The sequence below is a fragment of the Aythya ferina genome (genome assembly GCF_964211825.1).
Source record: "Aythya ferina genome assembly, chromosome: 11".
Classification (NCBI taxonomy): Eukaryota; Metazoa; Chordata; class Aves; order Anseriformes; family Anatidae; genus Aythya; species Aythya ferina.
In genome coordinates this window covers 8,711,205-8,837,929 of record NC_140307.1, presented here as the reverse complement: position 1 = coordinate 8,837,929, position 126,725 = coordinate 8,711,205, and the positions used below count along the sequence as shown (strand labels likewise).

The 126,725-nt window shown below is 41.5% G+C and overlaps 1 protein-coding gene across 6 annotated transcripts; it reads right to left on the bottom strand.

Annotated features, from left to right (window-relative positions):
* Nucleotides 1–21,346: 21,346 nt before the first annotated feature.
* On the bottom strand, nucleotides 21,347–124,682 carry ARNT2 (aryl hydrocarbon receptor nuclear translocator 2). Of its 6 annotated transcripts, none has more exons than XM_084531787.1 (21): nucleotides 124,455–124,682; nucleotides 99,528–99,639; nucleotides 93,323–93,370; nucleotides 90,219–90,263; nucleotides 90,063–90,107; nucleotides 87,318–87,531; nucleotides 84,818–85,031; nucleotides 65,994–66,096; nucleotides 63,281–63,346; nucleotides 62,742–62,827; nucleotides 53,813–53,889; nucleotides 51,623–51,757; nucleotides 50,677–50,751; nucleotides 44,333–44,484; nucleotides 36,222–36,294; nucleotides 35,939–36,062; nucleotides 31,829–31,928; nucleotides 29,134–29,272; nucleotides 26,849–27,014; nucleotides 24,210–24,346; nucleotides 21,347–21,777 (listed from the first exon to the last, which is right to left on the bottom strand). In XM_084531787.1, exons 1-21 carry the CDS (start codon nucleotides 124,483–124,485, stop codon nucleotides 21,679–21,681), a joined length of 2,241 nt encoding a protein of 746 aa, XP_084387913.1. In that variant the 5' UTR covers nucleotides 124,486–124,682; the 3' UTR covers nucleotides 21,347–21,678. The 6 variants fall into 6 exon arrangements, with proteins under 6 accessions (XP_084387913.1, XP_084387914.1, XP_084387916.1 ...); XM_084531788.1 differs by lacking the exon at nucleotides 124,455–124,682 and adding an exon at nucleotides 105,514–105,653 and having other exon boundaries at nucleotides 21,544–21,777; XM_084531790.1 differs by lacking the exon at nucleotides 63,281–63,346 and having other exon boundaries at nucleotides 21,544–21,777; nucleotides 124,455–124,614.
* Between the last annotated feature and the right edge of the window lie 2,043 nt (nucleotides 124,683–126,725).

The window sequence follows — 126,725 nt, the reverse complement described above, 5'->3', positions numbered from 1 at the left end:
CAGAAACAAAATAATCCAAGTTACTGCGATAGCAGATTAATGTTAAGTATGCTTTTAGATAAGGCAACATGAATGAAAAAAGAAAGACATGTAAATCAGCTTAATAGTTATTTCATAACTTCTTGCCAAACATATCTTATTAAGGGTTTGTTACTGCTTCCTTTGAGGAGAGCAAAGGTATTTTCCTTCAGGGGCTACAACCCTGTGATTCTGCCAACCTAAGCTCATTGCGATAACCTGCCAGATCCTGAACAGTTAATGAGGTAACAACAACTACATTTATATGAAAGAAAAACAATAAACAGTCAGTTCCTTTTGGTTAAAATCTTGAGGTTTTAAAAATTAATGCCAAGGTACAGATAAACCATATGGTAATTTCCTGAGGAAAGATTAGGGGCTTGTGCAGAAGATAAAACCCAAAGCATATGTTTGACTGCCTTGGCTTTCACGTACTAATCATATATATAATGACAGAGTAATTGGAACAATTCTGTGATGGTCACAATTTGCTGAGAGCTGTACTACAGCTAAGTACACATTCCTTATTCTCCCACAACAAGAACCTGGATGTCTCACTAATAAATAGAAGGGAGTTTGGTGCTCACAGTGACTGTCAGTGGTTAATAAAGGTTGGATTCTACAAATGCCATAGGAGATGATGCTCACAGTTCCTCAGAGTGGTCACAGCAGACAGATCTTCTTGGTGCTCCAGTTACTGAGAGGAGACACCCCCTTTCGCACAGGCTGTCTGATTCACATCAGTGAGGCTTTCAGTAGCTGCATTAATTGCCAGAGCTCCTTTCTAGACCAGGAGGCTTGCTCATGGCGTCTTGACACTGAAGTTAAGCTAGTGAAGTTCTGCTAGTGAAGGCACTGTGGAATAGGTAGACCAGGAACGGTACATAGCTCTATGCGTCTGCTAGTCCACTTACCATTGCTTTCAAGTCTAAACGTAGCCAACACCAGCTTGCAGTAAAAGTACTGCAGAGTTGGAAAGCAAAGGAGGAAAGTCTGACAAGTTCAGGAAGACCCTGGAAAACTTCCCATGTGAAACACGCTGTTTTCCTCTTCCTGCCCGTTGGTCGCATGGGGACCGGAGGAAAAAACCCTTTTGGGCTGAGTCATTCACGCTGTACCAAGAAAAATACCAAGAAAATTGCCACTTACTCTAGGGAGTAGTGCCACAGTAGAATATGGTGAAGTGGGGCTCATTTGTTTTACACAAAACATCAGTACCTGAACTTTGCTGTTCATTTCCAAGCACCCAGCCTGGGAGGTGTCTATTTTCACAAGTTACAATTACTGTCTATATTTCAAAAGGAAACTAGTTAAAGTTCAACGTACTTCTTTAGTTGTACTGAAATGGGATTGATTTTTTTTTTTCTTACAGAAATTGGACAAATGTTGGCTCTGAACTGATTCAGTATTTATCCTGGCGCTTAACTTGAAACAGTCCAGTAGTTCCATTAAATGAGTAAAACTGTCCACATACACTAGGTTACTTTCCTGTTTTTCTGGACTGGGTCTCTGCAGAGCATTTAGCTTAATAAATACAACTCTAAGCATAATTTTAGACTGTCTAAAAAGAAAGTGGATTGAAAGGGTAGATCTGTGTTTGTTTTTTTTTTTTGTTTTTTTTTTTTTTTTTCCCAGTTTTGGCCAAAAAGCTGTTTTTTGAGGGATGGAAAATCCACTCTGTCACAGTTCAAGCTTCCACCGTGATGGCAACATTTGCAGCTTTGTTTGCAGTAATTTTTAACAGAAGGATTATTTCTCCATCTCGGATACATTTGTTTCTTGTAAGCGCTTGCTGCAGCGCATCCGTTTGGCAGTAACCCCCTGGCTGGGGAGCCACAATCTGCTGCTTTTGCTTCACGTCTGAAGCTTTTCAAACAAAGCAAGCCCCGAGTTAAATTTATCTGAACTCACTTAGGCGCGCTTCACACAGCTGTTGTGTCACCAGAGCCTCCCGTTCCTCACACCGCTTACCGGCGTTCCTCCTGCGGAAGCCGACGACTGTCCGGGGAGGTGGAAAGGCAGCTCCACGTGTCAGCAGGAAGGCTTCTCGGCTAGGAAAGAGGGAAGGACTCCTGCTGCCAAAGCCCCGGCCTACGCCACGCGCAGTGACCCGCTTCCCCAGCCTGGGAGACTTGGCCGATCTTCACGGAAATGAGTGAAACCGGGTCAGATACCCACAGCGAAAGATCTGGCTGACGGAACAAACAGGATGGAAAAGGGGCGTAAATGATAAAGGAGCTGAGCACGGCTTGAGCTGAAATGTTCAGGGAATTCATTCAGGTGGCAAGAGGATAAAGGCTCAAGGACAAGGCTCCCTGGGGCCTTTTTTCCTTGTACACGCACTGTTTTGTTTGACCTGGGAGCCCTCTGTGCTCCTGGCGTGAGGTCACAGCACGGTGCAGCTTGGCCATGAATTCATTGCTGCCTCCACCAGCCTGAAGGGAGGCTCCTGAGTCACAGGAAGAAGGAAGCTCGGGGTTAGATGGTGGCATAGTGCTCCCTTCTCCCTCCTAGGTGGGGACAGCCTGACAGGAGAACATTAAAATGGGCTGTGCCGGTGGATAGAATCATAGAATCAATAAGGCTGGAAAAGACCTTCAAGGTCATCTGGTCCAACCATCACCCACTACCCATGTCACCCACTAAACCATGTCCCTAAGCACCATGTCCAACCTTTCCTTGAACACCTCCACGGATGGTAACTCCACCGCTTCCCTGGGCAACTTGTCCGAATGTCTGACTGCTCCTTCTGAGAAGAAATGTCTCAGAACTCCAACCTAAACCTCCCCTGATGCAACTTGAGGCCATTCCCTCTAGTGCTATCACTAGTTATCTGTGAGAAGCTGACCCCCAGCTCCCCACACCTTCCTTTCAGGCAGTTGCAGAAAGCAGTGAGGTCTCCCTGAGCCTCCTCTTCCCCAGACCAAACAACCCCAGTTCCCTCAGCTGCTCCTCACAGGACTTGTGCGCCAGGCCCTTCACCACATGTTCAGCCTTACTCTGGAGTTCAAGCATAAGGATAGATAGATAGGTACAAACTTATAAATAAATTGAGGCAACAGCACAGCCTTAATTGCATTCACAGGCCCAAAAGTTGCCTCCAGCCTGGATTCCTCCCCTAGCATCTCAGGGAATGTGCCTGCAGAGCTCCAGCCTCCCCGCCATGAGGCCTCCATGTGGCCTGGCAGCACAGAGCACCGGGCACTGCCACCAACTCGTATTGCTTCAGCACCGTGACAGACACCCCATTTTTGTAACTCAAGGATGACTGAAATGTTAATTTCTTCTAGGAGACTGTCAGCAGCAGCACTTGCTCGGCTGCAAGAGAAGCCCCAGGGCATTCACCTGGAGGTGGATGCGGGGCCTCCTCAGGCCAGGGTCAAAGTGAGCGGCTCCACTGCTTTCAGCCCTGGTGCCTTTCCCCTGCAAGATAGAGAGCTCAGGATCTGTTCTCTGTTCGTTAGTACAGCTTGACACGGAGAAACTGACTGCACGATGGGAAGTCAGCCATGAAATAAACTGTTAATGCAAGTAAGGAAGCAGTGACAGACATCAGAGTCACTGCTGCTATGCTTATGTTTTGGCAGATGACAGGATCCCAGCAGATCATTAGCAGGGGGCAAATGCAGGAGGCCTTAGGCTAAATCTTGCCATTGCTCCCAGTAATTGCCTTTTAAGCAACTGGGAGATTGTAGGGGAAAGGTCTTGTACCGCCAGAATGAATGTTTTCTGACAGTAAAATGCTCCTGACTTATGGTCGGAAAAATGAGACCCTAAATATGCATGGTTCTGCTAATACTAACAGAGCAGCGCAGTCTTTCATTTAGAGGGTGCTCTCCTTAATTTTGTTGTAGCTCATGCAGCCACTAAACAGATCACACTAGCTTATTATAAAGATATTTTCTTTACACACAGATGGTATTAGAAAACATCTCTGCATATAACATCTGTAAATACACAATGGATTAGTTATATGATATGCAATAAATTAGACTTTTTTGTGTGTGTGTGTGTGCAATACCCCCAACAGGAAGCAAAGCATGTGTAGTGACTAAAAAAAATATTATTGCTTGCTTAGATAGAGCAATGCATCCTGTTGATGGGAAGGGTAAGCTTTGCCTGGAAGGGACTGTTATTGCAGCTTCAAGTCATTCAAGACTTTTTTTTTTTTTTTTTAAATAAAAAAGCACTTTCTATTCACTTCTAAGCAACAACTGTTGGCATATTTCCTTACAGAAGACACTGCTGTGTCCGGCTATTACTCAACTAGTAACATCAGACATTAAAGTTGCAGGAAACACAGTTCATCTTTTGCGTAGTTAGAAAGGAGTTGGCTTCCCCATTACCCTGGAAAATGAACTTGCTGCTGGGCAGAAAACCACAATTCACAGCGGAAAATAATAGCTGATACATGAATATCTACCTAAAGACTAATCAGCAAAACAAACAACCTACGATGAAGGTGACCTACATGACGTCATTTGGAGGAAATTAGTCATCAGTATTCTCCTGCTTCCTTTTACTTTACAATATTAAATTGCTACCCCTCCCCAGTTTAGCATGGGTTAATACAATCTGTTGTGAATAAGAGTCAAGCTGTTTTCACCAGACAAGCTGCATTTTACCAGGGCCTGATGTTGACCATGTGCCTGTTGAGCTCCCAGGGCTAGCCCTTAGCCCCAGGTGTTACTGCACTCCAAGCAGTGCTGGGGTCCTAGCAAGCACCCGCACCATACCGGAAGGGATGAGAAGATGGGAGGAGGCAGGATCAAGCTTGCTTCCTGCACGCCTTTTGGGATTTCCTACCATGTTCATTGCGTCAATGAGCACCCTTTAAAAATTTTCTTCCCCCCAAGCCAGTGGCTTAATGGCATACCATTTAGGGATGACAACAGGCTAAATATTGCATTGAGATAAGCCTCGCTAGATCTGAAATAACTGCACTGGCTCTGACTTCCAGCATAATTATGCCAATACTCAACCAAGACCAACGTTCCCTCTCATGCCAACTGCGTGACGTACAAGCAGTAACTCTCAAAGCATATGTTTTCTTTCTTTTCCATTGAGAAACTATGTGTAAAACATTCTGCACGCCAAGCACTACAGGACATGCGTAACAAACAAACAAAAAAGGCCACGAGATGAGTCCAGGACCCACTGATGTCAAGGGAAGTTTTTGCTGTTTGTTCCACCACGACAGGGATTTGCCTGTCCTGAGCACACAGGCAGGACAGGATGGGGTGCAGTGGGTGCATGGGAGCTCCGGGGTGGTGCGGCTTGTCCTTCAAGGTGGCTAGTTGCTGCTTCTTGTCAAAAAGCCAGAGCATCTCCTGGTTGTCAGTGCACGCTGCTCTGTGTGTGTGCTTAGCTCTGAGGCTGGCAGCCCTCTCGCTTCTTTGGTTTTAATTAGGCTCTAATCTACAGCAAATTAGCTTGATTGCAGATGACCACTTTTATTAGTCAAAGAGCTAACAAGCACGTTTTACTTACAGCTTCATAGCAAAAAATAAAAAAAAAAAATAAAAAAAAGATCCAGACTCACTCCCCAGTGCCTCACACTAGGCTTCCCCACACCAACAGCATTTACTAACACGTAAGCTCTGCGGACATAGCCAGCTTTGCCCTACATCCACTACACTCCAAAGGCATGTGGCTTGCTAAACTGGAAACCACTGCCAAAACAGTCCATTTCAATGTGTAAACCAGATGAAAGGTCAGGGCGCTGCGCAGCAGACAGGCACTGACACCAGTGACGTGCAGGAGCTGGAAAAAGCATCAGCGTCCGCGGGTGAATGTGGTGACACGTCAGCCCGCTGCCTGGCTGCTTTAGCAGGTACCATCCCTTTCCCTGTGCGCTGCCTTGGGCCACCCGTTATGGGGCCACCCGTTTCTGTGAGCAAACAGCAACCCTGGCAGAGGTTTAGGGGTTGTCAGCCTTGGGCTTTTGCTTTCATGCTTGTTTTAACGTAGCTGTTTCAGTGAAAGCCAGCAAGCGAGCAAAGGATGAACCCGCCACCCCTCAACCCCAACCCCAAAACACTGTTGTGAAGCTTTGAGAAAAATTCTCTTTCCCTCCCACTCCCAGGAAATGACTCACTGTAAGAGAAACATTTAAAAAAAAAATCAGTTTGTGTGTTAGTATAAAAATCAATTAAAAAACAAAACAAACAAACAAAAAAAGCCACTAGAGATCTGCAGCTGGCTTGACTGAGTGATACTCCTAGCAGTGGCCTTCCCTCCTCTTGCCTCTTTCTCCTTTGGCCTCCTACCCCGCAGCTGCAGCTGCTCTCATTCCAGCTGCTACTTTTTCGAGCAAACCAGTGCTACCAGAAGTCGTGAAGAGGCCAAGCTCCATCCCTTTCACCTCATCTCCTGGTGTCTGCAGCACCCGCGGCACCGCCTGGCTGATCGCACCTCCTCCTGCCCCAGCCACGGCCCCAGGATCAGGGCTGCGATTATCCCAGCACCACCGCCAGCAGGGACAGGACCTAATGGCAGCGCAAGGGGAATGGTTGTAAACTAAAACAGAGGGGAAATTTAGGTTAGATATTAGGAGGAAATTCTTCACTCTGAGGGCGGTGAGGCACTGGAACAGGTTGTCCGGAGAGGTTGTGGATGCCTCATCCATGGAGGTGTTTAAGACCAGGTTGGATGAGGCCCTGGGCAACCTGATCTAGAGGGTGGCATCCTGCCCATGGCAGGGGGTTGGGACTGGGTGGTCTTTAGGGTCCCTTCTAACCCAAGCTGTTCTATGAGTCTAGGATTCCCTCCTTGCCGCAGCACCATGGCTTGGCTGTCCCAGCAGCAGGCTGTTGTAAGCAGCCACTTACTGGTTGTACTCAGTGGACATACAGTTAAACCACTCGACTTACCGCATCCAGATAATGCAGTTATTTTCCGGGATCGCTACTCACCCAATATTTTCAGCACTGGCCGCCGCACAGACCCTGGAGGGATGGCGCTGATCTGCGCACGTCTCCGCGCAGCGAGATTTGGGCGTTACTCATTCGGCCACCACCGCTCCACCCGGGCCCTGGGGAAGGAGCTGCCTGGCACTGGAAGGGAGCTTCGAGAAGAGGCCGGACCCGTGCCAGGCTTGGCAGCCCCCCAGCAGCTGGAGCAGCACCTCGGGGCACCGCGCGGTCAGGGGGTAATGAGCTCGTGGAGCGTGCAGCTGGTGCGGGTCACAGCGCTGACTTCATTTCCTTCCTCACGGCTCCCTCGCCGCGCTCTGCCCGGCCATCTCGCCCAGGCCTGGCTGGTGTCCAGGCAGCACCTGAGCTGTGCGGCACCTGGTCATCACCCCAGCCTTTCTGGGTGTGTGATTTTCCCTCTCTGGAGCCACTTGGGTCTCCCTGTTGGCTCCCAGAGAGCATCCAGAGCTTATGTAGGAGCGAGTAGGCCCTCCCGTTATACCTGCCTGAACCGGAGACCACAGCAGTGAAAAGAGAGAGGAAGGCTTCTATCCACTTGGGCCACAAGGCTCTCTTAAAAGCTAGAGACAGGAAACATTATCTGTTAGTGACTGATGAGCATTTGTGCTGCAGCAGCTCTGGAGGCTCCCACTGACATCCTGCTCCTGTTATTCTGGGCACAGGCACCAGATTGAAAGCAGTCCTGGCCGCAAAGACTTCACAGATGAACCCACCTAGAATGTGAATAAATAGGGCCTGCCCCACCAGCAACCCCACAGCTAAGGGACTTTGCTCTTCCCATTTAGCCAGGACCCTAGGGGCCACGAGCTTCTGGGCCCATTGCATCTATCTGTGCAGCCTGCCCAGCCTCATATGTGTCCCATGTACCCAGCCCTGGCCACAGAGGATGCTCCTGAGTACCTGGAAGGTCAGCAGCAAAGCAGGGGGAAATCCAGTTGCTTTCAGCCCTGCTTTCCCTCCCTAATAGCTCCTCATTTGATTTATGGTTTTTATGCTCAGACCTCTATCTTCACGTAATCCTGTTATTTCCACAAATAACCAAACCAGACCCACCAGGGCTGGGTGGGAGATGAAGGGCCATATCTTGGGGTGCACAGCCCAGGGCTGCTGAGATCCAGACCGTGCTGCCTGCTGGCCAGCACCACTTGTTGTGCTTCACCAGCCACCAAGTCTGTTACTACTTAGGAAACTGCTCACTCCATTTTTCACTAAATAACTCTTGTTGGTAGTGATGGCACCGCAGAGTTATTTCACTGTAGTGAGGCTGCTGGCAACATCCTCAAAAGCTGAAAAAAAATTCACATTAAATCCAGGCGCCAGCTCCAGTGACTTTTCTGGGAAAATACAGGGCAAAGACAGGAGTTTTGATTTAGGTTCCCCTAGATCTTCCTCCTCATACTTACATCATTTATACCCTCTTGAACCTGTACAAGGGTCTAAAAGAGAGAATTAGTTTTTCAGAAGTTTATTTGTATTTCATGTCTCTGTATAAACATCTTATGTTGCTACTTCATTTATGATAAAAATGGCAAAAGATAGATATATAAATCCATCAGTATCCACTGATGCCATCAGCAACCAATCACACTTTGGTTTAACTTCAAAATTGCTGGAACAGGGCAGGTGCAAAAGCTTTGCTTGGATGATGCTAGGCTTGTGTAATACTTAGGAGAGAAAAGGGGAAGGGAAACAGGGGAGATAAGTAAGCCACGTATATGATATTCCTGAGAATTTTCTGTTTCCTTGTGTTTGAATGGCAGGAAAACATGTTTTGTCATAGCAATTTTCTGGGATTTCCAAACTCGAAGATGAAGCTCCCAGAATCTGCAAATCCATCAGCCTATGCAGCACTTCCAACTGTTGAAAGGGAAGGACTGAGATCATTGCTAGGAGGTGGAAACTGCGCTGCTGTGCCTTGGCTGAAGTGCACGTGATGAAGAGATGCTCGCTCTGCTCGACTTGCCAAGCCAACGCAGTACACATGCCTACTGGACTCTGCCATCTAGAAGCCAGCCGCGACCATTGGACCTGTGTGGTGCCAGCGTGGGTGAGGGTCTGATAGCAGCAAGGGCTGACAGGGGCCAGGAACCTGGTGGGGGCGTGCATGGGCTCCCCCCACCTCCTGCCCGTGCACGTGTGCTACCTGGTCCTAGCATTCCTCTCTGGCCTGGACCAGGGCAGGAACCTCTTGCAGCAGACCTGGGAGGAACCCACAGCCTGAGGTCAGTGTGGGAGCCCAGGGGCATGGCTTGCATGAGACCAGGATTCCAAATTTACATATTTTCAGCGTGAAACGGAAGAAGCCCAGCCTGGTTTGGCTCCCCAAACCAGGAGAGGAACAAACAGAAATGCCACTGATAACCACTGCAGAAAAAACACAATGCACACCTAAGAGCAAAGCTGAGCACTGAAACACGCTGTAACAGCCTGCTCCTGCCGATAAAGCTTTCAGCAGCTTTGGAGCAGAGTACAAGTGGTGGGATCACCAAAATGCTGTCATGTAGCAACAGCATTAACAGCAGAACCTGAGTGTACAGCTTCAAGTGACAAACTGCACCGTGCTTGGATGCTGCTGTGCCCAGCAGTGCTGTGCCACCCACTCAGAGCACAGCCAAGGGAAAGGCCCTAGGTGGTGAATTTGGAGGTGAGAACACAATTTTTTATTTTAAGGCATATGTGAGTCCCCACTGACGCCTAAAGCATTTTGTCAGAGGGGGATCAGCTTCAGCAAGTGCTGAGGCCTCTGCAGAAGCCATCATCCTGAAGCTTTTAACCAGCTTCCACCTCCATGAAACCGGGCTACTCATGGGGCAAAGAAGCAAAGCAGCTTGGGTGGTTCCCAAATGGGGAACGGTTGAGACGCGTACAGCAGGAGACACAAGCCTTTGCCCTCTTGTAGGGTCAATGCACAGCAGTAAGTACAGCTGAAAGATGCTTCAGGTCCCCTTCAGACCAAGTCATCACCTCCACAGAGGATCTAAGTACATACAAGTACAACACTGGTGTGAAGCACAGTGAGGCACAGCCAGCCCAAAACAAGAATTTTGGGTATGAGCAAGAGAAATAGACCATGAGAAGGTGCAAGGAAAGCACGCACAGAACAGTGAAATGGCAAATGACTCTGCATTTGGTTTTACTTACTCAAATCCTGAATGCTACTTTTGAGTCTCTTGGAGTGGCAGTAAGTGGTGACCCATCCTCTGTGTTTATTCACAGCCAGAAAAACAGCAAAAATTCATTGTATCGGATGTTGCTACAACTGCATTTGGAAGGATGGGTCATGTTAGTGTTGAACACAACACGTTCCTTGTTCTTTTGTACCCTGTGATGCTCAGAAAAAGGATTAAAAAAAAAAAAAAAAGAATAAAGATCTGTTGTTGGGTGGTGGGGCACACCATCCTCCGGGGAAAGTTTTGTCTTCCTATAACACAGGCACAATGAGGAAACTGAACAACGAGGGTGCTCAGACATCGTTGCTATTCAGGAGTTTGGCGCATCGACTCTTACAGCAATGTATTTCGAGAGAGGTGCCTTCCCCATCCGCCGCAGTGGCATCAGCGCATCCGTCCCTGGCACTGCCTCTGGGGCACGGAGCCAGGCGGGGAGGCTGAGTCTTCTTCCTCCTCCAGTGGAGGGGAAGAAGAGCCGTGACTGAAGGGGAGTGAACTTGGTCGTGTCACCTGTAGCCCCAAACACCACCATCATCTAGAGTTCTTTTGTTTTTCCTCATTTCCCAACTTTCTGTTCGCAAAAATAGCAGTTTTGGAGGAGGGATTTCAGATTTGTGATTACAAATAAAATAGAATATTACTTGCATAGTGGGAGCAGCTCAGTATTACATGGCTGTCTCTTGACATGTTTACACAGCTGGCCAGATACCATTAAAACACATTTTCTCAGGAGGCAGTGTGGTCTCATGGAATGAGCACGGGCCTAGGAGTCAGGAACTCCCACGTCGTAATTTTGGGTCACCAGTGATTCGCTTTGGTGCAGACCGAGCCGTTTAACCCCTGCGCGTGCCAGCAGCCCAGCGCCTAACGAGGAATGGAAGGTGACACCTCCTCACAGCAGGCTGACGGTGAGGATCAGTGCATTAATCCTGGGGTGGGAGAGGAGGACGAGGATCCTGATGTGGTCCACAAGGTCAAAAACACCCAAATAAAGACTGGGGATGGATGCATTGGCTCTTAACTTTCTCCTACCTTCGCCTCTCACTGGTTTGGGTGAGGCAGTCTCTGAATCAGGAATGCTCCATCTGATGGGGTCTGGTGCAAACCGTTCTGCTCTGAGTGGCGATCACCCCTAAGCGTGCTGCAGCAGCTTCTCACTTTCCCTAGCAGTAAAGGAACAAAAGCCTTCTTGGTAAGACCACAGAGTTTTCTGGATCCTTAGGGACGTGAAAAAGTAAGCAAGTACTTCTAGACCCAGAACATTAATGATTAAAAAGCATCGGTTTCAAAACAGCTGAAGAACATCAGCTATTACATCTGAATGGAAGCTTGCAGAGCAACAGGACTGTAAATGCCATGAAACAACCGGCTCTAATTCTAGCTCAGGTGGTTAAACATCAAATAAAACCTAAAATTATATTGAACTAGGGCCTATACAGTGACACCATTTGTAAATGCAGCCTTCCTTCTTAGCAGCATCATCCCTGCCATGGGAATCAGACTCAGGCATTCAGTTCAGGATGCTTTTGTGATAGCACTGAGATCCCCAAGCAGACTTCAGATTTGACCTAGACACCAGATACAAACCAGTCCATATAGCTTCTGGGTGATGAGGATGGAAATAATCCTACGGGAAGATATTTTATCTGGTGGCTAAACTGTGATCTTACCCATTAATATTCTTGTTTTCTTCTCCCACTGTTGTTACGCCTGGTAACTGCCCTGTTTGCGTTTTACTGTGCTGTTAATAAAGGTTTTATTTGATAGAAAACTGGAGATCGTCCAGCACAAAAAGGGCTCCAAATCAGGCAATAGCTATTTTGTTTCTTCACTCCGGTTCCTTTCTTCCCTTTCCCGGTTTCTCAGGGCCTGTAATAAAAAGGAAAAGTTGCTTGCAAAACTCAGGGAACGGCCTTGCTGATAGACTGTATCTCTGGGGTTTTGTCAGCAGGTCTAGAGGATTTTTGTCAACAACTTGAGTCATTCTGGGGAACTGGCCTGCTCTCTGTAAAGCAGATTTCTGCAGAGGAGGATGGGTGTGGGAACGGCTAGGTGGCATAAAATCCCAATCTGTGTTACAAAGCATTTTCTCAGAGCTTCTTCAGGATATGGGAAAGGATGCATCAAAGCATGATGGAGACAGAGCTGGAGGCAGCTGCAGCCAGAGAAAGTCTTGTGGCCACTTCTGCTCAGCCCTGCGGCTGCTCCACCTTGCCGGGGAGGCCAGATGGACTTTTCATCTGGCTCAGGGCTGGCAACCAAGTGAAGGTCTCGGTGCCTTCTCTCCATGGCTGTGTTGAGGGTAGGACCTGTCCCCCAAATCCCAAGCATGACAGAGGCACCAGGCCCATGGAGGCCACCTCGTCACCTCTTGGGGAAGCAGGGCTGTCCCCACCTCACGACCTGGCCCAGCAGTACCCCTCAGCAGCCTGTTCCCACACCACAAGTGAAGACATTTCCCCAAATGTCCAAATGGAGCCTCCCAAGCTGAAGGCTGTGGCTGTGACCCGCAGAGCAGGGGTCAGACCTTCTCCTCCACTACCACCAGGCTCTGAGTGCGGTGACGAGGAGAGGAACAAGGCCACCATCCCAGCAGCGTTTCTGGATGCAGCTGAGAGAAGTGCTGGTGCATCGCTCATTCTCACAGGCAGTGGGGAGAGATTTTAAAAATCCAACAAAAGGCATCTAGTGCAAGCTCTCTGCACGAGAAGAAACTGAAACTTTTTTTTTTTTAATAAAAAAAAAGAGAGATTGTTCTCTTCTGGATAGCAAACTTTAACAGCAAAGAAATTTGAGCCTTCAGGGCATCTTTAACCCAATTTTAGAACCTCCTGGAAATAGGAGCTATTAACGGACTTGTTGCTGGAAGCTCAGCTCCATTGTTTTAACTGGCTGTGAAATATGTTCCTGACAGAAAAAAAGCATGAAAACAAGAGAAAAACAGGAATCTGTTACCCGATATCCCCACCTCTGTTAATAAAGTTCTCTTTTCAATACTGAAGTCCTGGCTGATTTTATAAGAGTCTTGTAAAATTGTCTTGACACCTTACTAACATGGGTACAAAAATGCTCTCACCCACCCTTTCCTGACACAGTTGTAGATGGGAGGAACCAGAGGGGGGCAATGGGAGGGGTTACAAACCTGTCAGAGGAAATCTGTTGGTGAGCTGAGTGGGCATGCGGCCCGCGATGCAGTGTCACACATATCTGTAGTGATCCATAAATACTCAATATTACCATTTACTGCATCAGGGCTTGCGTCTTCCTTATTTATGCAATCGGCACTTGCTTCAGTGGGGTTGCTTCGGCCTTTCCTTACCAAGTGATGTATCCAGGTCAGCCTTGGTAGGTTAGTGCGGAACCCTACTCCCTCAGCAGGATCTGGAAATTTAGGTCAATTCGCATAACTTTGATGACTCTTTAGAACTGAAATGATTAAAGTGACAACTTCTATTGACTCCCCGCTGAGGTCTCTGACCTTAAATCATAGAGGTCACAAAAAATATGTTAAGAATCCAAATAAACTCCAACTCAGAACCCCTTTAGATTAAGCACCTCTGTGCAGTGGGCATCAGTGTGACTTAAAGGAACTGCATTGTTTTGAACACTTTATAGTTTCTCAATAACTGCTTCCTAGGAATTTCATGAATTTCAATGTGTGCCTTTTTTCTTTCCAACCACACCAAATGTATAAAAAAAAAAAAAAAAAGATGATAGAAAACATAAGCATGAAAAGTTTACAAAGCATCAGTTCTGCAAATCCTTCAGAAAGCTGTAGCACCTTCTAGTTTTAGGGCTGCACAGAATAAACTCAACACATTTTTCAGTTAAAGGGTTTGATACTTTTCCATGCCACACCACAACAGACGCAGATGTTCAGTGTCTAAGCTTCACGGGTAAAATGACAAAGACCCTTTCCTACATCACTGAACAAATCATCGGAGAAGAGCTTTTCCTGCCTACAGGAGACAACCACGATGACACATGTGCTTGGTATTAAAGGGGGAGACTTGGGTGAGTTGATGTTATGCAAAACCAATGTCTAAAAAAATTATTTATTTTTTTAAACATAGCAGAATTTGTTCCACCATGAAGCAGGGGCTTGGGAGGTCACACACCACAGAGCAGCGGGGGCACAGGGAGGACTGTAAATCCAGCAAAGGGACATTGGAAGCGGGTCAGGAACTTTTTTCTAGCTATCTTCATGAAGAAGGAATGCTCCATGGGCACCTACGCTTCGCACATGGAGCATGGTGGGATAAGCAGACTGCTTGCATCATTCCCTCGTACCCACAGCCTGGCCCAGGTTACCTCAAGCAGCCCTCTGTGTTCACACTGAGCTCTCTCGGTGGCTGGAGAAGGCGGCAGGTAAAGGAGGGAGGATGTGACATACCCAGAGTCCCTTTAAAAAAAATAGTTTAGTCTTCAGTCACTCACACTGTAGTGTTGCCTCCTGATGTCTTCTGCTCAGATGTGAACCAGAAACAAAGTCACAACATTTGGTTAAAAGAGTGTGCTTTACACAGAGGACTCCCACAGCATTCACATCTCCTTTGTGAGTCATGTTCTGGTGTCCCTCATCCCGTGCCTTCACACACACTTGGGCCTGGACAAATTGCAATTCCATGCAGCAAGGGAAACCAGGGGTGAGAGGACACTGCAGCTGAGAGAAATCCCACAGTATGGATTCCTCCACTAAGCGGAAAGTTTTATGATCTGGTGCTCGCCCCCGGGTCCATGCACTGAAGATGGCGTGGGTTGCGTGTACGTGTGCGAGGGAGTTTTCTCCTCTGTGTTTATTTAGCAAAGTGGAGGTCTCCAAACTCCACAAAAGCAGCAATGTAGGCCTCCAAAACACTTGCTCCTCAATGACAACGCGTCTGACTGCCTAGCCAATAACTCCAGTGCTGAGAGGAAAATAACTCTACCATGGTTTTGTTTTGCAAAGTGAAGCCGCCTCCTGCCCAGGCCACACACACAGAACCGCTGGGGCTGCCATCGGTCACCGCGAGGAGGGACGGGCAGCTGGGCGTGAAGGCCCCGGGAGCCACCCCAAACATACTTTGGATGATAGGCTGCACCAAGCAGCCTTACACTGCTTCAAGTCCGCTTTTAAAACCATTTCAAGTATTTAAAATCTCACCTTCTTCACTGGGAACCTGCTATTTATAAGAGGCAGAGGTGCACCAAAGCGCTGGAAAATTTAATCATCTCGAAGAGGACACACGAGCTGAGGCAGACCTCCAAGCTGCAGCTGGGGCTTTCTTCTGTCCCTCTGAGCTGTGCCTGCATATTAGTAATTACAGCAATGTGTGTACAGCTGTTAAATTTTGCCTGCAAGAGCCATGGTAATTGCACTGCTTCATGTGCATCTTCTATGTGTGACCCTTCACTTGACATTTTTTTCAGCTGGGTCCCAAATGACACATTTTGTATATTACTATTTAGTGCCAGTCTATAATTAGAAGATAATTTTTTTCCAGAGCTAATGAAAAGATGCCCTTGCAACCTCTGGACCTGATCCCAAATCCATTAATACATTTCAAGTGATTCTGTTTCATTTTATGTGGGACAGAACAAGAAAATTGAAGAAAGATGCTGCCAAGTATTTCCAACCAGGAATATGCAGAAACTTGGTGAAGAAGGATGAAAGAATTCATCTGTATCTGTCCCCACTATATCCAACTTGGAGAGAAACTGGGAAAATTAAATGAGTAATACTTCCTGAACTATGATGGTATATTGATGGAAACGTGGCTAAGAATTAGCTCCCACGGAAAAATTAAGAAAAATATATTTCTATCACCATAATGAAGACTTAAGCCATTTTTATGAGTCATTAACGCCAGTTTATAGAGCCAAAGGTGGTAAGTGTTTGGATATACTCAACTTCATTTCTTCCCTGTGCATCAGCTTTCACGTGTTTCTTTCCCGATTTCTCCCATGGTGTCCCACCACCATGCCGTGCCACAGCAACTGTCACTGAACATTTGGATCCCTTCCACATCTGCATCTGCAAACCCAAATTCCACACCAACAGTAATAGTCCCCAGCAATTCCACAGCCAGTTGTCATCACGGTGCCCAGCAGTACCCTTGATTTAGCATATGAGAGTACGGGTTAATGGCCATCAATCCGAAAGGAGTGCCAGGAGGGATCCTGTAAGAGCCCAGCCACACCATACCCTGCTTGGTAATGCTGTACCACCCGTCCTGTGTGCTCCTTTCTACTTGGATAATGTCCTTCCAAAAGCAAATAAAGCCCTATTAAAATGCAACAAAAAAAGCAACAAACAGCTGCCATGATGAAGGCATGAAGCATTTCTGGGGGTTTATGGTTTTGGGCATACCTTTATCAAAGACCTACTGAAAAAAAGAATGCCGCTTTGCTGAAGACCCAATTTTCACAGCAAAACAGTGTGAATGGAACATTTTCAACTTGTCCTCATCACCACCATCTGACTAAGGACACCCCAATGCCCTGCTTTGACTGTGGGTGTCCCTGCTGGGTCCCCAGCAGGGCTCATGCCTCTTCTCCACAGGCAGAGCCCTTAAAAAGAAGTGTGGGCTGTGAAAACACCACCTACCCTGAAACAGGAATGCATGCCCTGGAGCACAGCATCTTCAGCTCCCTGTGGCGGTCAAGGCATCAGCTTTTTAGATTTATTAGCAAGGTAAAACCCGCTCACAAAATACCAAGAAGACAAAGAAATACAGTATAAATACAATGAAGAAGCACTGTGAAAAGCAAATGCACTTTACATAAGAAAGTCTGGAAAGGTCACCGGAATGTTTGTGGGAAGGGTACAAGTATTTTTCAACTTTGAATAATGAGACCGAAAGGTGGACAAAGAAACCACTGTGCTGCCACCCCAGAGACTGAATAAAAATTGCCACAGACTATGAATCAATTCTAAATCAATTGTGCTCTAATGAAGCGCTCTACAATACAGATACCAAATCACACACCTCAGCACGACCAGCAGAACAGGGCTGTTGATTAATGCTTTTCTGGAACTTCTTTCAAACTTGAGATCTCAAACTAACATTCCTCTCCCTCTGGACAGCCTTTGTACAAGGAGAGGGGACCTTCCCATGCACCACCACACAGCACAGAAGATTTCAAAGAAAAGATCAGTGCCTGATCTTCTGATTTTTGCCATGAATCTTATCATTCAGGGTTAATTCCTACCTGATAATTCCCAACAGACCTTACTTATTTACAAAAAGACAGGAAGTAACAACAGCTCATGACATTTTTATTTTAATGAAATTTAAAAAGGCAGTTATTAGTTATACATACACACAACTGATTCTGTACTTGTTAGTCATAAATATAGAACATTCAGAAGTACAAAATACACTTTATCCACAGCACAATTTCACATCAATATGAAGAGTTTAAACAGATTAAGTAACCAAGTGCCTAACCATGACAGAAGCCCATTTTTGAGATTTTTTTTTTAAAGACCATTAATCTACACAAAGTAATCAGTGCCCAGTCCTCAGTTCCATGAAATACACTCTGGTTTAAAGTATGAAAAGACTGACCTTCTACAGACAATTAGATGCCCTCACTTTTTCTTTGCTCCATTAATAGAAACAAAACAAAGCCCGCATTCTCCTCTTCTCACAGCCAACAGCTGTGAAAAATGTGACTCTGGCAAAAAATCACCTGAATCCAAATTGAGCACTGCCAGGAAAAGTGAAAATATCCGAACTAGAAATTAGTCCACTCGATACCTTGCAAACAAAGAGCAACAGCAGTATGACACTGATAAGGCATTAATGACAAAATGGCTGTATTATTCTCGAAAAAAGAGTACACCTATGTATAAAAATATATGTCATAGCAATTGGGTAAATCCAACACTATTTAACACTGTGCCAAAAGTAATTAAGAGTTAAAAAGGCAGTACTGCAAGAAGTATTTACAGTTTCATACTGTACTTTAAAAAAAAAAAAAGCAACAAAGCTACAAATGGAACTATCTGGTTAAAGCATAAACGTCGGTACTACCAGTAGCACTTGTAATAAGTAATGTGATGAAGTCCCTCTTGTTAAACAGGATTGCTTGTTTGAATAAACGAGTGTAAATATTTTAGTATCTAAAATCTCAGTCTACATGCCCACTCAAGGAAATAACTCACCCAGACCATTATTATTTGCAGTTTAAAAATCAAAAGATTCGGTTTCAAGAAACACTGTGTTTGCAACACAGTTCGATCAGAAATCACAGCTTTATTTCCAGCTTAAAAAACCATGAAAGAAACAAGAAAACCACCACCTGTGAAATTCTGGAAACCGGCAGCCAAAGCGCCAGCAAAAGTTACACCAACGGCACGTAATAAAGACGTCAGCATTCCAAATGCACCTCATAACTTCAGCTATAGTATAAGTAAGTTGCTTTAGTAACCAAACACGTGACAGAAAGATACAGCACAGCTTAGGCGACACGGCGCGTTGTGCCACAAGAACCGGGACCAGGCTGTTGCAGAGGAGCAAGCCACTGACACGACGGCGGCACGCAGCCACGGCAGCACGGGATGCCCAGCAGCAGCAGGCGCTGAGCTTGCTTGTTCACTTGGCCAGAAGCACAAAGCTGCCAAACTCTTAAAGCTTGTTAAGCGCTCCCTCCTCGCTGGCTCGGGAAGGGCTGCCCCACACCTCCCCACCTGTGCATGGCAAGGTGCTACAAGGATGTGATGGCCAGGACCGGGCTGGGAGGTAAGGAAGGGGGGAAATGAGAAGAAAGCTCTGCATCTGGATGGCAAATGAGGGTGAAAAAGGCTCGCAAGGAAAACCCAAACCTGGTGCTCTCCGGGCTGCCCTGTAACAGAATAGCCACCCCCTTTCCCAACCAGGAAGGCAGGGGTGCTCTACAAGATAAGCAGCAGCCCATGCTCTGATGCCTCTGGCATACTGGCTTAAAAAAAAAATAATACTGTATGTAGAACAAAACAAAACAAAAAAGGGGAGACATGCTTGAAATTCTGCTAACAGTGCACTTTTAACTGCACAGTCAAATTCGGTACACAAGAAGCCTTCAACAGTAGTATAAAAAACATGATACACTGAGGAAGTTATCATTGCTGATATTAGGTAAAAGAAAGTTACATAGATCTTATTTTTAAATTGAATTCAGGGAACAAAAATAAATTATAAGTAGAGCAGTCTGTCAGGTTAAATGAAACTGAGGAACAGAATTTTTTTCATTCATTTTTCACTTTACAGACAAATGTTTTTTAAAAAAATTTAGAACTGAAATTTATCACATCAAGTGTCTTCTGCACAGAGATATAAGCTGCTCATCTACTGCTCTCTCCCTTGTGATTAGATCCTACAGAGTGCTCCTGATTACAAAATCATGCAGATGCTGACTGTATCCCCCTCCAGCCTGCACAGCATCTATGCACCTTTTACAGAAATTGTTGAATTTCACTCTGAGGACAGCAGAGCTTTGTTTATCTAATTCAGTGAGCAGTCATTTGTCTGAGCAGCATGGGCAGAAAGGGAGAAGGCTCCAAGAGAATAAACATCCATGTATTTAAATGAATAGTGCTAAAGCACATGGCTTGCTTACCTAGGAAGGTATTTTCCCTATCTCTGGGAGAGAAGAGATATGACTTTTTTTTTTATTAATTTATTTTCAGCATGATTTTGGTCAGACAAATACAGACCAGGAGACCTGAGGCCTCTGCAGTACTGCATCTATATATATTTAAAAAATTCCTAAAAAAAAGAGTCCCTAGCCCCACTTGCACGTAGGGTGAGAGATTGGTCCCAGGTTTACCAAGAGAAACAGTAGGAAAGGCTCTTCCTGGACACTGAAAACTACATGCTGTTCTACCCGAGGGCTGGGGAAGAAAACTCATGTGGAAAAGCACCCTGTGGCTACACGTGAAAGCAGTGTCCCTGTGTCACGTTGGCTGCAGCCCAGCAGCCTGCAGTGCCTTTCACCACGAGGCCTGTCCGTAATGACTCCTGAACATGCAAAGGCTTTAGGAAGCTGACCCTGTCCCTCTGTGAAGGTTGACTACCACTTTCCAACCTCAAAAGTCACAGAAACTCTGCACACAGGAACTCTGGGCTCCTTGTCCTTTGTGAGCCATTTCTTCTCCTCCTATCCCAAAGAAACGGATAAAAATGTTGACCTTTCAACCCAACCTCTTGTAACTCATCATACATATGAGATACCAAATAAAGAACTTTCTACCACATTTCTGATGAGTGTATGTGGTAAATGACTAGTTCAGGAGGAAGGTGATTCACTTACCTCTGTGGAAAAGCATATAGCATTCAGAATAGTCAGAGTCCTCAAAACACTTGGTAAGGTGAAAATCCCATATTTAACAGAACAGGGTTAACAGGGTTTAACAGAAGAGATTGCTTGGGGATCCAAGCAAAAATTCAAGTTATCACCGTGTATGCAGTGGACAGGAGTCCAACTGATATCTATTACCAACTCACTCTAAAAAAATTATACACTACAAAACCATCTCACTGCTTGCAGCGAATGAGCTTGAATGATTTCATTGTACTAGGCCACCACCTTGCACTGTTAAAATGTGAGGTTTCACAGTATAAAAAGTACTTCACAGAAAAGAAATGCAGCTAATATAGAAATTACGATCTTGGTGTGTTCATAGTCATTTTTATGAGGCAATATTTTTGGGAAAGCAAGAACAATAGAAATTAAAGCAGCCAGTGAGAAACGTATAGAGTTATAGGCCTCAATTCAGTGCAAAATCAGACTAATAGCTTATGTAAGTAAATGCTTGTTCTGAATAGAGAACCACCTGAATTAAAAGTAAGAACACTATGTGAAGTGATGGAGACTCCTCCAATACCTAAATCCTCCACATATTGTTAGCCTTCTCAGTATGCTCCAGAATGGACCCTATTTAAAAGGCAAAAGAAACCAGTACAGGAAATCACTTCATACAGCACAAGATATACATAAAGTACCAAAATGTACACACATTCAAGTTTAAGTTAGAAAAGGCGGAGCTGAATCTTCTGGTGAGAGAGGCCTACATTATGTTGCTTAATCTCACATTTAAAGTGACCTAAGAACTACAAGAATCAAAGAAAACAGAATACTGTGTCTGCTTCCAGAAACTTAAGCTTAAAGCAAGGCATCGAAATTGAGCAGTAGGCACTGTAACAAGACATTACCTTACCTTTTCTCTGTTAGTCTTTGTTACTTCATTATCTATTTAAAAATTACCATTCAAAAGGAAATATTAGGTATCATTCACATTCAAATATTTAAGACTCAGAGATTATTTTTTTCAATCAAGCAAAGTTTTTGATCTCTGAGGTAGATGACATTAAAAAAAAAATGGAGCTGTCAATGAACACTAACGAGCTGGAGCTCCTCTGTTGGCACTGACGCACCCCAAGGAGGTAAGAGCAAGCCCTACACCACTATCTGAAATATGAGAAATGCGTCTTCTGGTTTAGTAGCTTCTACAGAAATGCAACACAGAAAAAGCAGAGCCAAAAATACACTGAAGGGGCCTTGGAGAAGAGCTTCCATTTCTGCTCCACAAGCTATTCAGAAAATGGTGGAAACATGCCCAGGTCAGCAAAATCTTCAATGTTGTAATTGCCAGTACCCTGCGTCGGATCCCCCGGCATTGGCAGCATGTCCTGCATGATAAGGAAAAATCAAAGTGAAGTGTCACTTTCTCACACGTTACCCAGACACAAACCATTTCCTCTTCATCTCTTCAGTGTAAAACCAGGAAAGGCCAAAGGTCAGATAAATAAGATAAAACCAGACCTCTGCAGGATACTGGGCTAAGGTTTACGTGCTGCTTATGGTTTTGCTGGAGCTTTTCTGTGCTGGATGTGTCAGCAGTGCAGAAGTTTCAGATTGCTCCTCTGAGTAAACCACAGCTGAGCCATCCCATGCTAGTCCCAGGCTGACACAATTCCCAGTGCAGTGGGTAGTTACACATGGAGAGAAGCAAACTCTATGGCTTCGCTGAGGACAGCACTACATGGGAAGTATTCAACATCTCTCACACTCCTGTATCCTACCAAAAGGAGTTTCTGCTAGGTCAGCATGGGTTTGGGGAGTAGCACTCTGTTAGTGAACATACTACTGATCTTCCTCCTCTGAGGAACACTGAAGCCTGGACATCCACCCTGGCTGACAAGCTGCCCAAGCAGCCTTCCTGCACATGCAGTGGCAGAGGAAATGGCAGAAACTCCTCAGAACAAATGGGATTTCATGGTAATTGCTCCCACGTGTCTTGAGCCAAGTGAGGTCCCTGCAGGAGGCTTCAAAAATACTCAACCTTTCCTCTCCGCCGGAGACTGAAGCCACAGGGAAAAGACATCCCTTGCTGAGAAAACCAGAGTTTACACTTGCTTTTCCTGTCAGTCTTTACAATAATAAGCCCTTACTGCAAAGCCAAGTTTTGCTATGGATGGATCATTATCCTTACAATAAAACAAAATCTAAAGAACAAATGAGAAAGCTCACCAGATCTGCTGTGTGAAGGAATAACTACTGAGAGCAGCTGTGTACTGAGCAGTAGCCCCAAAATAAAGGAAGATTAAAATCCATCTGAGGTCTCTGTATCATGCTATCAGCAGTAGAGAATGAGGTAGTGGACAGTACTGGCAGTTTCCAAGCTGCCAGGGTCAGCCTTTATCTTTCCACACATTCCTCCCCAGCCAAAGGGAAGTTTTGTTTGCCCCTGCCTGCTTAAATTTCCATCCCTTTGAAGGTATTTCTGTTGCTGGGGCCTCTGAGGCAAGGTCTCCTCAGGTAAAGACTGGCAGGGTAGCTCCTCTTTCGAGTTTTGCCTCTCTCCTCATGTCCAGCTAACCCAGGGCTGGCTTCAGGCACAAACAGCCCAAGCAGCTTCTTGGAGGCCTTTCAATCAAGCTCATCCAACTTTCTCATCACATCCAGTAATTACCCTAAATCCCTCGAAATGCAAATTCACCTCCAAGTACTCTGCAGGTGAGTCTAATTCTTCCTTTCTCCCATTTAATCCTTGGCACTCCTTCTCCATAATTTCAAAAAACATTTGCTGGGACACAGCACTTGCCTGAGACACAAAAGCAAGATGCTGCTTGCGGGGAGCCCTGCATCTCTGTGGGCAATCGAACTACGCTGCCATCAGCTCCGCTGGAATTATCCTGAAGATGCTTTTGGGTTAAAATACATGCAAAGTGATTAAACTTTGCTTATAGAGAGATATAACAAATCTATCTTGTCTTGGCCGTGCAGCACGAAGACGGGTAGTTATTCTAGATGCAGTGATGTTATTTGTTCCTGTGTGAATGAACCATGGCTTCACAAAGGAACATTTTCAGGCTAATTCCTCTTCTGCAGCATTCCTGAGAGCAACTGAGCACGAGCCCAGTCTTGCAGACAAATAAGATAATGAGGTGCCCCACTTCTAAACCTTGCTTGGGGCTTGAGCTGTCTTTTTTTGTACTTATCTGCATTGTTTTGTTGCAAGTTGTCTTCATTTAACTTAAAAACAAGTTACACAAGGACAGCAACTTTATAAGCTAACTTGTAAAGACCACTCCATACATTGTTGAAGGCCAAAAATAATACTTGATGTTGTGAAATCAGGTAGCTGAAGATTATTTGCCAATCATCCAATATCTGAATGAATTTAGCCTCAAAAACTCATTGGGTGCTTTCTTCTATGCAGCATCAGACTCCTTTCCTGCTGGAACTATCCAGAATTAGACTGATGTCTAATTGGACTTGACTGGGATTTCAGAGGTCAGCACCAGGGTAAAGACGACACTCTAGGTGGAACTATTTTATGGCTTCGCTGCAAAATACCTGTGCTCTAAGTATAGGCAGAAAAAAAGAAGGGAAAGCAACATTTTAAACCACCAAAGATGCTGTTCTTTGGCAAAAAAAAAACAGAACTATCTCAGTTGTAGCTAACACCAGCCCCCAGTGACGCAAACCCACAGCAGCACACAGCAAAAGGTAATTGCTCCAAGCTTTGCTAGCCCCCCAGCTCATCAAGAGCCATGGTTATTCGAACTGGCCATGAGAACTTGTTAGAGGGACTTTGGGCTCAGTGAGCTCTCCTCACCTGGAACACCTCCGTCTGACTGGGCTGCGGGTGCGAATGCTGGTCCCCACTTTGCTGGTTGTGATGCTGGCTCTGCCACTGGGACCAGACTTCGGATGGTCTCCCCTGGAACTGGCCGCTGCTCTGGCCACCTTCAGCTGGAGGAGGAAAGAAAAGGCAGAAATCAGAGAGCAGCTCCTTCAAAACACTGACCTGCTTTGGAGGCTTCATCCCCTGATGCCCATGTTTGCAAATGCCTCTCCAAAAAAGCGCCCTGAGTGCCACCCTGCCCCTGCTGGGTGGAAGCCAAAGGCAGTTTCAGCACTGATGGCAGGGTGGGTGCCAACCTGCAAGCAAAGCTCACTGCCCTCGCTGCATAGACATGGCAGATGAATTGTTAACAGCAAAATGCACCGTGACGCCATAAGCCAAGAGCAGAAGACAATTTTCAAGCATCCCTCTACAGCTTTATAGGCACAAATAGAATCACAGGTCATTGTTAGTCACCAACATTTACCATTTCACTTAAAAGCTAAGCAAACTGCAACATCCAAATGCTGTCGCTTTAAAAGACTAATCCTTGCAGCAGCAGTGGGTGCACAGTTACCTGTTTATCTGAGAAGTACACTTTCAGATTTTGTAAACAGATGTAAAATCAGTAAGATCAACAGGCAACAGACTTGCTCTATTAAATGCAGACACTGCTGTACTAAATGCAGAGTGCTGTGCTGGACTGTCACGTTCGCCAATATTACAGATGCAAAATGATTTATTTAACAGGCAGCCTATAGCAAATTATTATCCTGTTCATGTGCTGATGGCTTCTTAAAAGTCTGAGGCCATTTAAATTTCACAGAAAGTAATGGGAACAACACGGTTTTATGGTAAACACACTTAAAATGATGACTTTGGGGAGATGAGTTTTTTCTAAACAGTATGCCAGAAAAAAACATGATGCCACACACATTAATTCAGTCACCTGTTACACATACACTTTTCATGAGCACAGTCACAACTCACACTTTAGCTGAGCTCATTTTACCCTGTACTTATACAGGTTGGCACAAGCTGGCCCTGAACTTAAATTTTTTTTTGCATAATTTTCTTTTACTTATTTACAATATCCCCTTCTAAGAATTATTTAGAAAGCTTGCTACCAGGCTTACACTTTTCCCTTATTTTTCCCCCTCTCTTTCTCTCTTTTTTTAATAGCCATTTCTACTATTTTTTGCCTGTCTTCCCAATGATGCGAAGAACCAAGCTGCGTAGATCTGGTTCTTCCAGATTATCAGCACCCTCTGCCAAAGCTGCCAAATTTCCTGCACCAAATTTCCACATACCACGTTATGCCACGTCTCTGATAACCAGATCCTATAATGTCAAATCAATCACTATGCCATAGTCATTGCTTTAGCAAATAAAGGAACGCGTGCTTAATCCTGTCTTTTTGACTACCAGCTAAGCCACGCAACACAGATAAAGCGAACATTTTACAGGAGAGTAAACAAGCTGTAGTGACGTATTTCTATCACAGCTTAAATAGATAATTATAGTTCTTCCCTTACTGACATTACCACAAGTAATTCAGCTGACTCAGAAATCCTACAGTCACTCTATTGGACAAAATAAAATTCATCTAAGTTACCCTTTAAAAGAAAGCTGCAACATTTGTTTTCGCGGAAGAATAAGTTGAAATTAAGTCAGTGAGGCAAATGATGCTTCTTTTCAGCAAAATGGTTACTGCCAGCTGGAGGTTGAAGACATTCGTCTTTCTGAAGGCTGTGTTATTAATAGCATCCAAACTGATGTAGGTCAGGTAATGTTTCTCATTAGGTGAAAGGGTTCTTGCCAAGTAGCTTAGGCCTGAAATGCAAGGCTGTCTCATAAACAAATGTACAAAGCCTAGTGGAAATGAAAATGGAGTCATGAATAAACTCTGTGGGAAGAGCTCCATTTAACCGCACTTATTCTAAGCAATGCAGCACAGGTCTGCTCTCAGAGAGGCTGATCTGCAGCAGAGCTGCTCCCATGGTATTCTCAAGAGAGAAGAGAAAATTACACACATTAGCATGATGCTACCTATGCTTTTTGCAGATTATTATCAGCCAGCAACAACATCCTTCATGGACTCCATCTGTGCTTTTCACTGACAGATCCATATTTCTTTTTTTTACTCTTTTAGCAGCACTGTAGGTACAGAAAATCCTGTGTCCAGCCACACTTCAGCAAGCCATCTCTGGACAATACTATGCAGTCAGGGAAGTTGAAAAATTGAAGGAATGTAAATTTGAACATTCCATGAAAGTAATCTCATTAGAAGTGAAAAGAGACTGAACCTCCTGGCCACAGCTTGGGAGGACATGTACTAGTGATGTAAGGAATTCTTGAATCTATCATGACACAATTTACGGAGGAAAGAAGTACCCTCATATCACAAAACGTCACAACATTCTGAAGGCTACTAAATGTAGAGGAGAGGTGTCACGGAGGGACCACGTCATCTCAGTCCACCGTGCTCAAGAGGAGAAAGCAGAACCCTTTTACATCCTGGGCTTCCCAACCGACTCACCAGAAGAAAAGGTTGGAGGATTTTAAACTACGTTACTACTGGAGAGTTTCCTTTTTATGTGCATTTCTGTGCTACCTCATTTAAAACTTACCAAACCCTGCACTCCGGTTTGCTAAGCTAGAGTAGGCATTCCCACTTGGAGAAGAGGTGGCAGGGCTGGAAAGAGGGCTGTATGATGATGGATCAGCTGGGTAGCTGTGACTTGTTCCAATCCCAAATGGAGATGACTGAGCCTTCCCAGACTGAGACGGAATTTGCTGAGGAATAAGGGAATAAGAAAGGAATGAGTTTTATTGTTGAGGAGCAGCACAGCAGACTCACATTTTAACAAGGCAAAGCAAAGACTTAATAAATTCTGCAGATGCAAACAGGCACATTATCCCCATCTCAGCCATGTTTAATTTCTGTCAAAGCCAACTTATCGCTGCATAAGGAACACAACAAGCTATAAACCAACACAGCTCTCCTGCTTATTAACTTGCATGTACTCAATAACAGAGCTACTTGCAAAAACATGATTTCCTTCGCCTCTATTATGAGGATTAATCTCAAACTGAACAGCTACTAAGACTTCACCTTTATTTGCTATGTTTTGATTTTGCAGTACCACAGTAAAATCAGTTATGTGAATGTCTTGTAGAATATAAATTGTTTCCAGGTGATTAGAGTCTTCAGTGCTTGGGGGAAATTTGCCAAAGAAGTTTCCAAAGCTCATGAACTGCTTTCTCTCCCTGCCTAAGAACTACAAGGAGCAAAGTTATTTTGCCTTGTAAAAGGTTTGGGAGGGAGTGTGAATCACCAGGGAATAAACAGTCTAACTTTGATTTAATTGTGCAGCCAAGTTAGTTCAAGGGTATTAAAAAACAACTTGGTGTCATTTGCATCTACATAATGGCATTGTCATAGGATCTCCAAGAATGTAATATAAATGATTAAACACCGCAAGACTGCTTTGAGACATGTACACTGAGACTAAGGGAGGTAAAGCGCCTCATCCAAAATAATGTGCTAAAACAACATATAATGCTACAGATAAAATCTGCTTATAAACTCTTTCCCATCTCCCGCGTCGCGAACAAATCCAGCAGTTCCAAGAAAAACTCACTGTCTAATCAGTTCCACAAATAGAAGTTAAAGGTGATTACATCTCTAGATACTTTTAATGATGTGCACTTTTATTGGCAATCAATGCGCTCAAGTGAAGCTACTCTCTTAGACAAATGCAAGGGACCTGGGGGAGGAAGAGAGATCCCAACAGGCATATAACATGATGGAGATGCTATTAAGTCTTCAGCTCAGTTCCAACCTAATACATCATACATTTCGAAACGCTTCCACAATGACAATGAGAGCATGATGTGTTACTTCTGCAAGGCTTAACTCTATTTGTTTAGGATGGATGAATGAATTCCAATTTCCCCATGCTCACATATAAACTCCGTTGACTTGGACAGAAAGAGAGACGAGTAATTTTTTTACACCATTTTTAGCATCCTCCATATCGTTCCAAAAAAAAAAAAGTGTCAACGTTACAACTATATTTCGTTAAGCAGGTGTAACAGAATAACCATGGCACACTGAGGGCTATGCAGCATCAATGTGATTAATGTGGAAATAACTCAGTTACACAAAAAGTGGGGTGCCCACCCCACCATGCCATTCTAGCCTATTAAAGAATGGAAAATCAGTGATTAAGAACATCATAAATAATGGATCAGACATGGTAATTTTATATTCTTTGTCTTTAACAGAGTTCTGACACGTTTATTTCTTGTTACCCAGAACAAGAGGTGATTTCTGGGTTAATGCAGCCCTGATGTTATTGAAGGGGGGCATTTTATCTAAAGATGTGCCAACACATCTCCTTCAGTACACATAACACTGTCAGCTGCACCAGGCAGGGTTAATGGAAGGGCAATGGACTAAGTAGCCTCTGCTCCAAATTCATGCCTGGATTTGTATGTACCACTTCCAGGTAATGCTGCTAACTGTGGGTAACATTGCTGGGGGCTAGACCTTGGTCCGAGAAAGAAAGAAGGAGTGAGCTTAAGACTAACGCACAGCAGCTGTCCTCTTTTATTTCATTCAGTGCACACATACAAATAAATGCAGGAGACCTCTACTGGGATTTATGTCAGTACAGTGACGGCTGCTATTATGAACACTATTACAAACTAAATGCAGCTAGACATAGGGCTGCTGTCTCAAATTATTATAACCTGTCAAGGAACAGAAGTGGAGGAACAGATTTCCCTCTGAGAACCAAACACAGTACATTTAATCACAGTATAAATGGAGTTTACTAATCCCTTTGTAAAAAGAAGAGGGATTGCAAATCTCTAATGACCGTGAAAACAGAACAGCTTTAATCAATACCTGTCCTGGAAATGGTGGGCGATTTCCTGTCCAGGCCACCTGACTCTGATTTAGCTGGCGAGATATCTGTGTCAGATTTTGGCCTGTTGATGAAGAAGACTGGATGTCGTTCACACCAGGCACATGTACCACAGATGAACTAAAGAAACAGAAACAGTGCCCAGCTTGTAGGATATATTCTCAATGCACAAATAGCATTCCAGATACTGAAATCCTGATAATTATCTCAGTAAAACTAATTGCTCATCCTGTATTAATTAAAAAATTAATTAGAACCACTAGAAAACTATCAAGATTATTGGCATTCTAAAATGAAGGTTCAAATAGATACATACAACAAAATTATTTTGAATTAAACTTCTATAATCCCCAGTAAAAAAAAAAAGTAATCTAGCACACTGTACATAAACACTTATCTCCATCCAAGTTTATTATCTAATGCACTAAAAAAAAAACTTGATTGCAGAGAGTATTTAGGCAGGTACTTCATTTTGAATTTGTGCTAAAAGTCAACAGTATTTAAGCATTTGCTGAAATGCCATCCTAAATGAAGATGCACAAAAAGATAATTACAAATATGTCCTCATTTGTTTCCTACCTTGAAAATGAAGAAGTGTGCGTTATATATTAAAAATTAAAGCTTTTAATTCACATTTCTATCAATGTGAAAAAAAGAATACATAGCTATATATTCATGCAAAACAATAATCAAGAAAAAAAACGAAATTAATGTGGAATTAAAAAATTACACATGTGGAATTAAACTCTATTCCAAAAGAATTTTTTTATATGTTAGTGCTTCCTAATTGCTGAATTTTGCTACAGAGAAATTTCCCTGACATTTCTAATCAGAAAGAATATAAAGGACTTTAACACTTGAACAACTGAATATATATATAACCACACATTGTGAATATGCATTTATGCTATTCGTATATGAGTATATATGTATATTCACAATTTTACATATTCTATATAAATATTTAAATAAATATAAATGAAGACAACATATAAAAATGCTTTTGTACAACAAATGAAACAGTTCAATCTTTTTTCAATGCCATTGCTATTGTCTATTTTCATGATCATTTTACAGATAAAGAAGGGAGCAGATTAGGAAAGAAGTAAATTAGGCTGAGCAAAGAGGACACAGGAACCTGCATCCTCTGAGAAGACTGACTAAATACTTCCCACAGTAGTAAGCAAAATGTGGCAGGCATCTGAATATGGGATTTGCTGTCCTGTCTTCAGCTGCCTAAAAGTGCGTGTCTAGAAATTCCTTGCAGCGTCTGTATTATTATTACTTTTTATTTTTATTTTTATTTTTATTTTTATTTTTTACTAGCACAGAGTCTCCCAAGTGGGCAATGTGAACCAAAAAGTCCATCTAACTTTGGCTGACCTCTGGAAGCACACAATAGCTGTTCGTGATCGCTGGCCCTAATGCCAACACCTTCTCAGCCACACTGGCAAGTCGCATCGTCTGAAGGGCTTGGACGGCATCTGGAGCATACAGTTTGAAACCATGAGTCTAAAAAAACAGTGCCTAAAGGCTGCTGGGCTCAGTAACCTAATGGATCTGCCTGGAGAGCATTCAGGAAGGACAGCTCATCAGGGGTAAAAATGCTAGTCTGTGTTGTTACTCGATGTAATAGAACAGGAGAAATAAAGCTACAGTTAAACATCAGGAATGAACAAAGGAAATGAACAAAACACATGCCAAACCCCAAGATGGCACGTCAACCATCCACTAATATACAATATCCAACTAAAAGACATTTCAGTTCACTGTCAGGAAAGCATTGTATTATAAATTACTCTTGGTTTTTACTTGGACAAAACAAGCAGAGGGATTATTTTTCTCCCCACTGAGATTATTAGCAATTATAACCCTAAGAACACAATGGTTTATATAAAATTATAATTTGCAGATGGTTTCTAATTCCTGGAATCAACAGCCTCTGAATGAAACTTCAGTGTCACAGTTGCAGAATGGTGACATGAAGGACAATAAGATAAATATAATCACTGTTACCACACTCTCAAGAAGTGAATGGAAGAGCATGCAAATTTTGAAACTTCCAACTAGCCAAATCTGTATTGCCAGCTGGTGGGCAACAACATGCAGTCTGAATAACTCAAAAAAACCCCTGGAAGTGTTACACCATCACCTAATATGTTTCGAAGGTGCCTTAGGAAAATGTTCATGCTGCATCCCAGGCTTCATCAGAAATTAAGGATGAAGCACCCCTCTGCTCCCTTAATAGTGTTGTCCACACGAGGCTGGGTCATAGAAAAATGATGCCCTTCAAGGCAGCCTGCAGATGTACTGACAGCCCCAAGTGCACAACAAATCTTTGCACTTTCCCAGGTTAGGTGAACATTACTCAGATGGATCTCTGAGGCTCCCCATCACCTCTCAGATTTGCTTCCCTTCATGATTTGCTGCTGTTTCTTAGCTTTTTCCAGTTGGACTTACCAGTCACTATTTTTAACAGAGGGATCCAAATCTTCTCAGCTTGTAAGCCTAGCCCAAATGCTGAAACAACATGTAGGAGTGAAGCATACGCAAAGAAAAGTTCGTAAATGTAAAGAAAGCCCTTTCAACATTGGTCAGTTTAGTTTCCACCAAATTGAAAGAGAACAGCCCCCACTCAGTCACCAGCTGATATGCTCAGGATCTGGACTACAGTACCTGAAAGTCTTTCCTGAATGTCCTGGCTGAAACGGGCTTCCCTGTGAGTAAAGCTGCTGGTTTCCTGCTGTGGATGCTGAGGCCATCATTTTTTTATCTGCTACAAAAGAAAATCAAATCACAGAAATAGAAAAGTTAGAGAGTTTTTTTTTTTTTTTTAATGAAAATTGCTATGTATACACACAGCAGGGACTGTTCTTCCCTTCTTAAACCTTTATGAAGAGGCCCTGTGGAATACATTAGGAATGACACAAAAGGGCCATATGACAATTCAATATGAAACTAGAGCCACAGCTGGTTTGTGTCTACTTCACAGCCCCTACCAGGATGTACCTCATTAATGCTATTGTTTGCATGGAACATAACACTGGTACATGCCCCCCGGCCAGGCAGTCCAGACCTTTGCTGTGCCCGCTGGAAGCTGCTCCAGACCATGTAGGCAGGAGGGGAGCCACAGGCAGCAGCCAAGGGGGGAGCGATGGGTACACGAGTCCCAGCTATTGCCTGGAAAGGGGAACGTGGATTTGCTGGAATAAAGAAAGAGGAATGGAGGAATGGCACATGAACTGAGCCAGGCCTGCAGAAAGCCTGATGCACGTGCGCCTCTGGGGTCTGTCTGAGGACAGCCTCAGGCAAGGGTTTGTTTCTGGCACCAGGAAAAGCCCCACAGTGCCACTGCTGCTGTCGCAGGTGTTTGTAGTGAGGGCCCACACCCAGGTGGGTTAAAGGATCGAAGGAACAGTGTCAAAGAGTTCCTGCCCTAACCAGCTGAGAGTCTGCTTGCACCCGGGACAGCAGGAGTGGAGTACCCAACTCTCCCAGCAGCCTGGGGGCACTCCTACAAACCCCAGGTCACCAGCTAATGGGGGCGATGCTGCTGCCTCTACCTGCATCTGTCTCACTGGTGTCTGGAGGCTCTTTGCTTCTGAGAGTTGAGTGAGACTCATGCAGATGAGCTGCAGCAAGGCATAACACTGGTCTCTTGTGAATTTCGCTGCCCTATACATGGCTTGAGGGAGCCAAGAAATAGGATGTAAGCATCCCAGGGGTGTGGGAAGACAGGCTAGCATAGTACATAACATGCACGTAAAAATGTCATTAACTTTTATAGCCTACTCTTAATGTGGCAACTGGAGATCAATCTCTAATTGAATTAGACAAGAAACAATGCTATTTAGTCCCTTAAATTAATTTTCTGGCACTGGATTATTCTAAAGCCCAGAGAAACTCACTACTACTACTTTCGTTAAAATAACTGAAAGGTCCTTTCCATCCCCCTTTACTCACTTTCCCCATCTTCCCTTACCACCTTCGGGTGCAAAACGCCCCACAAGGCACTGATGACTGCAGCCATCTGTTGCTGTGCACCTCCAACAGGCTCAGAAATCAAGTCTGCCTCCTCATTCTCCCCTCTGCTCTTTTCAGACTCCCACTCGTTTCACAAGGTGCTCTCCTGGACACAAGGCCCACTCAACTCACAAGTATTCCAAGTATTTTTTAATTTTCTCTAGCATTTAGCGACCCCGTGAGCTTGGCTTACAAGAATTCTCCAACACACAACAGCTCTTCTCTGCTACTTAACTTTTTATTACACTATTTTCTTAACAAGTATCTAAGCTCACCTTCCCAAAGGGAGAAGTTGCCTCAAATTACCTCACAAGAACATCAGAGAAGGGCTGTGTATGCCACTGATGCAAGCTGGCATTGCTTTCCACCTTAATGTAGAAGGTGGTAGAAATTCCTAACTGGCTACATATTGCTTAGACTGTGAGTCTGGGCTGCAAACTTACACTCTGATATAAAAACAGCAGGGAGAAATGAGGACAAGGTTTAGAGAAAGTTGTGCATATGGTAAGAGAGAAGAAATGAAAATGGGTTGGGATAAGGACATCAGGAAGAAGGACAGATTTTGCCTTATTTCCCTCAGTGATGTCATTGAGATCTCCCATTTCCTAAGGCCACCCTTTTCCTAAGATACCAAGCTCCCAAGGGTTGGAAAGACTGAGCCAAAATCCTGCAGCTACTTTAGATATTTGAAAATGTCTGAACAATGATATTGAGAATGTCCTAAATGAACTCAAATTCCTCAAGTGAGGAGTTGCCATGGCAGCTAGCGGGTCCATGCTGCAAATGAGACTGAGACAAAGGGAACGGTTTAACTGCAAGCAGCTAAACTGGCTTTAAATCTCTTATTTCCACTCAGGTCTCTACACACTACTTCGTTGCTCTCACCTTTGGTAGAGCAATAAATATCTTTTTTGTTTTGATGCTTTACCTGCATCCTTAGTCCTGTTTCTCTCTAATCCCCTTCCCTGCACTCAGTCCCTTTACTGGTCAAACACACACACTTCTCCGAGCAGAAGCAGTGTTTCTGCCTGTAGAATAAACATCTCTGTAAGAACTGCACCACCCCGTGCCTCAAGGCACCTGCATGAATGGGTGAAGCCCTCCTATCCCCACTTTAGGTTTTTTAACTACGCGTGGTTGCTGCATGAGATTACAGCAACAATCCTTGAACGTCAAACCCATATTTTTACAGATCGTAGCAGAGCATGAGATCTGGTATCAACATAATGCAAATGTCTTGCAGGCAGCATGCAGGTTGGTCAATATTGGTTTTGGACAGACTATCTCATCTCCAACTGAGAACCATCTCTTTTTATCATTCGGAGAAGACCTTGATCACAGCTCCCATGAGAAATTCAGACAGGGTGAATGTCCCAGAAAAAGCATAGCCTGTAAATTGATAAGAATTAAAAGAGAAATGGCATTTACAAGAACATAACCTCCCAGCTTGCTACACCCTTAACCCTAACCCCTCCCCGCAAACAGTTGAGAGAGGTGCCTGAAAAAGAGCCAATAAGGCAGCCAAAAAGCAAGATGTTCTTGCTTGGAAAAACATATTCCGGTGTTTGAGGTTGGAGTCCTGCTACCTTCTAATGGACCCCTTTTATGGCCTCAGCTGTTGACTTCACTGTTAGAGTAGACAGAAAAGGATGAACAGGAATAACAGAGAAGTCTCAGCAACAGGAGGACAGAGTATCAAGACTATCCTGCAATTACATTGCCTTCTCCATTTGAAACGGCCAAGCCAGACATAAGAAACCAATGCAGTGAGGTCACCTCCCAGCACCCCTGGAGTTAGACCCTGTGGGTTGTTTCCTTCATGCGCTGCGTGACACTTGCACATTGATTTATTTAAAACAAATGTAAAAACTTCTCTTTTTCAGTGAGGACAGTTAAGAACAATAAACAATTAACAAGTTCTTCCATGAGTAGTGGAAGTAATGAGCCTGGTTTCCTACAGATATATTTCGGATGACCCTTTCAGCTGCCAGTCTTCTCAATGACTTCTGTCTGTTAGGGAACAGGCAGCATAACTTGGGGCGAGTTTGGGACTACATCTGTCCGGCTGACAAGTTGGCTATTACCCCTTGGAACAGGGCTGCGAAATCCTTCAGAGAAGGTGCTGGGTGAGGACTCTGTCCTCACAGCAGTTTTCATGAAATATAGAAGAATTTTCTGTTTCTGAGACTCGTCTCACTCTTACAAGTACCTGCCAGCAGGCTGAAGAGCTGTGGGGAGCAGAGCAAGGACTCTGGACAGACATGACTGGAGATGCCTCAACTCCCCAGAGAACAAGGATATTGCTGTATTTCAAGGCAGCATATGCACCGCAAAACATCAACGCAAAAGCTGGTGATATGATAAAAATTGCAGGCCTATCTTGAGACTGCTTGGTAGCTTTCTTAGTCCGTGTCTATTTAGAGAGATGAACTCACATCTGCTGTTTAAGAAAAAACATATTCTTAGAAACCGCAAGTTCTGCTCGGTATGTTTAGTATCTATGAGCACTGTTTAAGGTACTCCTGTGGAATAAAAACAGAATCAGAAATAAGTAACTCTGGTGAAACAACAGCTCTTCATTCCTAAAGCTTTTCTCCTCATCATTTTTAGGGAAAACATCAACTAAAGACAAATTCTAGGAAATGTCTTGCAAATTGACTTTGCTTGTAATACTTTCTCTTCGATCTCTCAAGGCTGTGCTCCACATCATGTAACCAAACTTAACACAGTATTAAAAATTAAACACCAGAGACATTCACTTACAAGCAGTTATTCCAGCAAACATCTCAGCAAATCTAGGATCTCTCTCCTGGGAGAAGATAGCATCAGGCTTCTCCACAGACTTTCCACCCTCGTGAACATTAGCTGGTATACTTGGAACAGGCACCTGTTGAGATACACAGAGGAAGATGAGCCCCTCCAGCTACTTTGATAAAAAGGAATCTAGGGACAGTCACAGTGCATTTTTAATTTTGCTGATATCTGCCATTGCTTTACATTTTAAAAGATCACAGGCATGGAAATAAAAACTATTGAGAAATTTCACCTGTGATAAGTCATAGGATGACAGCCCATCTCTTTGATGCACTTCAAGTTCTGCTTGCTGCTGCTGAAGTTGTCTGCAAAGGAGACAAAATGACATCATTACAAAAAACAGTTAAGATACAAAAAAAAAAGAACAACCATGGTCTATTTTATACTCTGATGTGTCTCTCAAGTGATTTAGTAAGTCCTTTCCAATGAGATTCATCTGTTTTTTTAAGCTTTCTCACTGAGAAAGCTTGCAGCACAGGAATGCAGTGCACTGTAGTGCACAGGAAGGGTGTTTCTGCAATAGCACAGAAATATAGGTGGGTAAGTGATGGAGGAAGGAATACAGTTTCCTTAGACAGGCTTTAAGACTTCACTGTTAAGACTCTTCCTCATGTTTAAGATGAGTATGTCACATTCCTTCCCTGATGCTGCTGAAGTAAACCAGTAAAACTCCAGTAACAATGATGCAGAATTATTCCACTCAGTAAGAAAAAAGCAATCAAATTTGAGACCGAATGAAACAACCTGTTGAGCTTGAACTGCATAAATTCTGATTTGTAGTAACACCTATTTAACATGCTTTGGTTCTACTCTTCTCAGGATCCATGTCCAGATTCCATCTAATTTCTGAAGCTTTTAAGGAAGTGAATATCAAGAGATAAATTACTTGTACTACTATCTAAAATCAAGGCATTACCTTAAATCAATTTGTGTCGAGAAATGAGAAATGCTACAGAAAACACAAGTCTCATGTTAATGCTAATCAGAACTGAAAAAAAATAATCAGTTGTTTAAATGAGATAAGAATCACTGGAAGTAATAGCTTTAATCCAATTATATGAACTTAGGAAAAATGAAATGTGTGGCAGCAACAGAAAAACAGTTCAGAAGAAGCTGCCAGAGCCAATAAATATTAAGGCTGTAGGCCAGAATGAAGAACTTCAGTGTTGAAAACTGCAGGTCCTTGCAATGCACTCGATTTGTGTTTAGTGTCAGGCACTGTTACTTAACTACAGCAATTAGCCAGGGCCAGCAGATAAGATCTTTGGAAGTTGTGAGAAATAACCAATGGTGATATTTTTTACAGATGAAGACTTGTAGGGACAGTACGCAGCTTATGGTAAGTCAGGCATATTCACATCCTCCATGCAAAAATACTATTTATAAAAACATATATATCTCTTATATAGTTGTAATATAACCCTCTTCTTTACTTTTTTTTTTTTTTTTAATTCTGAAAAGATAAATTCAAAGCTCCTAATTTTTTTTAATTATTTTAAAGCAGAGACTACTATTTTGTTTCTATTGGAAATTTTGAAATTACCATAAAAAATGGCAACACAAGAACCCACTGTGCAGTAAAGTTTATCCAATACAAAAACCAACCCTCTTGAAATGAAAGGCAAAATTGCTACCAGTCTATTAATACTAGAATTTTGCTATTAAAAATGTGAAGTTATGCCTTCTTTTTTGGACTTGCACCATCCCCACGTTGGATCATAGAAAAGCTCACTTGTCTGAGCGCAGATCTGTACACCTCTTTGCAGAAAGACAAACCCAGCTTTGTCCCAGTGCTGAGCTGGGACAGCAGAGTGTGACAGCCACACAACCACAGCAGTGCAGAGCTCGAGCAGGATGGGCACGCTGATGTCGTTCCAGCCCATTCCCAGCAGCTCACCTAAATGCGCTCTATAAAAGTTAGATAATGTAAGACAGAAGACTCGACTTTTGGTACACTGTTGACTTAAGCGTTGGAATAGTGCCTCAAAAAAAGTTATTTAGTTTTGCCTGAGGAGGAGGATCTGAATCATTGAAAAGCACTCCAGCTAAAGGTCACAGAAATAGAACAGGTATATTTTGTGATCAAGTATTTTGTCTTTTGGGGATTACACTCTCAATTACTTAATTCTGTTCCTACAGCTAAATCACCTGAATGCTTTGCACGTTCCATTAATGGCTGCTTTCTGTCACCTGGTCACAACTGGCAAGATTATTTCTGACCTGATGATGTGCAAGAAGCACACTGTCTATAATGCTCTTTGCTCAGATACCAAAGGAGATATAAAACCTTCAAAACTATCCTCATCTTTGAGCTTTAGTGGAAGACTGAAGTTGGACTAACAAGCTTGATATGTACAAATAATACTTGACAGGGGTTGCAGTTCTGCATGCTTCTGACTTCTTTCCAAATGAAAAAATCCCCTAACAGGCAGGCAGTTGCAGTAGATGAGGTGTTGCAAAAGAGCAAGATTGTGGATTTCAAAATTAGATTACTAGAACGTAATTTTAGATTTAGGCTTAAATTTCAGATTTTTATCCAAACCTTCTTTAACATTTTGATCTAGATAGACTCAAATGTCAAACAACTGAGAAACAAACGTAAAGACCAAGTCAAACAAGAAACTAGGCACAAACTGATAGGAATGCGAGGGACCACTTCAACAAGCTACTGACACGAAAGGTTTTTCCATTCCTTAATGCCTTTAATCTTGACTTGTTGCTTTTCTAGACAATACTTTACATAAGCAGTATTAGAGTTACTATTATCTTATTGTTAGACTCCATGGGAAACTGGACAAAAAAATCTGTGACCTGCATCACACAGAAGATCAAAGCAGACGCCCAAGTGCCTTTTGCTAGCCTTACTATCTAAAAATACGTAATACACAGAATCACTTTTGTACCATGAGTAACAAGCAAAAAAGTTGTCCATCCAGGTCATTACAGAGGCATGGATTTTTCACATTACGTTAGTCAACAGAAAAATCCTAAAAAAGATTACCCCTGGAATGCATAGACGTTCTTTGTTCTGCAAGCACAAAATGCATGCTCTTCCAACAGAACTACGGGAGGTAATTTAATCATGGCAAATCTATGAGGAAGTTTTTCTAAATACTACCCTGTGGACAATAAACACCCATTAAATCCTGTTGTTAACGTGAAAGCTAATTACACTGTTTCATTTGTTTTTATTACCAGTGACTCGGTGCGCGTGTCAATAAACAGCACATTAGGTCTCTTCTGTTCTGTAGAAAGCATGTTTTCTTGATTTAGCCATATACATATAAATGAGCCAAGCAAAACAGCATACTTACTAGTTACTCATTTTGTAGGCTCTTCTCTAACTTAGTACTCCTTTGCCCTTTTCTATTGTCTCTAATACTCATTCAGTATTTATACTGTACTTGTGCAATACAAAGTAAATTCCACGTTGTGTTAACAGCACTGGACTTTGTGAACAACCTAGCAAATCCACTTCCTATAAAAATCAAATACTTCAGTGTTTCTTCCCTGAGCTCTATATAGGTTATGCTGCACCTAATTCAGATTGAAAAGCAAAAGCAGGTTAGCATCTTCTGCTGTTGTTTGCTGCTACTGTATAAATAGACCAAATGATGTCTGAAACCTGGAAGAAGCCAATGCAGCAAGTCAAGGAGCATCCAACCAGGGAGAGCCGAACACTGCTGTTATGGTCACTTCAGACCCTGACCATCCAACCAGCCCTTCTGACTGAAGAAGCAACACACCCAGGTCACTCACTGCCACATGGGTTTTGTGCGATGATATGGAACAGGGACTTAGTATCAGTTTGGGCGAAAGTGAAACTGCTTTCTGACTTCAAAACCAAAACCTAAACTGCCCTTGGTTTTGATTTAAAAAAAAAAAAAAAAAAAAAAAAAAGAAAGAAAAAAAAAAGAAAGCAAAATTTCTTGGCTCTGAATGTTACCCAACATAGCAAGTAAGGTATTGCCTAGGTCAACACTGGCTTCTGCCTGTACTGCAGGAATTCCTGGCTCACCCATCGGTCCAATGTGAAACTGGGAAAGTCCTCTGCTTGAACAAGAAATTTCTCAGCAAATGCAAAGCTTTTTGACAGTTAATTCAAATTTCCTTGGAGAATGCATTTGGAGGATGTTGTGGTTTAACCCAGCTGGCAACTAAGCACCACAAAGCTGTTTGCTCACCCTGCCCCCTGCAGCAGGATGGGGGAGAGAATCGGAAAAATAAAAGTAAAAGTTTGTGGGTTGAGATAAAGACAGTTTATTAGGACAGAAAAGAAATAATAATGATGACAATGATAATAGTAGTAATAAGAATGTGTACAAAACAAGTGATGCACAATGCAATTGCTCACCACCCTCTGACCAATGCCCAGACTATCCCTGAGCAGCAATCCCCCCTACCCTGGCCAGCCACCCCATATTAATTGCTCAGGATGATGCCACATGGTATGGGACATCCCTTTGGCCAGTTTGGGTCAGCTGTCCTCATTCTGTCCCCTCCCAGCTCCTGCTGCACCCCAAGCCTGCTCACTGGCAGGGAGGTGTGAGAAGCCAAAAAGTCCTTGGCTTAGTGTAAGCTCTGCTCTGCAACAATTAAAACATCAGGGTGGTATCAACATTATTCTCATCCTAAATCCAAAACACAGCACCATACAAGCTACTAGGAGGAAAATTAATTCTATCCTAGCTGAAACAAGGACAGAGGAGAAGGAGATATTCTGACAAAGTTCCTTCTGACATTGGAGAGGATTTAATTCAATTAATCTCTCTATATAAACACTGAACTTACATGTTCCTTTTCAGACATCAAAGTGAAAAGAAGGATCTGAACTTTAAATTACGGTCTCCATATGGAAACAACACTGTATCTTTACCATGCTATTGCACATGATACAAGCACACATACTTCCCAGGTCTGTTTTGAACGAAAAAGCAGTAATAAAAGCTTTGTGGCTGCCATCATAAAGTCCTCTTTCAGAAAGTCTTGAAGTCTCTCTCTCTTAGCCTACAATCTCAAAGTCACCACTACAAAACTGTCTGTCTTACACAGGCCTTGATGGACCAGATAGTGCACAGATACACAGCAATCATGAGAAAGCAAGTCTTCAGCACCACTACCATAGACTGAAAATTTATCAAAAGAGTCGATCTCATTAGTGTTTTGGCCCATGAGAATCAGAAACGGAAAGCATCAGTCCCACAAGCATGGCTGATTCATTCGGCAGACTGCCTCCAACAGCGACCTGCGCCAGCTCTCTCCGAGACAAAAATAATCTTGAGGCTCAGGACAACCAGAGGATTCATAAATGCATGCAGTGGAACATGCACGGACTTTGGTGTTTACAAAAATGAAAGCATCAAGATTTCCACAAAGGTCAGAAAAATAGGTTTTGTTTACATATATAAAGGCTTAAAAAAAATCATTCGTCACCGTGACAGATTATTTCATTCAAGCACTACCCTATGTAGTTGTTAAATGAACATTAATCAAAATTATTATTTCTTTTTGGAAATCAAACAGCCACAAATACACAGGAAGATGTGGTTGAATGGGTGACTCTTCTTTTCAGCCGAACACAGCACAAATGCTAAACATTAAATGCTTCATTTCTCCAGGAAGTTTCTCTTGGATGACTGCACCCAAGAGAAACTGAGAGGTTTTTTTCTCTTTTTTCTGCAAGGAACTAACTGAACATTTGAACCTAATCTTTCATTATCCTGTGCACCAAAAGCAGATTTGGAAAGTTGACTAAAGCTCTAAAGTAAAATCCATAAAACAGAAAAAAGAAAAGATGGGAAAAACAGGAAGAGAAAAGAAAAAAAAAATCAACTAATACCTCCACAACTGGAACCATCACTGCCCTCTACAGTCTAGTGTTTGGGAAAACACTGTTCCCTGACCACCACAAAAGTAGAGCTATGGCCTGAACAGACACACAGGTATACACACTGTGGCTTTAAACTCTTCTAAGTTAAAAACTGATTTAAACCTAGTTCTATTGGGTACGTTGTCTTTTTAAAATTGCATCTTGAATTGTTTTTACTGCCTCAAACCTGCATTTTATGGAGCTGGCTACGTTATCTCAGGGATAAAGCCAAATCTGTCTGTGCAGACCTGCCTCCAGCTGCGCAGGGGAAGGCACCTCTGCTTGGTCTCCACATGAAGCGTTTTGCTGGACTCGGAGCATCGGATGCTGCTGTGAAGCATTTTGCTGGATCTGGAGCATTGGATGCAGCCACCAACATGCAAGGACAGCCACGCATGCTAGGGCTGACCAACCAGCCCTAGCTGGAGCTGAACGAGGCAGAAATCAGCAGTTACCATGCCAAACAACGCCTCTAGGAAATCAAAATTCAAAACATGACCCCCCAACAATAAATAAATCCAGAACCCGGCAGGAAGAGCACTCCATTACAGTGAGTCCTCTTTGGGCATCTGTCTGAGGAGTGTGAGAGAACAGGGAGAAAAACAGAAACAGTCTGAATAACGCATTCTTTCTACTATTCAAAAGCAGACGTCTAATGGGTTTTATCTTGCCATAGGAACATTTTCAACACTACAGAAAAGAGGGAACATCCTCTGTCAAAGTAGCAGCAGGCAATTCCCATATTAGGGCAACATTGCTGGGTTGTTATTCAGACCTAGCATGAGAGATATAACAAGAGCCAGAAGCTGGCACAACCCTATTCATCTCAGCAAGTGCCGTGATGCCAAGCTGCACAGTATAGCGGAGTCTCGGAAAAACATTCCCAGAGTAAACACAACACAGTCTGCAGTCCCACTCTCTGAGCTGTGGACTCCTGGGAACAAAGTACAATTAAGCCATCCTAGGACAGATTGCAGCAGTTGCCTTTTATTTTGCAGGCTTGGTTTTGCATATATAAATCATTTTGGAAACAAATACGGGGCAGCAAAAATGAGGAAATATCTATTTTGATTCACAGCACAGACAGGGATGATTAGCTGTCTGATTTCAGGCAATGTTTGTTTTCCATAAACAGTTCAGTTGTTTAAACAAACACTTGGGGTACAAAAAAACTAAGCAAATTGATTCTGATGATGGGTTCCAAAAGGCTGAAAGCGCCACTCTTCTAGCCCAGGTAGGTGCCACGTCCAAACACCTTTCTGCAGGAGCAAGTCAGGGAACACACAGCTCCAGGAGCAAGTCAGGGAACACACACACACACACTAGCTTTCTAGTAGTTCAAATGCCAAAGCCCCAGGGGGCTGGTTTTACAAGTGGAGCTCTCAGTGCGCATCTCCACTAGTAGACTGCTCCTTCAGCATGCACCTTCAGTCTAACAGGTTGAGATCTTAAATCCAATAATTTCCTCTAAATTAAACACTTGGAGAAAAAAAAAAAAAAAAAAAAAAAAAACACACACAAGAAACAACTCTGGTCAGACCAGACACAGATCTTGTTTTAGAATTTATATTGGAAATAAAAAAAAAATATATTTATTACAAAACAAAACACAACAACAACAAAAAACACCACCTAACAACTATAAAGCAACAGCTTTATCAAGACCAGATCAGCTCCTGCAGTTGCTGGCTTGGAACTCAGGAGGCTCCAAAACCTTCTCTGCTCAGTTACACAGTGACGAACCCCTGCTGTACTCCTAGCAAGACTTTTCTTTAGAAGCAGCTCCATCAGCTGCAGAATGAGACACCCACTAATTCAACTGACTTCTAACAGATCCAGTGACAGATTTTTGAAAGTATTTATTCAAAGACAGGATGATTTCATTACCCTCATCATATAAGGGGTTGGATCTATCCCCATACTTGGGGATATTCCATCAGATCTCAACTGAATTGTAGGAACCCTTCTCACTTTAGCCTAGTAGGAAATCACATCATCAGCTTTCATAGGCTGTAAGAGGATACCCAGGACTACCTAACGGTATGATCACAGTGAAAAAGAGGCAGGAGCGTTGATAACTTGTGTGCTACTTGTTAACACAGAGACATAATTTTCGTTTTGGCTAACAAATGAAGCCAATATCATGACAGCTGGTTGGCTGCTGGAAGCTCTCTGCTAGTTTAAAAAAGCCTGGATTGAGATCAATTGGTTTGTTGAATGACGTAACAGATAAGTGACATCTCTCCTGGTGCAGCCAGGCCCTGGAAGCATTGCAAGATAATGACACAGAGAAACAGCTATGCTGCAGGATCTTATAACGCAGAAAAACCCTACTACAGATTGCAACAGCGTCACAAAACGTGGCTAAAAACAGGCTACCACAAGAATCTGAATGTGCATTTACATTGCTAACAGCAAAAGTAATGCTTCAGTTCTTTCAAAACCATGTACGTGAGCATCTGAAAGGCACATACTTCACGTTGGTGTTGGTGCAGATGATGTACTCAATCTCGTCAGAGTAAGGATTCTGAAACGTGAAGCTGCTGGTTCTGATCAGCATCCACTCCCGGTTTTTGGTGCGAAAACGATACATCACAGACAGGACCTGACCTTTCAGTTTCACAACCTGCAAAACCATTTGGAAAGGTTAATAAAAGGAGATTGCTACCTGCTGTGCAGATGAATAGTAAACAGCAGTAACTGGTGTGTTCTGAACTTAAATTACAGAAACCCATGGACACAGCAGGAAAATTCTTAATTCAAAGAAAATAACCAAAATCTGATTCATGTTTGAAGTTATCTCCTTCAGAGTCAGCTCCCCATGCTTTGTTATGTAAAATGTCCTTTCCAGCCTGCATATAAGCAGAACACAGATTCAGGCACCAACAGGTTGTGCTGTTATCCCAACAGGGAAGCTTTAAGAAGGTTTTAATCCCAAACATTTATCAAGAGAGATTGACAGAAACCATAGAGAGGCTTCTTTTAAATATTTATGTATATATGTGCATATCATAAACTAAATATTACAGCTGAAACAAAAGTCCACAACAAATTTTTATAAGGTTGGCTGTTCTTCTGCTTGGATACCTGGCTATACGATTCATGTGTGACACAGCAAATCATACAGTACCATCAAAATTTAGTACAATATTTAAATATATATATATATATACTTACACACACTTAGAAACTACATATGGATGTTTTTGCTTTTTTCCCTACAAACATTACAAGCCCAATAATCTTTACCCTAGTGCCTAAATCTTTCTTGAGATCACTAATATCTGATCCTGAAACACTCTGAGCATTACCTGCTGAGTGCCTCTACCTATCAAAGCCTTCTGTATCCACGGGGATTCTGACATGTATTTCCCTACAAGATTTAACTCTACCATTCCTCCCCCATGGGGTGTGACAGTCTTGCCACACGAAGCCAACAGAAGCACTCAGTCACCACAGTTTTGGGGCCAGCTCACTGACACAAATGGAAACTGATGGTGGGTTCTGGGTGTTAATTCAGAGGTAGCTGAGAAGCAAACATTTCTGCGGATTCAGCCCTTTTGGTCTCAGGGCATTGACCTCTGTCAGAGGGGCACGCAGACGGCCTGGGGGCCCTTTCAGCCATCCCAGCATGACTTGGAAGACCTCACCAGTCATCCTTCTCGAGCATTACTTAAAGGCAGAACCACCCCAAGACAAAAGACCTCAAAGTGCTGCTCAGGACAGCTGTGTTTTCCGTTGCCAAGACAGCCATGAAATACCAGCACATATTTTGGACTGCAAGTCTCTTATATCTTCATATTAGGAAGCAGCAGTAGGACACTGCTCATCTGATGTCACATCCTGACACAATTCCTCTTCTCCAACAGCACTGCACTAAGTCAGGGTTACTCAGAGATGGATTCTCTCTCAAAAGTGTCTGTTCATAACTCCACTTCGGAGAAAGCTTTAACACACACCCTGTCCTTGAAGCATAAGAACAGACGCACCATGCAGACTTCAAGACACACAGCTAGCAGGACCCACAGGCTATTTTTAAGAAAGACTATCCAAAAAAAGACTATCAAATTTTAAGTCCCTTTTCACAAATCCCTGTTCAGTGTCTTAGTCTGGCACCTAGCTAGGGCTCTGCTAAGCATCTGCTCTCTTATATCTCATCTCTTCTTTTCACTGCCTCTTCCTAATGATAGCAAATGACTTAAAAAAATAATCCTTATCTTATGCACTTGTTTCCTCATTATAAGTTTTCCTGTCCAAAGACTGACAAGTTCCCTTTATACCTTATTTTTTCCAACCAATGAACTGGTAACAGTATTTAAAAACAGCAGTTAAATTGCCCAAGATAACACAAACAAAGATAGGGGAAGAGATGAAGAACAAGTTCTACATTTTGTCAAGAAGTGATAAACCAGAATGAAGAAAAGCAGTTAGAGAAGGGTCATAATTCATAATTAAAGACATGAAAGAAAAAGGATGGGAAAATAATTTTACCATTATTTACCAGGGAAAGATAACTAATTGGAGAAATACTAATGGGAAAGACAAAAAGAATAAAAAGCGGTGGTACCCTCGACCTGTCTGATGTGTAGATGAATTTTGCTGTGTGGAACAGACCCAGTAAGACCTTGCTGGGATGGTAACGATCAGGGAATGAGAACTCCCAAAGAAAACACAGGAGCCAGCAATTATGTTGGAAGAAGACAGATACTTAAAGGCATAACCAGAGATACGAAACAGACAAAAATGATTTGTCTCCAGAAAAAAATACTTAGCCGTGCACTAAGCTTCAAATGTAGTGGGAATTAAGCATGTGCTAAATGAAACAGCTCTTAGGGGCATAGTTGAATATAAATGAATTTACCACCTACTAATGGTTAAGTACAAGTTGCAGTGCTTTGCTGAAATGAACCTTGAAGATTACTTCTGCAATACCTAAAGTTAAAACAGACCATTCCAAAAGAAGCAATTTAAGCTGCTAAATAAAATATTCACTAAAATAGTTTCAATAATTATACAAAGATAATCAGAGCTCACACATCACATGGAAAGACAATTTTGGGGGAAATTCAGTATCTCTGTATTTGAAAATAAACACACCACATAATAAATCAAGTGAAAGAGCATCCACAACTATATACCAAAAAACCTATGATGGCAAAGTGCTAACAAGAAACACTTTTGGCTTTCACAAGAAGAAAGAATGAGCCAGTGTTTGAACGGAGAGACCAGAGATAATCCATTTTAATAGCATTAATGAAAACAGAGCATCAATTCTTTGCTTGGACAGCATACTTGCTTATAACTAAGTCAGAATTTAAGTGTCTGGCAATAATCATTTCAAACTTTGGCCTTGGTAGCCGAAGTTTCAAGGAAGTCAACAGTTGGGTACCAAGACAAATTTCACCTCGATTCTCTCAGTATGATGGAAAAAAACACAAAGGCTTTGATGTACCGAAGATGATGTAATAACGGGTTATCTCAAAATGAGTAATGTGGTCCTGGTCCCTGGGAACCCTGGAAATAAATGCACTTACTCCGAACTTTGAGGCCTGGATCTTTCTCTCTGTGACAAGCACGGATGAATTTAAGAAGCATGCTCTAAACAATACCTGCACACTGGCACTGTAGCTGCATTATACGTGTTATCTAATAATCCTGGGTTTAAGTCAGAAGAAAACTTCTATGGTTCCAAGTCATTCAGCTGGCACTTACCTGGGATATGTGTGTTTATTTTTTATTACTTTTTCACTAAGCTACCTCAGCTGGGCCTCAGGGAAAGCCTACTGCAAATAAATGCCACATCTTGTCGAGGGTTCTTTATCATTATCTGCTATATTTCCCACAAGTAGTTATCTCAGCAGAAACCCAGTGTTTACCCTGTGTCTTTATTGACAAGCAATCAGGTTAGGAAATGTGCTCAAATGCATTTCAAATTGATCAACTAGCTACAGGACTAAATGGAAAGAACGACAAAAAAAAAAAAGCACACAACTTTTAGAAATGTCTGGAAAAGTTCTAAATAATACTAAGGCAAAGACCTTTTATTTTTAATAAACGCTTTTGTAGTTTGAGTTCAGTGAGCAACATTCTATAATCAGCAATTTTCTACCACCACACCCAGGGTAAAAAACACAGAACTTGTGTAAAAGTGTCTAATCTGAATAGCATCCGACTGGATATCGAATAGCTGTATTCTGGATCCTTTGATACTAAACTCTATTTGTTGATGTTGGCCTTGAGAATATCTCATTTGGGCCTGATTTTCCCACCCTGATGAATGAATTTATCTTCCCAAGGAAGTAAAAGCTCTGAGATGGATGCTGGCAATTGACCAAAACCTGCAAACCCCTCCCTCCTTTCCTCCTCTATTATGCACCAACCTGATTCTGATACTGCCAGCAAACTAGAAATTTCAAGTTTACAGGAGGTTTGAGAGAAAAAAAAAAAAAAAAAAAAAAAGAGTTTACTGGAAATCACAGTTACCTTTTTAAGCAAAAGTCTTGTAAGGCCAAACTAACAATAATAAAACAAACTGCAATGATCTATTGTTCTGAAGTATGAATAAAGCAAACACTAATTCTGTAATAATATATAAAGCACAGAGATCACTGGTGGGAAAATCCTGAACTGTCTTAAAGCAGTGCACACAAACAAAATAGAACAAGAAAAAGATTCAAAGCTAATGCTTAACCTTTACTTTCTTACATTCTTCAGAAATAAAAACCACCTGGTGCATAGCTCAACTGTTTACTTCAGTCTTTTATTCCATGATTGAAATAACAGTTCCAATCACACTGCTACTGTACTGAACAAAAATATACAGAAAAAGGAATCGCCTGCTAGAGAAACAGCACGATATTTTCATAGATTGGACACAGGTCAAGTGAATGGGAACTTTCACTTCTAATTTGCTTTTTTTTCCTGCTGTCTTTCTGCATGACCTTGAGCAACTCATGGAAGTCCCTGATCCAGCAAATCGTTTATGGACATGCCCAGTACTGAGCAGTGACAGCGAAGTGCCCAGCAACTGACTTCAGGGAAACAGCAGCAGCCCCCTATGGCCCGAGTGCACTCAGTGAGCATCGAGTCATTAACTGGCATGTTAGTTAGTCAGCCTTCCTGAGCCCCAGGCTGCACTCAGACAATCACTGCAGAGACAGATATTTGACTTGGTACTATCCAGCAGCATTCTGTCACTGTCTCTTTCATGAATTAGTGAAATCAATCATTTGGGCTTTAGTGAAAAACAGCATATGCATTCTTGCTGCTTTTCTTGCACCACTGGTGCCATCAGGCATAGGCTTGGGGAGCTGAGCTATCTGAAAGCGAGTCCTACGCAAAACCGAGCGGTCCTTTGGCTACCCCACCAGGCAAGGCCATCTGTGCTAGTATCAGGACAGTAGGAAGGGCAGGGAGGAGGTCAGGGAGGACAGAAAAGTGGGAGTAGGACTTGACTGCTGGTGACAGGACGCCATCAGGTAGGTTTACCCGCAGCATCACACGACGTGAAGGTAGGGTGGAGATGACAGGGTGTGGTAAGATATTTCAAGCATCCAGCTCTCAGATGCTCCTGCCTGTGAACCAATACCTTAAAGTTAAAAGGTCTTTAGCTGCTGTTTGAAATTGATCCTTTCAACAGCCACTGCAATGGATGCCGAGCGCTCACACACTTGTCCATTTGAGGGTGGTGGTGGTGGTAAGAAATAGCTCAGGAGCACTGATATCTTACACTATATCAAATTTAGAGACCATAAGCTGAGTTTCACAATCCATGGACACTGAACACCATTCTGTTATTCTCCCCAGAGAAGTTTTTTCAAGCTCCATTTTTGCATGCCATGCCTGAGTAAATAGTTTCGTTTAAAAATCACTTCGCTTCCATGCTTCACAGCTGAAAACACATCTCAACATCTAGCACAAGATGGAACAACAATCCTTGATTGAGCTATAGGCTGTTGTCAGAAAATCTGGAACCAATTACATCATCTGGATCTCAGTAATCAGTTAAACATGATACACAAACTTGTTCTAGTGCATGGAGGGAAGGCACTGCAAAGACCAGCAGTGAGCAGAAGTCTTGGGGGAAGCACTCCTACTATATGTCCCAGATTAATTTGAAACAATAAGCACTACAATGGCATAAATGCCTCTGTTGATGTAAAGTGGTGTATTTCCCATAAAGGATATGAAGCAGATTATCTATGCAAGCAAAGAATTTACGTCGCAAACTATATGCAGGTTTAATTTTGAAATCCACTGAGTTTCAGCTAACCCTGTTCTCACTGAAGACACTAGAAGAGCCTCGGGAGGAAGAGTGAGGTCCACTGCTAAGCAAATTTAACAATGCTAAACTGTATCTGTGAGTATGTATCTATACATTGCTTTTATATTCCCCTCTTAAAAAATCCAGAGAATTACAAATTAATGTAATTACTTTCAAGTCAACAGCCCACCTTGTTGAAGGTAAATAATTTTGGTTACCACTTAACACAGTGGGATCTATGCAGGCATCTCTGAAGTGAAAGGACAGCTCTAGCTGTGCAGCAAACACTTGGTTAACTTTTTGTAAAAAGAAAACAAAATATATAACAAGGTGATTTATTTCTGAAAACAGAGCCAACAGATGCTGAGCTTAAGCTACTGTTTATGCGGCTTAACTGAATGCCTTAACTGATTAACAGACTGTTTCATATCTTGCCACTCCGTCCCCTGGATAACAGAAAAATACCTTGAAATGTAAAATAAGAGCTATTTCTCTGAATTAAATAGTAATAAATAAATAAGTAAACAGCAAAGGAAAAGGAACAGGATGCAGCACCTGTTGGAAACTCTCTCTCAAATGGCTTTGATCTTCAGGATGGCAGAATTCTAAAATGTCTTTCCCCAGAAGATCCTAGAATAAAACAAAGCCTTGTAAAAGACCCAAACCACAATACAAATCCCTGGGCAGATGTGTGAGTAATCCTTGCAGCCACTAGATCCATCATCCTCAAAGGGACTACTCAGTTAATCAAACATGAACATAAAAGCAAGGTTTATAGGCATCATGCCCTGCACTGTATTTGTCCTGCTGCACAGACACATCCATTTGCAAACATATATTAAGTGTTTTTTTTTTAATACCTGTGAAACAATGCCTTGAAGAGAGTGACATCCTCTACAAAAATACATTCTATGGCAATATTTTTTGTAAAAACGGTCATTATAAAGCTACCTAAAATCAAAATAAATGGAAAAACAAATTAGAAGAAATGACTTTTGCCTGTAAATTGCAACTGTTGAGTTATCTGAGGGAGGGCTGTGGCAGTCAGAAGCTCATTTATTATTCTCCTCAGTTCAATTACTAGCCTCCTACTCACAGGAACAGATGTAAGCCTAAAGGAAAGTACATGCCATAAATGATCTTCTCTTACTTTTCCAGAGACTAGCAGAAGTTAAGATTTACAGAGCTAAAACTCTCTCCAAGCATTGTTAAACTTTCTATCACAGCATGTCTTCATTGGCTAGCCATGCAAGATTTAAAGCATCTTGCCATTTGGATTTTAATCAGATCTGAAAAGGATAAGAAGATATCCCCCATACAAAAGGGAAAACCAAATTTTACAGAAGCAGAGAGAGAAAAGAAAAATGAACATCATTTATTTCACAACATATGAATTGTCAGCTACAAATATTTCATGTTTTGCTGCTTTCATTTTTAATGTGCAAACGGAATTCTCTTTATCAGGTCTAACCAGTCTCTGCACTGACAGCGGCTCACTGACCTGGGGCTGGTAGCCAATGACACTGATGCATCTGGGGTCGACGAACGTGATGACTCCGTCAGAGTTGTGCCTCGACAAGAACTCGGTTGGGACCGACATGCCATTCATGTCCATGCACACTGGAGAGCTGGTTACCTAGGACCAACCAAGTCCACAGCATTTAGTTCACAGAACAGCAACCTGAACTCAGATTTGATAATAAAGCTAAAGAACAAAATCAGTTGGCAAACTAACTACTGGGAAAGTCATATATAAAACCACAGCATGGGTATATGACATAGAACCACCTTTATGCTACTTTGCACTGCAATTATCTCACCCCACGGCACTTTGCTAGGCTTAACAGCACAGCAGGAAAACAAATACATCAGAAGTTCCCAATACAGTAAGGATAGAATACAATTGGATTCATCTCATTGTGTGGGACCACACTGAAGTTAGGCATCTTGGTTCCTGCCCTTGCCAACCAAGAACGAGAGCCTCCCCAAGGAGAAGTCAAGCCAGCCATTTTAGGATGGGAAGGTCACTCTTTAGAAGAGGCCAACTCATTATCTGTAAATGTATCTAGGACTAGCTCAGACTAAGCATTCAACTTCCAGATAGCCGCAGCCAGGTGAGATGAGCCTCACCTGAAACTCCCAGACAACCTGACCAAGTTTTCCAGAGGTTGGTGTAGGTTATGCTGTTAGACCAGCAAGGGGCTGCTAGCAATGAAGAGACACAGGTCTCCTGTAAACGCTCCTCAAAGCTCATCAGACAGAATGAAGCACTTCCAGCTCTCTGCCTGAAAACTGTGCAATCAGCCCACTTCATTTCCATCCGTTCCTGCTGCGGCTACAAATGAGACTGTTGTTTTTCTTACAACTTTCAGAGCCAGTGAGGCTAACAAGGTGCCAACGCAAAAGGAACAAAATCTCATTTTTTGCTGTCAGTTAACTGGCAGACTTGCCAGTTGACTGTATGCAACATTTCAATTTACTGTTACAGAGCACAGCTTTTCATTTCTGTACCTTGACTCCTTTGCAATTAAACCCATCCCCGGAGCCTCCTCTTGCCCTCCCTCCCATAGCCCTGCTGGCTTCTGTAACCTCACAGATGTTTTGACACTCCACATGTTACTAATGCGATTTTCTCGGAAATAGTTTTTCTTTGGCAGCTCTAACATATGAATCCCCATAACTTCCTTCTCTCCAATAGTGGAATATATTACCCCTGATTATAAAAGTATGATTAACTTCAAAAACATCGTGCAATACTTTTGTAGGTCTGCCATCACAATAGAGACACACTCTGCAGAAGTGCTGACGTTTCCAGTAATGTGGAGGCTGTGTGCCTCGACTAAGGCAGGCTTGGCACCTGTGCTCTCCCAAGGGGTCCCTTCTACCCTGCAAGAAGGAGTGATGCCATCCTAGCATATGGCAACGAGCGCAGGCCAACAAGGGATCGTGCAGGAGGCTCAAACACGTTTGCTCATGGCAGAATTCCCACGCTGCAAAAGTAAAAACTAGCTTTCCTGCTGTGGAAACTGCGACTGCTCCAGATTCAGCTCAGAATTCTCACCAGCTATGGGCAAAGGATATATAATACATTGGTTGCAACGGTCCGGACAAAAAGGCAGTAAAGTTTTATTCTCACAGTTCCCTCAGCTGGCATCACCTCTGAATGCAAAATACAACACGTGTTGAGAAAAAAGCCATTAGATGTTAAGTGCCTCTTGACTGCCTTATCTTTACCATTTTCAGAATAACTCCTGCAATTACCTTCCTTCAAGTAATTGATTAACCAGAATGAGAGGACAGGTGAGAGAACAGCAGGGAGCATACTGCTGGTTTTGGGAGCCACTTAAACCCACCATCTGCAGCACCTGTACTCCCATGATTCTCACCACCCACAGCACTGCAGCCCCATGCACCCTACAGAACAGCAGGTCCGCATGTGCCCAAGTTCCAGGAGCATCTTTGTTGCTGTTGTTGGGTTAAACATACGTGTACCAAAACCACATTGTCATTGCTCTGTCAATGTATTCCAAGCAAGCCCCAGACTGCACACAGACATCAAGACACTTTATGCTTTGGAAGCATATTAAAAGTTATAGTCAAGAACCAGATCTTCGTGCAAATCCTTTACACCTAAACCACAACACTGATTAAGTTTTCAGAAGTAGTTTACATAAGGAAAGACTGGCATTACCTGAAGCCTTCCTATTGCCACGAGGCAGTATTTACTACCTTGTCCCACATCAGCGTCTTCTTCTGGTATAGTCATTCCTAAAGTAAACAATAACAAATACTGTTATAATTAGGAAACTGGGATGAGCAGAGATGCTGCTGGCCTGGTTCTGTGCTATTCTAGATGCTCTGAATCATACCAAACGACCTTATCACCTTCTCTAGGACTCAGACATTATCTCCGGGTTCAGGTCAGATGATCCTTCTCAACTGTGCTTGATACTACACATCTCAAATGCAAATACAGCAAATACTGCAGCAATATTTCAGCTGCTGAAGACAAAGCAGGTACAAAAACTCCATACCACACTGAGATGGGCAACAACATTTCCACGAGGACTGCTCTGCAGCATGTTACTGGAACCACGTTGTCACTTAAAATGGTCAGTCACCGCACGCTGCATTCAGTTTTCTTTGTGAATAATCTATTATCGACAGCCTTAAAAACAAGGCACAGCCTAGCTTATTCATCAACTTCATGCCCACATTTAACAGCCGGTTTTACTTTTTTCTATAATGGACTAAATCTGGGTCGTTACATTCAAAGACCGAAAAAATGCGGATGCTTAGCTAACAGTGCATGTTTCAGTTGTGTAACAGGAGTAACTACTATAAACACAGGAATAATTTCAAAACATACATGTGTACTGTTTTCCATCTCAGTGTTTCACAAATAGGAACACTCAGATTAGCTCTGTTTACTCACTCGCTGGCTAAACTTTTAGTAAGGCTATTTCCCAACTCAAGTTTTGAGATACCAGTTTCCTATGGAGGATTTGAAAACAAAAAAATATCCGAGTAGTGACACTGATGACTTACTTAATGTGATTTGCAAGCTCTTTCACAAGACTTTTCAAGGAATTCAGTCACAACAGGCAGTGAATCATTTAAGATGCATTTTTGGCTTCAATGAGATTCATCAATGAAATTAATTGCAAAGCAGTTACCAATCATGAAACAACAGCCACCCTATTGTCAAAAATTATAATTCCCCACATAGGTTAATCTTTGGACCACGCAGAAGACGATGGCATACAACTTTTTTGAATGACACCTCTGGAAAATGACAATAAATGCTAGTAAAGGAACTGAATGAAGGAGCTTCTGAATGATGTATTCTGTATCAAAAGAATTCAACCTGATCTACCAGTTTCTAAATATCATTCTACAGTTATTTTTCAGTTCCTATTGGGTTATACAACAAAACAAAATACAGAAAGTATGGATAAAAACATTTACATATATATCTCTCTATATATATCATGATCACAAACTTTAATTGCAACAAAATTCACAATTTTGGGTGGCCGACCTCATTTGCAGCCACTAACAGGTAACTAGGATACTTCTAAGGGACCTCAAGAGGCTTACAAAGGAGAAGCACCATTGTCCCTTCTAAAAAGTGGGAAATTGAAGCACAGAAAGACATTTCCATGTCACACACAAGAGAACTGAAAAAACGTCAGAAATCCTTTGTCTTCCACACAATGATATTATTATCTATAGACACAATTTTGGCCCTAAATTTAGCTTTAAACCTATGTGATATCCCTCAACAAAAGTTCAGACACTTGTTCTGAAATCTTTCCTTAAGTTGTGCAAAAAGATCAAGATGGCAGTATTTGACCTAAGGAATACACTTCAAAAAAATCAGTCATTAAACCAGTTAAAAGTAACAGGGCAGAACCCTATTATTTTTCAATTTCATGCTTCTGACCAAGTACCTCCACTGAACCACAGCTTCACCTGATTGGGGCCATGTAAAACATCCCTGAAACGAAGACAGGCTGCACGGACACCTCCTGCGGGACTGCGTTGTGCTGCCCGCAGTTAATCGGGTCCTCCAGGCAGCTAAATCACAAAGCATTGCTTTGACATTTCACACACCACTATTCCAGTCTCTCTTTCTTCACCCACTAGGCAAACCATGAAAAAGCCTCCAAAACATAAGCCCCATGCTCTGAGGGAGCAGCATATCACCAAGTGCACAAACCACCGACATGAAACCACAGCTAAGAGAGTCGGATTACCGAATTATTTTGTTTTTCTTCCTTGCTGTGTTTACAGAGTTATTTCTTCAACACAAGGCCTAGTAATTAACTAATGACAGCTCCAATATGCAGAAGAACTGAATTTGGCTGCCTCTTAAACAAAAAAAAAAAAAAAAAGAGAAGACTGTCCTGAAAAAGCAGCATCAAACACATCAACTAAAAATCCTGTCCACTTAAGACAGGATTTTGGCAGACACAAAGCTGTTTGATCACATACATGTGGTGGGTAGGGAAGGCTGAGAGACTGAAACTAAAGGCAGACTCCTCCACGTGACCAATTTTCTTTCTAATTAGGTGTAAAATGGTTAACTGAGGATTGCATGATGCAGTTTGCAAAGGGAATCGGACTCTGTTTCATCCTACAAAGCTGTGAATGGAGGAGTGAACCGAGAGCAGGACAAATTAAATGATGTGGTAGAAGGAACACAAGGACGCTGACTTTGATGCGAAAGGAATGCAGCAGTGTACAAAACAACCACATGAAGAAAGAAAATTGGAGCAACAGGAGAGGACTGTAACACTTTGGCTGGAGGTCTGCAGCAGGGACTGCATGCCTCTGGGGACATCGCTCAGCCCTGAGCTCCACACAGGGCAAATCTGCAAATTCAACCGTCAGCCAAAAACCAAAACATCCTAAAAGCCAGCGCCTGAAGTAATGGCGGTTACGCTCAGACAGCTCGGTAGCAGAGGTCTGATTTCACTGATGGTGAGTGACTCGAGATCCTGCCACCTCCAGAGGATTTTCTTGGGGGATGCTTGGTACTTCTGAGAGGTAGGCCGCTTAAACACAGAGAAGAGTGCTCTTAAGGAGGAAATTTTAGACCTTCTGATTGGATAATCTTAACCAAAAGATCTCTTTTAAATGGAGTTTTCCATTTGGAGAGGACAATTTTGAAGTATGTTCCTGTGACTTCAACAGCAGTTTCAGTCACTTCCTCAGTGGCACAGTGCATTGAAATGACAGCAGAGACACCCAGCTGGATGGCTTCCACTTTGCATAATCTTTTTTTTTTTTTTTGCAGCTTTCAACAGCACTTTCCTTTTTAGGAACTTTGTACAATCTTGCTACTGTCCAAATAAACTCAAAGCAACATAAACAATCTCCAAAATTAAACCAAGCTAAGAAACACTATTTCTGATGGAACTCTGTCAGCAAGGAAAGGTGTTGATCTAAACTTCACCTTTTGTTGTTGTTGTTTTTTCTTTTTTTTTTCTTTTTTTTTTTCCTTTTTTTTTTTTTTTTTTGCAAGATGGAGTATATTTGGTCTGCATAACACACTGGAAAAGTTATTAATTGGTTTATCCCAGAAGACACATTATGAATAATAAAAAAAAAAAAAAAAAGCTGGAATTAATCAATACGTGACCCAGTAAAGTACTGACATTTTTCTAAAAGTGCCCAGGGCAAAAATATGCCAAAATGACTGTCCACTTGTCTGCAGTGTAGGGGCTGTTCCTGATAGCACTCCACAGATGGAAGTTATTTTCTTAAGACAGATTTTGTTAAGACAGGTTTGTGCAGCTCTTAACAAAATGTAACATTGCTCCTAAATTCATCAAGCACCATCAGCATCATCAGAAAAGTTCCAAAAGCATGCAGGAGAGCAGCCACGCTGCTGACCTTTAGAAGACATGAACAAAATAAACATACATCAGTTACTCACATTCTTTACATGTAACCCTGACAGAGGCTTTATTTCTCAACACCAAATATATGCTTCTCTCGAATAATAAATATAGTGCAATGCTTGTTCAAGTTAATATCAACATTTTACACAGCTAAGCCTGCAACTGAGCATCACAAATAGAACACTGTGCTGTTGGAGGTTATATTTAATTTCCAAGTGTCCTGTGTGCCAGCAAACAGTTTCCCACAGGGTAATGGCATGTGTTTGTGTGGACATAAGGAACTTTTTAGTTTTCCCATTGAGCTTCCAGTTGGCTCTAACAACAGAAAAAAACTTCATTTTCTGCCTTCTTTCTCCGTCCTTCTGCCCCACGCTTTCTGCGAGACACAGAACTGTGGTAGTGGATTTGTGGTTTCACTTCACTACACTCAAAAATAAATCATTTGTGGGTATTTAGAAAGACGTGAGTGAGTGCCCAGTGATCTCTAGCAATCCCCTATAAATGCCTATCTCCATCAGAACCATTACTGATAGAGTTATACGCCTGTGCATGAAACTGCACTGCATGCGATTACTTCTCGTACACAACAGTGGGAACTGTGGGTATTTACAGCATACCAAAGAAAATGATTGTGAAAATCCCACTAAAAGCTGAGGTTCTTTTTTTTTAAAAAAAACAAAGCAAAACCCAGAACTTTAAAATGACAGTACTGCAAAGAATATTCAAGCAACTATTTTGTTTTGTATTGGAAGAGGGAGTACTCTACACAAACGTCCAGATTCCAGCCAAAATTTTAAAATAACCTAACAGCTTTGGCATGCTGTGGTTAAGACGTTACCGTAAGTCTGACTTGGAAGACCAAACTGTTTCTTTTTTAAGATAAAAAACTAAGGAGGAAAAAAGAGGAAGATTTCAACATTATTTGAATTCAACATTATTCTGGGACTTTTTATTTGAAGTTTTTGAAATGAGGATCTATCTAAGCCTTTTCTTCACAATGTTTTCTTCTGCAGGTCCTGTTTTTGATTTACAGAAAACTAACAACATCTTGACAGACTGTATCTTCTCTCTCCACAAAATATTTTCCATCAATTGTTACAGCATGAAAATAAACTATTAGGAACATATCATATGGACTACATAAGATTAATTTCCTTTCAGGAATAAGACGCTATGGGATGAAAAATTTGTAATTTTTTTTTTTTTTTTGCTTAAGTTCAAAACTGAATGATCAGGAAAAGGTCAGCATTTCTCAGTTTTGTGACTGGTTATGAGCTTGAAGCATTCTCTGGGCTAAGAATCACACGGTCTTCTAGCTGGGCTGCCTCATGGGAAACAGGGGGACAAAGCCTGGAGCTGGTACACAGCCAGTTTCAAACAAGGGGGCTTTTCATCTCATTCAAAATAATGCAACACTGCACTGTCGTTACTTATTCTAACATACACTCCACGTAAGAAATGAACAACATAACAGGTTGGAATGTTGATCTGGAAGATCTGAATCCTCTCACTTCCACAGAAAACTTACCCTGATGCAGGGTCCACCTAAGGTCAACTTAAAATTTGTGAACGTATGGGTGTGCACATATCATATGCTGGGGCTTGTACATGCACTTAGAGCTTGACCCTTCTGCTGCAGACACAAAGGACAATGAACAGACCAGGAAAACACCCAGTCTGAACAGAGCCACCCCTCCAAGCAGCTGTCTTCCCTCTGTGGTTCACTCGACCAAAGGCAAACCCCACGGGATTAAGGGAACGGCCAAAGAGCACCTTCTGCAGGGGAATGCAGAGGAAGCATAGACTGTGCCCTTGGTCTGCTTTGCTAGGAAGGAAGCAGATGCTGCCCAGCTGCCCATGGGCCCTGCCTGCTCCCTGCTCACTTCTGGGAGGACGACGAGGTATGATGCTTCCTCTGTTTTCTCTCCCGTCTATCACAAAGTGACAAAGGCACTACGGGCAGCCTGCCAATAAGTAGGTGAGCCTTGCTGCTCCATAAGGTGAGAAAAAAAGAAAGAAAAAAAAGGCTAGATGGGCAGAAGTGATTTCACACTGACCACAGACATGAGACAAAACTGAATTTGCTTTCTGCTTTAGATCTCCAAAAAGCAAGCCCAAACCTTAAAACATGCCACCATCCTGATGACAGCTGTTCATAGTTCATTTGTTTTCATGTTTAAAATATTCAAATTACCTGAGTGATTTAGCATAGGTTACTCATAGCAGCAACTGTCAAACCTTTGACCAGCTGCTCTATCACATTAACACTGATGGTGCATCAGTTCTTGTCTTAGCATTTCTGCATCACTACTGCTTGTGTTCTATAGCGTGAGACTGAAAAAGAATTAACACACTGGCGATGGACACGGCAATACAACCCAGAAAGAAAAAATACTGGGTGCTAAACAAATTTAATTAAGTGCAGATTAAGTAAATTTGCTAAATATTTGCTATTTTCTTTATGGAGTATGCCTTATGTCTTAGTTGCATAATACACGTGCCACATTGCATACTGTGAAAGAACAAGATATAGAGTTTATATTGGAGTGTCCACTTGGCAATTGAAAAATAAGTGAAAATGATACTTTCTACAGATAATTTTTATAACAGCTGACATTTGGCACAAACACATTTACTCCCATGAATGCATAGATGATGAAAAGGCTGGGGGCTTGTTAATTGCTACCTGACTTGAAAAAAAGTAATTTTATTACAGGGTGGAAAAGCTTTAGCAAATTCGATTACTCGTGCAGTTATTTCATTTGCTTTGCACATTATGGTTGAATTACTGCTGGAAATGAGAACAAATGTAGTAATGTTGCCACTGATTTACCCAAATATACTGGAAGCCAATTCAGCCTTTAGATATTCCCATTCCCATTCAGCTCCTAAAGACACCGTATACATGATAATCACCAATACAAACTGGGTAAGACTTGGGGGTGAGGGCAAATAAATAGTCATGAAAGATGTCTCGATTCTGTACTATATGCCCTGAAAAAGGCACTGAGGCGTGACTGTGACGAGTAACAATCTGGATGGTAACATAAAAGAACACTGAAATTCCACATATGGCTCTTAAAAAAACTAGAACATCCCTTAGGACTGTGCTATAGTTTGGAGGCATTAACATTGTGGAGGAGCACTGGGATATCATAGGGGGAGCACCATGGGATTTTGAGGAGAGGAGTAACAGAAATGGGATGAAATTCAACATTTCTAAATGCATAAGCATGCACTCGGGGACCAATAACTGCCACAGACTACAGCAACAGAAACGGGATGAAACTTCATATTACGAAATCAGAAGATCACACAATTCACAGCTATTTTTGTTATAAACTGGAAGATATTGAGTGACAACAACTGAGGAAAAGACAGTCTGGTATATATATTAGGCGACTTAAGATGCCAACAGGATGCACCATATAAAAGAGAAACAGACCATATCATATACTGCCAGTCAGGACAGGAAATACCCTTTTCATTATATATCACCGCAGTATCATCTGGAACAAGACTCTAGCTCTGGTGACCCACATTATGAAGAGTGAAGTTAAAAGATGAGTAAGTGCAAAGAAAAGAGTACATAGTAAGAGTGGAGATTAGAAGTGGGATGGTTTAACCAAGCAAAGTAAAAGCTGACAGGATATGAATTCCTTCTGGAAGTGCACCAGAACACTGGAGACAGAAACCAGAAAATTCCTGCTTGATCTTATGTGAAAGATAGTCCAAGAATACTGACATAATCTTCCCATAAACTACTGAAGACGAGACTGGAGAGGATGCTAAGCATGGGACAACTGTGTGGTTCTGTAGGAGCTATAGTAGGGGAAAACACCTCACAGCCCTGAAACGTTAGGACTCTAAGGTTCCAATACTGTACAGCAAGCTTTTCATTTTAAATGAGCGAGGATCTCCAAGAAATCTCATTTGACCTGCATCTTTCTGAAGAGACATCCTGTATATCACAGCTAAATTCACTTATGCTTGGGAATACCAACAGAAAGGCCGACCTCTTTGTGGAAGCAAACAAAAATGTTTCATTTTCATAGAGCAATTTACATACACTGTTCTGTTCACTCTTCTGGGATTGAAATGAAATTGGAACATCTTGACTTCTACATCATGCTGAAGTATATTAAACAATATCAGTAATAAGAGCTGAGGTTTTCACTGTCTGCACTGTGGTCTGAACCAGCACAGATCACGTATGATATAAATTAGCCCCGTTCTTGGCTGCAAAAGTTACAGAAAATGTCACAAGCTTCAGTTCTGTACTATTTTAAACATGTATATTTGTGTGTGCTTGTGTGCAAGATGAAAATCACTGGTAACTGAACTATTATATAACTTCTGAAACTACAGTTCAGCAGGAAATCAACAAGAGGTTTACGCCTGTAATCTGCACACCCGTGTACAGACTCGGTGCAAACTACTTCTAGCATTCATCCCTGCCTAAATGTGATTTATGCTTGTGGTATACAACCGCAAAAGGGCAGGACAACTCATGGCTTGATTCATGCCAGGCGCTGTCATATTGCAAACAGCCCTCTTCAACTACTGCAAATGCCAAGGTCAGCCAGCCCAGTTCATGATGATGTCTGGATGAACTCCATTGTCTCCTCTTTGAATTCTTCCAGGGTAAATATTCCCATGTGCAATACTAAGTTACAGAAGGTAAACGTTTTCTCTGTAGTTCAAAGAAGCACATCAAGACATGTTTCTCAGAAAAACAGCCTTAATAGAGAACTTATCACAAACGCTGAACATTCTTCACTACCACCACCACTTTGAAGCGAAGACCTATGCACCAGAATTGAAATTACACATTTTCATACGTGGGTTCTTGCAACTTGGTACTTAAATACAAAAGCACTAGTTGGTGCTTTATAGAGGTACAAGCACTCTGTGTTTACCTTCTTAAAATCTGGCCATTTTTATGTGGGCTATCAGACTGAACTTTTGGCTTCAATTGCTGTAGTCCTGCATTACTGACAACTCCTACAGCACTCCATGGCAATAAAATTGAGAAGGGTTTCACAGGAACAATGAGGAGATTTTGAAAGTGTAACAGCTGCTGACTGCTTGATATTCAAAAGCCTCTAAAATCCGATAGAAGACCAGCTCTGTACCAGCAAATGGATCCTGAGCCATGTTTCCATCTCTTTTTGCAGACCGTGCGTTGCACATCGTGTACAAGATACACACCTGCTGGTGGCCATGCCTTGATATAGCCAGTGCAATGGACAACAGCATACTGTGCTTCACCTTCTTTTACTGGGCCAAGGCCATTCCTAAATGAAAAGGAAACACAAAAATATCATGTTGATTGACATGCAGAATAGCTTTACATTTTAAAACTACTACTAATGATTTATCGTTAACGTTAATATTAGAAACAGCCATGACCCTAGAGTTCTGCACAATATCAGCTCTATTATGATGCTACTCAAACCTTACCTGTTCTCCACAATACTGCTCAGAGAAATACAGTGAAGCATATTTCAGAGATGGTACTGGTTAAAGACAAATTGAGTAACTTGCTCACAGCCTGCAAGAAGATCCAGTGACTGCCACAGCTGAACTGAGTGGCAAGCTCTCCTCCCCTGTGACCCAGGGCTACTTCACATTGTACGCCAGTGCAGATGTTTGTCCTGGTAGTACTCTTCGGCACTTGAGCATTAGACCAGTGGAAAAATGAGAGTGCTTATGGCAACTGACTGTTGCAGTAAATTAAGTAATAGTACCTGTATCTTTTTCTCATGGTGGTTATTCTGTTCAGAGGTAAATGATCCAGAGGAGCATTTCCACACCTAAAAGTAAATTCATATTTGAAAGGGCTCAAAAATGAACATAAATACCTGAGATGAAAATGCATTTTAAGATCTTTATTAGTATGCATAAGTAGACCGTAATGGATATTTATTTCCGACAGGAAGTCCCAGATACATCTTTTCTTAGAACTTGCAGCTTTCACAGCTCAAGCCTTTTGGGTATACTACTACTATTTTCTCTATGTCATAAAGAAAAATAAAGATTCCCTTCCAACCCCCCAAACCTAAGGACTATTTGAAACATTCTGAGAGTGGCTTACACTTCAAGATATAAATAAGATACACTTCACAGAAATAAATTACAAAAAGAGTGAAAACTAGACAAGTTTGTGTCAGGTCCCCATACACCGACACAAAAAAAATCGCGGTGTATTAGTAGCTTTCTTGGACAGAGCATTACAACTGCCACACACCAGCTATAACATTGTTAGATATTAAACTAATCTTTGCAAGAATGGACTATTTATACTGACAAGTAATTTTGTTTAACACTTGTTCCTGTATATTTTGCGGCATTTCTATGTGTAACAGCATAATTTTAACAATCCGTTTGAAGCTAAGTAAATAGTTTGAAGGATTGAAACAGTTCGTTTGCAGTTGACAAAAAGAACAATAACAATGAAAGAAGTAATCCCAAGGAAAATTCACATTATTTGAGGATCATTCTTCTAAGAAGGTTTTTATTTATTTATTTTTACCAGTCACTGCCAATGAGAAGGAACAAACAATTGAAGTGAGATTTAGAATTACAAAAACAATGGGGCTACTGGAATGTCTAAAACTACTTTCATGCACTGGAGTTTCCAGAATCAGTGTTAAAAAATAACTGCAATTTGAATTGTTTTAAAAGCTGGGGAAAAACAGTAAACAGGACATTAGGCCTTCCTTGCACAAAAAAGTCCTCCTCACATGACTACTATGTGCAGCTTGGAGGAAGGGAAATCAGTGTTCAAGTGTCTCTCTGCCAGGCTGTATTTCTTTTCCCCATGAAATTAGCAGTTAAATGTAGTAACACCACAGGATTCAGGCTGCTGTCTTTCAAAAGAAACAAGGCGCTGCCAACCAGCAGCATCTTGCCCATGCTGGCAAACCACAGCTGCTACACCCAGAAATGTATCTGAAGACATCTCCTGGCTCCTCAGACTGTAACAGCCTTGCTAAATAACATCCAAAAGCCTAACTAGTAAGCTCTAACCATCCTTGGCACTGGCTGTGGGTTGCTGTCTCCTTGTTAGAGAAGAAAAGATGCTTACTGAATAGCAAGTGTCAGACTTAACGTCTCTGAAGAAATCTTTGAAGCCACCATATTTTGTTTCCTAACAAGCTACAATAGAGAAAACTACAATTAACGTTACTTGAGAGGATGCGTGCATGATACTGGATTCATAATTTCAAAAGCCAAATACAGTTAAAATCAACAGGAGCAGCAACCTCATATATTCCAGAGCATTGAGAAAAAAAAGTATGAAAACAGGTCTTCGGAGTGTAGCCCTCATCCTTCAATTTTGAAGCATTCTCCTTGTCTGATGAACACTACTGTTGAAATACACATTTCTTACTGCATCCTCCAACACTCATTATTTGTTTAAATTATGGCCATTACGCTGCATATATCACTACAAAGAAGAGCGAAGTCAAAAGCACAGGGACTCTTTGCATGGACTGAGTATGCCAAGGCATAAAAGGAGCTACAGCTTTCAAGTCTGATGTTGCAGGCATGAAGTATACAAACCCCTTATAAAGGCACCTACCAGCCATATATTCTGACTCCTTGCATGACCGGAAGAATATCCACCACAATTAACAGAAGCACATGGATCTGTTGTAACGTGTCAAATATTTTGGTTTGTGCGTTCCATTCCATAACAAATTCTACGTCATCTGTTCTCAGAGTACATATTGGATATAGGTTGCAAATGCAATTATGTACTTCCCCCCCAACCACACTGAGAGGAAGTTATTGCAATAGCAATAGACATTTTATCCAGTTTGCACTACAATAAAAGTGTCCACAAAGCTCTAGTCAGAACCATCGGGCAGGCAGACCTCTTAGGAAGCCCAAGCAATACAGGAGAAGCTGGAAAATTGCAAAATAAAAATCCTCCAACAATTACTCATTTATCTAGAATCAACCAGCTGACATCTGGTTAATTCATACCAGGCTTAGGTTAATTCTTCCATAGCTGGCAAGTTTGCAGCTGAATTCCTGTTTGTCTTCAAGATTCTTTTAATATTATTGGTTTGTTGAAAAAATACACAGAGTTGGGCTTTCATTACACTTGCGAAAGCTCAGTTCCCAAAGTATCGATTTGAATAATTTGACCAGAAGAGACAATTGCTTGCATTCCAGGGATGAAGTTGTCATGCAGCTCTTTGGGGAAAGCATACAACACCCAATACTGATAAAAATAACTGCAACACAAATGAGGTACTGCTTTGTCATTAATCATAAAGGAAAACAAGTTTCAGTTTTACTACAGTTACAAAAGTAAGTATTCTGGAAATTCTTAATAGGAATGCGTCATTACAGCTTCAGCTTTTAAACAAGGTCAAATAAGTGCAGCACAATGTCTGGAGCCTATAATTCGAGAAGAGACTGTAACAGGAACACCGGGTAAATACATACCTCATCCTGCAAATGAAAGAGCGTCTTGATCCCATGCACATTCTCATTGAGGACTGCTGACCCTCTTTCTTTACCGTTCCAGTCTTCAAGTCCAGGATTCGTCCTAGAAAATCAAGGAAGAGCAACTAACGTTTAACACATAAATTGAATCCCATTTACTATAAAATAAGATGACAATAAGCTCATAAACCAAATGTCATTAGTCGCTGTGGGGAAAAAAAACAAAACAGCTTGATCCTGGTCTCACATTGGTTATGTGCTGGCTTAACTAACGATTTCAGCAAAGCTGACTGTGAGTCACAAAAGTGATGGCTCTTTTCTTGACTGGCCCTAGACCAGCTTCCAAGCCAGGGTCAAATGTCTGGAGGTGGGATAGGCAATTACAGCAAGAACAGCTTATTGACTTGATCTGCTTGCTCTGCTCTTTACCAGAAGTGTGGATAAAGCAACAGGCACCATTTCTCTGGCAGCTGCTTCTCCTCTGTGCTTGTGCGTCTCTCCCCATCGTAACAACACCTCATACATACAGGCTTATAACGATGATAAGGAACATGTAAGACCAAGTTTTTCTCCTTGGTAATGAGACACAAAATATGTCACAGCAGCACCTATGGTACGGCCATTTCAGAGTTGATCAGAAACCGACACAACAGCATTTTTTGAAGTTAAATTTCATCTGGATCCATGAGATGATCAGACTCAACACAACTCTGTGCAAGGTCCATGGTTGGACCCTGCTGATCTGCGTGAGCTGACCACAAAGCTCAGCCTCTCACTCCATAGACACAGCAATGAGGAGAGGACCAATGGAGGGAGAGCTGAGCTGATGCTCCTACAGTAAGCTGGGGGAGGTCTTCAGGAAAAAAACAACACAAAGGTAGCAAAGCAGTAGCATGACTTAATCTTTCCACACTCCTAAGACAAAGCAGAAGGCAGTGAGTACTACAGAAAGCTTCTGCCCAGCAACACCAGGGTGTGGGTATTAACTTCCTGTAAGTTCACAGAATCACTGAATCATTAAGGTTGAAAAAAACCTCCATTATCAAAGAACTAACAAAACTCTCTTTTGCATCTACAGCTCGATCATTAACAGATGAATATAAAATGTTGCTTATTACAAAAATGGACTAGCGATGAATCACTGGCTCAGCTCCACAACGCTTCAGGGCTGCATACACCACAGAAGTGACAGTGGCCAAGAGAAATGCAGTGGAACAGCTGCTAGACAACTAAATTATACCCACCAGTGCTGATGACACAGGCTGTGAGCAAACCCACATGTTTATGGTGGGTACAGTACCTTTCAATTATTGAAAAGATACAAGCCTATGACTTCCAAGCCTTTACTGTGATACAACAGTATCCAAATTTATAGTAATATCACCTACTCTGTCTGTACTAAATTGGAGAAATATAGAATATATTCAAAGTCTCCCTCACCAGATTTACTCAAAGGTCTCTGTCCAAAAATTAAGTTCTGAAACAACTCTACTGGCAACCACACGCATTTCAGAATTGCTTTAACTGAAAGTATTTACCTCCATCCAAGAACGGGAATAAAATTGTTATAAAACAGTTTAAAGATACATATATGTGCAGGACGCCACAGCTGTCCACATGAACATGCGTGCTAAGTCAAACCATTAAAAGTGTTTTTTCTCTTTGAATCCAGTAACTTTGTCATGCATGTAAATAAAAGAAGAGTTGTTTGTCGTGCACTTCAGTTTTTTTCTTCATTGCTACATAAATTCTTAAAGTGACGTTAGTGAACAAAAAGCTGTTACTGTAAACGTAACTCAAACAGACAACAAAAATCTCTCAGTTTTTGTCATGAAAGAGCATCTATAAATATACTTCGGAGCTACGTGGCTGCTAAGCTTAAAATTGCTGACACATGTTCCTTTGGCAAGCCTGGAACCCCCAACAAGAAGTCACAGTTTTTAAGATTAACTTTTTGTTTAGCAATGCCTTAGAAGTATGTACCAGATAAGAAACAGCAGTCTAAATTTTGCCCTGACTTACAAAATCACTGCAGGGGGTGAGGGTGGGGGTGAGTCAGAAATGTTTGGTACGTAGATATTATGACATAGCTCTCTCAGCAGTTTGTTTCAATAGCCTGCCATATGGGCTGTAACAATACATCACCAATTTTGATAAAGAACATGCAATTTGTGTCTTTTACATTGCTGGATGTTTATGATCAAATTGTATTAAAATGGAAAAGAATTATAGTTGAGTAGACCAAGGATAAAATTTTCAGCTTAGCTGGAACCAGTCTGCCAATGCACTCCTGGAAGAAGAGGGATTTGTCAAGATGTGGCATAACAGGGCTCTCAACAAAGTTGGAGCTTTTAAGTTCAAAATACCAATGATATCAGGTGTGCAGAGTGTGCCTGGTAGAGCAAACTGAGAAACAACTTGCTATGAGATTAATACACAACCAGTGCGGCCGTGCTGGGCAGGGAAATATTTGTGACAACTTCTTACTGCTGTGAATATCTGCAGCTGCAACAACACGACCTCACCTGGTCTCAAGGCAGAAGTCACAGCCGTGCCTCCTCCCCAGGCTCTTTGCCACTGCACGCCTGACTCTGGGAAGGGGACTCCACTCCTTCCAGCACAGAGTTGCAAAATCATTTCCTACCTGCTTTAATATCATCTGCAACTCACTGTAGCTGCTCACATGATGGACCTCAGTGGGTCCCACTCTGCAGGCAAGCAATCTGACATAAATCACGACTTCATGCCACACATGCAGCTCAGTTCAAGGAGATGGTACACTCTGGAGATAGCTCTGTCACAGAACCATAAAATATTCATATCTCTCTGTGTTCCTGCATCCTCTACACTAGCAATGCCTCTGCAGTGATAAATGCTCATTTAGCTTTCTCCGCGGGAAACCTTCATAAAGTAGATCGGATGTAAAAGTTGGCAATTATATTCTCATTAATACGAAATGTTTTAGGATGCTCCGACAACTTCCTCTAACTGAACAGGCATATGTGCATTTTCTTTCCTTTCCTCTTCTAGTTTCTTAAGCGGAACAATTTTAACGAGGAAACGCAATTCAGTGCCACCCCCAGCTGAATCCCTTATGAGCTTCCACACAAATTAATAATTGCACGTAGTTCACTTTCACATGAAACTTTTCCCCTCTCCAGCTTCAGACACAACCCCCAGACACAGCAAGCACAGGATGCATGCCTGTGACGGACACTGCTGCCCTGTTACCATTTACAGCAGCTGCACACTTCAGAGGAAATCAGAGTTTACTCTGCTGCAAAAGTGAAAGTGAATACATGACCACAAGGCTTATTAAAACCAACACATGAATCACTCCAGTTGGTCTGGATATAATTGATAATTTATTGAAATCTACCCATTAGAGCCCACTTTCAGAGGGCAGTATTGCTTAAACCTGTAATGTACCCGTTGTCCTCTGAATCCACCACGCAATTCAGGAACTCGACCTCAGCTGTTGCTACAGAAAAAGGCTGTCAGAGGGGACCACATAGTTGAGGACAATGTGCAAGAGACTTATTATTTGGGTAAAATTAGAGAAGCTAAATAAAGCTCTTCCCACTGAAGAGAATAGTTAAGCAACCAATTCAAATAGCGAGGATGCATGCCAGGAGCATTCCCTTTGTGTTATGCTGCAGTGTGTTTTCAAAGATGCTCTAAAAATGTTCTCGTAACAATCAAGGAGACAAAGGTTCAAATTGGCAGTAATAAGCCCCTTGTATGTGCAAGCAGTGAACGGATTATGCAGATACCTTCCCCTTTTGGACCTCCAATTGCTACTGTGAATGTTCAAATGCCTTTTCTGTATTTGCAATGCTTGAGATGAACCCAAGCCAAAGCCTGGCCTGAGCCTACCGGCGTTCATGGGGTTTCAAATCTGGAAGCCTGGCCCAAATCCATCCTCACACAATAGCACCAGCCTGCTAGAAAATTTGTTCCTCCACGTATAAGCACTGCGTGCTAGGATTTATAGCCCGATTATCAAACACAGCCTGTTCTTTGTTAGTTTTTCTTTTTTGTTGTTGTTGTTTGTTTTTTTTTGGTGGATCCAAAACTCCGTAGGCATCTACACCTAATTCTATCTTAAATGCTTTCTCTGCTGGATTTTCCCTGGAGAATCCCCCAGTCTGTAATTAGAAAGAAGGGCCCGTTACATGAAGGTATTCTTCTTTAAAAAAATCCGTGCAAGTTGCTTTGTAAATGTCTTTTTCAAAAAATTATCATATGGTATCCAGATCCAGGACTGGAGTTTGCAGCATGGAAATACCCTTCTCTTGCATCCAAAGGCTACTTCTACTTGCTTTCTTGGTTCAGAAGAGGTTTGTTTTGGCCTCATGCACACCAAAATACTGTTGGCAAAGCTCATGATACAACTTTCCATCTTCCTCCAGCTCTGGAGTAGATCACCTGCTGTCTTGCACAGAATCTTGGAGTTGATAAGGAAACAGTTTGAACTGAAAGTAGTCTCACATTGCCTTCAAAACAATAACCTTCAGCAACCCAGCAAACTTCATGCTGTAGAGGATAGTGTCTTGCCTTACAAAGAACAAGCCGGATATTTCATAATTATTCTCTGCCACTGGATTGTCTACATACTTCTTTCCAGGCAAAATAAAATGAAGGTGAAACTAAGTTTGGTTTGGACAAGATAACAAAAGATGACTTTGTGTTCATCAAAAATACTCCACAGGCTCAGGGAAGAAAAACAGAACGCAGGAATACTGCACCAAAAAATTCTTATGAAAACCAAAAACAGCTTTATCTTACTATAAAAACGGAAAAAGCAAGACAGGGATGCAGGAAAAAAGAGGAAATAATGAAAATAAAATAGAAGTGATGCTCAAGGATACAAACATAAGCTGACCCGCAAACTGAAATGTCAGAAAACAAAAGACTTATTCTGTGTTGATGCTCCCTGTTCGTATGTGAAGCCTTCAGAAAGTAGCAGCAGTGATATGTACTCCCAACTACTAGCTGCCAGCCCATCACACAGAAGTGCAACCCTGCAAATGAACTACTTATCATTTATGATTTTGTACGAAGGAAGCATAGAAAAGTCTTGATCATCCAGGAGAGCCAGCATCACGGAGTGGTCTCTGTGTACTTTGGTATAGGAAAGATGTGAAGATGTGAAGGCAGCAGCCATGGTTGGAAGGCTGATTCTCTACAACAGCTCCAGCAGGTACAAGATGTTGTCCACTTGTCCACTGCTTGGGACAAACAACCAAGTTCCAGAAAACTAACTCACTTTTTTCCCTCCCCCCGTTACCAGTTTGCACACATCCACCAACTACTGCTGAAAATTCAGCTTTGCACCAGCTGACAGAATTGTTCTTGAAAACAATAGATGCATTATGAATACATAAAGAAAATACTGTCAATAAGTTTAGATAGCCTACAATTCATCAATTTATTTTAAATTACTCTTGCTAAACTTATGCCAGAGCAAAGCAATTATTCTGCATTAAATCAACAATTATAGGAATAAAAAGACAATTTTAAAATGGATACCATTATAATTGTAAGGCATGCAGTTATGTCTCATGCTTAGTGCATCTCAGCAACTGTTTTAAGCTTTATTAAATTTAATAAATAAGCTTCCACCCTGTGGATCCCAATATAAAAAAAAAATTACAAATTATCTACAAATATGCTAAGAATCAAAATAGAAATACAAACACAATATGGGTGTTCTCCCTCCAGGACGTCATGTTCATAAAAACCAGAGGCCACTCGCAATATACAAATAAAACAATATGCATTCAGATTGAGAAAAAACTGCCACAGCCTGGAAATATGCTGCTGGCCATCCAAGTACCTTCCAAAAAGAGAGCATTCCTTCAGCATCTCAACACCAAAATAGGAGCTACATGGAGTGAACACACTGCACAACACAATCCTAGTAAAACAGTACCAATGAAAAATGCCTCTTTGGCCCCCCATTGAAAGGGGAGCACAAACACGAGCAATAGCCTAAATATTTCCAAAATAGGTGGACTTATGACCATCAAAACTTCATATTACAAACCAGGGACAGAATCGCCTGACTGGCACCAGTTAGAGTGTGCACCCAAAAGCCAACACTGATTTTACAGCATTCCTCTCACTTGCATCAGAGGCTGCAGTGCAGATCTCACAGGCAGTGCCTGCTAATCTGTTTTTTATTTTAACACCACTACTTCATAACGGTCTTTTAAATCTGCAACAAAACCACCAATTCTTAATAGCACTTAAAATACACAAAGAGGTCACAAGGAACGCACGGTTCTAGAAATAAAGCTCCTGATGAGGTTGTTTTTACAAAACACATTTGCTACCTCGTGATGCTTAACTCATTCACCAAATCACCCTGTCACAGGCAACTCCAGTGTGCCAGCACTGGCGTTCCTTAACACACTCACTTTCTCCTGAATCAGACACAGCACCGCCACGCGGGACAGCTGCCAGGACTTGGAACGGTGCAGAACAGATGGGTTCCTACCAGACGGGAGGCTCTTTCCTTTTATGTTTCAGATTTATGTGAAGTATAGTTTTAATTCACGCATGGAAAGTGGTCGAGGGTCTGGGTGGTGCTGGGGACTGTTCTCCAGGCTGTCCCCCCTCACTCTGGGTGCAGGAGTCCTTGGATTCTGCATGCAAGGCAGCACATCCCCTTACACACCTCCCACCCTTGCTTCCCAGCTGGTCTGACTGCAGAGATGATGGGACTTGCCCACCAGAGACTTCACCCTACCTCCAAGGCTGTACAGCAATACACCATTTATACCTCTCCCCACTGCTGTATAAGATTTCATGCCCTGGTCCAACCCCTCCTGGGATCTTCAGGCATCCAACAGGCTCAACACAAAGCAGCTATAACCCTCAGACTTTACCGAAAAGGGCACGGACAGCAGCAGGCATAACAGGGCCAGGAGTGTGGGGCAAGACTCTGCTGGGTGACAACAGGCAAAGCCAAATGAGGCACAAATGCCACTGACAGCAGTGCTTCCAGCATTCAATAATTCCCAGGTATGCAGAGAAGGTGCATGTGGAATCTCATAGCTAGAGACCTAGAGGAACAAGTCGTAGCTCTTTCCTGCCTTTTTCACACTTGCCATTTCACAAGAAAAATTGGACATATTGACAGACTGCATGTAGGCAGGGCTCCTTCCAGAATCGAGGTGGGATATTGCCTGACTGTTCAACAGCATGGTGTGGTGCAGAGTAACCATGCCATGCAGAATAACCCCAGACATCTAGAAGAATGAAGCCACAGGGATGACAATATACCAACACCCCTTCAGAATATCACACAAACGTTAAATCAGTCAGCCTTACACAGCCAGAAACAAAATCAGGGACCACAAAGGGCTTCCCAGCTGTCATTATTCTGCACTCATATCAAGCAAGAAGATCATGGGATGGCATGGACAAAATGTGGTTGCTCTTGCTCTGAAGATGAGTGCCTTCCACACAAATGTTATGAAACTGCTTTAGCTCTCACAGGCATAGGGCTTCTCTGCTCTTGTGCACTTGTTTTATCACATAGCAATTAGCAGCACTGTATCCCACATTACAAAGCATCGTTAATATATCAATAAGCAAACACAACAGTATACAAAACAACTAGCTGCAAGCATGTACTTCTTGTTAGCAGACGTTAAAGTAACATGCAAAGGAGATCTACACCCTTATTCCTATTTTAGAGATAAGAAAACGGAACCAAAGAGAGTATTTTCACTTGGTCAGCCAGAAGCAGGAGGTGCTGTTAGGATCAGGGCCGAGTTCACAAAAGCAATACAAGTTATCAACACACTGTAGATGTAGATAGTAATTCTCAGTAACATAATCTATAGTGATTCTCAGAAGGTCCATAAAGTCTCATGACAACTTTGTGCTTATGGGGGCATAATCAGCTTACACGCGAAATGTACGAGTACACTTCCAAAAAAAGACTAAAGACTGGGTGGCTGATTTATCTGTCTTTAAATCCGGTGATAACCTCTTGGTGTACCAGTATAAAACCTGAAATGAATTAGCCCAAATAAGGAAAATTTCACTTAAATTGAATACCCCATGTTCATGATGCTACTTAGAACCACAAAATGCTTTCTATTGCTCATTTTTCCCTTTGCACTCATGAAAAAATTCCTGAACTACCTATCCCTTAATGATGGATAATGTTCCATTTATAAATATAAGCCATCAAGGCTCATTTTTCTCACTGGTCTAGCTCCTCAGGGGGACTATTTGACCCTCTCTGGTGATACTAAGGTTTACATCATCTAATTGCAAAAGGCGTTGTATAAGCATTAGAGTCAAGTTATGACATTCTTATAACAGAATGAAGAGCCGATCCAATCAACAGTATTCTTTTTTTTTCAAAAGAGACGAAGTAATGCAATTGAAATGCAGCTATTTTTAAATTCTGTCTGTCCCTTACTTACCAACTGGAGACACTAACCAGCAAAGGGGGAATTGAAAAGCCTTCTCCCCATCCCCCCTTGTTTTTTAATAAGAACCCCCTCACATTACACAGCTGTTTGCCTAATACAGTTTGTTCTTATAAAAGCTCATGAGGCCAAAAGGTCTCTGCTGTGACTGCCTTCGTGTTTGACTAGCCAGACTGCATCATGTAATTCTCCACAGTGTTGGGCAAATATGCATCCTTTTAATTAAATTAAAAATGAAAGTATGTGGGCTTTTGAGACACGCTGTTGAATTAAGTTTAAGGGACTATCTGAATGGTTAGTGTTACAGATCACAAGCAATTTTCTGTGCTGATGGACCTGGCAAAAAATGGACCAAAAAAAATTCCAAGCAAATAATTCAAAGCATATCATGAAAGTTAAGTTATAACATTAAAAACAAACAAACAAACAAAAAAAAAAAAACACACACACACACACACAAAAAAACAAAACACTAAAAGCATTTGGAACTCTCAACAAGTTATCTTATGTATGGGAAATATTCATCAGGCTAAATAAAGTAGTTTCTGCAAGGTCATACATGTGAGCTCTCCATATACAAAAATACAACAGCGCTCTCTCTCTATTATTTCCAGTTCCCCACCTGTAAAGTGGGATGGCGATCCTCTCTTTTTCTATTTTTACATTGACCATTTAAACTTGTACAGCAGCTTTACAGCACTAAAATGCTGCGTAAGGCCTGACACAGTCACATTCTGACAGGTACTTCTAAACAAATAAACACCACTGAGTTCATGTCCCCACGAGCGGCACAGTTATGGCAGCACTTCTGTAACAACTATCAGATGTATTTGAAGGAGCAGAAAAAAATTGTCACACTAAGGCCTGCCAAAGACCCAAGATACAAAACTCCTCAAAGACAAAGCAGCCTTTCTACAGCTAGAAAAAGGATCTAAAACCCCAGGAAACAGTTACGCCAAAGTACCATTAGCAGAAACTCCCACCACAGGACAGCCATCCAAACTAACTCTAAAATGTAATTTATTCCTTTACCATTCACAGCTGCATAATAAATAAATACATAAAGCTTGTAAGTAGCTTTTAAATTAAACTATTTGTTCCACTTGAATGCTCAGCAGGAAGCTTTACTGGAAAACACTTCTGCCAAAAAAGCTTCAAATTCTTGCATTCTGAATTATTTGTATTTCATTATCAAATTCAAGTAACTGGAATATATGTTTTATTAGTAAATATTATCATCTGGTTCTGAAATTAGGCTGTGGTCTGTTCCACAAGCCAGTGACACACAATGGAACAGCCCATTAGAGAAAATAAGTAACGAATGCTGGATGACTTTGTGAGATATTTTGCTGTGGACAGAACTAAATTTTAACAAAAGAAGGGTGAAAAAGTAGGAAGAAAACAAAATGCCCAGGGAAGCTGTCTGGTTGCTTGATATATTTTTAGTGGATCTATGCAGACCCAGGAGTTGGGCTCAGTGGTCCTTGTGGGTCCCTTCCAACTCAGGCTATTCTATGATTCAGTGACCACATCACAGAAAACTGGTGATAAGCCACATTGCCACACTAGTAATGTCCTGACATATGGAAGCATTTCCCTCCACAAGCCTCTGTGCAGGACCAGGGCAGGGCAGGTGGGTGCCATAGTCCCAGCAAACTGGCAGGGAATAGAAAAATAATGTGGAAGTGAAGCCTCTGCTGTCCCTCTACTATGAAATAGCAGAGCTTGAGCTAAGGAGGAAAAGATGCCAGCAGCACGGATTAAGCCAGTTATCCCCCACTTGAAGAAAGTAGATGCTTGGGGTGGAAGACTATCACTTCAAGGTACCGCTCCTACAACTCATCATGCAACAGTAAAATATTGCATTGCATTGTATTAACTTAATTGAGACAACACAGCAGTCTAATGTGACTGAAGGAAAAGCTGGTTCCCCACAGGGCAGATGTTAAAGTTAATACTGCACCCTCCCAGCATCTGTGGAGTTTCCGTTGAACCATCCGAGATTTACAGTGGGCTGCAAGCAGGGCCAGTGCCAAACGGCTCCAAGAGGCACACTTGGACTGCTTTATTGGCAACGTGCTAACCAAAGAAATTTTGGTATTTGTGAAACACCAATCTTTTTCAAAAGGGGAAAAATTGCTAACTCCATATATTTCATGATGTATGAACACAGTAAAACAAAACAGAGCAGGTTGAATAAATATTGAACATTAAAACAACAACAGAAAAGAAAAAATCCAGCAACTGAAAATGATCCAGTCAAACATCTGTGATAACAGACCTAAGTACACAGCACTTTCCAAGTGAGAAACTCATTATGAAGACTAAAGAGAAATAACAACCACAAAACCCACTTGCACATGCATGCCCAAGCACCTGAAAACCCACCCTAAAAGCATTCCCTAATGCTACTCAGATGTAATAAGTCTGTCTTAGAGTACTAGCCTAATGCTGCTTCCTTATTTTTGTAAAAACATGTACCAACCTCTTTAAGCAACCACTATAATTAGCTCATTTTTCTAGCATTGTCCTTAACAGTATCAACAGTTTGACAGGAGACAGAATACTAGCAACTGGTCTAACATACAATACATTCTTTATATTATTATTATTATTATCTAGTTATTTAGTAAAGTCACGTTAAAAGTTGAATTTATTATCACTAGTTTTCCTTCCAGTACTATCCACCCATACCAAGTGCCTTAGCAGCAGGGAGACCACTGGATCTGTGTGTTTGTGTAGGAGTTGCTTTATGAACTGTTTTATGCACATCTGACTTCTCCCAACATTTGGGATTTTTTTTTTTTTTCCCCAGAAACAACCCTTGAGACCAAAGCAAAACAAAATTCTCTTGGAGTAAGTTAAAGAGATTAAATGTACCATACATTTAAAACATGATCATTTGAAAGTACCTATTTTTTTGAGAGGAAACTACGTTCTTCTATTTCTGTGATATTGTCCAGTGTGTCAAAGGGCAGAAATAACCTTCCAGGTCCTCTTCCTCGCTTGAACAGCACAAAAAGCTAAATTCCATGCTCCTCTTTGCCTCTGTAAGACCATGCAACCACATTCACTGCTCACACAGTCACAAATGAATGAAGGATTTGTTCCATCCACTTCAACAGAAAAACAGTGTGATTCACTTGTAAAGGAAACCTCAAGTCCCATACATGTAATTTAATGCACAGAATGTTTAAAAGTTTCCTTGTCTTTCTTCTGGATCTCAGTACATTCACAAATTCAGACAAACCTCATTCACACACCAAGCTTTTTATTTTGTCAGATAGAGTTGGCAAACCACAGTATATCAAATCAAACATCAACAGAAGAGAAGTGGGAAACACAGAGGCTTTGGGCATCACTTCTAAGCACATTAGTGGGAGATCCAAGATGTACGTGCCATACCAGCACAGCTTTCTTGTTTCATGCTCCTAAGCATCTACTGTACCCATTTCCTTGCAAACAGAACAGGGATGGGGGAAGCAGAACACTCATTTCCTTCATCTGACACGTAAAAACAAGTTGAACAGTCTAAAGCAGAAAAAACACTAATTCCTTTTCATGGCATTGCCCAAGTTCAAATGCCATCTCTGGCTGATACTGTGACCTTCTTGCTACCAGAACAAACAGTCCACACAGCTGTGGGCAGATTTTTGTTCTTTGAAACAATGGCACAGAAATGGGCTGGCGGGTATGGAAAGCCTTACATCTGAAACATCCTCTTCATTCTCCGCAATGCCGGTGGGACCACATAACTTTGCTGAAAAACAGGTAACACGTGGTGATTTGGTATTTGTCAGAAATGAGCTGAATATTTTCCAGATTTAAATATGACAAGATGCCTTGCCAGATTTTTTTTTTTTCCACCATTAAACCAGACTGAATCCTGAAATACCCAGTTCATGTGAACCATTCATATATTCTATATAAGACCGTGAACTCACATCTTGAAAAAACAGGGACAAACTCAATGCTTCTGTTTTCAAAAATTTCTGTTCCCTTCCCCTGCAGGTGCAATAATCCTGGCACAGCTGTCCCAGGCTTCCACCTTTCCATGGAATAAAGCAGGGTGTGGGTGGGTGGAAAATCCCATAAAACGTTAAGAGTCAAGGTTCAGACAGTTCTGCAGAGACTTAGAAGACTTCAAGACATCTCATATCATGTATATGGAAACTTCATCTCCTCCTCTTCCACCTGCCTGCTGGTACAGTATGTTGTTTACCGGACAACTCCTTCTCTTCATCCAAGTGGTTGTTAAGTTTCATGGACATTCAATGAAAATGGTGGATGATGAACCGCTGTTTTGTCCCAAAATAAAAGACACATGTAGCTATTAATTCTCCCTATAAACATAAAAATAATACAACTTGTTCCCTACCTGTCCAGAGGCTAATGGTCTTACTAGGTCAGCCATCCTGTGCTAAAACGTTAAAATCTGAAGTGTTGAGATCTGGTTTTAATTCTCTGTACTCTGACTTCCTAAACTGCTGGGCTGGGCACGTTTCAGAGGCAGATGGTTGTTTAGAGTTCATGCACTTAAAAGAGTTCACAGAAGAAGAAAAAATAAAGAAATAAAATGCTGCCAGTTGAAACAGCCCTCTACATGCACAGTACCTTTCTGATGCATAAAACTCTGATAAATACGCTCTTCAGAACCAAAGGCCAAGGAATAAATTCTGAAACAAGCTTCACTACCACTCTTTGTTTTGTCAACTGTCTCGACAAAGACATACTTATATGAACAAAAGAGAATTTTTCTTTTTCAAGGAATTTGAACAGCTCTGGGTAGAAAAACATCCATCTTCGGCAAGTATCTTAATCACCACAAAACACAGAACAAAGACAGATTCTGTCAGAAGACATTTCTGAACATATTTTTTGGTATAAAAATTCAGGCAACAATAACTCTAATAGATTTATTTTTTAATTATTAATAGGCTGACCCAATTTTCAAATAGATTAGGAGAAGCTCCCTGGTTTGCTAATATATTGCAGAAGTCATCCCATTAATTAAATGTTTTGATAATGCATTACTTTTTCATTAATCATGAATTTAACTGCTAGTGATGATTATGACATTTAAAGCGTAATGGCAGTCGATTTGCCAGAGCTGAGTTTCTGGGCATGCCTCAAGTCAGTCTTTGAATCTCTTCAGAGAATTTTGCGCATGAAGCCAAGGAAGAATTTCATCCAACTCTTCTTCGTATCAGTTGGATCCTCTCCTGAAACGGTAATTCAAGTTGGAATTCAAAACGCTGACAATGCATAAGAATCACATTTGCACTCACGGGCTGGCAGTATATGAGAGAAGTGCCCTTCTTCTAAGAAAGATCACGCAGAAATCAGAGTTGAAGAATTTACGTGGAGGCGTAAGATAGCACTCAGCACAAAAATCCTGTGCTGAATTTCAGGAAGAACATCTGTTGCAAAGAGAAGTTATTCCTAATCTTGTCTCTCACATGGTTATTTACTGTTTGTTGAGCATTTCCCATCTGTTCAGTGCTATGGAAAGCTTTACTTTGCTTCTCCGTTGGTCTCTGGCATTGCCCTCTTTTGAATTTAACACTGTTTTTCCACTTTTTACAGACAATTTGACTCTACCTACAGCATCTAGATTTGGTGACTGTGTGTACAAACTGTGCTTGGTTACAGCAAGTTTTGCAGTTGGACAAAAAACTGCACATGATGGAACCATCACCACCAGAAAACGTATTACTTGAAGGTTCTGAAAGACAGGTTCCTTAATCCAAACCTCTGTTCAGCTAATATAGTGATATTTCCACAGTACTCATGAACCACTGCAAATTGCACAATGCACAATGGTCTTTTCTTCTAAAAAGGTACCTATCAGCTTAATTTTTGCTGTGGTCAGTCACCTTTTCCATCATAAAGTTCTATTTTTTTGTACTTATAAAATATGGCAATAAAATATTGTGCCAAGACTAAACTTGGCATACAAGTCATGTCCAGAAGTAACCTCAATTAATATTTTTTAGCTAGCAACTAAATTGACTTAGTCATTTTTAAATCGCTTGAAAATGAAAGCTTTGGAGGTTCTGGTTTTCATCACTTCCTTCCAGTCACAGGATCACAATTTCAGCATCTTTCAGCTACTCAGCTAAAATGGTTTGCAAAGACTTCTTCTGAACATGAGGGTCTCAAGCAGGCTTTGTGCATGGATGGGACTCTATATGCTGTTCCTCGTCTCACCTTAGCTATAAGGAAGCGGAAGGAAGACGTTATATATAGATTACAATGTGCTGTGCTGCCTGGAGCTCCAAGCTGAATATCATAAACTTGTAAACATAGTGGAGGTATTCTTCAAAAGCTGTTTTTCTTTGTACTTAACTTGTTCTAAATTCTGTCCATCTTCTGGGCCATCAGAGATTTTTTGTTTGTAGCCATTTAGAGGCTCTCACTTGCATTAGGATTCCACTCTGCTGTGTGTTATTCAACCACTTCACAACCTCCAACCCCGAACCTGCATCTGAACCCCAACATCCATCAAGTTTCATCACTGCATCCTAAGAACAAAGAGGTCTTTGCAAATGGATCCTACTATGGGATCTGACCTCATGCATATTTAAAGTAATTTGTTTTTCCCATCTGCAGATTTCCAAGAACAAAAAGGGAAAATACATTATTACTCTGAATATCTGACCCATTCTAATTAATCATGCCCATGACACACGCAAACCCTTCTTGGGAGCACCATTTGTTGCTATCAAGTCTCAGCTGCTGTCTTTTCTAGAGCATTTCAAACCATACATACAGTTCAGCTTTCCCTTTGTCACAATGTGTTTGCAATTAATGTACAATAAACAAGCGGACAATTGTTCCATTTCCAGGGAAAAATAAAATCTCCAAGGGTATAAAATGAAATAGAAACTATCCATCCTTCCCCATATCCTGAGAGTTAAAAATAGAGCAAGCAATTAACTCTGCAAACAAATCATATTTTTTAGGCTGCAGTTAAAGAGCCACTTTAGCTTGGCATATGCTTTTATTGCTCCTCAAGTCCTGTCCTCTCTTTATCCGGAACTATTCCCTGCTTCTCCTTTGCACTAGCACAGAGTTCAAGTAGCCCTATGATAAGGTGGGCCAAAGAGGTATCTCTACTAAAACCAAGTTTTTTTTTTTTTTTTTTTTTTTTTTTTTTGTTTGTTTGTTTGTTTGTTTGTTTTTTTTTTTGCTTAGGTTAGCTCTCGGCTGGGCCAGCCTCCTTAATGTGACTCACACTGTAGTACCACATAAATGGCAAAGTAATAGAGGGTGAAACGAGGTGAGGATTGCATAAGCTGGTACGACTGCCAAAGAAATGCTCATGCAACCACAGCCCCAGTCTTATTCCTGGGGGCAGAAATGTGAGAGGGAGACTGCTTTCTCCACCAGCTCATTCCGTCACTTCTCTCTGGCAATGGTAGCCTTACAAGTTCTCGGGGTCTGAAACATCTTCTCTGTATAACAGGATTGCTAAGAGGTGCTGGGTTAAAAAACAACACAGCAATGCAGTGGTAACAATCAATGTTAAGAACAAACACACACAGAGGATGCTGCTCTGATCCAGCGCAAAGCAAGTGATGGTTCTTTGACAAGATGCTGTATTTGTTTCCTCAGGTCAAGGGTTGAAGGAGGAGGATACAGGGTTGAGAAACGGACCCCGAGAAGGTGAGGAGGAAAGCAAAATTAAGAATTGTAAGATTCATTACTCTTTCACCTGAAAATCCCTTCTCTCTAAGTAGCCCCAGTGTTCAACAGCCAGAGGCCGCTAAACGATGGGGGTTTTCCTGCTGTTCATGGTAACCTTCACTTTGAGTAAGAAAATTAAAAAATAAAAATAAAAAATCAAATGCACAGCTGGCTGGCTTGCACTTATGCTGCTCCTTCAAGCTCTGCGTTAGCCTTTCTTTTGCATGAAACGTAACTTTCGAAAGCCTAAAGAGACTTGAGGCTGCCCAAATGGTTACGTAAACATTGACTTAAAAGAACTGCATTTGCCTACTTGACTTTTTTTTTTTTTTTTTTTTTTTTTTAATGTCACCACGGCACTCATTATTTCTGTTTACTACCAGCTACTCCTACCTGTTACAATGCTTCTACTCTGAATATAGCTTGTGTTACAGGAAGGGAAGTGGAATTGGTTGCACAGGCTCATGAGTGATACTCCTGAAGTCCAACTGTATGCTGCTTATAAGCAAATTGATGCTTAGCTGACAGTCCTTAAAGAGGACTGCTTCTCTTATTTAATGGTACTTTGCAGGAAATACAAGTCAAGGAAATACAAGTTTAATACAACAAATTGAAACAGCTTTTAGTTTTATTTATATGCTCCACAGACTGACAAAACTACTGTTAATGTAAAAATAAAAATAAAAAATGTACTTCATCAGTCACATCCTTAAAACAAAAGAGCAGGATTATATGATGACGTAAATTGGTCCACGCTATTTTATTAAAAAGCTAGAAAAATTCAGTAGGCACCTCAAAAACTTCTTCTTTCTATTATGATCTTACAGGACATGAGATACATACAACTATATGCCTATGCTTGATTCAGAAACAGAATTACTCGGGGGTGATTATTGTGTTTATGGCTTGTGAGACATTTAGGCAGCCAAAAAAATTGCACCGTGCAAGTAACCACAACAGGTTTGCAAAGGAAAACTTGCACAAAGTATCCTATATAGTTAGGACCAATTATGCACTGTTATTTGCGCTTGCTTGAAACATCTGCAGTTACACACACTCTCCAGTTCCTAAAAAGCATCCTTCTACATCCAGCCTATCTGCACACCTTAAAGAGTGCAGTTCAGCACCCTGGCTCTAAACAGGCTGCTGTTTGCCGCACACCAGGAAAACTTTCAGCTGCCCACGTACGACAGTTTTAAGAGCCTTCTGTAGCAATCTGACAACTCTAAAAGAATCAGACAGGAAAAAAGATTTAGCCATCCAAGCACTATTATTTGAACTTCTCTTTCCACTGGCTAAAGATGGATGAAGTGTAAAAGGAAAGCTTACAGTTAAAGCTGAAAGAAATACAGAACTGGACTTTCAGAAGTACTCTGTGTTTGTCTAGTCGTGCTCCAGTTTGAGCAGGTTAAGCCCACGTACCAAATGAGCACTTTAGAAAGTCTAAGTGTGACCATTCGTTGAGGTTCTGGAGTAATTGCTTCTTAGAGGAAGACGGTACGTGCATTAAAATGTATTGCATACTATATAATAAAAACCAGTCATTGTGCTCTTCTGCAAATATCACACATACATTTTAAAGTGGTATGAAACTCAGATGTTTTGCTCTGCACAGGTTCCCCTAAATGTTCTCTTGGGTTTGATCCATCTGGATTTTTTACCACAGAATCTTGCTTTGAGTTTCCAATATGAATACGGGAAAGCTCTGCCAAAACCACATCACATTCAAACCACAGGAAACCATGAAATTGGCACTGTTTTGACATGGAAGCTGTAAACAGTGTGCAGGTTCACTCTAAACTGGATCACTGTCCTTTGAGTTATGAAACACAACAAAACTTCCAGCAAGCCAGGTCAGAATTCTGAATTATTAAAGCAAGGAGAAATTACATGACTTTTGCCTCGATCGGGATTTAGTTATAAATATTTTTTTTTTTTCTTCATTTAGCTATAAATGTATTACATGGAAGAATAAAATGAGAAGCTGGGTTTCCCCCTTTCCAATTCTGAGTTAAAATAGGATTTAGCTATTTCTCATAGCTCTGATACACAGATTCTATTAAAGCCATGATAGCTTCCTATTGGGAAGTCTTGAGCGTGAATAATTGTAAAAGCCAGAGTTATACTGTGAATATTATTTAGTTTTGTGTGTCAAATGATACATAGTCAGCTGTAGCTAACTTACCACATTGCTACAGGGGCAAGCCTCTTGTTTAAAATCCACACTAGATTTTCAGCTGCCAAACACTAGATTTTTTTTCCTGGATTCCCGTTAACAAACCACAAGGAACTTTTATGAAAATGGAAAAGTCTGAAGTATGATTTTTGCCTTCAAAATAAACACTGCCATAAAGCAATACATTTGTAAAGAAGTCACAAGTTCATTGAGGATGAAAGGAAAACAATCCAGATTTCCAGACTGAAAACAATTCAGCTTCCAAACCTACCCAAGCCAGAAGTCTGAAAGGTAGACCTACATGGTTTGACTAAAGTTGAATAAATAGGAAACAAAATGTAGTGATGCAAAAGATGACTTAAATTACCGCAGTGCCTGCAAGAGAAAAAGCACTCTAATCTTGCAGAACTCCATTTTTACCAGATTTGTAACAACAGGCATTTGAATGTCAGAAAAACTCTGCAGGGATCCATAATGCAAAGAACCATACATCAGATATATCTGACCTGTCATAGAGTTTTCAGATGTACACAGCTGCTCCCGTAGCTTTTCCACATCATCTGGGTGAACCTGCTCGTACAAAGTGCTGCCAAACCATTCAGACTGAGGCTGGTTCAGCACAGGAGTCACAGAATCGGATACGTAGATGACTCTTCCAGTCTCAGCTGCAACTACAAACAGGAACCCATCTGCAGCCTCCAGGATAAGATGTTTCAGTTCCTTTCAAAGAAAGGATTTGATTAGAAGGCCAGCAAGAAAAGGGAATTAAGTAACACATATGTCACTGCCAAAGAATATTGTTTTCTTGTGACTTTAATAGATGAGCACAACGTTGGGAGAATTTTTTATTGTAGTATTGAAAAAAAAACACATCCAAATTAGCAGCAGAATATAAACTGCTGACCTTAGTAACAAACAATATTGTTTTCCTTTATTGCCTTTGATTTGGTGATCTCAATGCACTTTAAGAAAATAAACTAAAACTCACTGCCTGGTGCATGATAGATATCTAATAATTTTTTTTATAAAGTTATTTAGGAGTACAAACAGAGGAAATGAAGGGCTAGAACTCATATGGCAGACCCATCCCTTAATTAAATGACCTGGATAATTTAACTGGAAAGAAAACAACAAGACTTTTTGTTTGTTTTCTTTTTTTTTTTTTTTTTTTCTTCTCCTCCCCCTCAGGATAAGTTCTGTTTGTAAATTAAACAGTCGGTGGATAAAAGACAGAAACTGTAATGGGGCAAGGACAGGAATCCTCAGCCTCCTCTCCTATTAGGATGCCCAAGCCATCACACAAAAAACTTATACTATTTCTTGCTTTCCTTTTCCAACCTGTGGACACAAAGCTTCTGAGACCCAAGATGACTGCAACACCCTTGCCCTTTGCCTTTCTTTATGTGGTCTCCTGCTCATTGTCCTGATCACTTCTGCCTGAGACATAGCACCCAGAGCCTCCACTCCACCTTGGGATCAGAAGTTGGGGGACACAGACCTTTAAATCAAGGCAGTTCTGTCCCTCGCTTTCAGACATTTGGTCTAGACACCCAATATCTTGAATTGCATATGCAAACAGCTCTTTGCATGCATCACACACAAACACTGCCTTTGGTTAACAGAGCTTGAAAACTTATGATGTGAAAAGATGACAACTGTCTCCCCAGTTCATGAAAAACAAGCTTGCACAGCCCTTGCCTGGCGCCTTCAGCAAGTATCAGGGCTTACTAGAATACAGCAGTGAGTTACTGCATCTGAAACTCATATAGGGAGCTTCCTGAGCCTCATTTCAGGTTAGATAGCACAGCATGGCTGGTGTGAGAGTGGCAGATACTACCTGATAAGGTGAGGATCAAAATCTAATTAATTCTACTAAAGCCCAAAAGAAATGGATAATGCATCTGGAGAAACACTTAACAGACTGAAGATTTCTGCTGGCTTCTTTACTGTAGAGAAAGCACATCACTTCTGAACCCCTTAGTACAGTAAAAACAAAACAAAACAAAACAAAACAACAAAAAAAAACAAACAACAAACTCTCACTGCAAGCTGGCTGCACTATACAGAGGACAAGGAATATATAATTAACTGCTTTGAATATATAATTAACAAAAGATAAGCTTTGTCATCCTGCAAAGTTTAAAAGCCAAGTTGCAAGGACAAGTGAGCAAGATGCCCTACCAAAAGCCAGTTGAATGTCAGTCCCTCTAGAAGCATGCTTCAGGAAAGCCAGAATAAGTAGAGATGTGAACACTCAGAGGTCAGCAACAGCTGCTGTTTCTTTAACAGAAAGAAGTAGTACCTCTAGCCATAACTTACATGTGTAAGTACTTACACTGTTCAGACCACAAAAATGCACATTACACTCATTGGACTTCAAAAACAAAGGTGGTAGGAATTTCCAGTGCACTCTGTTAAGCACAGGTTTTCTTTGAAAACTGGGTGCATGTTCCCTCCTCCTCCATCAAAAATGTAACCTCAGCTGTTACAGATGGGATTCATCTCAGCCCAGTTCAGCCGCCTTATGTTCAATGCAACTTATGCATTGAAACTGAATTTTTGAAACATTGAAATTTTTAAAATCTTCCTATAAACTAAGGATGGAGAGGCAGATTTTTGCAGATTCCTCTCTATCTTTTCTAGAGAAACTGTGTTAGGATAGGAGGAACCCAGTCCTAGAGATGAATAGTCATCTCCAATGACAATGGACTGCCTGTGATTTGCTTTTCAGAAGGACAGACCTCAATGTTAAGTACCTCATGCTGTGAAAATGGACAAGAATGTCCATTCTGCAGCTTCAGAGCAAGGGATCTCTCGTATGGTTATGATAAAGTCCAAAAACTCACAAGAAACCTGTGTTCATTTACATCTTGGTTATTTAGCTTGTACCAGTTACTACTCAACAGTGAAGGGTCAAACTGAGACCATACTCCTCTCAGCACTTCCTCACACCACTGAAGACCACAAACGAGAGAAAACAGCTATTTGTGGAAAAAAACACACTACCTGTTCTGTAAGAAACGAAGGCTTGTAAGCTCCATCAGTAGATTTATTTCCAGTGCCCCTCATTGATTTCATGTGTGAAACAGCCATCCGAAGAATCGTCAGCTTGTCAGGTTTACGAGCCAACGCACTACAAGTGGGTACCATATCAGACAGTTCGGTGATGTACTGTGTCATCTTATTTCTTCGGCGCCTCTCAATTTCACTGTGATTCTCCCTGATCATTTAGAGAAACACCAAACCAACAGAAAAGCAGACAGGATCAGTGTAAGAATTTCAATCAGAGGTAATAAATCATAATACTTCACACTTGTTTTGCAGCTTTCCCTCCAGGAGAGCAAAGTACTTTACAAAGTTAAGCACTATTATCTCTCAGTTAATAGACAGAAAATCCAGGCCACAGAAGGATAAATGTGAAAAGAACCCATATTTCTAGCCTATTTGTTTCTGGCCTTAATCTCTTAAGCAGTTTAGTATCCTTTGTTGAAGAACTAATAATGGAAGTAGAAAAATATGAGGTACTGACACCTGTCAACTCCTGCCAAATGCCCAAATTTGCTACAGATGTCCTGCATCTCACAGCTTCCAGTCCTTGCTCTAGGTGTTGGCTCTGCTTGCAAGAGGCCTCCTTCAGAGGAAAGCTCTCGCTAACAACTGGATCATATCAGGAGTAAGGAGTAAGAGTCAGTTCTGACTGACAGCTAAAAAAAAAAAAAAAAAAGCCTACACCCACAACCACCCACTTAAGGACAACATAGGTCTCCAGTCCTGTAATGCTTTGTGGAAAGTCCCACATCCCAGTACAAAGCCACAGGCCTGCAGGGAGATGCTACAGGCCTACAGGATCAGACAGGACTGGGACTATATATGGTATAAGAGTACATACCAAAAAAAAAAAGTAAATAAATAAAATGAATACAAAAGACAGCAAGTAAACATCTGGCTTGTCAGACAAAGATCAGAATTTATGTACAAGAACAATCTAACACAGCAGGGAAGTAACAATGACAGTACTTGATGCTGCCCCGCTTCAGGCTGAGCTCCAGTGTTCTCATCTTTTATAGAAAACATATGACTGAGCTGGTGAGCCAAATCTGAGAATGCTCAAAACTGACAGTCACCAAAGTCTGCAAGGGCTGAAGATCTGAGAGTTCAGTTCTCCATTACTGTAAATCACTACTGCTTGATCGCTATCAAGGAATTTCACCAATAAATGCAGAACCGAGAGACAGTCCAAAAGGACCTAGAAGACTTCTCTGCCTAGTACTTATATTTCAGATACTGTACCTGTCAGGTGGCAGCTAAATAAAAGTACACAAGAGGTATGTGATGCTTCGGATGTCAAAGCAGCATCTTCCACTGATTTCAATGAGCTGTGCATGGCATTTTCTTGTGGGATCTCTGGCTGATCCAACAAGATGTGAAAGGTGATCACATGGAGAGTCCACCAGCATTGGTCAGTATAGAAACACAAATTTAAAAGAAACTGCAACATTCTTTGGAACTGAATGTTATGAAGAGTGATCATGAAAGGCTTAGCACACTTTTCAACTACTTTAATAATGGAGCCCTTTCTGAAAATGCAGAGAAAAATACAAGCTATTGCGTGCTGCTTCCTGAAATAGTGGAATGCACAGGCTTGCCCTGCTTTACAATGTATATCCTCTCCCCTGCACACACAGGAGTTTTAAGTATAGGGCACTGCATCCAGAATTACTAAGTGTTAGGGCTCCATGCTGTTATTATTCCTACTGATGCCTATGCTTACTATATCTACACTCAGGAAATCCAGGTATGGATCCCAGCAATGATAGCCCGTGGTGTTTTAGTACATCACAGAATCCCTTAGCTAAGGTCTCTATTGACTTGCTGTCTGTTACAACTTAATAACAAACCTCTCCATTTCAAATGGCTGATACACAGCCTTTGTGTGGGTCTGTACATATGTGGGAGAGATCACTGCCTGTGGGAGTCGGACTGTGTACATACAAACAAGTAGAACATCTTGTGTGACAGTGTGCATGTACATAAGAACATGTGTGTTCAAGTCTTTATTACATGACAATAAATACAGACAAGGGGAAGAAAAATGCATTTTTACACGATGAAAGCTTGGTCTAAGTTCAGCATTTTCTCAGAAATGGTGGCTGAGAGACAAGAGAGACAAAGAACACACATTCAACACATATTTTACATTTATAAATACATATTTCACTGTCTGCCACTAAAGTATTTTGATACTAATGATCATTATAAACAACCATTATAAGGAGTAAACAGACTGCAGGACTTCCTGAGAAGAAAGAGAAGAATATCCAATAGTCCATTTATTTCGTTTATGATCACAAAAACTAAAAAGTATTAGTATGTTAACCAATTGGCCATGAAAAGGTTCAACCAAACAAAAACCCTGAAACTTTCCTGAAACTAGTTCAAATTTAAACTCTTAAAAGAAAAAGATGGGCTGTGCTCCTTTTCCAAAAGGGCCTGCCCAGGGAACCCTGGCATTCATAAACATGTGCAGGATGATGTCCTAATTCTGTCAATTCCAGCTTTGTTTTTGTGTGGATGTTTTGGAGGCACATTACATTTTGGGAGATCGTGGGAGCTGATCCAAACCCACTTTGGTCCAGCGTTAGTGTTTCTGACTTCAAGCACTTTTGGATCAGTCAATCCTTCTGACAGTCAGAACTGCATCATATAAAATAAAAATGGGGGCAAACCATTTTTGATTTTCCTTTTTCATACCTGGCCATCCTTTCTGTGTCAGCAGTACTTTGATCATCTTCCCACCTAGAAACAAAATAACCAGCTCTCTAAGCTAACGCACAAATACTGAGATGTTTTGGATATGACCATTCCCCTCTTTTCTCTCAGCAGAAGACCTCTACGGAACACGCCTACCTTGCAAACTTTTCCTTATCACCAGAGATTTGATCACCATCATACCTATAAACAAAAGATAGCAAGTAAATTCACAAGGGTTATACATTGCACTAAAGTCAACACACAGCAGAAAGCAAAGAGGTTCACAACTGCAAACTATTACAAATAACAGCAAGAAATATGAGGGCATGAAAATAATAAAGCAAAGAAAATGTGGAGTTTAATGAAACTTCCAAGCCATGCTGATTCAAAAACTTCATTTGTACATTTAAAACAAGTTGAAGACATATTTCAGTGGATTTATGCAGACACTCCGACGTACACTTATTGCTTGGGAAACTTAACAACCAGCACCATTACGGAAAACACCACTGAGCTTCTATCAGCAGCAGCCCATGAAATATTCATTGCTGTGTTGGAAGTGAATGAGCTGTATCTTTCCCAGATTGCAACCACAACTCGCTCCTTTCAGTAGAGGGCACTGATGGTCTACAGATAACATGGGAGGGCACAGACACACACTTAAGTGCAATGCAATATATAGGGATGCCTTCAGAAAAAAGCTCTGGTAGGTATCTATGATGTACCATCTGTTGGCAAGACTGTCAGGCAGATGAAACTGCTAGGTAAATAGAAGTGAAATTAAAACTGGCATAAAGATCTAGAAGTAAACAGTTATCTCATTCCCTCCCAAATCAACAGAAGTTAGATGCCCAAACAGGTACTCGTGGTGTATCACTGTCAACTTTACGGAGGAAATTCAGATCAATGGGACTTCAGCCCCACAGGATTGAATTTTCACTGCTTCTGAAGTGCTGTTCCAGAGATGGCACCAATATGATGTTTTACTAAAAAATGACATGCTCTTTGTCCTTTCCCTTCCCTAAAAAACATACTAATCCTTCAAAATTAGATTTTGCTAAAGTAGTTACAAAAGTGCATTTTTTGCATCTTGAAAACAAGTATCTTACTTTTGAAGAAACCAAAAATGCTTTTTTCCAAAATGGAAAAAGTACGTTTTTGAAAATACAAAAAAAAAAAAAAAGTTAATGGGTTTTCTACAAGTGAAGAGTATCACTGGTTAAGAACAGACCAGTAAGATTTTGTATTAGAATTATGTCTTTCCAAAACAATGTCATTTATTACTACAGAGAGCCTATGAAGCTTTCACTTATTACTTGATAAGGAAACACAGCATAACTAAGCGCCTTTTCTCTTCTAAAAGCTAATAATTAACTTTTTATCATCTGAAATGAGTTAAAAGTAATTTTAAGTACCACAAACGTGCAAGTTCCTCTATGAGGCTTCATATTTTCCTTCCTCACTGATTCAAACTCTCATGACAAAGCTTAAGTGAGACTTGAGCCGCATTCCTTCCTACATTGTTTTAGCACTAACACCCTCAAAACCTTCAAGTGAAAATGTTACTTTTTTTCCACTTGACCCTGCCCTGAGAACATACTGTGCTCGAACAATTTTAAACAATACAGATTCAATGAGTAATGGCCACATGCCGTTAGGTGAGAAGTCCATGCATGTGTCTCCAGGTGACAATGAGAAGTCATGCAGGTACCTGAGCTGCCTTGGAACTCCCTGAGAAGCAAGGTGTGTTGACACACATGGAGCACCATGCTAACACCACTACTTCTAGTGCTGCTGCTAGGTTATGGATTGCCTACTCATTCTGGTCTGGCTGGCTGGGCTGAAGATGCTGTTGCCTCCAGCTACTCTTTTGTCCCTTCCAGTCTCCACTCTGGGTTAGCTTAAACTTGTAAAAAGCAATTCTTTGCTAACTAACTAATTTTGGCCAACACAAGCTACGAATCAGTTATGTGAGCAGTTTGGAGAAGGGAAAAAGTCCTAGAAGGAGGACAACTAAAAATAACATCTCCTTGAGAGGTCAGCCGTGGCCAAAAGAGGATGTCTGCACATGGCCCTTGTCATCTCTACATTGTTTTTCTGAACCCTCTCTAAAAGCAGAACAATCTGTTTTGTTTGTTTGTTTTCACATCATTTAAGATTTAAATATCACATTTTGATCTGGCATCTGAAATCAGAGAGTCTTATGCACTCTACACCATACTTCTCCAATAAAAATAATGGAAATATTGGCTTTCCCCACAACCCATGGCTGAAGCAAGGCTGGAGAAAGACCAACTCATGTGCACAACTGTGCCTAGAAACCCTCATGCTTATGCAGACAAAAATCAGATCATATTAATTATCAATCTTGTACCCTTAACACACATCTTCTACCAAACGTTAGACTAGCCCTCAGACCAGGAGTTTTGATGCCACAGACTGGAATATTCTTTGTATAAAAGACACCAGCTAAACTTGTGTGCTGCTGGTCCTGTCCAGGAGGTTATGTTCTGGTGTTGCAACACATCCTGTTAAAACCCTATAGTGACAGCTGTGCTTGAATATGGCTGCTACTATATAGCTGCAATTACAATTTGAATGATCAGCAGTTATCCGTAGGCCTCACAGCATCTATTCTCAGTGCAGCCACTTGGTTTCTAATGAAAAAATGCAAACAGTGTGACTGGAACAAAAGGAAAAGTGAAAAATGACAATGATGCTTTGATGTTTGTTTTTGTTTCTAGCATAGAATATTCCACATTAACATTTATTTTGGTAATTCCTACTATTCAGTTACACCTAATGGTACATAATGACCTTTAATCTTAAAAAAACAACCCATGCCTCTAGGATCTATCAGATTGTCTTAACAAGTAGTTAGTATCTGAACTAATTTTGAAATAAAATTCTTTTTCAGTGGCAAAAAGACAACTTCAGCAATGTCAAATTATCAAAATTCATTTACAGCAGTTGAAATACTAAGCTATGTCAAATGAGAAAAATTGTGATTTTTAGCTGCAGAGTGAAATTATGACACAAACATTCTGTCAGCTTTGTAAGCCAATAACTACATTAAGCAGATTTTTGCCAGTGTGCCTAATTTGCAGAGGAAGCTGGTAAACTGTAACTAGAATTTAGGTCAAGCTGTTGGCAATTTCTTCAGCCCATATCCACAGAGACTATAAAACAGCAGTAGTGGGACAGCTGTCTTTCTCCACTGAAAAAGTAAGAAATTTGGCCAACTCTTCATAAAGGCTCACCTTGAAAATTTGCTGGGCCCTTCCCCATCTTCATCATCGAAATCCATTCTGTAAAAGCAAGATTTTCAAATATGTAATAATGAAATTGGCAATGGCGACATGAACATTCAAGTCAATGGTTCGCAATCTTGTTTGATATATATTTTGACTGGGGGTAGTGATGGCTGTAGACTCATCTTGCTCATACTCTCCAGACCCCCTAAAAGTAGCTTATTAGCTGCCAGGAATACAAAGAACACAAGTTAAAAAACAAAAAACAAAACAAAAAAAAACAACCACCACGAAACAAACAAAAAAAAAACAACAAACAACACCCTGTTCTGATACACGAAAAAATCCACACTGCTAAAATCAACAAATAAAAGGAAATATTAAACAAATGCAATTCTTGTGAAACAGCCAGAAGTGCTATATCTCACAGGCCTGATAGAAATCTACAGAAATTAAAGGTAGAGCAGCATGAACTCCCAGCCTCTTCGCCAAAAAGATTATGTATTTCACCTCTATTGATCATAACCATAGCACACTCTTAGACCTGTCCTATATCACCAGTAATTTCACATGAATTACCAACCAGGCTGTAGGTAGCAAGTACCTGGCTGTAGGCAGCAATTACTTTGTAGTATACCTTACCTAGGCCATATTAAAATGACCTGTGGGTCTACTATGCCCCCAACTTACCTGCTTTATGTCCCAGACCTTCTTCTTAAGTAAAAGAGATGAGCTCTTCCTTGTGCCAAATCCTAGCCCTCCAGTTAGGATGCTCTAGGGAGCCACAAAAAGCAAGAACCTCTTTCTTCACTTTACACAGAGACACTAGGAAGATTAACCTCCTAAATTAGTCACCTAGATTACTTTCCTACACTACACAGCATGATTACCTCCTTCCTGTTGGTATTGTCACTACAAAGCTTTTTACAAAGTATTTTTTTACATTTTTGTATCCCTAAGAAGAGGTAGACAAATATCCTGATTACAAGGGGGCGACTCTGGCATTATGTCAGACTAAGAACCATCTGATATAAAATTACCATATACAATTATTGTGATAGTGTATGTATTTTAATAAGAAGCTATGTTAGTATGACAGAGACTTGAGCAGTCACATAAATGTAATTCATGTAGATAGGAAATCATTGTTTTTTTTGCAAATGGTTTTGTTGGGTTTCTTCACACTCGAAGCTTTCTAGCATTTCAGTGTAATATAATACAATTTATATAATTAAAATTTTGATGCATCTACTACTTCATGTTAATAATAGATATATGTCATATTAAAGGCAAAACCCTGAAAAGTGACAATATTTAACTCAATATTAAAAAAAAACAACAACACTACTTTCCAATTAAAAATTAAGACATACATGCAGAGTATGGGATCAGTGGTGTAAAAATAGTCTTTAAAATTGCACAAACATACAGCAGAATGTGCTCCAGTTAGAGAATGCAGCCTTGCTTCCTAATTTTGATATCAAAGATACATCTGACTCACAGCAATCTACGTACAATCAGGACATGAGCAGCAAATAAGCACAGGAATTGGAAATGGTATTAGAAAAGACAGTAATATTTTCCAGATGGCAATAGTGATTATTCATTTCTAAAGGAAGCAAGGAGAAAACCATTTTCCCAAAAGAGTCTTAAGAAGAGATGCACATTTAATTTGGTTGTTTGATGCAATCATCATTGTCACTATAAATTACATTCTTGCTCACCTAATTATCACCAAACCCAGTTTCTAAATCACTTCCCTTGCCAGTGACCTCTCAGCTGCATTGCGCAGAACAACACCGACCTCCAGCGGCCAGCAACATCTCCTATGCAGAAGCACTAAGCCAGGAGGACCCTGCTATGTGCTGCTAGACCCAAACGTGGCCTTTGGTGCTGGCATCCACAGCCTGGATTTCCTCAGATGTGCAGCAGCACTAATTGTATTTTAACATTTGTGCGTTATCATCTTGTTGAAGCTGTCCTCTTACTTACCTGCTTCTTCCCCACATAACAGTGTGCCTTTATGCACATATATGTGTATATACAATAGCCCAGAACCAACTTTGGGGTTGGGTTATTTTGCTCACAGTGCTTCTGCTTACGCCAAAAATGTGAAAGTCAATGTTAGGTGAGAGCTGTTTCATTTTAAGAAAAGCACACACTCAGGCAGGTACTGGGCTGGCTGCAGCTAGAACAACTTGCAAAATCATCACATCAGGCATATCCTTCCCTGGTTTCACTGGCAACTGAAAAAAACAACTGAGATAAAGCTGGAGTTTCAAGTGTAGGGAACATGGGCAGAAAAAAATACATAGCCATACTATAGGGAAAAGACTTTTCCCCAGAGATTTAGTAAGACCCTGCTTAAATTTGGGATGCAATATTTTTTTAATTCATTTTTCTTCATCTCCAATACACTAGGATTCCATACTGGGGTAGATTTTCTTAGCTTCCCGACAAATACTCCAGCTGAGTGCTAAGAAATGGATTTTCCCCTCAAAAATCAAATATTGTCTCTGCTGCACTTTAGACTGTTTTATTATTACCAGAATATAATACCAAGAATTAAAGAGAGCCTGATGACAGTTTTAAGGCTCGATCCTGCTGCCCATGCTCAATGCATAGTCCCACTTATTCCTTACTCCCTTCTTACCCAAATGGCTGGCTATCAGCTTCTCATCTCATAAGATCTTGATGGGTTAATACCCATAGGTAACCCCTACCATATGCATAGTAGGCTCATCACTGCAGAAACTCTTTGTCTAGGGTGCAATGCCAGACTGCAGCATACTAAATCTCTAAATAACACCTTTGCTTTGTTCAACTACCAAAAAATCTTGACTTCCTTCCAAATGCAATAATATAAAAAAAGAAGAAATTGAACATGTAGTTAATGAAAATGTCAATACTTGTAAAAATGCAAATATATCTGCCCCTTCTTTGTTAATAAATAAGTTTCCCAATTTCACATTTCACTGTGCAAAATGAAAAAAAAAAAAAATCCTCTAAAAGTCTGAAAAAAAATCCACCCTCAGGTTTAAAGTCAGTGACTCTAAATTCCTGCCAGAACCACTCCATCTGCTTTGTAGTAAGGCAAAGCGAAAGGTAAGGAATCAGCTGCAACCTTTAGCTGAACACAGCAGAACACACAAAAATAATATACCAACAAACTCCCCATACCCTGGCAGATAAGATCTGTTCAGATAGAATACATTGCACAGTACCAAAGCAATTGAAGCAACCTCGAAGAAGACAAATGACATCATTTCAGAAGTTTCTGAAAGAGTATCTTATCTTCATTTAAAATTCCCATTAAAAAGAGACTTTAAAAAAGAACTGCACTGTGCTGTTTTGTTTTGAGGAGGGAGCATAAGTCTTATTTTCCTATTTCACACTGTTCTCATCAATTGTGAAAAGATCTCATGTATGAGGTACTAAGTAAAACATATTTTCCTCAAAAGATGTGTGGGTAACATAAATAATGTGACAAAATATTTTTTATTACTGATTTTTAATTAGGAACATTTTCATACAATGAAACAATTCACAATACAAGGTGGGTCTGCACAGATTAGAAAATGAGATGGCAGAGAATTTGAACACAACAAAATAATTACGTAAAAATCCCAAGCAGTGTCAAAAGATGGCTTGCCACGATTATTCGGTATAGGAAGGGGCAGGTAGGAATGATGGGGCAGAGCTGCTGAGATGAGGATGAGGATCTGCACTACAGCCCTTTGTTTGGTGCAAGACAGGGGCACTCAGGGAGAAAGATTGCTGGCTGCTGTCTCTTCTTCCCCAGATCTCCCCATTCTGTGCCTGAGAAACAGCAAGACCATGTGCTCAACTGAAACAAAACCAATGCCTCTGTAAAAGCAAACAAAAAAACAGCCCTTCCTCCCCAAGTACAGATAACCAAGGAGGGCAAAAAAGCGCCATTTATCCTCTACCTTAAACATAAAGACTTCACTTTATGTTCAGTAGTTACTGATCACAGTGATGTTTTCTCTTATGCACTACTAGGCTGTCACTTTTTTTCTATGAAGTGCTTGGTATAATTTATAGAAAGGAAAAATATTTTTCTGAGCTGTCAGTGAAGCTGAATGCCTGCACCACAGAACACCTCCTGGATAGCCAATGAGTTTAAACTGATCTACATTCAAGTCCATACAGCAATTATTCTGCCAGCTTGCCTCAGCAATTATGAGAAAAGAAACAATTTTCAGAGATAACTGGAGCTAGAAAAGACGACTGTGTTCATGAGCTATATTCCTTTATGTCTGACACAAAGCATTCATTTCTAAAATGCCCAAGGATTTAGGTATACAAAGATATATCGCCAGGACAGTAATGAAAGGACCAAGTGTTAGCTGCAACTTTGTTCAAAGAGAAGCTTCAAGGAATTAGACACAGCAGGCATTCTTTCCCTCCAGGCCTGAATATGTACACACTGAACAAAAAAAACGCACCCTTGGCTCAGGCTTGAAGAAGGGTTATTAGTTTAGAGCTACGGTGCACAGATAAAGTACCACAGTATGGATATAACAGCAAATCTGTACTATCTTATTCACTGAATTTGCATATTAAATACATTTCAAATCATTTGGTTTTGCGTTCTTCCTATCCTCCCCCACTCTGGTTCCTTGCAAATAGATTGACGATATTTAAAATGCAACATTTAAAGCAGAGCTTTCAATTAATATCAAGTCAGGATTTAATATAATCAGAAGATTTCACAGTCAGCAGCATCAGCCCTTGGTAACAGTAATTTGCAAACTTGTATTCGTAGTTGACATGGTTTATGATCAAAAAAGAGATCAACTATCCTGCAACTCAAGAGCACAGAAGGTTATACAAGCCATGGAGCAATAAAAATATGTTAATGCTTTGTTTTCTCTTCTGAGGGCAACTTTGAAAAGGCTTTTTCACTGAACAGTTTCAAATTAAAAATGGGAGGGCTGTTAAAAACAGATTTCAGGAATTTTTCAGAGCGGTTCTATACAGTTAGCTCAGCATACGGAAGCACACTCCAAGGGGAAAAACCTCCAAACTGTCCTGCCCAAAGAACCTCCCTCAGAGCAAACACCCCAAGTGCTCAGCTCACACCAGCTCATTTCTGCATCCAAGGCAAGGTCCACGTTCTCCTCTCTCAACCTGTTCCAGGAACAAGACTCCAGCACCAGTACACTTGGGCAGGCACCCAGATTGGGCAGCACGTCTTGGCCAGCCATCCCTAGGGCAGCGCTCACGGAATCAGGTCTTCTCAGTGAAGATTTTATTCACACTATCGATCCCGTTAAGTCCTACCACTGTAATATTTAGGGCTAAGTATAATACTAACCAATCTCTTTTGCAGGCACACTTTTACCAGAGGTATCTCAGGGAAAGAATCAACATTACTTGCAATCAACCATTTGTTAAGGAAAAAACAAACAAACAAACAGTATTTTTGGTATTTCTGATAGTATTAGAGAGTGTTTTTCTGCTCTTCTGCATCTCTTGATATGTTTTTCTTCTAATACAGAAGATTACTATCAGCTGCCATGGAACAATGTGATGTGGAAAAACAATGGCTACACCATGCCAACCTTTATATTTGGATAAAACAAATCTTCTTCTTTAGCAGAACCTTCACCTAGGTTAGGAACTCTTTCTCCCAGACCTGGGGAGACTACGCAGCATTTCCCATGAAGTTTAGGATATCATACACCACAAACTCTGAACAGAGAAACTACTTGTGCTATTTCTGTACCTGGGACTATAAAGAAAACATTATTAACAGAAGGCATTTATTTGAGAGATTCCAGGTCCAATTTTCAGATGAAGCTGGATAAGTCGGCATGTACAAGTAAGAACACATCTTATTACCTTTATTCAAATGATAAATGCTTTTGAGATTAAACAGACATAGGCAGCACACAATCATTACACAAAAAACAGCCATGGGACCCAAACTCTGTTTCTGGATGCTTTGCCAAATCCCCAAGTCCTTTGAAGTGTGCAAAACAACAAACACCACTCCTATCAGCAAGTTTGATCTTGCAGTAAGAACAGATACATTGAAAAGAAAAGCAAAACACCAGCAACTAATGCCATAGCACAGTTTACCTATATAAACAGTGTATAGTAAAGATACAAATATATGTATATTTCCTTTCCAGTTGTTCAATACAAATAGTTTCCATTCAGCACTGAAAAAAGGGAAATGGCTTACCCAGAGCGGCGCTTTCCTCCTCTGGAAGGCATGGATCCTGCCATTCTCACCTGTCCGCTTGCCATCGGTGCCACCGGCAAGGCCACCGAGCCAGGAATGTCAGATGCCATTTCTGTAATACAGAAGTAGGGAAAGAGGGAGGGGAAAAAGATCTTTTAATCCATTACCTCCAAGGGGAAACCCACGATGACAAAATTACAGAAAGGCCCTTTCAAACATAAACGGGGAAAAGCTTTCCTTTTTATTTCTAAGCGAAAGCAAAGCTCTCCCATCAAAGCCTAGCAAGCTGTCAGGTCCTTTAAAACAAGTGCAGTTTTGTTAATAACCATTATGTGTGCCTTGGGAGATGGCTGAGAGAACACATCATATACAGTAGGTGCCTCTGCATTAATATTTACCTATGGGATTGTCACAGTTCTGCTTCTCAGAGGGACTGGCAGAGGAAGGCCAACAACCTTTACCAGTAGTTACACTGCCCTGTAGAGAGATACGTGGGGCTGAATTCACAAGAGAAATGAAGCTGTACAAACTGAGAAAAATAAAACTTCCAGGACTTCCCGGTTTGCCAGAGAGGTCAAGAGTTTAGAGCAGGAATTAATTATTGGGCAATGCTGGTTTTTTATTATTTACATTTTGGTAGCACTCAGTGGACCAGACTGAACTTAGCAGAGCTCCAAGTCTTCCTGTATTTCTGCATGGCACCTTGCAGAGCTGACCTGAGCCTGAAATGTAGGCTGGCACTCATCCCTCTGCCAGTGCTCCAGGATTAATGAGATCCCCAAACCTCAAATCCTTAATCTGAGGAACAAAAACAGTGCAACTGTCTTCAGACTACTACTGGCAAGTACTTCTACAAGCCATCAGTAACAGTCTGGTACACTCTAAAAAAGAAAGATGGAATATAATGTATTTATATCATTTTTTCCTACTCTGCATGTTAAGAACGTTTTGTCTCTGTGCAATTCCTGTAAAGTATGCACGCAATTAAAACTTTTTAAATGCAGATAAACTTTACTTACTCTGGAGGTAAAAATCTACAGTCATAACATTTAATTATCATGAAAGAAAATGCATCCTCCTTCCAACTTTTCTTTTTTCAAACTTGGCTGAGTATCCGGAGCTACAGATAAATATATTTACTAATGGAAAGCAAATCTGTTCAAAAATTCTGCTATTCTTTCCCAACAGATCAATACAAAAGAACTTCAATTATGGAAGCAGGAATCCATGTTTCTTTCATTATGTCTGTAGAGCACTTCATCTCTGCCGCTCTTTATATAAACCCATTATGCAGCATTATGCATTTCAAATAGTAACATTTTATCTGTTCACTGATTCCATGAATTTCTTCTGGTGCATTTACTTTTATTAACTCTTTTTCAAGCAAAAAGCAACAGAACGAAATACTCATCCAATGTTTTTCAAAAAAAAAAAAAAAAGTGTGCAAGGACAACCGACAAGACCTCTGCCTACATTACCATACCATGAAAAGTCCTGCTGTGTCGAAAGCTTCTGGTATGTGGAATCACTACATTAACATATATTGGCGTATTTCCATACAAATAAAAGCAAGCGCATCTAAACAACTGGTAAAACACTATTTCCAGAAAAAAGTACTTTTAGTACTCTCATGCCAGTAATTCACTTGGAACATTCAAACTCACATTTCATGGGTATAACCGAAGGTTATTTTGAAATGCTCTGCTGACTCATTTGTTAAAACAGATGGTGAAAACCATAAATCTACCTGCAAAGTGTCCCTACCACTCAGAAACACATTTTAGTGTATATCATTCGGGAGATCAGTTTTTGCTTTTTTTAATTAGTAATCATAAAACAATTTCAAATCAATTGACTGGTATTTTAAGGGACTGAACATAATGCTGTCTTTGTAATGAGAAATTCTTGCAGCCTCCTTTTCCTCAAGGATAAAAGAAAATTGAAGAAAACCATGCCAAGGGTTGGATTCATCTCCTCTTCAAAGTCTGGAAGTAAAGGAGATTATTTAAGTTAACTTTACAGATAGAATAGAAATGACACCATCCTTGCACTACTATGCATCCAGTGCTTAGGGATGTATCTGAATCAGGTTGAGTAGCCCTCTTTTTGTAGGGCCCTTGCTCTTGTCACTGATTACTCAGGCAGACTCATGCAGTTCTAATCAGATGTCCAATTTAGGTGGTTGTGGCTAGGCAAAATGAGTTGGGTTTCTGCTCTTATGTTCAGCCTTTAATATGTGGAGGCATGAGAAGAAAGGACAGTTAGGGAATGTCAAATAGGAAGGAAAAAGAGGAACTGCATATTTTTAACAAGAAAAAAGAAAAGCACGGGCAGTGGCTACAGGAATGACCAAACCACAGACTCAGCCATATCAGTGTCCAAAAATACCTGAAAGAAAACATTTTGAAGCATATAATCAGATTGTACCCTGCTAGACAAACGAAGAGTTACTGTGTAGGTATCTTCAATCTCCGGAATGACGCATCAATAAAAACAAAATGAAGAAATCAACTTCTTACACAAAATAGCCTTTGAACATGTCTTCACAATCCTAGGAGAACAAAATTAAGTTGATTGAGTTAACTGCCCTAAGAGGATGTATTCAAAAATTTCCATTTCCAAGATACAAGCACAGGAAAATAAAATCAGGGACTTCACACACATTAAAGCTCAGCTAAGAGTGCCTATAGTTTCAGGCCCTTAAAATCAGAAGGATTTCACTTAAGGGAGAGCCAGGTGTGACAGCCCTGCGCGTACAACCATGCATAAGACACCCAATTTACCTTTCCACTTCAGAGCCCACCATGCCAAGGCACCACCAGCCACTGCGTGACCTCTTACAGCTTTCACAAAACCCCAGGGGGTGGATGCACCCTGCTAACAAAAGCAGTCAGCTTTCCAAGCTTTCTTTCCTGCCATCAAATAATTTTTTTTTGAGTTCTGAAGAGGGTGAAACCAGACGGTGGGCTGGGTCTCCCCAAGCCACGTAAGGAACACAACAAGGAAAGCAATGCAGTACTCAGTACTTTGGATCACTCAGTACCCCACCGAAGCAAGCAGGGCAGCAGAGGAGCATCCTCCTTCTATGGTCTCGGTGCACAAGCAGTGACACCAGAGCACAGAAGGGAGGCTCCAGGGGCAGAGCTGACAAAGTGACCCCACTGCTGCTTCACCCAGCAGAGCAGTACCCAGGCTGGGACAGCAGCTCTAGAAATGGAAGCACTGGATTGTGGCTGCAAAGTCTCCACTCACAAACCGAGCTGCTCCCTGCCTTCCCCTCCAGGTTGCAAGAACATCTGGAGAGACGATGGAACAGGTTTGAGCTGCTTCCCAAATTATTTCCATCTCTGTTGCTTTTGGATGCTTGCTGATGAACAGATCTTTGATGTTATTTACATTTATAAAAGAGAGTTTTATAAGCAGGATGGGATAACTACGGAATGGGCTGGTAAGAAAAGTAGGAAAGAGATATCTTGGAAAACAAAGGCCAGTGTGGGAGGGCAGAGCCAGAAGAATCCACTAGAATCTATGTCCCTGCTCCAAAAGGAGAGACAGGGGACAAGTAACCCCTCACAGACCACAATCTCTGACAGAAATATTGTCGTAGACGGGTACTCCAGGGAGCTTATTATCTTAAAAAAAAAAAAAAAAAAAAAAAAAAGTGTGCATTGGTCCAAGACCTAATAACAGTCATCATCAGAAGAGTCAGATGTCATTGTCTTAAGTTGCATGAAAACACATTTTGGGCAGCCACCCAATAGTAAATGAAGTTATTCTGCTGTAGCATAAACTGGTATCAAAGCCCATCACTGCAGAAACAGGTGTCAAGTTGGTTACCCCAAAAAAATAAAGTTAAATAAAAGAATGGACGTGGTCAACAATCAAGAGATGATGTTTCAAGGCCCACATCCACACAGATGTTAATACTGATGCTCACAGGAGGGCTTCAGCAGCAATGAACAATAGGTAACAAACTGTTCTCTTTATGAGATTGGACTGCTCGTGTAGACTTTCCTTCTGCCAACAGAAATAAGACAAATATTGCTTACTTTACCCAAAATTAAAACCTAAGTATAAAAGTATAATGTTCAGAAAGCAAAACAATGTCAGGCTGAATGCTCAAGAAAATCACCTATAACCTTTGTGGCAGTGCTCTGAAAAATAACTTGTTTAAAAGAAGTTCTTTAGCGTCAAACAGAAATTTCTCTTCTGCTGAAAAATGCACACAGTATTTAATTTCAAGGTTAGAAGGTGACCTACAGATCAGCCAAAGAACACGGAAATGCTATTAACGTAGAATTCAGCAAAACACTCACATTTGCAGTGGATGTTCTTCCAGTTACAGACCAGATGACCTACGAGGCCTTGTCTTATCGCTGCCACGCCTGGGCGCAGGCCTGACTCTGCCATAATCCTCACAGGGACCCCAAGGAGCTGCGCTAATCCTGGGACAACATCACTGAGCATTGTAAAAGCAGCAGAATTGGTCCCTATGCTTCTGCCCAGAATTAAATTTACTGCTGAATACGTCAATCTCTGCTCAAACTTTTCTCCAGTGCTGTATATACCAGATATATTTATGTACAGATATATACACCAGATACATTTGAGGATTTCAAAATAATTTAAATCTGCAAATGTACATAAAATATAGAGATAAAATACAGGGATTTACTCCCAGAAAGTTCCAAGTTAATCTCAAATTGTTGCAGAGATCTGTACAAAAAGAGCTAGAGGGATTACACAGCAGAAGACAGAAAGCAAGCTAAATGTTACATGGGGATAACTTGGAAGCACATGTGAACCACAATCACAAGAATCACTGGACAGGACAACACACCTGGATGAATCTGGGCTTTCCTCTTGAGTTTGGGAATTACTAAACCATGGTCCTTAAACCCAAGCAGCAGATCTCAAGCCCCAGCCTGAATCCAGAGTGAAATCCAGCTCTATCTCCTCCTGGCTTGCTCACTGGCTTAGACACCTGTCCGAGGAGCAAGGCTCTGCAAGTCCAGCTTACAGAAGGACCTGTTAGCCATGCTATTTCCAGCATGCCGAATCGTGCTCTTCTCACCTACACATGCCAACATTAAACCCACAGCTTACAGGACGTGACAGAAATGCTCTCACCAACTTCAATGGGCTCTGAATCTCTGACGTCAAGTTTAATGACCAGCCCCAGGTCTGCTATGACATGTCAGGTATCACGGAGCATGCTCTCAGCAAGGCTCTCTTATCCTTCAGCATTTACTGTAATTGACAGGATTAAAGTCAGATACCAGCATCTGATTAGACTAACAGGATTCTCCTTATAGAAGGAGAAATGTAACAGATTCCTGGCCACTAATCCACAGAATGACCAAGATGTCAATCACCTCCAAGTAAACATTGATCTAAGGCTAAATACAGAAATACGAATGATCCCTCTCCCTCAAACAGCAACATCCACAGACATTTTAAGTGTTCCAAGAAAGCAGATTTCACAAAGTTCTTTGGAAGCTGCATCTTTCCATGCCCTGAAGTCATTCGGGGGTTAGATGCATCTCAGCAAACAGGTTCTGATTGCAGTCATTTGCAAAGGAGGGTTTCTGCCTAGCACAGAGACATTCAGGAATAAACTAAATTGTATCTCTTACTTTAGAATATGCCAGTGAACATATGAAGCCATCATGTAGCCAAAAATATTTCACAGAAACACCTATGCTAAAACCAAGCTGCATATTTAATCATTGCTTTTGCATGTTATCTACAGAGATTATAAAACAAGAGATGACTTTAAATGAATATCGGAATTAAAACATTTCATTGTTCCCGTTAACTCTGTTCAATACTGTTTTATTGCAGCTCTGCCAGATACTTTAAATAGACTCCACATCAGAAAGATCTACTGTACAGAGAGGATATGCAGAAAAGCAAAAATATCCCTTTCTACGCTCTCTAACACAATTATCATAGCAAATAAATCAGGAAATAGAATAAATCCCACCTTTAAAGAAGACTCTTTCAAAGATGCTATTTCTTTCCTGTGAACAAAACCTTCTTGGAGAGAAATTTTATCCGCATATAAGAAGTGTCAGAAACCTCTGGGAAGAAATGTAGCAGCATTGGTATTCTGCTCAGAAAATGTCATCACAGATCTGTTTACCTTAACTGTGGACCATGATTCAGCCAGTGACAACCGTCTTGCATACTGATCAATTTATTTGCAGCAAAATTACTAACATTTTCTACTTTAACCATTTAGGTTCTGGAAACAGCTACTAAGAAAGGGAGGGCTTTTGTGAATAATATATAAATTCTACTTCATTTTAAAATTTCTCCTCCACCAAAATCAAAATGCCCTGTACTTTGGGGAGGGGGGTGTGTCTCTCACAATCTCAAAGAAAAATTAGGGCACATTGTGAGGAGTTACTGGAGAAATGCTCCCTTTTAAAAAATTAATATCAGGGATTTATCATCCTTCAGTATCACAGATGAACACTAAGCATACATGAAGGGGGGGGGAATGATGTGATTAAGCTCATCGTTTTGGGACACGGCAGAGACCGTCACAGACCTTTTAAGAGATGCCCTAACTGGTGGTCTGGAGGCCAAATCCAGCTATCTTGTGACCACTGCCTTTGCTGTGACACCAACAGCTGTCAGGACAACGAAACCAATCCAGGAGATATCTATCACATCCCATCGGGTAGACTGGGAGAGTAGCTTGAGAAGCCAAAGAGCTGAAGTCCTGCGTGGTGCCTCCGCATTTCACTGCTGTGTCCCAAGGGCAGTTAGAGAAGTCCTGGCATCTCAGTACTAACCATACCTTCTGCATGCCTTGTAGTCCATCATGGGGATGTGCAAAAGGAGGTAGGGTCCAAAAAATTTACTTTTGGGCTCTGCTTGTGATTTTAACTGATACAGTTTTGGTCTACTTTATGGGAATTCTTCCTTTAGGTGCCCAACTAGTTGTGAAAGAGGGGATGGATACCTGCTTCTTCATTCCTCCCATCTTCCTGAAAAACTGCATGACACCATTTTACCTTCTCACATACTCCTGTGTATTTTTCCCAAGCTGTTTTTCAATTTCTCATTCATAATTCTTTGTTATCTCTTTTTGGCCTATTCAGTATTTGGCTTACACAGAATCACAGAATTTCTAGGGTGGAAGAGACCTCAAGATCATCGAGTCCAACCTCTGACCTAACGCTAGCAGTCCCCACTAAACCATATCCCTAAGCTCTACATCTAAACGTCTTTTGAAGACTTCCAGGGATGGTGACTCCACCACTTCCCTGGGCAGCCTGTTCCAATGCCTCACAACCCTTTCAGTAAAGAAGTTAGTAAGAAGGCTTAGATGAACTATTCCTTGTACTCCGTGTAATAAGCTAACAAATCCAACTTGGCTGACAAGTCATGGTACACTTCAACCCCCTCCCTCCTCACCAAATAATAAGAGGTTGATGGAATTCAAAACATGGAGGAAACACGAAAAAAGATGCCTCGGTGGCTCCTGTTCTGAAAGCTTGTCTCTAGTCTCAGAAAATAATAAAGCTCTCAGAAGAAGGCTTGTACCTTCACTGAGGAATGAACTTTGAAGACTGTCACCTGAACCTCAGTAGCTGTCCTGCCTCTGAACTTCAGTAAAGCTTTGTCACTGCATATGGAGTGGATTTAACTCCAGCAGAACATCTCTTAGGTCTTCACCACATGTTATGATGGACTGACTCACTGGAAAGAAGTGCTTCTTGCACCCAAAGTTTATTAAGCGCACCAAAAACCAGGTCAGAAGCAAATCCAAAGACCTGGACCAGCCTTGCAGTGAAAACACAACCTCAGCCTCAACCACACGGCAACAGACTCTTGGGTATAAATAGTTGCAAGTGGGAAAGTGTAGGTGCAAACTGAGCGGGGAAGTAGGGTAGTCACTGCAAAAGGACAGTTTGCAGAGAGGATGAAAATCCTGCTTCGAAAGGCTGCTTCAGGGTGGATGGAGCATTAATTAAAACAAAAGAGGCCAAAGTTTAGCTTACACGAAGGGTCGCGGTAAAACTGCAGCCAGGATGGTTTGAATCTGACCCTGTCTGGTCTTAGGCCATTGCATACACAATCATACACTGATAACACATAGTTCTTCATTTTTTTCTGCCTTAATTTGTTCTGGCTTTATTGATATCATTTCACTTGATATTAGTGACACGTGGCAAAAGTACTAATTAAACGATTCTGCATTACAAAAAAAATTAGGCTTCCCACACAATGCATCATTTCCATTTAAAATGAATGGTGATCCTCCCTCCTCCTCTGACATTTTGTATTTGCCAAAAATAACTGCATAATTATAAGTTGTGTGCAAGAAACAGAAGGTAACATTCAAAGTTATTTTCCATATTTTTTACTTACTGTGTCAGAACGAGCAAATACAATCTATGGCTATTCTGTTATGCAAAATGGGCCAAGGCTAACCCATTTATGAACTCACAAAAAGTGAAGCATACACCCAGCCTGGGCAAACAAACAAGCTGAAAAATAATAACGTGCAATGACTTTCCTTCAAGTTTCTCAGACACGGATCACGCTCAGTCCATTAACTCATCATTTAACAAGTCTGTTTCATTTAGCTTGTTTGGGTTGGCATTCAATTAGAAATTCATGTACACGATTTTTTTTTTCCTTTTTAAAACAGAACACTTGCTGTATTTCAACCAGTAAACACCAGGAGGGAAAGTGGAAGCTGCAAGGGAAGCCAGAGCTGCGCTGAAGCCAGGCACAGTCACACAGACCTAGGCAAAACACCTGCACGTGGAGCTGCACCAGAAGATCCTCACTCGTTATTAGTTAAAAGGGCTTGGTAAGGCTCTGACATTTTGTGGCTCAGCAGGAAAGCAAACAGCCAACTGGGTTGCTCTCAGTTTGTTCCAGTACAAGCTAAAATAACAAAACCAAACAAACAAAACCACCACCACCAAACAACACGCGTCACTGCACCATTAGCTCTACCGGGATTCCAATTATGTCTAAATTCCGCTGCATCTGCCTCCGCACTAAGACTTGAATTCTTTCTACACAGAAAGCAAAATGCTCTCATCCAACCACCCCTTTATTTCCTGCACTGCTCCACGTGCTGTCCCTTCCTGGATGTCCCCGTGACTATGTGCCTCAAACAGAACAGCTCAATCGGGGTTCCTTGCACTGCCAGTCCCCTCTTGGGAACCACCCCAAGGCTGTCCACTAATCAAGTGCAAAGGGAAAACATTTGAGGTAAACTGTCCTACAAATTGTCCCTGTTAATTTGTTTGTTGTTGTTTTTTTTGTTTGTTTGTTTTGTTTTGTTTCATTTTTTAAATCTCCTTGCACCATTTTTACTTCTTTCCATGCCATCTTGACCAGCCATGACCATCTCTGGATGCTCCAAGCTCCCTGCAACAAGAAGCTGCGGGTGCTAGAAGGCCGTAGGGGCTTTAGAGCCCTGCCCAAAACGGTGGAAAGGAAACCTGCTGAGAGCTATTCAATACGAATGTCATGCCTGGCTCAGGAAGGCTCTGAGTCACAAATGGCTGAGGGGTGGGAACGTACCCAGGGGAGCACCAGACATGCTTGCCCTGATTTTGTACTCCTTCAAGCATCTGCTTTGGCCAGTGCTGGAAAAGGCATGCTGAGCTGGATGGGACAGGGCAGCCAGGTTATACATGATGAACAGGGTACACCACATTTCTCAAGCTTGTTTCTTCTCCAGAGGTGAGAAATTAGCCAACTCCCACTACTAGATTATTTCATAAATACTCAAATTAAGCATTTGTCATAGCACGTCCTTACTCTTGATGACCAATTACTTGTTTTATATAGACATGGCTATTTGTCCTTCCTCAAACTCTTCATCTTGTTTCATTTTCCTGCTCTGCAAGATAGTTGTCCAAAGATGTTTACAAGCTAACGTGCTTTAATAAATTCCTATGCAACTATTTTATGAGAAATAAATAATAGCAATGTATACAGATAAACTATTGAGCAGTTACTATGCCATTGTTTGAGACTTTATTTTTAAATAAGTAATCTGAAGTTGAGTGAATAAAAACAACAGCTCACTTCTATCAAGAAGTCTGGTTTCTTGCTGTCTAGCCATCTTTTTTTTTTTTTCCAGCAACAGAAGCTGGTTTAGATTTTGGCCAAAGTTCAGTGGTTGTACATGAACAAAATCAATTTGAGTTCAAATGTCAACTTGCAGAAATTGTTTTGAAATTATCATTAGGATAATTATAATGGTATAAGCAAGAAAAGCCTCACCACGTTTCCCTGGAGTTCACATCAACAATACAACACTGCTCTCCTTTCACAGAGGTAGCCTGCTCTGAGCTCCTATCAATCTCAAAAACATACCGAATAGCTGTAAATATGCCATGAAATAAAGGTAATGGGTAATAAATCTGCCTACAAGATTGACCTTAACGAAATGCAGACTGGGTTAGCCTAGCTTTCCTAGGAATCCAAAGCCTTCACTTGACTATTTCACTTTTCATCCCAACCCAGAAATGTAAATGAAAGTCAAACTATGTGACTTGAGAATCAACATCACTTGATTCTTGTCCATATTTCCTGTAAAATTATTTATGATAAGTCAGCTCTCAGATTTCATGAGCATGGAAGGCAGTATTTATACATATAATTTTTGATTTGACTTGGAAGAACTTTAACTAGACTTTTCTTAAATATAAAGCAGAGACTTTTTTGAATGAATTCATGCGTGGTCCCCTCTTAGCTATTTCACATAAATATTCTTTAAATCCATTTTCATTGAGGTGGACAGGCACTGTAAGCATGGTCTAAGCTCACGGGTACATGTATTTATATTATTTATCCTAAACTTAAAACTGCAGCTCTGCACAGCCTGACCAAGAAGTGGTGTCTTGTGCCTTACCTCCCTCCTACAACAGAGCACGGGTCAGACACCCAGAGAAATCGCCACTGGTGGTCAGTTCAGAGCAAAGTCATCAAGGGATGCTAAGGGAGACAAACATAGATCTGAACGAAGTACTTCTGATGAAGCGATGTCTGTCCAACAACATAAGACTAAACTGACCACTGCTGCTGTGGCAGTGGACCACGAGCTGTCCTGAAAGCCACTGAGCTGGGGTCAGAGACCTGAGCCTTGTGGATGCACCCACACACAAGGACATCCAGTCCCACCACCTGTAGAAAGCTCAGGAACAACACAGTCCAACCACAAAGTCACAAAATTTAGACCACTCCAATTGAAATTATTCATTGCAAATCACTTACTCATATCCTTCAAACGCTTTTATTACAAAGATTTTTTTAAGTTTGCCTCAGAAGAGTATGTTAATTCTAAATTCTACTCAGAACAACAACTCCTGTTAGCAAATACTTAATTATCAGTGTATTTACAGTGTCCTTGGGCACTGTTGGGTAATCACAATTCTATTGTTTCCATTAAACAATATTTTATTGATAGCACTAATGACTTCAGTTCTGCTCGATCAACAAGCAAATGATGCCTATTTGATGTTACGATAATTAATTGGCCTTTCAGGTGTTTCCACATCCCAATTTATTACTACGAGTAAGAATATTTGTGTGAAACACCTTAAAAAGAGTATCAGTATGCATCACAAAAGATGTTCTAAAAATAGTATGGTTTCCTATTTCTCCTTTTCCTCAAAATTTCTTAAGCAACGTTCTCTGTGTAAAAATTGGGGAGGAAAACAAAAACAGCTCCATTTTAAAAACCCAACCTGAGACTTGCGTATTTAATATCAACTTCATTTTATCCCTCACTGAAATTCCAGCAAGTCAAAGATATTCTGATTGACATCTCTTTTAATTTTTCTTTCTAGAGATGGGAAAAAACAGCTATCTTCACTTTTCCATAGCAGAGACGAGGATCAAAAATTTCATGCGACTTGAACAAGGTGCACAAGTGAATAGACAGGTTGTGTGATCCATTATTTCAAACCATTTTTTTTCTAAACTCCCTGCCCAATTTATGAAGCTCTGTAGTCCAGCCTTTAGATCTGGAAAAGGTCTGTGGACAGGGAAATTCCAGATTCAAATCTTACTGGACCTCAAAAAGATGCCTGAAAAAGCATCCACCAGTCTACCCCCCACCTACAGACAGCACCTTTCAGGGCCCTGGATGCGTTCAGTTTAACCTCCGGCAGAGGAGAGCCTTAGGAACATCTTCTGAAACTCCCACTGCTCTGACATACCAACCTGTATTAGCAGTTGCCCGTGTCTTTGAAGACGAGTTTCCCCAAAAGCTGAATTTTTCTGCTTTCCAAAAAGGCTACAAGGGTCTTAATGATTTTTCTACCCATCACTGCCCCAGGATCATTAATTACACTGTTAGAACAGTCTGCCTTTAGGTAATTTCAAGCATTACATCTTTCATGTCTGCAAATAAAAATATAGTAAAAGCCCACAGGCTTTTGGAACTTCAGCAGTAGCTGCATTTGAATTTTTTTTGCTTTATTTTCTAGAGTGTTTCATTCCCACACATGCCCCAAAGACAACACCCCAACGATATGGAGTCAGGGAAATCTTGATAGGCATATAGTAAATACAAAATACTGCTATGCTCTGCTGCAGAAGGTTCTTTGGTGTTACTTCACATTTATTGAATGAATACTGAACCTTATACTTTGCTTTTGTCAGAATTACCAATTTAAAACAAAAACAATTATGGTTCCAATTAAGCTCTGCTGGGCTTTCAAGAAGTGTTCTGCTGTAAAAGCTATGTTCTTGTTGCTTTTTCAAAATTACAAAGTACAAGAACATGCTGGATGCTCACATCCCAATGTACACATTAAATATGATCTCACTGACATCCATTACAAGCCTCTTGTTCACAAAAGTATACAGACGGTTCTGTGGATACAAAAAATACGGGAACAAAGAATGACACTGAAAAAAACTCACTACAAACAAATCGGATGTTTGTCAAAAAACAAGCTGAGTATTTGTCTATAAATATTGATCAAATTCAATTTTTAACTTTCATATTTGCTGATGGAAGAGCAGCACAGATGAGCACAAAGGACACATACAGTTACTCTGAATACCAAACATGGCAATTGTGTCCCAGCTACTACAGGAACTCTACAGAACAAAGCAAACAACTAGTAGCAGCCCAAGGCATTAACCATAGAAATCACCACAAATGCCTTATCATTACATTTCAATGTTAGGACAAATCCTGATCTGATTTCTGAAAACATATTTACTTGAAATCAAGTCTCTCTGAAAGAGCAGTTTGAGTTAACATACCAACCAAACACCCCCTATAATGCATTTTCCTACTTTTTGGATTCAGCTCTCAAACCCATAACACTTGAAAAATTACTCATAATATTCACTTTATTTTTCATACATTTTTTTAATTTGTGTATGTGTACAAGGCAATCAATATTTTGCTCTCAACCTTAATTCAAACTGTACTTGGCTGAGAACAAATCAACATGTTTTCATAGGCAGACTGAGTGACCATAAGTCAAGAGAGCAAGGAATGAGTTGTAAAGCCTGTATTAAGATTTTATAGCCAGGTCGATGATTGGTAGTTTAGCAATGAAATAGCTATCAATCTGTGCTCGTGGGTATACTTTCCAAAGATGCTAAGAATACACGTTATCCCAACATCATAGCCACCATATAAAGAAAATACAAATTAGTGGTTATTAATGTGCCTGGAATAAATAATATTTGTTGTTTAAAAGGCAAAAGAAAATGTATATTTTGCCTTTTATCTCCCCTTCTTCCCAATGAGAGAAAAATGTTCTTTGCTAGACCAACATAATACAGGTTTGTTATTAAAATATTATCAGTTACATAACAATGAAAAAAAATAAAGATATTCAGGCACTCCACACTGTCCTACAGATATATTATTTTATAACCCCCTTGTAACTGAACTAATTTCACAGATGCACATAAAAAACCATCCCAGACAGCAGGACCATAAAAAAACATCCCAATAAGCAGGACAGGCAAAGTGGAGGTATGAGAACTGGAACAAAAATCAGATGACTGGCAACTCTGGCACAGGGATATTACATGACTTGTCAGAGGTTAAGTAGGAAGTCTGAAATCAGTTTGAACCCTGGCTAGTGCCTGTAGCACAAATCTGTCTTTCTTCTCCAGTCACTTCTCTGACAGGAGGTAGCCAGCCAGCAGTAAAACTGAAAAATGCTGGCAGCTTGTAATGGCCAAGAATTCTCCTGCACAGCAAGAATTTATTGGTCTCCAAAAGTCTTATTCATAATTACCACAGATGCTTTAAGTTGAGCAATGATGAAAGAATATTTTGTCCTGAAGATCATCTTGGAAAACCAATCCCAAGAAAGGGGTACAGGTGGAGCTGCAGCGAGCTCTGGTGCATTACAGACACACATTCCATCCCAAGAGACGGAGCCACGACCCCCCCACACCCCAAAACTTTCACCACATGTACGGCTCTCCTTGAGCAAAGCCAGGACTGGTTCTGCCTGCGTCCTACTCAGTTACACCAAGGACATGAAAGGTTTTGTACATAATCAGTAGATGAGGCAGAGCCACTTCCTTAATGACATATCAACCTTTTCATCAAAGCAGTCAGGTAGCGCTTTAGAGAAGGAATAAGAAAGCATGTGCCAGCTATGCGAGTAATGAATAGTTTTCCTCAAGCAAAACATAATTCAGCATGAATTTCATGTAAATGTTCTTTCCACCCACCCACAGATCTCCAACTGATTCTATCCAACCAAAATGCCAACGAGTAAAACCACCTATCCCTTAATTTGGTTATTGTACCACAGCATTAAGATTTTGTTTTACAGCACCTTCCTACAGCTGCTTCACCTCAAAAACTACTTAGATATTTCCATGGTCTCCTTTTCTAAATCACACGTGGAACCTGGAGGAAGAAATACAAGCAGCAAAAGGGAAAACTCTGGAGAAAGCCAGCTGGTATGCTTACAGTATGCGTGGCTAGAATGCCTATCTCAAGGTCACAGACATACTGCAAAAGAAATTCAGATTGGCAGCTTTCACTAAAATGTTGAAATCTTAAGCCTTAATTCCATTTACTGTTGAGAACCAAAGGGCTAAAGTAGCTGAACGAGGACACCATTAAAAAAAGAAAAAAGTCTTGAGCCAGCAAATACTTTGGAAACTTACAATGGTAGCTTGTTTGCTGAGCAGAAGAGTAGCAAAATTTATTTGATTTACTACTACATCTCAGAGAGCACGGGTTCATTTGTTATATCAGGAAGACATCACAGACTACACCAAGTAGCGAAGCACTTGATTTCAGTTAGAAGAAATAAAACTAACAACAGCTATCATTCAAGAACCAAGTCTCAAGCTTTAATAACCTACAAGAGGAACAAAAGACTCTTATAAACCTCTGTACTTCACAACACCCATCAGCTACAAAGAAGGAAGAAAATACTCTGTTGCAGTCTTATTCTGTAAGTATCCATAATAGAAGTGTTATAATTATTCTAAAATGTCCGTAACAGACAACATTTTGGATAGGAGATCCTTGTAGCTCAAGTCTGATCTGCTGTTTTGTTGTTAGTGAGAATCCAGCTGAGCTCCACCTGCATAACAGGAGAACATTTCTTAACTCATAGCATGGACAGCTTCTGGCATGAGCCTGCAGAGACCTTCCACATTTTTCAGTACCTGAGTACAAGTGTAAGATACAGATTCTGCAGACTTCACCGTGTGACTTTTGGGGAAGATATTCATGTTTATTTAAGACACCCTTAATCCCACAGTCCACTGTCCTCTTTGCTGGAAACCACCACCATGATGAGAGAACCGAAGATGCCCTCAACACCCCCAGCTGCTAATGGTTGGAGCTCAGAGATAGATGTCGCCCAAACCTGCCCTGTGAGCCTCTAGCCTACATGGGGGCAGTGGTACAGCGGAGGGGGAGCACAGCACCTCCAGCCCACTCAGCACCACAGCCGGGTACCTCCAAGAGCCAGGCAGGAAGGAGCCATCCATCCTCCTGCGGGACAGGCAGAGACCAACCTCTTTCCAGCCAAACTGTGCCAGAGAACACCCCCTCCAAAACTACTTTTTTGGAGGAAACTTACTTTGCCTTATAAAATTTCTACAAGAAAGGAGCTGAAGAATAATTATCAGGACTCCAGCCCACCTTTTAAACGTGCCCACACATTCAGAAGCTATTCTTATTTTCCAGTCTTCGTGAAAGAGCTTGAAAATGCTCCCGTGTTTTTCTCAGTGATGGTTCATTTACTTTAATTTCAACAATGAAAGTGCATACTTCAAACCTTCACTGGTAAGTAAAAATACAACGCAGCTAAGATGCAATTGCTGCTCCCACAAACCCAATCACCCAGCAAATTAAATTTCACCCTTTTTTCCATGAAAACATCAACAAGATGAATTAGTAAAAGAATATTTATCCCAGGAACACCAAAACCTTTACATACCTCCAAAAATTTACCTTTGTATTCCTATGGCTGCTGAAAATCCCGAAAAATAAAGGGAAGTTTTCGTTATGCAGCCTTGTTTTCTTCTGGTCAAATCACTTATTACAGGAAGTGCAGAGCAAGGTGACACAGCTATGCAAAGACAGCCAGTCAATCTCTTCAGATGCCCTAAAAAAATAAATCATCAGAAACCATCGGTGTCCCCACATACTCTGACATGAACAGGACTCACGGGGGCAGTCAGACCGACCCCTGTTTCTCTGAGCTCTGTCACAGGGCCAGCCTCTGCAGGCCTCTGCTAAATGAGCTGCCTCTCAGCGGCTGCGAACACAGGAATTTAGCATCTCAAAACCAAGCTTTTCTAGCTGAAAATACTTCAAGGCTCTGAAGCTGGACTCCAAACAGAGCTAGCAGCTTTGCCGGCTGGATGCGGAACAAGGGAACTCCAGCTCTTCTGGAGCCATACTGGCTCTGCAGTACCAACAGCACTGCATTTTTTTGGTCAATAAACAGCTCAAACATGACTCAGAGGGCAGTGACACACAGTAGCTAGTGCCATTTTATAGCTAATTTTATGACTATAATCCTCTTCCTACGGCTACTGTTACAAAACCAGCACCTAATTTCAGGGGTGTCTGACTTGCCCTGTGATGATGAGGGTCAGAGGGCGTTGGGAAGACGAACTACTTTCCAGGTGACAGAGGCTCAGCAAGTTCAAACACTGGTCTCATTCTGACATGCTAGTCAGCCACCTAACCACCACCCTGGCCCTCTTCAGGACATCACTGAATAAGTTCAAGATTCATGCTGGATGCAAGTCTGTTTTTACCTGTCATGGTAATATGTGAAGACTGGGGATGCGCTGGGCACCCAAGTAACAGGTCAATCTGTATTATCAAAAGAACTGCAAATTAAATAAGATTTGAAACTACTGACGTGATCTATACATAAGGTGTTACTTTAAATCTCTTTGCATTCAAAATAGCCTGGTTTACCTCAAATTTTAAAAGCGTTTCCAGCTCAGCTTGATTTTCCATCCAGATATTATAGGCAATGCAGTTTTAAAAATACATGCATTGCAAGAACATGTCACAGCACCCAGATGTCCACCTACCTTTCCTAATGTAGAGAGCCAGCAGCAACCAGTCCCTCAGGTTATTTACCCGCACGAAATTCTGTTCTGGATTATTACTGGGAAAGCACTGGAGAACATTTTTCAAAACCAGGCCTGTGTATTCCATCGAAACAGATTTTGCTTTTACCTCCGAGGAATACAAATATGCAGTGTTTTTGTTCTTTGCAGCTCAGTGATTTACTGGCATGCCTCTTCCCATAAAATATTTGCATATATCTGAGAGTCAAACTGTTCTGATACATTCTGTGTTTGCCAGGAAGTGAACGCTTCAGTTCAGTGTAACTGAACATTTAAAACAAGGACAGGCACCAGGACAAACGGCAGCATAATTAACATACCAATGAAGAGCCAGTTGTTAATTACTACCCATTTCAGGCATTTTGTATGAGCAACTTACCTGAAAAGCCGTCCCATCTGTATGCTGGCAAAGCCAGTAATTAAACAATTCAACACCCCTTTTCCTTGATTGAATAAAAAAATATGTAATTATTTTATATTATTCTATTTGTCACATGCAGTTGACATTTAGATGAGAAAAACAGCAGCAGCCCAAACCTAAACATTTAAAATTAACATTATGAGCTGTCCTTGAACAAAACAGCAACACATATACATGTAGAGAAGATGTAAACTAATAGATGGTCCTAATTTGAGCCAATTGATAATACCTTGTAGTAGCTGCTCCATTACATAAAAGGCTGCACAGCTGCTACCTAGAAGAAGACGGACTTTTCTTCAAGGAGTTGCTATCAATGGAATGGAGACAACTTATAAACTGTTGAAAGACTTGAGAGAAGCAGCAGTACAATGCCAGGATTCATTTACATTTAGACAAGGGTAACTGAGAAGCCAATGCACAGCTCAGCTCAGCACCACAGTCAAACTGTGGCAGTCACAGGAGTCGTCAGAGAGGCAGGGGCACGCAAGTGGAACGCAGAATGGAAACCGGAGGATACAGATGTGGGAGATAGATCGGCAGAATGGAAATAAAAGCTGACAATAGAAAGGAGGAAGCAGAAAATTTAGAAGCGTTCATGAAAATGCACGACATCCAAAAGAAAAGATTTCTCTTTCTCCACATGCAGATGGCATTGCCCAAGGAGGACTAGCATGCTTTGGGTACCAAAAAAGGAAATCACATCCATCTCGAAAGCAGCTTCTAATTCATAACCCATTGCATGACTGTGGTCATTAATTCATGTAAACGATAAACTCAAGACAGATAAAATACAGTTTATTAATGTTGCCTTTTTCAACATAAATCCATTTGAAATGCTGACTACTCAAGGTAAAGTTGCAATCATCTCATCTCTTCTGAAAAACATGGTGCTCTATGCTTGCTACTGAAGTTCCAAACCATGCAACTTACTCATCTAAGAGGCCAGTATTTGCTGAAATCCTGCAATACTTTGTGATAAAAATACACCTTCAGAAGTAGGCAAGAAGGGGAAATATGGTCCACATGAATTTATCCAACCAATTCCTTTTCATTACTAACTTGATATAAACAACAAAGGCTGAAAAAAGCAAGAAAACTAAAGACAGGTATGAGCATCAGATCTACCAGTTTGAAGATCTTCCAAGAGCATGCGCTGACTAAATAGGATAATTGTTTTTATTTCATCAACCAAAAGTATTCCCTCCATACTCAAATTAATTTGGATAAGCAGTTATCTAAATTAATATTGGTGGTTTTGTTTTATTTTGTTTTGTTGGTTTTGTTTGGTTTGTTTTTTTACTTTTACAACAGAAGATGAAGAATGATTCACTTCTACCTTTTTTTTTTTTCTTTGGTTACAATGTGCATCCACTTTGGATTATAATCAGAGGCTAAAACGTAGGGCAGCAGCCTTACGCAATTTTTCTCTTTCTCACTACACAGAATGCAGGCTACACATGGGGCAGCAGGAAATGCTTTACATTTGAACAAAGGAAACACTGTCGGCAAGAATAAACAAGTACCAATTGTTTATATACCGAGCGGCCACCCAAGTTCTCTGAAATTTCAGAATTTCTGCCTCTCTGGTCCAACGCATCTGTTTTCTTGCACAAACTGTTTTAGCAAATGCGTGGAGGAGCATCTCTATATTTTCAGATTTCTTTCCCAAATGGCCTTTATTGATTTTGCTCTTTAGTCAGCAGCAGAACCTAGTTTGGGCTGGTGTCCATGCATTCGTGGTGCTAGCCAGGCAGAGCAACCCCATCCTCATCCATCTCTGAATGCTGCCAGCCACCCAAAGGGATGCTGCCACAAGGTGGACTGGAAAATCTGCACAAGACCTACAAGAACCGAGACCTACATCCCCACGTCCTAAACTCAAGGCCCCTCTTTCCCCTTTCTATTGTGAAATGTTAATAGCATTATACTTTCTTCAGTTAGCGCTGAATTAACGCATTTCCATTCTTACTTGTCAGTTATCAAGCAGTAAGTCTAAAAAAATTACCCTAAACTACACACACATCTGATCTTCACAAGCCATTTAAGCATAATCTCTGAATTCATCTTCATAATGACAGCCCCATTTCTGTCCTCTTAATAGCAATAATCACTAACTCAAAGGTGTTATTTTGCCTTGATTGTTTTGAAACGGCTGTTTTTTCCTTTCCTACCTAATCTCCACAGCAATTTTTCTTACTAGAAAGAAAAACCAGCAGTACCATCTGGTATTACAGGAATCAGCAATATCTGTTTTGTTTTGCATTTTTATTAAGAGGAACGGGGAAACATTATTCTATTTGAAAAAATATTTGAAACTAATCACAAGCTGCATATGCAAATTTTAAATAAATATTCTGTTAGAAGAGATACTTCAAAATATAATGCTTTGGAATCCTTGTAGATTAGAAATAATGAAAAAAATATATTTTTTTCAATGCGAGTTACTGTACAAAGTCCTGAAGGTCAAAACGTTATCACAGAACAGTTCAATAGGCATTATCACCTCACACCACTGTTTGACTGAAATAAGGACAAATTCTGCAGCGAGAAAGAAATGAAAATAAGAGAAGAAAAAGATCTGTAGCTTTAAGGATCCCATTAGATAATGAGTGTTTAGTTTTTGAGACTTTTTTCAGCATTATCCTAGAAACAAAACTACGTTTTTGCACCCCAGAAACATTAGGGCCCATTATAATCCCCATCAGTAGAACACTCCATTTACTCCCCAGGATGCTGTCAAATTGATTTTGGTGTTTACTGGATAGTCTATATTGTAATGAAGGGCAAAGCTGTTACTACCATAGCAGTAAAACACAACAAACTTGGGGCTCAGCATTGAATAGACAATTTTGAAATCTAAAACACTGAATTAGATTTTTTAATCATCAATTTTAAAGCTGTACCAAAGCTAAAAAAATAAAAATAAAAGAATTGCCAGGTTGTCAAAGCCAATTCCTTTGTGGGAACATGGAACGGGGCGGCAATAAACCTTTTCCATGTTGCCTAACACCTTAGCAACCTGAGTGCAAATGCAAGGCAGGCTAACAACCCACTTCATTCCCAGAAGGACCAGCTGGAATGGGAGAATGATTTATTTCCACCTTGAACTCCCACAAGAAGCGAATGGACACCAACAAAACCAGCTCCCAGCACCCATCCACTTGCCTAAGACAAGAAGCCAGACGCAGGGCTGAGTTACACGTGTTCATTAATACAACATGAAGTTTGCTGTTAATTCGTTACAAACTGCAAGTAGAAAGTGCTCATTTAACTGTCTTTCCTTGACGATCAACCTCAGGTGTTTGTTTGTTTGTTTGTTTTAAATCTTGCACTAGCCATAGGCTAGAAGGATCCACAGTCAGCTGCTGTGATTGTATGAGGGAGGCTTTAAGCCCCAGCAGCTTGGGCTCTCTGCTGAAAAAGAAATCATTACAGGAGCTTTAGTGGCTAGGTGAACAACTCAGCTACTGTTTGGTTTTGTTTTTTCAATTAAATATAAGAATACGATCCTAAGGATTCACAAAATCTTCAAAGATGGCCAAGAACATCCTAAGGGAACTGCCCTCTGGTGTAACTCTAGATACGCTTTGAGTGTTTGATCTCATTTCTTCTGATCTGGTGTATGAGTGTGTGACATTTGGCAGTGTATCTGTGGGTACTACCTAGGGTGCCCCTTCCACCTGGGGAAGAGCTGAAGGGCTAAAGCCAGCCCGTTTCCCATCACCTAAGCACAACAAAGTTGCTGCTCAGGGACCATCCGTAAGACTGATCCAACTTAGTCACCCAAGGCCACATAAAGTCTCAGGAAAAGAAAATGTTGATTTTCTTAAGAGTTTCACATTTTCATCCCAATTGGGCTACTACAAGAAGCACCACATCACGTACTTCATCACAAGTTAAGCAAAATTTGACCCCAGAGTAGCAACAGTTATGGACAAGTTTGCATTCCAAAAATATATGTATTTAAAACAGACGTGGCACTAAGTTACTTTGCTGCAAGCAGTAATTTATGAAATGCTTGTTACACCTCCACAATTTTTTTGTTCTTAAAACCCATTTAATATGCCAATCTTATTTCAGGAGGAAATAAATTAACTCTGATGCTTTGTGCCAATGCAGATGAGCTTCCCACACACTTGTATTGTGTTTCACACTTCGGTTAGTCATCCAGATTACGACAAACGAACAAAGTACTTCTAACCAGATCCTATTCCTAAGGTTAAGCGTGCAGGAAGAGCAAAAAAGATATTATCATACAGAGCCCCCGATTCCCAGTGCGATGCCTCGTTGCAGCAATGGACAAGCACTTTCACCACAAAGACCTGTCGCAGAGGTGGCCGTGTCCCTGCCACAATCTGGTCCTGACACTGCAGCTCCTGCAAACCCTAACGTGGACAGGCTGCAAACTGCTCCCACCCTGTTGCAAAAAAAGCAGGGAAATGGATAAATCTGCATCTAATGTGGGACAGAACATAACATCACAGAGCAGTGCACAATTCTGTACCAGGAGATACCACAGGGAAAGATTTCCACATCCAGAATTACAGAATACCCAGCTTTTCCGTGTCTGATAATCCCCATTCCACTGCCTAGAATATGACTAATGCCCCACGTATTTGTATTGTGGTAGCTGTAGGTTAATGTCCTGCCTAAATTATCAAATGTTATTAGAACCCCAGACAATTGCTTAATAAAAATTTAATCATATTGTAATTTCTAATCATCATTAAAGATGCTTAACAAGTTAATCTCTCTATTGTGCTCCCCTAACATCGTGGATCAGAAAGTCAGCTGGCATAAGGCAGCATAGCTTCGCCAATACTAATAGGGCTACTTTCGTTCTACTCCCACTGAGGATCCGGCCCCAAAAGAAAACAGCAGCCTTAAAATCCTCTCAGTAAAGCTTTTGATTCTGCTTCTCTACACTGCTTTGTGGTTAATCTAAAAATAGAATAACAAAAACAACAGATTATCATGTTAAAAAAAGCATATCATAAGTCAAGATATGTCACGCATGCAGCTCTATCTTCTGCTGTCCGTGGTAGAGCAAACGCAGCACTGCACTGCAGAGTGAAGTCTACTGTTCTCATCTCTTCACGGCTCAAAGTCTCCTCATTTTGACTTTGCCCATGCACAGCTACGTTTGTCTGACAGCAACACTCACGCTGGGAGGGTCATTGATTGTTGGTGAATTGTCTGCCAGCCCAGATCTGCTCCAGCTGCCTAGATGAGCAGTGAGAAGAAGCCCTGCAACCTCAGCCTCGCAGACGCACGTGTAGGCTCGTGCCAGGAAACCAACACGCTTCCTCATCCTTCCGGAGGACGGCAATCTGTGCTTAGGAGCACTTGACAACTCTACAGCAAGCCAGCCTCGTTGTGCTGGATCACTGCACTGCCAGCACGCCTGGCGCTCATGTTCAGCATGTCTCCCATTGCTCTGCCTAGGTTCACAACACGAGTGCTCCCCAGGGCACAGGGAAAAGACCAGGAAGCCCTGCTCCAAGGCTGCCCTTCAGTACCCGACCTCCTGCAACCACAATTTTGGTGACGCCAGCTGCAGGTAGGTAGAAACAGAGGTGGAAAAGGGTGGTGCCAGAGGGCCACCAGGCTCTACAAATCCTCAGCAGTTTCTGCACAGACCTCTAAGCAATCAGGGCTGTTCCTTCTGTGCATAGGTTGGAGGAGCAGATATGAAGAAGGCAAACCAAATTTCTCCCCCAAAAAAGCTGTTTGTATCTGCCTGTGCCTGCAAAACCGCTCACTGATTCCAGCTACATGTGCACGCACTGGAATTCTCCGTTATCATGCATGACATGGTAGCCTGGAAGCTAAATAATACTCATTTAATAACCTCTCATTAAATATTGATTTTCATTTAATATGTACAATTCTGAAATGAAAACTCAATCTGATTGGCAAAGGTTTGTTGTTCCTGCTTACTTTATTGACACTTACAGAAACAAACCAACTGTGTTTACCTTCAGCGTGAAAGCTACAAGGACATTTGAACGATTGTTGACATTTCCTCCAGGAAGCCCTTAACAGTCAGAACTGAAACTGACTGGAAAGTGACAAAATGTAACCCAGTATTAAAACGGGTAGGACTGGAATCCACTTTTGATAAGCGTTCCTCATTAGTATTGCGCCCAGCGCAAAATCCGCTGGCCCATTTGTGTTTAGCGTTGGATACCTGACCATCCAACACTACCTTGACCAAAGTACCTCACCGAAACACCTACCACGGCACATCACACGAGCCCACTTCACCACACACCTAATGACCCAGACGTTGCGCCTCACAGACACAGGTCACCTCAGGGAACCTCTTTCCCCCACGACGAATTTAAAGAGAAAACTTTAGCGAGTTCCTTCCGCTAATAAGTTATTATGGGAAACTGATTTATGGCATCTTCTGGCAAGGAAATGGGAACACACTAAGGGACCTGCCAGCCTTGAGGTGCTTTCCTTGGGTTTTAACGTGCCGCTTTCCCTTCAGATAGCGTGGCTGGGACGGTGGCAGGGCACCAAGGACCGCGTGTAGGGCACCAAGGACCGGGTGCAGGGCACCATACACTGACAGCAGCCCCCGGCCTCAGCCTCTCCCCGCTCCCCTCTGCCCCCGGGTGCTTATGCACAACTCCTGCGGGCTCCCGAGCTCTCCCCCGGGCTCGGTGCGAGGCTGCCCGCCCGCCCGCTCCTCCCGGCTGCCGACAGCCACCGCCGGTCCCGGGGCGAGCCCGCTCCGAGCTGCGGGGGAACGGGGAGAGCCGCGGGGCTGTCCCGGTCCCTGTCCCGGTCCCGGTCCCCAGGGGCGCTGTGTGCCTACGGCGGGCCGGGGGCGTGTGGTGCGGCGGGGCCAACGTGGGGGCGAGACGGAGCCCCTGCGGGGCGCAGGGGGGGCAACGGCAGCTACTCACCGGGAGGGTTTACAGCCGCCGGCGTTGCCATCTTGTCTCTGAGAAGGATTAAGACAAATGCATAGAGGGGAGGAGGGATGCTCTGAGCTGCCCGGGGGAGGCGGGGGAGGGAGAGGCAGCCGGGGCGAGGCGAAGCCGAACCGAGCCGAGGGGGGCGCCGCGGCTGCTCCCGCCCCGGGGACCCGGTGGCGGTGGCGGCGCTCCCCGCTCCGTGCGGGGCGGCCCAAGATGTCCGATGGCCCCGCGCCGCGTCTGCTCATGCGCCGCGCTCAGTGAGCATGTGCCGGGCGGCCGCACATGTGCGCTGGGACCGCGCCCGAGCGGGACCCCCCGGCCGCCGCCCCCCGGGAAGAGCGGAGGGCGAACGCCCGGCACCGGTCCCGGGGCAGGCGCCCCCCTCGGGACTCGAACCCGCGGCCCCGGGAGCGGCGCCTCGCCCGGCACGCGGCCCCCTGAGGGAGAGGGCTCGAGCCCAGGCCCGCCCGCCCGCGTGGGCGCCGGCACAGGCAGCCCGCGGGGGTTTTCTCCGCTCGGCAACGCTGTTTTTGGGGGGATTCCAGGCAAAAATGCAGCCCCTGGCACGCGGGTGGCGTTGGGGTGGGTTAGGTGTGAAGCGAGCCCCAGAGGTTTTGAGGCGTGATGGTGTGGCTCGCCTGTGGCTGAGCCAAAGGACGGAAGATTTGGGGCTTCAAATGGAGCATACTATACAGAAACCTCTTGGTCCATTATTAATAATGTGAATTTCCATGTATTACTAATGAAAATGTAGTAACTGCTGGAGTTCCTCGGTATGAAAAAAAAAATAATAAATCAGGCCACTCTTTGCTCCTCGCAGGGGATGTATAGGGAATGTAGTTGTTACATCCTTTTAAAAATCAATGGTTTGCCCTACGTTTTGTTCACATTCAAGCATAACTACAGCTGAATAACTGATCTTTATAACTCAGCGTTTTAAGCCTTTCTGGTACAAACACAAGGACCATAAATATATGCTTTTTAATGGAATCAAGAGATTTTTCTCATAATCTCATACCTCAGGGCTCTAAGACAAACCAGTATCACAGAATTAACAAACTTCAAAACTCACTGAAAGCACCCAGTGTGATAACTGTAGCAGATACGTTGTGTAAATATATATATAAAATACTAAAAAAAACCCGCGTCTGTCTTGCAGTGCCTCTGTCATGCCCCTGTAACACTGCAAAGACCTGTTAATAGTTAAGTGGCTCCGTTCACCATGCGCAGTTGCCCTGAACAGCCCTGCAGAATTTAAGGGCAGCACGCAAAGCAACAAGTTGCAAATCAGTCCCTTGCTCTGCTGAATAAGTAACCTGCAACAGTTTCACCATTAAGATGTAAATTGGCAGAAGGACAGAGAAAGCATGGAGGCTGTTTACTTATTTCCTGGAGATAAGTTTAATGAGAATAACATTAAAATGCTCTTGCTTATCTAGAAAGTTTACTTTATCTTTGATTTACTGTGCTCTTGCCTATGAGATGTTGAGCTGTTTTTCTAAGCATCTTACTGCTGTAGTGCCTTCTGATGCTGTGCAGTTTGGGATATTCTACAGGCATTCTTAACTGCTACAGTTTAAGGCACTTATGCTGATAATACTACAAGACTTTGTTAGTATCGGCAATTTTTGTAAATATAACTTATTTTCATTCAGATAAAACTGTGTTACTGTGATTTTAGAGAACCTTGGTCACACTATTTCTAGATTCATAACTTTCGGGAGGAAAAGACATGTTTCAAGTAGCTTACCCTGCAACAGGAGATAGGGCATAGCTCAGTTCCTTTAGGTTTCTATAAAGTCCCATATTCAAATTGCACAGGTAATGCTGCTACTGAAAGCCTTGCCATGAGCGACGTGGCATTAAGTTAAATATGTGCATAAAGGTGAAACAGCCAAACCCCTGACACAGTAATGTTGATAAAATACCATTTGATAAAAACATGATTTATAGCATTAGGCACTTTTGAAGTATCCTCTGAAGCAATTTTCAAGTATTCAGGTGTTAAGCCTTATCCCTCTCTTATCAGAATAACATTAATAATTTCTATTTCATTTCTATTTTAGAGATAGGGAAGCCACCCCGGAAGAAACAAGCCTAGAGAGATCTGACAGTGCACTATCCCAGCTTTCAACACATGTATTGAGTAAGCCAAACAGCTGACTATAAGCCAATGAAGCCATACAATAGTGTGTGCTGTCTCCATGCATGATATCCCATGAGACTTTAGATTAGCCCAGAAAGAGCACATTGCAG

Coding starts and splice junctions, on each gene's coding strand:
- ARNT2 (XM_084531787.1), bottom strand. CDS start 124,485: ATGGCAACGCCGGCGGCTGTAAACCCTCCCG. Junction 99,640..124,454: donor GGCGGCTGTAAACCCTCCCG/GTGAGTAGCTGC, acceptor TCTGTATTACAG/AAATGGCATCTGACATTCCT. Junction 51,758..53,812: donor TGGCAATAGGAAGGCTTCAG/GTAATGCCAGTC, acceptor GGTTGGTCCTAG/GTAACCAGCTCTCCAGTGTG.